Genomic DNA, 121,896 nt, shown 5'->3' with positions numbered 1-121,896 from the left:
CAGACCGTCCTCGTGTGAACGGGGCCTGAGATGATTTGAGCTTTGTGACGTGGAACACGATCCTGCTGGAAGTAACCATTAAAAGACGGGGACACTGTGGTCATAAAGGGATCAACTTGATCAGCAACAATAAAATAAAGTGATTCAAAGTTTGCCAGGAAAATTTCACCTAGACCATTACTCCACCACCTGCAGCCTGAAACATTGATACAAAGCACGATGGGCCATGTTGTTATGTTGTTTATGCCAAATTCTGACCCTACCATCTGAATGTCACAGCAGAAATGCAGACTCATCAGATTAGGCAGCGTTTTTCCAATCTTCTATTTTCCAATTTTGGAGTGCCTGTGCTAGCTGTACATAATGATTTTGGTTATTATGAAGAAAGCCACAGAGACTGGCTAGATATCAGCTCTTATATTAAACTCTTCTGAACTATTTTGTTGCTATCATTATATTTGTCCAAACAAATGTACCTTTAGTTGTACCAGGCATTAAAATGAAATTAAAGAAAGATCATAAGATCATAGTTTTGGTTCTCTTACTCTTTTACTTCAACTCTTTAAAGTAATTTCCAGATGAAGATGGTGAGCAGTTTTTCAGGAAAATAAAGCACTGATGAACCAAGTGTACTCTACCTGCGCAGCACCAAATAATACAAAGTAAGCATAAGCAGTTAACCAGTTTAACATTTGTTAACCATTTTTTAAGAGTTGGTGGAGACCAAGTACAGAGCTATAAGTGAATATTGCACTTAAAGTTCTCCAGGTGGCCAACTCTTCTCTATAACATTGCCTACGTTGCTACTTATCTCCTGGGTTTGTGAATATTCAACTTTACAAACAGGGTTAGGTTATTAGGTAATACATCAGTGTTGTATTTAAAGCTAGTTAAAAAAAACAGTTGACACACATTAAAAATTTGATATTAGTCAGTAAATTAGTGATGACATTCAGTATCGGTCAGTCTCTAGTCCCAAATATCAATAGTATTGTTGCTTTTTTGCACATGTTGAAGTATCACATTAGAAAAGTTGTGTTGAAATGCTAAAATCCAATACATTTTCTTAAATTACTGTGGTGTTTTTTTCTATTAATTCCAAACCAGTTGATGCAAATGCATCTAATTCACATTTCTTTTCACTAGACTTTAAAGTCTTCATTTGAATTGTAGATTGATTGTTTTAGTTTGAGCTAGCACTTTTGGATAACATCCTTCAAGTACCTTCTCTTCCTTGAGTTTTTTTTAAAATATATATACAGATACGATATATTACCAAATATTGGGGAGTTGATAGATGTCTTTATGGAATGTTTCAGACATAAGTTGTGGTCCTTTGTTGAGAAAGTAAGAAGGAGGTAAAAAGACAATGATTGAAAAGGAGAAAATTAAAAAAAAAAAAAAGTAGAACCTGGGAATGGAATACTGTTCCATATTTCAAGAACGTCACCTACATATTTTTGTGGTTTGGGGTGAGAGACAAATTAGCACAGCTTTCTTTCTGTGAAAGAAAAACACGTTAGGAATGTTGAAAAGACTTGCGTTTCTGCAGAGCGGGAAACCACAGATACCGAGAGAATTCGAGAGAGAGAGAGAGAGAGGCGGAGGCTTATGTTTCATATTTTCAACTTCACCTGGTGAATAAAAGAAATATATTCTGCCTGTTCTCCTCGTAATGGAGAAATGTATGGACTTTCATGTAATTTCTGGAATTTGAATGAACAAACAGACAGAGGTTGGGGCTAACTGTACGCTGCTTGTCTAACCCACCTCACTCAAACTCATTCTCAGACAGAAATAAACCATCGCCTGTCAATCTTTTTCCTCAAGGAATGTCTCTGTGATGACCCCTGTTCTTGCAGCAGGAGGGCTTGGATTTCTATACATCTTCCAAATCCAGATGCAGAATGTAGTCCAGAGGGTGTAACCCCTACATTCCTTGGGGCTAATGTGTAAGTATAGCAGCACTCTTCACATGCCTGCTGTTTGGCTTGGACCTCTACAGGGAAGCCCCCTCTGCTGTCTCTCCCTTTGATATGAGTCAAAGACTGGGCAGTGTGCCGGAAGACAATTGCCGGAGAAAGGAAATGAGAAAGCCCAGAGTAGACAGTGGAAGTCTACAAGGGACAGGAGAGAGAAGAAAGACTGACTTAGCCTTTTAAAAGCTCCCAGTGATTAAAATAGAACGAAAAGGGGCCACAAACGAGGGGCTGGATTTCTGCAGCTCTGTGATGCCGGGCCAGTGGAGTGTGCATGCTTCTGTGTTTACATGCATGACAAATGTAGTAATGTTTCACTTCTTACATTACATACAGTATCATGCACTCATTTTCTCTGTGCATGCTTTTGGGAATCTGTTTGTGGCATATTGTGTGTGTGGGTGTACTTGGGTATGTGATAAAGCCTGTGTGTTTGAGAGAGAGAGAAACTCTGAAAAGCCTCGAGGGGGATTTCCTCTCTGAAAGGGAAAGCTTTTCTCCTCCCCCTCTGAGACGCTCTCTTACTCCCTCCTTCTCTCTCTCTCTCTCTCTCTCTCTCTCTCTCTCTCGCTCTCTCTCCCAAACACTCAGAGAAGCAAAATAGAAGTGAAGCTAGAGGATCAACAGGCAGCCTGGCAATTTGCTGCTCTCTGTGCTACACACTCAGACTTGTGGAAAAGTCTGTGAAGAATGGAAATGACTTTGGTTAGTTTGCGCTCAAGAAAACTCCCTGTCATGTGGATGTACTGCAGTCAACTTCTGTTGTTGATGCTCTAAACATGGCACATCTCTCAGCACTGAGCCCAGGGAGGCTGCCTGGAGAGGATTATCAGGACCAAAAATGAAAAAACGTTCTGCCTTATAGAGGACAAACATCGACAAAGATGGTAAAGTAACACCACAATAGCACAAGTTTTTCTCCCAGTTGTTTTTATTTTTTGTTGTTACTCTCCGGTGTAAGAGTTAAAGTGCTCCACTGACCCAGTAACAGAGCGTGAGCCTCAGGTTTGGACTTTGTTTCTTTCTGTGGCTTTACCAGTCATGTGTGACTGAAGTTTTGGAAGCGTGATGTGTAATAACTTATGCTTTTAGCAACCATTTTTCTCAGTTGCATGACACTGTCCACAGTATTGATGTACATTCTTTGTTCTCTTTGTATGAAACCTTATCTTACTGACATACAAAGGCAGCACAAAGCTAATGTAACTGCACTCTTTAAACCTTTTTGTTATCCTGAGCACAGGCTGTTTCACATCAGCAGCCCACAGCATCTCATGCTTTTTAAATCTGTGAACACTGACAAAGACAGAGTGACAGAGTGAGGCACATTGTCCTTCGTTTTGCATCTTTAAGTCCTTTGATTAGGACTTAATTGATGCAGATGGCACACATACTTCAGTGAGTGGAGAGTGTTGTGGAGTTTAAATGAGTTGACGGCTTTGCATACACGCATAATGGAATTCTCCAGTCCAGTGTTCAGCACTTTAAAAAGTTCAAACCATTGGGCTTTTTACGACTGGAGAGGACCAGTCAACAGAAACTAATTAATGACAAAGAGTGAGCCACAAGATAGGAACATGTTTGATGATAGGTTTGTGGGAGGAAGTGGTGTCTTTTAACTTCTATTTACTGCTTGATGCTGCTGCAAAAATGGTCAAATAAATGTAGAAAAAGAGTTAGGGTTAGATAAGGCCGATGATGCGTATTTAGTTTCTCTTCTCTTGAGCTTCTTTCCTTCTTTATATGGAAAGCAGTCAGACCCCTAACATCTGTCCAAGCGTGCCAGATAAATGATAGCTTTAAAGAGAGCAGGAAGGAAGGATGTTTAAAAGGAGTTCAGCCTTGGCTGCTCATCATGGCCACCACTGTACTTTGTCCCCCCTTCACATGCACTGCATGCATGCACTTGTTTGACCAGCTTTTATAGCCCCAACTGTTTGTTTTACTTATTGCATGACTGATGTTGTCTTCCATGACCACCCTCCAACTTCCAGTCATGAGCCGGCAGAGTCTAAATTATTACATTACCACAGCGTGCATGACCAGGAGTTTCAATCTTGGATAAACACTCAGCAATAATACATAACCCAGAGCTGTGGCTCGCTGGTGTGAACTGTATTTGCCTTTGCAGGAGTTATTGTGTGACAAGGACAGCCAGGAGGCATTCATTCACCGGCAAGGTCAAGCAAGCAAGGTTTCTTCTTAAAGCCGTACAGCAGCGTGTCGTTCATTCATTGTAGGAACATGGTTGATAGGTTGTGTTTGCAGTCTGTTGCAGAATCCAAAGTTTATTCAAACTTAATGCAAAACATCAAAGGCTGGATGAGATTTGCTTGTGGGTTTCGGACGAGCTCTCTTCTTGCCAAAACATGTTCAGTTTGAGCTTAGCAGGTTTTCCTGTGATTCATCCGAAGAAAATGTCAACTGTCATTAGCAAAAGTTATCTTAGAAAAACGAGAGAATGGTGGTGGATTCGACTTTTACAAGGCTAAAAAAAAAGAGATGATATTTTTTAAAAAGCTGATTTAATTATATTATCAGCTCTTTTTTTCCACCTGATGAATGACTACATTTTCATGTACAATTATATTCAAAATAAGGCCTTTTCAGATTTAAGGTCAATTTGTTTGGACATGTTTACGGCCCATTCAGAAAATGTGTGTGAAAAAGTGTGAAAAACAATTGGGATTTTACTTCAGTTTTCAACAGTTTATGGCCTCTTGATTGTTTACGGTCAGCTCTGTGCGTTGCTATGGTTGTTAGCAGGGAGACTGCGTTTACATGTTTGAACATGTCTGCCTCAGGTGGAAACCTTAAAAAAAAGATATATTTTGATGCAAAGAAGCAAAATATTAATTGTTAATCAGTGTATGCATGGTTGCATGAACCCGGGAATAGTAGTGGAGTATTAATTTTCATCAGCCAGCTTATAAAAATATTGTCTTTTTCGGAGTAAAGCACAAACACAGGAGTGCTTCCTGAATTTACGCCCCAACCAATGACAGGAGATCAACACATCTTCATACCTGAACATAACGTAATTGGATTTTAAAAACTTGGTTAACATTGTGAAGCAGTTTGGTTAGATTTAGGAAACTAAACTATGTTTTCACTAAGTTTCGAAAGCAAAACTACAGTACATGGTGAGGCTTTGGAAAAGATAGTTATGCACTGAAGTGACATCACATGCGTAACTTAAAATAGCAATGCTGACTTTTGGTTTCACTCGAAGACCATTCTCCCTGTTCATTTGACCCATCCACCAAGACTTTAACCCTCCCTTAGTAGACCTTTACAATCCACTTCCTCACCTCGGATTTCTTTCTAATTAGTATGGCAACCAGAGGGCACGCCACCGCCTAACAATAAACATAAATATGGGTCATAATAAGCTGCTGTCCAAATGACATATGAGGTCATTTTGGGGGGGTTGACAGCCTCTTGATCACTGGGGGAAACAGTTACAGACTTTCACATACCTACTCCGTATCATCAGTCAGATATGCTCATCAGTCACAGTGCATTTTTCACCCACCCAGCTTAGAGTATGCACGCATGCACCTTAATGTATTAACTGTCGAGACACTGTGGACACGCTGTGTGAGAGCATCCAGATTCTGATTGGCTAGCAGGGTACTGACCTGACTCTGCAGGGTCACAGCTGTGTCTCTGTCTTTCTAGCAGCCATGGGACAGACAGTCATCAGTAGCTCCCTGCCCTGTCTGTAATAAATCCTCACATCTGTACAGTACTATTGTCTCTGCTCTCTTTGGCAGACAATTACACATCCTGCCAACTACTTCATTAAGCATGATTTTGCCAAATTTTTGATGAGGACATTTTAAACAATAAAATGATGTGATTTATAAAGAAAATATGTTTAATTACAGACATCTGCCCTGTGGATCTGTTTAAACTGAATTATTTCTCTCTTGCTTCAATCAGCAAGTTGAGTTTCTGAGAGTTGTCATGGAGCTGTGGACCATATTTTTAGTGTTTATTATCTCTGCATCACAAAAGTGGGTCAAACTCAAAAGAGGCTGTGCAGTGTATTTTCAAAACAGAGCCATTGCCAAGTGTTTCAGGGGGAAATGTCTGTGCAGCTATAGGCTGTCTGTGAGTCAGTTTTCAGCATGCATTGTCACTGCAGCGATGTCATTTCCTTTACAGACTGGATTTGGAAGTCACTGTTGTCGTTACTTGTCTGGCTGCTTTTTAAAACAAAGATATCAGTTATACAAGAGCTTGTTCAGTAATCATGACAAGACATTAGAATCATTTTTTCTTGTTTTGACTCAAAACCAGCTGAACAACTTCAATCGAACCTGCCGGGCAAATCTGAGGTGACACCCTGCGTGACGAGGCAGCATGTACTGAAGGATGAGACCTCCAGTTTGTCTGCCATGTAGACTTCTGCTTGGCTTAGCTCTGATTGGAGTTATGCACTTGTTTGGACTTACAGAAAACTTTACAAAGAGCCGCAGATGTCAGTGTTTAGTACACTCCTTATAAACACGCTCACATGCTGACCAACTAACAAATCCCTTGTGTTAGGGCTTAATAGATTTCCCAAGGCCTTCCTTTACTTGTGTTATTAATCTTTCTCAATTTCTTGGCCATTTTAACATTGTGAGGTGTACTATGGGAGCGATTATGGTGTGTTGCAGTCTGAAAAACCCCCAAATCATTTCATTCCGTTTTATCCCTGATGGTTTGCCAGAATATAAGCTTTGGGGAATGAGTTTAGATCCAGAAGACTTTGTTTTGTCATGTTAGATGGGAGCGGTTCAATATGAATCAGTCATGGAGACACTCCAGAAAAAATTCAACATGTGACCTCTTAGTTATTACATGACAGCTTTTTGTTCTTAAATGTTAATTGACTTTACACATTTTGGAAAAACCATCCACGTTTTTGATATTTTGTGTTTTAAAACCACATCTGTCCCTACTTCACACCTTGCTACACTACCTTTCCAATCACCTGATCAGACTTTGGAAAGCAGCCGTCTGATCACGTGGCACCATTTAAAAATATGCTGACATGGTAGGACAGGAAAAAGATAATGATTTTTCTTTTGTTGAGTGCAAAAGTAAAAGTAAATGCAGATATTGGGCCTCATGCAGGTAGTTATATTCAAACAAATCCCCTATTACTTCGCTAGTATTCATTGATTTCTGGAAGTTTTTCTTATTTTTGCTCTTCTCCAAAAGAAACAATTGAAAAGTGGTTGGTGCTCATACTCAGATAAGAAAAAAAAGATATGTTATTTTCATAAGGCCTCAAATTGTTTGTCCAAAGAAACAATTTTTAAATTTTATATATATATGTATATATGATAGATTGTATTTGTGTATTATTAAATCTTTGATAGTTCTGTTATGTATGGTTTATTAATATGTGTCTTAGATTTTCCTGTACTGCCAGTACTGATGCACAGGAAAATCACATTTACTTTTTGCACAATTGTTTTTGCTGCCATCTCTCCAGTTCTTGGGATTGTGCCAGAGTATTTGCACACACCACAGCACCTGCACTTGTAGAGCATTTTGGGGGTTTGGAACTCATCATTCAGCACACCTGGTTAAGAACCGATTTGGATGGTTAACAGCGTTTGGTGCATCTGGAGTTGATGTCTTATTTTTTCTTGTGAAATTTAAGAGAAAGTTGCTGTATGACACCCAGTGTTTCCAAGCAACGTTTTTCTTAACACATGGTTGCCACGAAGGACAGCTGAGTCTTTTTTTTTTTTATTTCAAAAGAGATGACAACAGTGATTTATGATCAACTCAGACACACTTGGGTGATTGTCCAAGACTTTGGCAAATTACACAGATATTTTCAGCAGTGTTGTTTTGAGACTTCCAGGTTACACTGTCGAATCTGTCATAGCAGACGTTCATTGTTCATTATTCACAGATTCAGGGTGGGTCACTTAATGAGTCACTTGTGAAATGAAATCTCAGCTGAACCTCATAGAGTTCTGTGGAAACTGTTTGGTATTAAATTCTTGGATCTCGCATGATATGAGAAAAAAGGCCCCTCACACACTATTAATGTGGCCTCTTCACTTTACAAACATAACTTGAGTTCTTAAAAACTAGAAAATGAATGAGGAACTCTGCCAGATTAAGGGGCTGATAGAGAACACACACCGTGTTTACTCCTGGCAGAAATGATGGAGGGGTTTTGTCTCGTAGGGGCCTTTTTTCCTGGTTAAAAGGATTTAAGATGGCTCAGCTGAATGGAGTGCCTCTCTGCTGAGGATCATGCACAAAGACAGCACTGTCTCACCGGCACATAGGAGATACTAAATGTTTGAGTAAGGGAAAAGTGGAGAAGAGTAGGGAATAACTGAGAAATGCTGCTTACATGTTTTTAATTATAATATGACTAAGAACTTGGTTATGATTCCTCAAAGACTCAGCATCTTTGTGATTTAGGTTTAGTGTGCATCAAGCAGTGGTGGAAGATGAATCAAGATCCCTTTTAAAATCCATGTATGTAAAAGTAGTACCACACTGTAAAATCTTACCTTAACCTCCTGAGACCCTGCGTCCTCATATGTGGACATTTCATTTTAGGTTTTCTGGACCTTATACTTAATTCTGCTTAACTATAACTATGCACTCTAGAATAAGTATACATCAATCAGTGTAAAAATCAGATGGCAGCATCTCAATTAACAGCTTTTACCCAGACAAAAGTGGACCAGGTACCAAAGCTGATCAGATTTTATGGCTAAAACTTGTGTATTTGTGCTTAATATGGTTTGTAGTTTGATATTCTGTGCAAGTTTGACTATTTTTAGCATTAGCAACTTTATAGACTTTTACTATCATTCTTCAAATGAGAGGGTGTAAATGTAAGGAAATAAAAAGTTTTATACACTGGTGAATTAATTGCATTATACAGTAAAATGAACCCATTATTTTTTTTCAAAAACGAATTCCTGTTCAAAGACAATGCTTAGTTTTTGTAGTTATCAGGTCCTACAAATCCAAAGTATCTTGGAGAAACTAACAATACATACCAAACAAAAGCTTTGGTCTCAGGAGGTTAAGTTAAAAAAAGGAAAACCAGTTACATCAAGTGGAAATACTCAAGTTAAGTACCTAAATGTGTACTTGTCAGTGCAGTATTACCGTAAATATACTTCATTTCAATCCGCAACTGGAAACCAGTTATAATAATGATAAACTACCCTTTGTTGCCCCCATGTCATTATATTGTGCTGTGATTGGCTGATGCTATGGCTGAGTTGGTGGTGTGAGACTCGTGGACACATCTGCATGTCTGTACATGCACAAGTGTTCTCAAGTCTTGACTCTACTGGCGCAGCCTGGAGGTGCAGTGACAGTCCACTTCCTATGAGAATTTCAAGCAAATGTGATGACTGGTCAAGACAGAGACATCAACAAATCCCTTCAGTATGTCGCATCAGAAGCTGTGTCCATTTAGTTGAGGTTAATCTTCTCTAAAATCACATTCTGGTCAGCTTACCTGCTCTAATCTTTTGAGCCTTTGTGGCTGATGACACAGATACACATTGTGCATTACACACCTCAACAGCTTGTTTATACTGGGCGCTCAAATCTGGGTCCTGACTTTCTTTGACCAAAGCCTGAGGCATTATGGAGGAAACCTGTAATTATCTGCTTAATACTCAACACTGAAACACTCCCAGGGGGCCTGAAGGGTGGACAAGACAAAGAGACATGCCTGTTGTCCACACTGGCATGACAATTGAGGTCAAACAATGATCTTTGTTGGAGACTGAAGCTATTTCAGTTAAATCACAAACCACAGAGAGGGATTCCCCTTGTGCTGAATGTGTTGAGGAGGCGGCGGTGGAATGTGGCCGTCAGCTGGACGTCGATAAAACCCTTCTGTCTCTGCAGGCCAAGATAAAGGTTAAGGATTTAAGCTTGATTGAATGCTACTCGCTGGCTGAGTGTGAGAGTGAAAACACCTCGGAAAAAGAAGGAGCAACTCTGTCATCTTGAGGAAACGAGAGCTATACGCTTTACACTGATATATAGTGAAGAACTGTGTTGTCATAAGGATGTGGGGAAGTGATTGTGTCTGGGTGCTCACATGGGACTGAATACATTGATGTTAACCAGGGGTTTTTGTAATGGGAGGAACTATTAAATACACAAAAGAAAAGGCAGACAAAATAGCAGAGAGACTGCAAGTTAGATAGGACATGGCAGACTCACTGCCCACTTTAGATGTGTGAGCAGCTTGAAGATCACGCTTTGTTCAAGCAAAAGGAGACAACATGAAAGACTACAAAAATCTAGCATACTTCTCAGAACTTCAAGGGTTTTCTTTTCCCTACTATCCCTCTATTGCTACTACAAGTTAGGAGAACTGTGATATTGGGAGGAAACAAATATATTGAAAAAGTAAAAAAATCATGTGATTCAATATTATCCATTCAACACCCAGAATGAGACTAATCAAAACCATGAGGACTAGAGAAGATGAAGTATGAGTTTTCCATGTGTGTTTTTAAAGGGACAGTTCAGAATTTATTAAGTGGGGTTGTGTGTTATCCACACACACTATGTGTGTTAACTATATATATATATATATATATATATATATATATATATATATATATATATATATATATACACTACTGGTCAAGAGTTTTAGAACACACCACCTTTTCCAGAATTGAATTGAAAATTATGCAGTTTAATGTCTCAGTGTACTCTGAAATGAATGCACATTTGCAACATTTAAAATTCTTTATTGAGCATGATAGTGTTTTGAAAGTAAAAAAAAGATTCAAAATCACATTTTATGTTGGACTAAAGGACTAAAAAAATACACAAAATGACAAAAAAGACACCAAAAGTCACAAAATGACTAAAAAAAGACACAAAATGACCGAAAAAAAGACACAAAATGACTAACAAAGACATGAAAAGAATTCAAAAATGGACAAAATAGCCCAAGACTCCATAGAGTTAAGTTGTTAACCCATTTCTTGTTCCCTGAAAAAGGCCTACTTGTATAATTCTGAAATGTACATTATCTTTCAGTTTTGGTTAAGCTTACCTTTTTTTTTTATTTACCTCTGGCAGTTCACCACTTACCTTTGTACCCTTTCAAGCTGTTCATTTGACTTGAACAGCTTGAATTTCAATAAAAAAATGGAAAAATTGGGGTGTTCTAAAACTTTTGACTGGTAGTGTATATATATATAAATCATTATCAGTTTAGGTTTGCTATATTCAGAATATTTTCATCACATGACCTTGCCCTCAAACAGCTTTCTGATAAGAACTGTACATGTTTTTTATGCTCGCTTCAAGCTACCAGACTCCATTGGCAAAAACATTAATTTTGATTTGCAGAATACATGAATCACTGCCCCCATCATTTCGCATGTTTGTGTTTTCCTTTACTTTGGTGAATCCAAAGCTAAGCCATTAACACACTAAAGTCTCACAATAAACCATCCAAACTAACTGATTGATGTAGCAGTAGACCAGCAACTCCTGTGTTCTCTGAGGTAAAGTTACTAAGTGTGTCAAAGGAGTCTGGTAGCTTTGACAAGAACATTGACAACCGCTTCCATTAATTTAATAGTAAACTCAAGTAAGGGGGTCAGATGTCTTGGTAAAATGTTTTTAAAAAAAATCTAAAAATATGTTTAATTAATTTTTTTTTTTAAGTGTCTAAAATACATGAAGCTGCTGCCCCTTGTCCATCTTAGCCTCCATGTTGGTACTCCTGCATAAATCTCCAAAACGTCGGTGTGCAGACAGCCATCTACTGTATTTAAAACACTGATTATACATAAGTACATCATACAACCCAACTTCAATAAATCCAAACTATTCCTTTAATATACTAAGCACATATGCTGAAAATGTACATGTTTGCCAGTCAGGGTGTAACTTACATAACCCTGTATTGTCCAGAGGGGCTGTGAATAAAGTTCATAAAGTTCTGGATATGTTCTTTTTCAGATCCAATACAGCTTGCTTACTGAATTCTGCAAGTTAGCTCACTGTTTCAACTAGTTACGTTTTTTATTATTATGATTATGACTATGATTATGATTAAATTAATGCCTTCCAGTACCAAACCAACAGCACCTATTCGGGGAACAGTTTAGCTTTGTCTCAGAAGAATTTCTGCTGAATCTCTCACAGTTGAGGCCTGTTTGGCATGTCGTCTGGCAGTTTGTCAGATGTAATGAGATACAGAAGAACTCACAACACCAGCAGCTCACCCTCCTAACCCTCAGTTCATTTGGCTGGCGAGCCAATCTGAACTGGGTCCAGCTGAGCAATGCTTAGTCAAATCTCAAGAGGATCTCACTCATATTAATATCACCATCGAACCACCCACAGAGAGGAGTTACAGTCTCATGCTTCTCTTTGTTTAGAGAAGAAGTCTATCCAGACATAAGCGTTAGTCATTTTAGCCAGAGTGTTAACAATAATGATTTTGAAGTAATGTTATGATAATAAGTCACTGATATTTTTGTTTAGGGTTGAATTTTGGTGGAAGGATTGATTCAAAGTCAAGATACAGAAGAATGGACACGCTTTTAAAATTTTGTTGAATCATCAGTTAAATCTGAAAGTCGGGCTCCACTTATTCAAATACAACTTGCACATATAAATTGAACATCCTGTACAGAGACTTCACAGACTTCACAGCTGTGTCATATTGGTTATGACCTCTGGTTTATCGTCAGCTCTGAGAGATACAGTTGAAGCCGCAGTTGAATGGCTACAGTCGGTCTAAAACAGCTGTGATGCATTACCATTCAAAAGCCGGCCTCGAAGGTATTCTGTTCTCCATTTCCTAATCTATTGTGACAGATGTGCACAATCAGAAAAAGGAAGCATTCTTTTCTACTGAGGACATGCAATGTCTACAAGAGATATTAAGATTGAGTGTAAATGATCAAATATTGATATTGATTTTCATCCAACATCCCACATTCAGTGCTGTTGATTAACTTATTACACAAGCACTGAAATTGGAGAAAAACACTTTGTACCTACTTGCACAATATCAGTTTTAGCTAACAGTGAATGCAAACATTAAACCAAGTCATAAAATCACGTACTAAACTTTATGACCTTTGTTCACAGAGTTTCATGACTGTCCAAGGTGCTCACATAAGCAGTGAGCACAGCTCCAGTGCTAACCAGTGTGAGGTCTTTGAAGCTGCTGCACTTGTGTTTATCCTGGGCCGGTCTCTGGTCTCCGTTAGGCCATCAAGCTAAATGAGGAGGGGGGCTAAAAACAGACTCCTTTGTGGGGCTGGGAGATTGACACAGCAGGGTACTGTGAACTGATTGTATGAATAGCACGCCTGCTGTGGTTAGTGGCTGAAACCTGCCCAGATCCAGAGGAAGTGTCAAGTCCTTATTTTCAACAAACAATATTACTCCTTTTCTTTTTGTGTGTATGTGAATGAAAGAACAAAACCGTCCATTTTAATATGCTGTACATGTCCTAACAGAGAACATCTAGAGTAAATCATTTTATAGAAGAAACACGTTTACCTACACTGTAAAAAAAAACCTGTTGTTTTTATGGTAAAAACCTGGCAGATGTGGTTGCCAGAAATTTACCGTAATAAATACGGTGCAACTTTTTCTAATATTACGGTAAAATTATATTAGCACTGTTGATTTCATGTTTAAGATTGCCATTTTATTCCATATTTTACTGTAAAAAAGAAAACGTTTTTCAATCAAAAGAAACTCTGTTCTGCCATATAATTGACAAGAAAATACTAATACTAATTATAATGAGAAATGCCGCATAATACAAAGATTTTAACATTAAATATCACAGTATATTTATGTTAGAGATATGGTGTTTAGTACATTTAAAAGTGAGAAAAAGTATTTTTACAAAAAATAAATGCAAAAGTTATAGTGATGGCTTGTATATATATTACAATATATTTTGTTACAAACAAGGCGCCAGTGTATTTTACAGTGGAGTTATGTATTTTTAAAAAAAAAAAGTTTTGGCTGATATATATATTTACAGTGTTTCATTGTTACTGAAACTGAATTAACTCATTTATCATTTTACGGTATTTAAGTGTCATGGTTTAGCACTTTTTCACCGTAAAATCTACAGACATTTTTTACAGTGTAGAATACATCTATCTAGAGAGACTGATGAACCAAGAATGCTTGAACAGACTTTCTCGGACAAAATACTTCACCCCCATGACTTCGGCAACTTTTCCTGGAACAATACCATAAAGACTGGTATCCTCTCAAAAACGACAATATTTGTCGTTTGTTTGTGCAGGCAGCAAAATACAACTCATATTTACGTTTTTAGACTGTCCCCAGAGTTTAAATGCCAAATGGCACATTCAGGGAGGAAGGGAAGGGAGGTGGATGGGTTGAACAAACGGCAGACTTTCATCCAGAAGAATAGGGTTCATGTCCCATACGAAAAACAAAATTAAACTACTTTTTACATATTTATTTACTTTTTAAACTGTCCTTTTTGTTTAGTTTAGTTTTTTTTATTTTGAACATATGCAGGTAACACAACAAATTAAACTGAAAAACAAACAAATCCAATGAGAATAGTGAAAACAATAACAAAAGTCAAAACGAAAGTAATAATGTGAACCCAACATGTCCCAATAGGAGTAGGATGAGGCATATTTAAAGCTACCCCTTCTCCACTACTCAATTAACATTCTTTCTTCTCAAACATACATATTGACAAAATACATATTTACAAAAAAAGAAAGGAAATAGATTAAATAAACAAATAAATAAATCATTTATGAAAACACCCGATCGTTAAAGCCCTTCTTCCTCCCTGTACCTTGTGAAAACCATGTACCATGTTTGTACAGCTTTTTAAACTCCTTTTAAACGCCTAACCAGGTTTTTATTTACCTAAACTTAGGTCAGTGGTTTTGTGGCCTAAATTCAATGCAAACTGTACATGGGTGCTATTTTTAGAATGCTCCGCTGAACTGCGAAACGCTTATATGTGTCTTACGGGTGGTATTGACAAACTGTCTATTCTGTCGTTTAGGTTGGAGACTATAAAACACTGTTTTATAGTAAAATGACAACTATTTGATGTATTGCATAGAAGTTTTGTACAAGTATGGCTACTCTCAGGCTGAAGTGTAAGGCAAAGCAAGGCAAATGTATTTGTATAGCACCTTTCACCTTGTTGAAAGACAAGAAGAAGAAGAAACTATGAGAACTTGAATTCTGTGTTGACTTTGGCGGTCCCTGTGGGACAAAAGCTGTACAATATTAGCATCTGGCTCAAAGCACCCCTGAAATACGCATATTAATGGAAACTAACTGTTTGCTTCATTGAGTTTGAGTTTATTTACTTAAAACAGGGACAATACATATTAATGAACATATACATGTAAATATGCAAGATTATAGCCAACAGCTAATTTCCATCTTTAGTCCCTTTGGCAGGTTGATGTCAATACCATAACCATAACAATAAAACATCGATAACAAGTTGGCAGTTGGCCTTCATGGCCAGAATGAGCAGGAGGAGAGAAAACGTGTCCTTGAGCACAATAGAACAGAAGAGAAAAAGAGAAGCAAGAACAATGAAAAGTATAGTGGATCATGGAACATCCAGGCCAGGGGTCAGGGGTCAGGGGACCAAACGTATTTCACTAGTGTTAAACGCTATGTTTATTATATCAAAGGGTTGATTAAAGTGCAGAGTGCTTAAGTGTTAAAGTGTTAGGTGCGTAATTATATTGCAGATTGCCCGATTGCACAGTAAATATAAAGTGCTATTTTAAATGCACAATAATCAATACACATTACATTTATTAAATACCAGCAATGGTCATTTTATGATATTGGGAGTACCCATTTTTAAGAATATAAAGTGCATCTTGCCTTGCATGCTTCATGTGACATTTTACTGCATCTCCGATATTGTGTATGATGTACTTGCAGAGCTCAACAGTGCATTTAATCCTTGGCTGTTTTACTAATCTATGTTGACAGCCCTCACATCTCAACACATCACCACTTCAAATTCATGCTGTTGGGTTTGTTCACCAAAATGCTTTGAAGATGGCTTCTTTCATCTGCAAAGTTTCTGTGCGTTTCACTGGACGTCACCCACAGCTGCTACGAGCCGCTTATCCACTGCACACTTCGGTACTTGAAGTAAACACGAGCACCAAGTGTTCCTCTTGACAGTAACAAGTGTAATTTTAGATTGTTACATCTTCATGGGCATTTTTGACAGGGCCAAGTATTCTTTGGTCTGCTTTGTTTCTTCTTGTCACTTTGAAAAGATCAGACACTGATCCCGCTCTGCTACAAATACACCAATTTAAATGAAGCATTTCCTGGCCCAACATGAAACAAGCTGCACATACTCAGACTTCATCATGTCCAGATAAGTTGAAAAGCTTTTGATTCGGCTCAACCTAAATACTCCCCTTGATCCCCTAAAAAATGACCTTTGAAGTGTATAGAATTGTTTATCATGTTAACATTTTGGTGAATTTGATCTTTTGCTGCAGGTTTTACAGACACAGGTACTGTAGCCCAGAAATAATTCACTGATCTTATTTTCTTTTTTTTGTTCCTGACTTTAAAACCAAAAAACTCTTTGGGGGACTCCAAACGAGCACAGCGAGGGGTGAAAGACCAAGAAAAATATTTGTCCTGTCATTTTGCATTTGGAGAGCGTTTGTTCTTGACATATGTGGGCCATGTGGACCTTCTTCAAATAAATCAGTGTTAGAATAGACATTTACCTTTGAAGTTTGCGGTCTGCATTACACATTTAGGGTGCCAATTTCAAAACAATTTGACCTGAATTTGCACAGTACAACAATTCATGAGCTGAAAAAAAGCCATTCACTTTAGATTTAAACCACATTGAATGGTATTCAATGCATTGCAAGGATTTCAGTTTGAGGGCAGCCGTTTTAATTAGTCTGTAATGGAAGATTTATTTTGCTTAATTAAGTGTTTTATGATTTAAGGGCCTTGGTTGAAAGGTCAATACAATTCTCATTTGAAAAGAATGTGCAGATCATACCACTCCTTTATTTATGACACTGATGTTCTGTAAAGCCTTTATTTGCACAGCAGCAGTTTTCTTGCAATATTTTAAAATTTCTGCAATCATAGTTTTGGGGTTTAGTTTCATTCATGGGGCTTTGACACACAAGCACTTGGTAAAATTAGGTCAAAAATAGGCTATTAGATGCAAATATCATTTAAAAAGTGTTTTAAAATAAGATAAAACATTTTCTTAAATGGCAGGGCTGTACATGTACTTTGCCCAGAGCATTGGTACTACTAGGTTGTTAATCTCGTAGCACAAGACAAAAACTTGTAGCACGATATAAAACAATCACATGTAGTGCAGTTTATCATTTAAACAGGTTCACTTGCAAAGAATGTGTCATGAAAAAAAAATCCAAACTTCCAAAGAAGAAATGTCTTCAGATAAACATAGTTAGAGTTATTCGATTAAAATTCAAAGGGGTCCAGTAACTAAAATTTCCTTTTGTTGTTTATTCCATTGATAAAATATGTCCTATAGCTAGCACAATTACCTTGAGGCCTACATTGAAGAGAAAAAGAAAGTACCAGGTTTCTTCTCAAAATAAATACAAAATGCAACTTTTAGAAAAGTGCAAACAAAGCTTTGAGCAGTCCTCTTTCTCTTTCATATCATTATTTACTATTATCATTTTTACATCCTTTTGTATGTCCTTACCCTCTTTTGGGTCTGTCTTTATTCAGTTCTTGGAAATATGAGATGCATCTAAATCTCAGGAGAGGATCCCCAAACAGCTGAATTTACAATATCCCGAGTTCTTTCTTCATCTTCACAAACTGATCAATGCCCTTCTGACAGAAATCAGCTGACAGGATGATGGTGTGTGTTAACCCTCTGTCGCCTTCAGGTGTTGTAGTGGCTCTGAAGAACGGGTGATCTGTTATCATCTTCACCAGCATCAATCTCACATCCAAAACTTCACTTCTTTGCCGGTTAGAAATTCTTGTAAGAATCCTCTGAAGCTCCTCAATGTCTGAAAGAGTGTTTTCAGCCTGATCTTCAGCTGAGTTTTTTTCCAACTTTTTACACGCCGTCTTTGTTTCTTTCAGGCTGTCCTTCAGCAGTTCAACAATCTCACTGAACTCTCTCCTTAGTGCTTCTACTTTCTTTGCACTTACGTACTGTTTCAGTATTTTTTTATTGTTTGCACTAAGAACGACAGCAGCAGCTATCGTTGTTGTTATTACTGCTAGAGTTATTCCAGTTGCTCCAATATCTGCTGCTAAAAAGCTCAACGCCCAAGACAAGAACAACACTAAAGCGATCCCGACTTGGAGAGCCACTATCCATGCAATAGTTCCACCTGTTCTGACATTTTCTGTTGTCTCCTGCATCTTTCTTACTTCCTTAGCAGTCAACTGAAACTCTGCTACAATCTCTCTCATCCTGCGTTCTCTGCAGTCAAACTCTCTAAGGAAAGAAAAATTATAAGGGATTTCTTTGCTCTGCCTTCTTCTTCTTCTTCTTCTTCTTCTTCTTCTTCTTTTTCTTGGTTCTGAGGCCATTTTCAGGAAGTTTCCTTTGGACTGAATGTGTTGAGAAGTTTTCCGTCTGCTAAAATCAGCTTTTCAGAGAGGCTATGTGGACACAGGAAGAGATAATCAGAAAAATAACTTCACTCAGGTAGAACAAGTAGGTTTTTTTTTTTTAAAGATAAATGATGAGTGAATGTAGAGTTATTTCTCTCTGTATACATGGAGGAATCTGTGTTTCACAGACTTTTCATAGATTTTATGATGAGAAGGGAATACTGAATATCAACTACGGAATTAAGATACCAAAGGTTGGAAGTCAAAATAAAAGATATTTAAGTCAGGATTTTTTTTTTAAATTTTTTTTTTACAAAGTATTGAATTTTGTTTCAAAGGTCTTACCACTCTGCTGTGACTCAGCAGGTAACGTGATACTGCAGTACAGGTCCTGTTTATGTGTATTGACTGTGTGCACAAGCTCTGGCACAAAACATTCATTCATTCTGCTTTATCGCTTATCTGACCTTTGGTTGTGGTGTTTAGAGTCAATCCCAGCTCAAATTGGGCACCCAGGCAAAGTTATTTTCAAGACTAACTAGTTACTTTACTAAGTTACTTCCCCAAAATAGTAACTAGTGTCTTTGCTAAGTTACTCTTGATTGAAAGTAACTAATAAAGTACTTTCAAAGTTACCTATATAAATGCTTTTTGGTAACGCTTTATAATAAGGTCCTTAATAACCATTAATTAGCAAGTAACAAGGCATTGTTCTCGCTTTAGATCCAAAAAGCATAGTTAACTTATAGTGAACGTATAAAAGATGAGCAATAAAGTATATTTTAATATCAATAAACAAACAAAATAAGATTAATAAAGGCATGGCAAAGACATAATGGGTGGGTCATGGGTGTTTGTAATGCCATTATTAACACTTATATAAGCTTATAAACACACAATAATGTTAATTAGCATCTTGTAAGGACTTACAAGGGCCTTATTACTTGTTAATTAATGGTTATTACAAGGACCTTAATATAAAGCGTTACCTGAAAAGCATAACATCTTCAATTTATTTGTCTTTTGATCATACAAACCATGACCATAACATAAAAATGTTTATCTTCCACAATATAAAGTGCATGTTATTCAAAACAAGACTAGATCAAAACCTTGTATATTGCTGACTGCGTGTGTACAGTGTGCGTTTTGTTTCACTTTCTGTTTCTGTGTACTGCTCAGTGTCTGCCTGCTGCTCTCGCCAAATTCAGTTAACTCTGTTAAAGTTACACAGCGGATGATTGGGAGTATGTTAATGAAATGATAATTAAAGTACTTGTAAAATCATTCTTTTCCCTGGCTTAAAATCCTACTCTGTGTGTTGAAGAAGTTTTCTTACCCAGTTGTGTGCAGGTCTGTAAGGCTGTGCAGCACCGAGTGTGTCCTGTTCACTTCAGACCCTCAAAGTCATTTCTGGGAAACCACATGATCAGATCAGCTATCAGCACTTTGATAGAATGCCATGTTGGTTTAATATTTAATCTCAAACATTGCTGGAGTGACTCTAAACTTGTTAATGCAGATTCAAAGGTCAGTTTATCAGAACTGAGTCCAAGATACAAAAAATATACAGTATATAAAAGTTATTGGGTAACACTTTATAATAAGGTCCTTAATAACCATTAATTAACAAGTAATAAGGCATTGTTCTCGCTTTAGATCCGGTAGTTGCAAAAAGCATAGTTAACTTATAATAGATGAGCAATAAAGTATATTTTAACATCAATAAGCAAACAAATTAAGATTAATAAAGGCATGGCAAAGACATAATGGGTGGGTCATGGGTGTTTGTAATGCCATTATTAACACTTATATAAGCTTATAAACACACAATAATGTTAATAAGCATCTTGTAAGGACTTACAAGGACCTTATTACTTGTTAATTAATGGTTATTACAAGGACCTTAATATAAAGCGTTACCAGTTATTGCAGTTATTTCTGTCAGTGCAAACACTCCTCTCTGAAGCATTAAAATTCACATTTCAAACATGAAAACATCCGCAGACTTTATCTTTGTCGTTCTACATAATCTCTTCTGATGTTGTATGGTTTATGGTTTTTATATCCATTTGTATTCTTTTTTTTATTTATAGTGATGTCACTTCCTCTTTGATCAGAAAACATCCATGTTTATAAAACCTGATTGGACCAAAACTAAATCTGCTTAGATCTCTGTTTAAATATTATATTCATACAAACTACTTTGTATGAGGGAAACAATCAAAATAATTAAAAATTAAATTCTTTATTTTATATTTAAACCAACATTTACCCTACATAAATGAAATAAGCATTTAATCAAAGAAAAAATACATTATTTAATCTCATTTTTACCTTAAATTACTACATCTGTTTACAGAAAATATAGAGAATGTTTCCACTAGAAAAAAAATAATCGTTCAATATTTGTGCATTTTGTAAACATTCAACAACAATTTTACACAAAATCACCCAAACACACTGAATAAAAACATTTATCAGTAAAGTTATATCCATTTGTATTATTTTTTTTATTTATAGTGATGTCACTTCCTCTTTGATCAGAAAACATCCATGTTTATAAAACCTGATTGGACCAAAACTAAATCTGCTTAGATCTCTGTTTAAATATTATATTCATAAAAACTACTTTGTATGAGGGAAACAATCAAAATAATTAAAAATGAAATACTTTATTTTATATTTAAACCATACATTTACCCTACATAAATGAAATAAGCATTTAATCAAAGAAAAAATACATTATTTAATCTCATTTTTACCTTAAATTACTACATCTGTTTACAGAAAATATAGAGAATGTTTCCACTAGAAAAAAATAATCGTTCAATATTTGTGCATTTTGTAATTTTGCAATTTTACACAAAATCACCCAAACACACTGAATAAAAAACATTTATCAATAAAATTAATTCAATCGCAAGAACAATGTTATTACACAAACCTCATTCAAACTCTTCTTGTCCTTCAGAACCCAGAATCTTTGGACTCGTCCATCCAGAGTGCCCTCTCTGCCCTCTTCCCGCCTTTCGAGGCCACAGCGCCAATCGTCCTCAGCCAGCTGTTTCGCACCATTGAGGAACGTTATCACGGTGATGCGTTGCACTGTCTGCTGGACTTCCTGATCCCGTCCAAGCACCTGCTGGAGAGTGTTCAACAGGCAGCATGTGTGAGTATTAATGCAGCTCAGTGGCTATATCCACACTCACTCACTTTATCCTCCTCTCTCTCAGGGTATATTGCAAGAGGAAAACAGTCATGACACATATTTTAACCCATAAGAACCCATGTCCCACCTGTGTAACAAACACTTTGTTTCAACCCATTTAACAATTCTAATCCATTAATAGGGTGCCCTTCAATGCAATCCTATTGCATTTAAATTGTTCTGACCATATTTCCTGAGCAAATGAAAGTCACAATGTTGGTATATGTTATGGAGATGCAAACAAAAAGGCAAATAGTTATTTGTTTTTATTTATTATTGATTCTTTCTTATTTTGCTACTTTAAAACAAATCTGACAAATAATTTGTTGTTAAACAGCACTATTAATGTCCTGATTTTGATATATGTTGTGAAGATGCAAAGAAAAAGGCAAATTTGTGTTTCTGTGAGCAGAAAATGTGTCTAGTTTTTTTTAAATTTTAAAATAAGAAATATCATAAACATAAATACCATAAACGCCCAATGTAACGTTTATGTCACATCACAGATCTTTGACATTTAGGGGTAGAACTATTTAAAAAAACATCATTAATGTGTTCTATGTGGTCCACTTGGTCTGTTGTGTAACCCCATCATTTTCCTTTAAGGATAACTGGGTCTGGGTTCTTATGGGTTCAACATTCAGTGTGACTTGTAATATTCAGCAAATATCCCCTTATGTTCCTGTCAATTCTGGGGAAAAAAGCTTTTAAGTAAAGCTAAATAAACTAAATTTAAACCACATTACATAAAAAACAACATTAAAAACTTGTTTTGTTCTTTTCCTTTAGGCTGGATACTCTGATGTGGTTTTCCGCTGTGAGGGCTGGCCTCTGTGTCTCCATGATAAAACCGTCATCCAGTTAGCACCTGTGAACCCTTTGCTGCTGCGTCCCGGAGACTTCTATCTACAGGTGGAACCTTTCGCGGATCAAGCAGCTCGCATTGTCCTCAAAAGTCTTCTGGAGGAGGGTTGTCGGGAAGTGGAGGAGACCCCCATCCCTGAGACTTCCTACCCCTGCATCTTCACAGAGGAATGGCTGCAGGACATCAATGACGGACGCCATGGCACTCCTCTGTCACGTTGCTTGCTTTGCACAGATCAAGGAGTAATCAAGTTGCCCTGGGCTGAAATCGCCATCCCAGAGTTTTTGGACAAGCCTAAGATCATGCCCATATATCGGGAAGCTCCTCCTGAACCAAAACTGATTTCGGTTCCCTCCCATTTTAACTCTGCCACCCTCCCAATGGAAGCCATTTTTAGTCCTGCAAAAGACAGGATGCCATCATCTTTGAGACCTGTGGATTCAAAACTTGTCAAAATGGATCATGAGAGACGAACTCCCAAATCATGCTCCAGACCTTTCCTTAAACCAGTGGGTTGGGTTTCTCCAAACACCTGGGATAGCCGTAACTATCGAGAGATTGAGGGTGATTACGTAGACCTGGTGGATATCGCCAAAGGGGGGAAGGAGTTTATGGGTAAACAGAGAGCCAGCCATCCAAATCCACCCAATTTAGCTCTGTTAAAACCTGTCAGACCACCGCCACCTGTGCCGCTTGGGAATAGTTTTCCCTGTGGACGCACCCTACAGTATCCAGAGGAGCCTTGCACACCATGCAGCCAGAGAAGGCTGGGGCATGAGCCCAGTGATCAAGACTTGAAGTGTAGGTACAGAGACTCGTATGTGGCAGCTCTGAGAAACCCAGTCGCTTTCGAGAGGATGAGTGTAGACCTCCTGGCTGCTCTGGAGGAAGTCGGCCTTTGTGAAGAGGAAGAGTTAAGATCCAAGGGTGCATTTGAAACTCAGAGTAACCAACTTGGAAACTTTTGTAACCACTGTAATAAACCTGTGATAAGTAACGAGCTCTGCCAATACAGACATTGCTGTGAGCCAACACCATCTCACCTGAAAGACCTTCCTACCAATTCTGAATCAGAAAACCTCATGAAGGAGCCCCCCATGATTCTGAAATCAACCCCTGGTTTGAGCCATAGTCACAAAGTTCAGATGAAACTTATTTCCCAACAACCAGGTCATGAAGCTAGTCTGCATCCAGGATCAGATGGTGACTTTAAACCCCATCAGAGGGTGGAGGTTGTGAAGCCCTCAGGAAAACACAAAGTAAAGGTTAGGTCTCTGTCCACTGTGTCAGAAACTTCTAAAGGGAATCCACCTCTCTATAAACTGAACACCAGGAGCCACAGTGATATCTGCCCTGAAACAATCACCAGCATAATGCAATGTAAGAAAGGGGAGCTGTTGGACCAGGTGACCCTGAAGCTGGAAAGACTGAAGTCCCTGAAAAAAGGTACATTTAGTAGAAATGTTAAGGCTGAACGTTAAACAATTTTCATTCTCTTTCTTTCTTCTGTTTCTTCCATCTAACTCCCACACAAACACAGTTTGTACACTGTTATTACTACACACACAGCAGTTTATTATGATCTGTTGCACAATGCGTAAAGATCAACTGAACATTCACGCCAAACAGACCGATTGAAACTCAACCGTGACCTCGCGTGCTTGAGGAAATGTGCTCCGCTGAGATCATAAAGGCTCTTTAGAAAGAGGGTTCAAAGTTCAAAGGTCAGGCTTGATCGTCTCCCACTGCTGTCTGGGTTCTTGGGCAGTTTGGCTACATTCATGTTACAGAGGGAGTGAACGGAAATAGCGTGCTGCACCCCAGTGAAAGGCAGGGCCTGAACCCGATGGGTGAAAAGAAAGAGCAGAGCATTCCTCTAATGCAGAGAGACAGCATAACATGCGAGAAGGAGGCTTCTGTGTCCCCTGCACCCACTGGCATGCACCCTCATGCCCTCAGAGGGGCATGTTGAGATCTTGACTGGAGACATGCTTGTCATGGACTATTAAAGCAGCAAAGAGAAAGAGCACAGGCGAGGCTTTGTTGGCCCTAAGGAGAGGCCAATTAGGATGTCTGAAATCAAAGCCAGGCTTAGTAGCCCAGCCACTGCAGTGTTTTGTTACAGAGACCATGTCCAATGTTTAAAGGCTGTGCAGCTGCAGCCATGTTGATAGAGGACCATTAAGATTTATAGAAGACGCACTGAATAATTACTGTTAGTATAAAAGGTCAAAAGTCGCTGGACAGAACTGAGAGTTTATATTAGCGCTGTCTTAGAAGAATGTACTCAAAAGATAAACAGTCTGATGGATTAAACAAACTTAAACAAAATTAAGTTATGAGAAATAAATACACAATAACTTTTTATTGTAGCGCTCCAATTATGCTTTGATTTATCTGGCTTTCTCGCGTATTTTATGGGAAGACAGTGATGTTTGTGTTTACTGTCATGCAGACTCCCAGTCTTTTAGGAGTGAAACTCCCTCCACCACAGATGGACAAGACTCCAAACTCCATAACTCAAAGACAGAGATGCCATCTTCTGCACAAGCTCAACTTCCTTCTGCAAGTTCTGACGCTCCCGAACGTCCACAGACCAAAAAATCAAGTTTCAGAGACATCGGTGGTCTGCTTGAATTGGGCATTATTTGTTTGCCAGGTACTTTTTGTATGATTCCTGTATCTCAAAATCTCTCTGTTAAAATTGTGTTAAACTGTGCTATCATGGTGTTTTTCATGTGAAAGGCACGAGAGGCAAGTGAGAACAAAAAACAACATTTTCCATGTCTGATCTAAGTTGTTTCCTATCCTGTGTTTATGACTTAAAGTGACTGCACGCTACTCTCAGAGCACATTGATTGCCTGCACAAGGCTCTCAATATGGCAGTGTCTGAGCCAGTGGCTAGGAGCTAAGGGTGCTAGCACACCACCCTGAACAGTCCTAATGTCACAAGGTACATACAGTACAGGCCAAAAGTTTGGACACACCCATCTCATTCAATGCGTTTTTCTTTATTTTCATGACTATTTGCATTGTAGATTCTCACTGAAGGCATCAACACTATGAACGAACACATATGGAATTATGTACTTAACAAAAAAAGTGTGAAATAACTGAAAACATGTCTTGTATTTTAGATTCCTCAAAGTAACCACCCTTTGCTTACTAGAACATAAGACATGTTTTCAGTTATTTCACACTTTTTTGTTAAGTACATAATTCCACATGTGTTCATTAATAGTTTTGATGAATTTACAATGTAAATAGTCATGAAAATAAAGGAAATGCATTGAATGAGAAGGTGTGTCCAAACTTTTGGCCTGTACTGTATATTGTGTCAGCAAGTTATGCAACATTACTGTCAAGTCTTTCTTTTAGCGAGAAAACAAGGGATAAGTGGAGCACTTTGGACCTATGTGGCTTAAATGAGTATTACAACACTAGAAAATGGATTACAAGGTTTTTTTCTCTCTCACTTGCCTCTCAGGGCTTGCTTTCATGGAGAACTCACTCTTTGCACCTTTTTTTAAAAACAATTGTATGTCACTAACTTCTCTCTCTGTCCTGTAAACCTTCAGGCAGCAGGGACAGGACAGGCAGGGCAGTGGTGGAGGTCCATTGTGGCAAAAAAGAGTGGATATCCCCTCTTGTGTCAGCCCAGAATGTCTGTGAATTACTGCTCTACTTACACTCCATACCAAGGTACTAAAACTATGAGTACTATTAGACAATTTGTATCCCAAAAACACCAAATATCTGTAAATGAAAGGCCCAATATTCTCCTCAGTTGCCAGGCAGAGGAAAGCTGCTGTTGCTGGTATATTGGGAAGCTTGTCTGTAAGAAGAAGTTTGACCACAAGGGGGCAGCAGATACAAATTAAAACTTTTTTTGCAGCACTGGCTTTGAATCATATGATGCATGCTCTTAAATCCAGACTAAGTGGTTCCTTATGCAACATCTCTTTGTAGTAACGACAACTAATGAAACAACATGTTTTATGCAGAATCACAACTTCATGAACAGTAGTACTTTAAGATCAGCTGGCAGTAACATTGACCTGTACTGACCCAGAATTAGTGTCAACACTGCACCTCAAAGGTCTACTAGTGGACACTTTAACAGTGGTGTTTGTTTACACTGGGTTTAATGGAGTCTTTGAAGTGCAAAGAGCCATTCTACCAGATAGCTTGGCCTTCCTCTGTCCCCACTAAAGAGCCATACCACAACAGTCTCTGGCCAGGCTGCCTGCCAACTGTCTGGTATGCAGCGCCTTGCTAGAATTAGCAGCCATGTCTAATGTAGGCTCACACAACAGTAACCCAAGAAGACGCCATTAAGAGGGTTGTGTGAAGGCGTCAAAGTGTGGAATTGGAATTGGAATAAGAGAGAGAGAGAGTGTGTGTGTGTGTGTGTGTGTGTGTGTGGGTGGGTGTGTGTGGATGTCAGAGAGAGATAAAAAGATAAATACAGATTTGAGAAGCGGAATAAGTAAATGAGCCTAAAAGCCTTTTAGAACACAAAGACCACTGAGATGAAGTGATAATGCTTGAATGTGCACTAACATGATTCAACATTTTGCCAGGAAAGAAGTGCGAGAGCTCGGAATGACTTTGGTCATCAATGCCAGGAAGAAGCCTCCTTCACTTCACCTTTACAAAGCTCTGCTGATGGCCCAGGTTAAAACAACATGCATGCATGCACAAGTCCAAATCAGCAAAGCCTGCACTCACACCCCCATGTCATCAGACGCTGACAGACGTCAGGTTCAATGATTCACAGATGAGGAAACTGATTGATTAGTCATTGTGTGTCTGAAAATGTGAAACAAACATTGAGTAACACAGAGTGCACTTTAAGGTTGTGGAAGTTTCTGATTTGTTAGTAGTAGAGAAGTGCACTAGGGGGCGCAATCTGCATTTTCACCAGGTTTACTGTAAAAGGCATCCTAATCAGTGGTTAATGTAACTAAGTACATCTACTCAATTATGTATTTAAGTACAATTTTGAGGCACTTGTACCTTACTTGAGCTTTTCCATTTTGTGCTCCTTTCTTTCTTTTAATACACTACATTCCAGAGAGAAATATTTAAGTTTTAACCTCACTACAATTATTTGAGAGTTAGTTAATTTACAAATGATGTCAAATAATTTACTTATATGTGATCACAGCAACTAGTGCAACTTACACTACTGGTCAAAAGTTTTAGAACACACCAACTTTTCCAGAATTTAATTGAAAATGATGCAGTTTCATGTCTCAGTGTACTCTGAAATAAATGCACTTTTGCAACATTTACAATTCTTTATTGAGCATGATAGTGTTTTGAAAGTTAAAAAAAGATTCAAAATCACATTTTATGTTGGACTGAAGGACTAAAAAAAGACAAAAAATGAATAAAAAGGCACCTAAAGACACAAAATGACTAAAAAAAGACACAAAATGACAAAAAAAGACACAAAATGACTAAAAAAAGACACAAAATGACAAAAAAAGACACGAAAAGAATTTAAAAAAATGTACAAAATAGCCCAAGACTCCATAGAGTTAAGTTGTTAACCCATTTCTTGTTCCCTGAAAAAAGGCCTACTTGTATAATTGTGAAATGTACATTATTTTTTAGTTTTGGTTAACCTTACCTTTTTTTATTTACCTCTGGCAGTTCACCACTTACCTTTGTACCCTTTAAAGCTGTTCATTTGACTTGAACTGCTTGAATTTCAATAAAAAACTGGAAAAATTTGGGTGTTCTAAAACTTTTGACCGGTAGTGTATGTTGAATTAAAACACATGACAGTTGGCCCTGATTATTTTTTTGTCTTTTGTCTCACTGACTTTCTGTTACAGGAGCAAGCTCTCCATGCCGTCCACAGTATTGTGATGCTGGTGGATAAAGACACTTGTCCTCGACCTGAAAAGCAGCCTGGGTTACAGGTAAGAACTGACAACTTCCATGTTCTCTTTTGTTAACTTGATTGGACACTAGACAACTTTACCTATATGCCTAACATTGCCTTCGTATTTGTCTCTAAGATGGACATGGTGACTTCTATGAAAGCTCTTAACAAGACAGTTGAAGCATCACAGCTGACCTCTGACCTGGGAGGGACGTTTACTTACAGTCATAATGACTGGCTGCAGTTCCATCAGGTACTGAGTATTCAATCACATCCCACACTGGAGTTTCCCAAAGATTCAGAGGAGACTGCTGTTCAACCACAGTTCACCCACTGCAAATGACTTGTACTCCACACACCCACACCAGACATGCATCATCTCTGTTGTTCTTTAATGGCACATTTAGTTTTGGTCTCTGAGGGGAGGGAGGATGAGGTCATAAAGGGAAAGCAAAAGTCCTATCTAAAAGATGACTTGAGATGAGATATTGAGATATTTGATACTGGTCATGCAACACTGATCAGTAACACCCTGCACTGTGTACACTACCAGAAGCTGGTTGTGTATGTAAGAACAGGTCATATAAAAAATATAGTGTTTCAGCAAAATTTAATGGAGGTGGCCAAATACTGACTGCAAATGGAATATGGATGCATTTTACAGCCCAACACATCTTTCTCTGTAAAAGAGTTTTTGTGGGGTGAACTTTGAGCCGTTGCTCGCAGCAACGGGAGGTGAATATTCGACAATGTTAATTTTGTGCATGTGTGACTGTACCCTGTATTTGAGGGGTCCTAATTTAACTGGATTAATTGGATAGGAAAGCAGACAAAACATAACTTATTTAATGTTTCTCGGCCAAAAATGTTTTTTTCTTCTCATCATTGCATTTTGTTGGTGGGTTTCTGGATAATCTCAGGCCCCTAGAAATAAATCAAACTGAGAATTAAAAAAAAAAAAATGGTACAGAAGGCCACGATTCTCAGCTTTGTTTTAAGAAGCCACGACCCCAAAAGGTTGTGCAGCAGGAGCACAGATGTAGAAGAAGGAAAGTCCTGAGAAATGGCTTTGTGCAGTAGTTATAAAGCCTACAGCAAGTCACTCTGAGGTCTTCCCCAGCTGGCAGCACACTGAGGACAGTCTCCTGTGTCTACGTCTGATCTTGACCTCAGGATGGCGCTGCCTGTCTTGCTTTCTGTTGGCAGAGTGTCTCATCACCACTAAGCTCTTGGGGTCATTACATTGTATCATTTTTTTGTTCACTTCCACTAAGTTTAAAATGTATTTCCTTTCAGCGACTGGTTTCCTTCATGACTGACCTGCGAGGGGCAGACAGCTTGTTGCAGAAGGCCATCAAGAAAGTGGATGGCAGCAAAAACATGGACACCGCTCAGGTACAATACACATGTTCACAGTGTGATGTCATGTAACTACAGTAGTGCATCACACATTATCGAGCAGGTCAGACATGTTGACTCTGCTATGCTGTGCCTGCTGCAGGAAGTGCAGCTTTGCATTCAGGAGCAGAGGGCCTCAATGAAAGAAGTGCTGGAGGACACTCGACTGGTGACTCTGCAGAGAGAAGGAGGAGCAGTGTTGGCCAGAATGAGACGGGAAGAGTTCAGATTCCCACAGTCTGAGGACTACAGGTATAATATCATAGTGTTCTCCTTCTAGTCCCAATCAGTACACTGAGACACATCTCAGCAACAATACAACAATGCTCAGTGTTCTTATCATATTTCGCCATTTGTCTTGCATCACACTGACCAATTTCTGCATCTTAAATTAAACTAAACTTATTTGAATGAGGAAATATGTTACTTAAAAAAGGCGGTAGCATCCATTTCAAGCCACCAGAGTTCACTGAGCACTTTAAGTCAAAGGACAATGACCGCTACACCGCAAAACTTGGTGGATTAAAGTTTACCGACCCCTAAAATGTCCCGCGATCATGAAACAGTCCTGCAGTAATCAGACATCTAAAAGTATCTCATCAGCTATCGTTCATCCACTTAAAACTACTAAAGCCTGGATGGGTATAAATCAACGAAATTTGGATTTGTGAATAAAATTAATTTTGGAGTCTACCAGCTAAAATAACTTGTTGCCACTAAAATTCTTATAATTTAAAAGAAAAAAGTAAAAGTCACTTCAGTGACCGTTAGCATAGCAACAGGAAGTGTAACTAATGCTAAAGCTAGGTATGCTAACTTTTATGTAGCCTAAGCTAGTCTGTATCTTCGAAAGAGTTGCTTAACGTTGCATCATTACCGTCTGAATACATTTTGAAAGGCATAAATTATACATTTATACTAATTGACAGCAGTTATTATGAGAGTGCCATGACAGTTTTATAACGGTTGAATCATTCCCAAAGATTAACTGACCCTCAGTTGAAGTTCAACAACTGTTAAAATAATCGCCTAAGTCATTTTTTGTCAAAATTGTTGTTGTTTTTTGCCTAAATCATCTCCTCATGACACCAGCCACCTATGGCAAAATCGCCTCAGTTGATCAGATCATAGAGAGGGAGATTGTTTAGTTATCAGTTTAGTTTATCAGTGTTTTATTGTTGACACTAATATTGGTAACACTTTACTCTAAGGTGTCTATATAAGAGTGACATGAGCATGTCATAAACATGAAATGGGATGTGTCATGTGCTCATGATACTTGTCATGTCATGTTTCTGACAGGCTCATGTCACTCTTATGTAGACATCTTCAAAATAAAGTGTTACCATATCTTGCTTAAGTCACAAAGGCATGTTAAAAAAATTGCCTAAGTCACATTTTATTTTGACTTAGCCATAATAAATCTGCTTAAGTCACACACTTGACATAGGCCATTATCTTAAAGGGGTAAAATCACATCAACTGAGAATGTAGGGGATTTTACCATAGGTGGCCGGCGTCATGAGGAGATGATTTAGGCAAAAAAACAAACAATTCTGACAAAAAATGACTTAGGCGATTAGTTTAACAGTGTGACAATATGATTATTATTTTTATCATTATTACCAGGTACAGCATTAAAATACAGCTTACTCTTGTAGTAGAAATAAGTAGAAGTAGAAATAAATATTATAGCACTCTTTTGATGATTTAAGTACATTTTCCTGATATTAATTTTGTACAATTTCATTGTGATGTTTAGTTTACACTGAGGATATGCACCCTAAACACTTCCATTCTTTGTATAAGTATATGGATCTGTTTGGCAGCTCTGATATATTATAAGCATAACCCAGTCAAAGCTGCAAATAAATGTCATTTATGTTGAATTAATGTTCCAAACAAAAATCAACTTAGCAAGCAATTGAAGGGCATGTGTAGTTATTATACACTCCATTTCACTGCTTTAATTAAGTTATTACTCACTTAAAACATTTAAGTATTTGCAACAACTAAAATGATAATGTCATGTGTAGCTTGTAATTTACTGAGGTGATCTCAACTTGATAATGGTGCATTCACCCCCATAATGCAATTAAAATGACAAATAATACAAGTTGAGTGTGATTGGTCTCTGAGTTTATTAATGTTTGTTTCGCTGTCCTTGCAGAGATGCTCTGGAGTCTGTGACAAGTCTGTATAACCAGGTGGAGGAGAAGCTCCACACTCTGGTGATGAGATCAAATGAGTCACTGCAGCAGCTGGAGTCCCTCTTCAGGCTCAGAGAGACAGAGTCCAAAATTAGCACGGTAATAGCAGCTCTTTCAGTCAGTTCAAAACATTTAAATCTGTAAGAGTATGTGATGAAAACAGCTGAAAATCATTAAAATGCATTTTTTTTGGTACATTTTCATTAATGTGACTGTTTCTCAAAACATGTGGAATGTTAATGTGCTTGCCAAGCTATAGGTCAACATTGTGTTACTCTGCATTACGTCTTGCAGGCTGGGATGTGGTTCAATGCAGAAGGCGAACAGAGACTGAAGGACTCTTACACAACAGATGAAACCCTGGTGTGCACTGAAAAGGCCTTGGAGGACTTTAATGTGTTCCTCACTCAGTCTAAGGTATTACAGAGACACGACAAAGAGGCTTAAACATAAGAAAAGCTGCCCTTATTTGGCTACCTGTGTTTCTCTTTAAATACCAACCGTTTCCTTTGATTTTCCTAAAATTGAAAAATATTTAAATGACTGCACTGTTAACAATAAATAAAAGATTAGAGGCTTGTGATAGTGGAGGGGGAAGGAAATACAAGTTTTTATCGTTTGTTACAGGAAAAACAACAGTACGCCTTGACCCTGGTGAAGGAGGCCGAGGGAGTGGTGGTCACAAGTGATTCGAGTCCTGCAACAGAAGTTTTTCGGACTTTGGTCAGCACTTTCAAATCCAATATGGATGAGTTTATGTTGCGGATGGAAAAGAGACACAAAGAACTGGACACACTGGTGTATGTGCACCGCTTCTGTCAACAGGTTTGTGTTTTGTCACCCCTCCATGCTTTTTCCCATCTGACATTTCTCATTTAAGCCTCTTTTTTCTTCTTCACTTGCCCTTTGTCTGCATATTTCTGACTGATTTGTGTTTTAACCTTTAAATCTAAAATGGTAAATTCTTTTCTCTCCCTGTCTCTCTCTCTGTCTCTCTCTCTCTCTCTCTCTCTAGGCGTCTGCCCTGGCCAAAGAATGCAGTCATTTTTTGGAGCAGGTAGAGCAGGGGTGTTACTCAGCTCAGACCCTTAACACACTCCAGATGCATGAAGAGAGATTAGGTGGCGAATTCTCCACCCAGCACTTCCAGGCTCTGAAAGCTAAGGCCTGCGCTGTGGGCTCAGGGGCCTCTGGGCTGCTGAAAGTGTGGAATGCAGCCTGGGTCCAGTGCCAAGAAGTTAGACAGCGTCTTCAGGAGAAGATGCAAAAGAAGGAGCAAAGCGTAGATAAGAACCAGATCCAGCAGACCACAGCTGCAAAGCCTCCAGGGGAAGATGGAGGAAAGGAGAAGGAGGAGAGGGAGAGGGAGGAGAAAAGAAGTGAAGTGGGGGAGGATGAATCCTCCCTGACCCTGCAGCCGACCTCTCAGAAAGAGGTAGTCAATATCACAGAAAGTGAAGGAGAAAGCGCCACTGCTGCATGTTTCAACAACCATTTAAAACCTGGTTTGAAAGTGGGCGAGAAAGAAGAATCACAAGCAGAGAAATCACCTGAAGCAGCAGGTCAAAATGAAAAAATGACTCTTTTTTCCACACAAAACATTGACTGTCATCCAGACACCAAACAGAGGCCAAGAGAGCACCACAGTGAGGCAGATCTGAGGAGCACAAACTCAGTAGAAGGGGGTGATGATTTTCCATTGCACCAACCTTTGGGTCGGTCTCTGAGCGAGGGCTCATGTGTCAGGTCATATCTGACGAACATCTCTGGCTTTCCACCTTTGAATGTAAGACACAAACACTGTCAGAGTAAAACACAGCCACTGGAACAAAATCTGCAGCTCGTCCAACATCTGCCCATTTCCCATAACGACAGTTTAAGCTGTGAGCCAAAAAGAGACAGCGATGAAGAGGAGGGTGGAGGATGCACAATATCCACCCAAAGCCCTGAAGATTTAGGGACCCCAGAGACATTACTCACAACAGCAGAAAACAATGGCAGCAATGTTTTGTAAGTAACACCCCCTCCCTCAGCTGTAACCTAAAGCTCAGTGAGAAGTCGTCCAGGACATTACAGCAAGTTACATAGGTTATATTCATGAATGGCACAATTGTTCTTCAGTTAAACAACACTGTCATACCCACAATAAATTAGGGTAAAACTGAGTATGATCCAGCGCTCACCTGGATTTACTTATGAGCTTTAACAAACTGACTGATATCACATTTTTCATTTCCTATGTGTGGAACAGGAAACTGCGGAGGATCATGGAGGAGCTTCTGAGCACAGAGAGGGAGTACGTGAAGGCTCTGGGTTACGTCCGAGAGCACTACTTCCCAGAGCTGGAGAGGCCCGATGTGCCTCAGGACCTCAGGGGTCAGAGGGGGAGCATCTTCGGCAACTTAGAAAAACTCCACGACTTCCACCGGCATCATTTCCTGAATGAGCTGGAGAGCTGCGAGAACGAACCCTTCAGAGTGGGACGCTGCTTCCTACGACATGTAGGTGTATTATTTACACTGCACGATAGTGATGTGAATAACAGTCTGCAGGTGAGATGCAGCTGAGTAATTGTTATTTCCATGAGGCAACCAGGTTATGGCAGGTGAAATGGGAAGTAGTGGTTGATGGTTTCCTGTTTTGAACCAAAACCACGATAATAAAGCATAATCGATTGCTCACAAAAGCCCTTCCAGATGTGACCTGACTGATGCTAGCTTCCAGGGGAATGAACTGCTTTAGTGTTGATATCATTGAACACATTCATTGGACGACAAAGCTCTCACAGCTGTGAACTGCAACGACACACTGCTGAGTCTGCAGCACAGTGTTTGTTGGTGATTATAATGATGACTAACAGTCTTTATTTATTCCTCTTTTTTAGAGAGAGAACTTTGCTTTGTACGCCCTTTACAGCAAGAACAAACCACAGTCTGATAGTCTCCTCATCAATCATGGGCAGGCTTTCTTCAAGGTGAGAACAACTGCTTCCCTTTGCTATTTATTTTCTCATTTCTCCTCTCAAAACCACATCATGACTATTCTTAAATAAGGAAGGATGGAACAGTGCTGTTGTTGAAAGAAAAATAAAACAAGAAAACAAGATTAGAGTCTATGCTAACACCTCTGTGAGGCTGTACTTGGACAAAGCAGTATGCTAACATCAACATGCTAACGTTACATCCTAGAGCAGTGGTTTTCAAAATGTTTGTGCCCAAGGCTCACCAAATTGCAAGCCAAAATCTCAAGGCACACCTGTATTCATATTCTTTCAGTACTACTTCCATTAGTCACGTCGACCGTGTAACCACTTCACTTCCAGCATTACATTTCAACTGTCTTCCATAAAGCCTTGCTAGGAAATGTTTTGACATAAACCTACATCAGTGTTTTTTTTTTTTTTTTTGCCTAAATTCAATTAAATTATTATTTATTTATTTTTAAACGCAAACCATATGTTTATATATAATTACATGTTGTTGTTTTTTCAAATGCTCCACTTTTTTGGTCATTTTGACCAAAGGCTCATATTGGTCATTATTGGTGGTTTCAGCTAGCCTGGCTAACACCAGACTATTCTCAAATGAGGTCTAGTCTGGCAACGAGCAATGGATTTCTCCGTAGAGGAGGTGTGGTTTACGATCCTCCAGAGCTGTTTATTGGACGCTTAGAATGTCTATCAAAAGCGTCTGTAGGTAGCTCTTAGCCAATCGTATCAGTTATACCAGATGACGTAGTAGAGCAACAGAAATGGATGTTTGTTGTGTGTGTGTCTGTGAGAGAGTGTTGTTTGCTGCTTTGCTCCTTCAGTTCTCGCTTTCTGCAAGATTATTTATTTTCACGCTTTATTCCCCCTCATGTCATTCAGCCACACACATCCACTGATTTTATGGGCAATAAACAAGCTGCTGCGGGCCTCTCGGCAGCTCCGCTGTCCGCGGTAGCGGGGCTATTAGCCGCTAGCGGCGCTAATAGCTGCTAGCGACGCTAATAGCCCCGCTACCATAACGCCGGTGATCTCAGCGGAGCCGCCGAGAGACCTTTCGCCTTTCAACTTTCGCTCTAAACTATTTAAAACACCGTCTACAGCTAAAGAGAGTTTCGTGTCTGCTGCAGCCATGTTGGATCCAGAAAACTACAAGCTTCCAAGTGCCGAGTAGCACGCGTCATCGTCTTGCCGTCCCTCCCCGCTCTGTGATTGGATCCCTAAAACAGGGCTAAGAATGCTTCCTAGTTTCCAGACCGCCTAGAGGTTCGAAATTAAATTTGAGCGCGCAAGGCAGTCTGGGTATACCTAGGCTAGGTTTCAGCAGCTTTTTGTGCCCAAAGCTAAACAACTTGCTACTGATTGACAACATTAACCACATGTTTAAAATAGCAATTATTACATTTAGGTATAAGAATATGGTGATCTCCTGCTGCCAGTAGCAGGCACTCATTTTGGTAATACCGCTGTGAGCCATACTGCATTAATATCGTATGGTTGTCACAAAATTCCATGGTACACCTGGACTTGTCTCACGGAACGACATTTGGAAAACACTGCAGTAGTAATATAGTGGCACAAATCCACTATATGTAAAATAGGCGTGTTTGACACGTAAATAGTTATTGCGGGGCGTGATTAAACGCTTGCAAAAATATATATAACGACAGTATTTTTTAAAACGTCTTTTATGAGCCTGGATAATCACGGTCGTTTGAAGCATTTGTGATATGTTCTGCTGCCTTTTTTTGGTGCTAAGGACCTCAGCAATCATTTTGTTTAGTTATTGTTTAACTGAAAGGCAAGTTAAGGTCAGGCCTTGATCAAATCAGTCAGGTGGAAAAACAAAACTAACTTTTAAGTTCTGATCGTGTTTAAGAATCTACAGTATGTTATTGTATACATCAGTACATGTAAAATGTCAAATAACAACCAGACACAACCACAGTTCAAACATATAAATCCTCTCTACATGTTCACTATTCTATTTCATTTGAAAACAGGAAGTTTTTTTTTTTTTAATCAAACACATTCCCCCTTACCCGATTATTCGGAAAACCTGCAAAAATAAGAAAGCTCTTATAACCAAATTACTTTGCCAGAAATCCTTTTTTATTCTTTACATTTATATAACAACATTATGTACAAGTATAAAATGTTAGTACATTGTCGTTGATCATTTTAAATCCTGTTACAGCTGAAATCATAATCCAAACAAAGGCAACCACTTCAATGGATGCTTTAAATAATCATATCATTGTTTATAAATCATTATCCAACACTTTGAACATATTCAGCAGTTATTAATAGGATTTCAGTGCAGTAGTATTACTTGAATTACACAACTGAAGACTTGTTTGCATTTTTACGCTCCAGTACCTGTTTAATTTCATTGTAGCTGAAAAGTTTACAAGCTATCTGTTCAGTATATCTCTTCGTCCCACACTCCATGAGACATGCAAACCAACCATCATCAATGTAAGCCAGATCTGAGTAACCACTGGGTCCTCTGTAAAGGATGCAGGGTTTGCTCCATGTGTCTGGGTTGCCTGGAGATTTATTCAGATACACTCCTAAATCGATCCTTTTGCACTTGTTGCTTGGGTGGCTGAAGAGCAGCCACTTGTTTTTGCTCTGGCTTTGGTCACCCTCTGTATCTGCACCTTGAGCTGGAAAGGAGACCACACTTCCCTGACAGCCTTTACCTGTTTCCGTAAGTCTTTTAGGACTAAGCTTGGAAAAATCCTTTCCTTTATTTCTACTGATCGCTTCTTCTCGGTTGCCTCCTCCAGTACGGGCATTGCAGTAGATTGAGCTTTCTTGTTTCTCATCAAAATACTCGGCCATTTCACATTCAAGTGACTGTTGTTTTAACATTTTGCCAAATTGCCATGTGTTGCCCCCATCGACACTGTACAGGGAGAGAGCATGTGGAGTGGAACAACAACACTTTATGCAACAGCAACAGCTTGAGCAGCAAGAAGACGCATAAGCATAAAGGGGAACAATCAATCTACCAGTCTCTGTTTGAAGACCATGGCCCGGCCCAACAGCAAACGTGGCCCAACGTTGCTCCTTTACCAGTTGTTCTGTCAAATCAGTAAAGTCACTCCAACTTTGGCCATCATCTGTAGTTTTAACATAGCAGAGACGAGCCTTGTTACAACCTGTGCGTATCTGATATGACTCTGAGACAGTGCCTTCAACACAGATGAAAAACAGGAAAAGTGTTTGGCTTGTCTTCTCATAAACTGGGCAGGGGTTCATAGGTCGGTATCCATCAAGGTGTGCCTCCTTTACTGGTTTTACTTCTGACCACTAGAAAAGATATTACACAAAGATGAATACACAGCCTTGATACAGTTGAAAAGAAAATCATCACAAGTAATAAAAAAAAAACAGCAGCTTGGGATAATTACCTCATGATTGTTTTCATCCATGTTCACCGTTGCTGTCTTCATGACCAGCTCCAATGAGCTGCTATCATCCTTAGTCCTCCGCTTCTCTGCAAAGGCCATGAGGGTTTTGTTGTTTCGGTTGTAGAAAAGAGCAGGAATCCTGTACACTTCTCCCTCTTTGGATTTAAAGACGGTTTTCTCTTCTTCTTTAAGTTCATGACAGTGACGTGAGTGTTTCTTCCCCATGGTTGCATTACACTGAGTTCAAGTTTGCCCTCTGAGGGTTTTATCAGGCTGGGTTTTGCAGTAGACTCCTCCCTCATTCACCGACTGTGACAAAAGTTTTGTCTTAACTTGCTTTCCTGACATTCCTTCCAATTTGATCTTTTCATTTATTAACCAACATTTAGTTCAACACCTATTATTCTCTCTCTCTCTCTCTCTCTCTCTCTCTCTCTCTCTCTCTCTCTGTCTCTCTCTCTCTCTCTCTGTCTCTTAAAGTATAGCATTAACAACACATCACTTATTTGTTAAACATAAAATAGTTCAGTAAAGTTTCCTGTACCACTATAGTGAAACAGTTGCAATAACCTAAAGTACACCTCACTAAACTTATGATCCTTAGTTGACTAGTTATTTGTCTCGACTAACTGTTGGTAAAACCAGGTCCCTTTTTGTCGGGAGTGCATCCATGGTTGAATTAGGAGCTCTGACAGTGGTAGACGTACCGTCATTGTCATCGATGCTGTCGTTGAAATCCAAACGTCTTGCACAGGTCCCCCCCCGTTTAATCACAAATCGGTGATAAGTGTGTTTTTGGAACCGGCATATAAATCAAATATTAAAATAAAGTGTATGAGCTTGCAAACTCATACAGCACTCACTCAGCACTCATAAAGCTGAGCGAATGCCATGTTCAACACTGCTCAGAGCGGTGGGGAAATGCCATAGCGGCAGCTTTTACCCTGTTACTGGATTCAGAGTAACATTTACATTTCAGACAAACACTTACCTAGTATTTTGTACAAATCACTCTTAAGTAGAGTGTATAGAGTTCTTTCTTTTTTTTTCACAAACAGCAAAATACAAGCGGCCGCTGGCGAGCTGCACCAGCTTGTATCTCACAGTTACACACTCACATACTGCGGCAGCAGGTGGAGAGATTGAGACACACAACGCACTGATGCGCCTGTGCGACACAACGCACGCAATTTTTCCACACTCGTGCACGCGCATTTCATATGCATGCATTTGTGCCACTATATTGAAGTGAAAATTTGAAAAGAACATCTCTACTTTAATGCCTTCACGTTCACTGAAAGGGATTTTTTTTTAAATTGTGGTTGCATGAGTTACTAACTTAAGGCAAGGCAAGGCAAGTTTATTTGTATAGCACAATTCAACACAAGGTAATTCAAAGTGCTTTACATACACATTAAAAACAGCAAGACACAATTGAAAACAGTAAAAACAGTCAATTAAAACAGGGAAGATACAGCAGGATAAAAAAAAGAGATAAAATAATAAAAAGCACAAGTCAAACATTGTGTAGTTAAAAAGTAAGGGCAGGCTTGAGACTAGTAGCTGATTTATTTGAAAAAGATAATTTTATGTCATTCACGCAGCTTCAGACAAAATACAGTATACCACATAATCACTTTTTTGGTTTTCTCCAGGTGAGACACTTTGTACAAACTAATTTTACACTCCCAACAGACCAACCATTAGTCAGCCCAGTTGAAAGTTTCCTCCTTAATTTTAATCTAACTGCCATGAACGGTAAAAGATTCATCTCCCTGTTCTATGCAAAACTATACTCTGTGAATCCTGTCACTACCAGCAGGTATATGGAGTCATGGGGTAGGGACTTGGAGGCTGACCTCGATGCCAACGCATGGTCAGATGCCTTTGAATCTATAAAGAAAACTTTTACTTGTAATAGACTCAGAGAAAGCCAGTACAGAATTCTACACAGGCTACAATGCACCCCTCACCTTCTAAACAAAATAAATCCCCAGATCTCCCCTTTGTGTGGGAAGTGTAAAAAAGAGGTAGGGACATACTACCACTGCATTTGGCAATGTCCCTTGATAGCCAGATATTGGAAAAATATTGCTAAGGAACTCAGCTCAATCTTTCATAAAACAGTAAAGCTGGAACCAATCTTATTTCTTTTGAATATACATAAGGGGCAGCTCTCTTTACCCGCTGGACAGCTTATATTAATGGGCAAGCTGCTTCTTTTGGCGAGGAGATGTGTTTTGTTTCAATGGATTAAAGACAAACCCCCTTCAGTTACACAGTGGTACAGGGAAATATTCAAGGTTTTTCCTATGGAACACCTCAGTGCCTCGTTAAAGGGTAATGACAACTTATTTTTTGGTATCTGGCAACCTCTGTTGAATCACCTTCCTGGTGACCTCGTTGACCTGCTGCAGAAAGGGCAACCATATTTTACCTTCATCAATAAGTCATAGAATACTTTTTTTTTTTTTTTTCTCTTCTCTCTCTCTTCTCCCTTTTCAGTATAGTCCCCATGTGAATTTTTTGTATGTTGTATGATGTGCAATTCATATATGTGAATTAGTGTATTTTTCATTTTGCAGTTTGGTTAAATATGTCTGTGCTGTATGGTTCGTTGTTTGTTCTTGTGAAATCAATAAAATATATTACAAAAAAAAAAAAATTAACAAGAAAGCAAGGAGAAAAAAAAAAAAAAAAAGTAAGGGCAGTAGAGTAGAGCAGATAAGTGTTAAAGTTAAGAGTACGCTGCAGTAAACAATAGTGTTTTTAGTCCTGATTTAAAGGAGCTGACCTCAGATCTGCAGGTAGTTTGTTCCACAGGTGAGGAGCAGAATAACTGAAAGTTAACTGTTAACTGAAACTGAAACTTAAGTACTTTACTGTCTCCTGTGCTTGTACACCAGCAAAAGCAGCTGAAGCTGGGGGATAAGATGGACCTGTGGTCGTACCTGCTGAAGCCCGTGCAGCGGATCAGCAAGTACAGCCTGCTGCTGCAGGACATGATGAGGGAGTGCGGGCCGGGACAAACCAGAGAGATGGCCGAGGTCAAGGCCGCCCTGGAGGTCATCCACTTCCAGCTTCGCCATGGCAACAACCTGCTGGCCATGGATGCCATCCACCACTGTGATGTAAGAGTTTTTTTTATCTTTCATTTTATAAACTGAAATATTGAGAAAGAAGGATTTCATGTCTTATAACAGTAAATACGTACATATACAGGTATGTTGGACGGATACAGTATGTGCAATAATGTGATAAGAATGACTTATCAACCTCTCATTCAGCACTGAGCAACAATTGGATTCTCACCACTCATCCATCCATATCCATATCCATCCATCCAAGAGTTATGCTTAAAATGAGGGAGTTGTGTTCTTCAATAAATTGTGGTCAGTCATGATTAATCTGGGATGGAAGGAATGAGATGGATGAGTAGAGTACAAGGGAAGGATTAATAGTTTTCCATGGAATGTAAAGGGAGTTGCTGTGTGTGGGATGGTGGTCTAGAGCTCCATTATCTGGAGAGCAGAGATAAAGGAAATGGAGCTCAAATTTTAAGGAATTTTGTTGGTTGGTGTTAAGATCGTACCACAGGTGAATCTTGGGTTCATTTGTGGACTTAAACATATGTGGACTAAATGAAACAACTTTCTGAGTCAACTCACAAAATGGCAGGTCAGCGCCATATTGTGTCCTCTCAAGAACTTCCCTCCCCAGAATGCTCGGCATTTACGACACCTTCCAGGTCACCTCATTGGTCAAGGCACCTTTGGCACTACAGGAGGTCCACTGGTCTGCTATAAGGGAGACAGTCCTCCCTCCCTTCTTTTCTTTTCTCCACCGCTCTCCAGAGCAGCAACACCTCTTCTTCAGGAGGGAATCCAGAGGCCTGGATTCATAAAGTCATCATTGTGGGCATGTTGGTGGTGAAGTTTATTGATTATCATTGATTCATAAAAGAGTCATCCTTAATCCCCAACATTTTTGGTGACCCGTGATGGAGGCAATTGGTATCTGTAACCAGATACCCCAACATATTTGATGCCCCGTTGCGAGGCCCAACATTGGCCAGTGAACTTTACGGTCTTTATTACAGTGTCGGGAATAAATGGAATATTATATTTGTATTGCATACGAGTCAACTATTCCAAATCTTCCCTTCAATGTTCACAGGTGTTCGTGTTTGTTTGACTGTGTTTCTTCATTCATTCTTTCTTCTCCCTGGTGAATTCTGCTGACTACAGTACATGACCCACCAGACTGTCCTTTTTCTGTTCTGCAGGTTAATCTGAAGGAGCAGGGGCAACTGATACGGCAGGATGAGTTCTTGGTGACATTCAGGAAGAAAAAATGTTTACGACACATTTTCCTCTTTCAAGAGCTCATTCTCTTCAGCAAAACCAGGAAGACTGACGTAGGAAACGAAACGTATATCTACAAACAGTCATTCAAGGTATTGCTACACAGACAATTTCATGTGAAGTTTAAATGAATGTACATGCCCATGAAGTTCCAGTAAATTAAGCAATAACGGCAGTAGAGGGCCTCATGATTGCTACCACTTCCTCTTTACAAGTCAGAACTAGTCCTGCCCTACATACATGTACATACACACGCAGGCAGTGGCAATTACTTTCATCCTGCAATACGTTTACTCATCAAACATTTACTTGTCATTATTTGTTAGGAAAGTTTCCATTACTTGGGAAAATTCCAAAACACAGTACAGTATCCGAAACACCTTCAGTAAATAATTCCACAATGACAACTACAATAGTTTTGGAGCCTTTTTACAGAGTTGCCAAACTGCATGCCATATTTTAAACTGCCATCCCGTCTGTTTACATTTAGACGTCAGATGTTGGCATGACCCAGAACTTTGGCGACAGCGGCCTGTGCTTTGAGATCTGGTTCAGGAAGAGGAAAACCCAGGACACGTACACACTTCAAGCAGTCAGCAGGGAGGTGAAGGAAGCCTGGACCAAAGACCTGGAGCGGATTCTGTGGGAGCAGGCAGTACACAACAGAGGTACCAACAAATACACAAAAAATACAAATTAAACATAAATACCAACAAGGCATTGCTTTACTAAAGGAAAACTAAAGATATTGACTGAAAGCTGTAGGCTGTAGCTCAAGTTTATTTTAACATTCCCTTTTTTACACAACATATTATAATAGACAGCCCATCACTGACAAAAACAATACAAACCAGAAAGAAAAAGAAAATTTTTAACACAATAATAATCATACCTTTACATTACATTACATTACATGTCATACCTCAGCTTTAACTTTACCAAATTTTTTAAAAACCTTTTTTTTCTAATTTTCAAAGTAAAGTCTTGTTATAACCATTACACATATTAACTAATTTGATGGATTTCCCCTATTCTATTTCTATGAATATACATGGATGAATCTTGGTAATAAGAGGATGACTTAAATATGACTTATTGTACAAAAGAAAGACAAACATTTGAAACATTTCACGTTTCACTTTTCACTGTGTATTCAACTTGTCTGTCATTGTCTTAAATGGAAATATTTTGAAACAAATGGTTTCCCATGTGTTTTTAAGAGGTCCGTATGCAGGAGAGAGTGTTTATGGGTATTGGGAACAAGCCTTTCATGGACATCCAGCCCAGTGAAGCAGCTATCAATGACAGAGCCGTCAACTATGTACTGATGGGGAGAGGTAAGTAAAAACTGCCAGAAGAACAGGTTTACTTACTCATAACTTTCATTTGAATCAGTCGACATTGCGATTTTCTTTCACTCTTTCCTGGTTATTCACATTTCCTCTTATGAAACTTATTCTGACCTGATTTCTACAGAAAACAGGATGATGTCGTCACAAAGTTCAAAGGACGGGCTTCCCGAGGGTCGGCCAAAATCTGTTGGTTCAAGAAGCAGTTCGTCTTCCTCCTCTTCTTCTGGAAGAGGGTCCATGTCCCCCGTGGGATACCTATGTGGGCCAAAGCAGAGGGTGATTGCAGGGGGGCTTGGAGGATACATATCTCCTCCTGGAGCTCTGGAGGAGGACGACCTGGACCATGAGAGTGGGAGTCACAACTTATTGTGTGAGTTTAGTGGGTACAACTAAGCAAATATGCTCTTAAGTCATTTATGACCAGAATGTTGTTTACACTGTATTACATATGGACTAGAGCAGGGGTGTCAAACTCAAATACACAGTGGGCCAAAATTTAAAACTTGGACAAAGTCGCGGGCCAACATTGATATTTATTGAAAAAATTGATCTAAACAAGTTCAAATGAAATGGAACAAGCAAAGCTTGATATAACTTAATATTGCAAACATGCAAAATCGAATATCAAATAAAACAAACAAACACATCAATGGCATTCATTTCTTAAATAAAATTTGTATGTCCCTTTATTTTATATGCGGCCTTCTTTAAATTTAAATTTAACAGTAATCTTTTTCCACAGGCTAAAAATAAATGTAAGAATAAAATAACAATAAACCAAATGACTAATAATAATATCCTTAAATGAATGTGCAACCATTCAAGCCCATGCCTTGGACTAGCAAGAAAAAGTGCATAAAGACAACTCTAATTGTTGCTCAGTTTGCTACACACTGATCTACTGTGTTCAAGCCAAAACACGAGTAGAGCATTCTGGGATTTGTAGTATTATTTGCGCTGTATAATAACATCGGGGCAGCTCTGGTTGTCATTTGATATTTCCTCGCGGGCCAAATATAATTATAGAGTTTGACACCTCTGGACTAGAGCAAAAGATACAATGGTTGACCCAGGCACCTCCCAGTGCCAGACAGTGTTTTACTGATGGCCCCATAACAGCTTCACTGAGGCAGCTGTATTGGGTTTCAAGCCCGAAAACACTTTTACTGTTTAAGTGAGGTCAGAGGTCAGAGGTGTGGGTCAGTGACTTCTTAAAGGCATCCAAGGACAATTCAGAAGGGAACTGGATTGCTGACACAGAGTTTGAACGTTGGCTTTTTCCAGTCAAGAAATTTCTCTTACTCGCTCAGTCTCACAGGATGAGTGATCGTGTGTGTAATCAAGCCTTCTCTTTGTTCCAGTGGACAGCTCCGAGTCGTCAGGAGAGAGTGTGAGTGGCTTCAGCAGCTCAGGTCACAGCTACCACTCTGCTATCGGAGGAGAGGTGGAGGACACTTCCTCGGTCTCTGCCTCCATGAACAGTGTTAAGGAGGTAGCAGTTGTTCCCGGGACTGAAGCCTCTGCAGTCTTCCACAAGCCAAATGCTCTGGCAGGATCCCCAGAGAAAACCCAGCCACCAGTTGCACCCAAGCCCAAAACCAAACCACTATACCAGACCAAGGATCTGCCCTGTGGCAAGGTGCAGTATAAAGTTGTAACCAACTAATTGAGTCATCGTACCGGTTGCGTTGATATACAAGCACTTCCATTCATACTACAACTAAGTATGTGTTATAAAAATTTGTATTAATCTGGGGTTTTTCCAACGTTTTAATCATACTAAGCAAATGTGATCCTGTCTGCTGCATGTGGAGGCACTGGCTTTGAGTTACATCAGACCAGTGTTTCTGCTAAAAGCTGGCAGGCTAGACAAGGTTAACTATATGTTTAGATAAAGGGAAGTACACAAGGGAATCAGACACGGGTCAGACATATTTCTGCTGACCGTACCTTTGACTTTGGGGAACTGAGAATAACAGCATCTGTGTCAGACAGGTCAACTAGGCGTTGGAAACCTCCCACGAGGCATATAAGCCAACAGTTTTGACTATCATAAAAATTCTTATAACAGTATGAATGGAACATTTCCCATTCAATACTCTACACTCCAGTTGGTGGTACTAATATTCCATATCATTGTTTGCAAACTGCCATATTAAGCAAGAATGAGGAAAGTAAATGGCATTTGGCTGTCTTTGTTTTCTTTGTGAAGACAAATGACAGGAATGTGGGTCAAAACAAGTATCCATTTTCTACTTCTTCTTCTTCTTCTTCTTCTACTTCTTCTTCTTCTCCTCCTCCGTCTTCTTCTTCTTCTTCTTCTTCTTCTTCTTCTTGGCAAACAACTAGACGTGCATTAGCCACCAACTGGACTGGAGGATGGAGCATGCCTGTAGTCTGATGACATTATTTATGTCAGGTGGCCCAAAGCAGACACTGTGCACGCTATGGAAAGCACACAGAACACAGAAAACCTAATGCAACATGAATAACTCAATAAACGATCAACGCTGTCCTTGTATTAAAAGGTCTGTTGTTTTTTTCTGCATGCTGGGCATATTTTCTCATGTCAATGATCAATCTTCTCATGTGATTAATATTGAATAGCATTTTTTTTTATGAATCTCTCAGGTTGAGAACACTGTTGTTGGAAAATCCACTGAGGTTTGACCTGTGATACATTACATGGTGAGCGTAGTGCAATTATACATCATCAATATTGTTTGAACAGTTAGTTACTATGTGTATAAGAAGAATGAACTGTTCTCCTGTGGAAATTAAGGATTTATTTATTTGTATTTTCTGTACAGTTTTGGAGGCAAGAACACCGGAGAGCCACCTGTTGGTGTCAGCGTGAAGATGAAACTATTTAAACAGATATCCTTTTATACCAGCTGTTACTGTAATCTATTACCACTCTGTAAATATATGTGCTTTTTTTAATCTCACCACTAAAACACAACCAAGAAATGTCTGTAAATGTACTGTACTTAGTAAATGGTGATACATTATGAAATGTGTAACTGACATGGCTTTGCATAGTGCACTGTAAACCATTCTAGTTTCATAGCTCATGGAGAGGATCATAGAGTTGTTGCAGTCTTTGAGTTGAGTTAGTGCTTACCTGCTATTCATAACATAACGCTAACAATAGTCAAGCATGCACCATCAAGATCCCAGAGAAGTTTGATCATATCTCATGGAGGTCTATAAAACATTGTGCCACGAAGACAGTAAAAAACATAATGCCTTTTATTTCCCAAGTGTATTGCCTTGTGTACAGATTTATCAAGCGTAATTACAACATGCAGTATGTGCCTTGCTAATATCCCCCAAAATAAAACACAATCACTCTGTCCTTTCTTTTGATTAACCATTTTGTATAAACTAATATGTTACTGGAATGGAGATATGTAACACTTGTATGGCTTTCTAATGAAATACAGAAGATTTGCAGTGATGATGAGTGTTGGCTTGTGTCTGTGTTTTCATTTGCACCACAATGTTTTTTTGAGGGTTTTTTCAATAAACTTCACCACCAACATGCCCACAGTGAGACATGAAATTTCCAAACTCAAATATTGGTGGCTCATATTGGTTCTTTTAGTAATTTGCTGAATACTTCCATTACTACCACAATTGTCAGATGAAGCAGCAATATAGCTGAGCAATTATTCATACATAATGCAGTTGTATTTTCTTGATAAAATTAGAACAAATTACCCATTAGAACACTTTATCATTCAAGTTTTCTGTGAGTATTTCACATAAGACAAAGAAAATCCATATCTAACTGTCTACATAAAATGTAAACAATACTAACTTTCAATAAAGGAGAAGAAAATGAAACACTGTGGCCACCAAGTTGCTTTTACTGCATGACACATATTTGGCTTACTATTGTATTTAAAAGGTAATCTTACACTGAATTACTTTGAACAGCTACTTCCCTCTGCAAAATGGAAAATGCCTCACTTCCTTGAAACCCTTTTTGTGCAACCTTCTTTGGAAATACACATATCAAAGATTCCAGTTAAGTCCAGGCAAAAGATGCCTCAGTCTCTGTGAAATAGCCAAACATGTCTTGGCAAGGGGCAAAATCATTTCCACTCCATGGGTTTGGACAAAGTTCTGGCTTTGGTTTCACTCCCGTTAATCACTGAATCCACTTTCCTGATGTAATGCCCAAATCTGGAGCCAAGACCCATGTTTGTGGTTAAAAGTAGTGTGCCCAGACAGCTTCAAACCATATGCCTGGCTTCATACTCTTCTTTTATCAATGCCATTACATGTAGGTTACACATTTACTAATACCTTTACTTTTACTTTTCTATGTGAATAATTGGTACTTATATTCAAATTATACAATAGAAACAAGCAAGTTTACAGCAAATGTCTTTTCAACAGTGGACTAATAAGTGTCAGTGAGTATTTATGGCAGCAAAATGTTGCTGTGGGACTGACGCAAAATTAAACTAGAGCCCCCTTGTTACTTATAATGAAAGAACTATATCACCACGTGTGACTGTGTGGCACATTTATATGTTTTTAATTTGTTTTTTTGGGGTGTCTAATGCTGATGAATAAGCTTCAGACTTTGACTACACAGACAATGTTTGTTGGTAGGTTCAGTTTATATATATTTTTTTGTCTTTTCATGTATTTTGTTGAAATCCAAAATAATGGAATAATGCCAGGCTCAGTTTTTTTTACTATGTTGTAAACATTTTGTGATTTAGGTATAAACACCTTCCAGGCCACCCTGAGAAGACTGATGTATAAGTTTATAGACTGCAGAGGTCCCAGAACAATCTGATTATACAGTTGACCAATCCAAGGTGTTGTTCTGTTAGATACCAATCCTATATGTGGAAACACTGGTATTTGTGTCTTTTATAGGAAGTGTATAAGCACTGTTATTTAAATGCCACTTTTTACTGCCATTATTTATTAAACTCCTTTCACTTCAGATGTGAGAATATTTATTTTTCCAGGATTTAAACAGTATTTACTGTACTAGTTGCCAGTGAGTTCCAGTGAAAACCAACTAGATCTTGTCGTTTAGTTTCCTTATTAGGCTTATGCTGGCCTCAGTGCTGCTTACTGAGACAGTCCCTCTGTGTGTGGTTGGTCAAGTGGGATTGAAGCGTGGGCGTGCACGGTATGGCAGGGTCAAGGCTGTGAATACATTTGAGTTTAATGTATTGTGCTGCTACAAGTTATGTAATAAACTGCAATAAAATGCATGTAGTTTGGCTTTACATCACATATTTGTACCATCTGCTATACCACAACTGCTTCAACTCGAAGGGCACATCCTGTTGCACTGTGGTGTGGTAAGAAATTAAAATTAATTTTCTTTTTAACAGTTATGCAACCACTTACAGGCCCCCAAATTACTACAGAAAACATGACATCAGTTCCCTGCTGCACCATTCACCTGTTGTTTTTGAAGGTTTTGGGTCTGAAACATTCCAAGTCTGGACATTCATTTACGGACATGTTTTTAATCTCTGTAATAGTTTTCTCATTCAGTAAGATGAGGATCTGTTTTATTGGACTCTCTTGACATGAGGTACAAGTACAGTAACTCACAACTAAGTCACTTCTGAAGAAAATCTGAATTTCTTGGACCCAAGTGAGATACTCCTTTCTCCAGATGGTTCCGCAATAAACTGTTAAATAGCGCTCCAATGCAATGCTGATATTTATTTGATATCTGCACAGATTAAATGAGAGCTCAATGACTGGAGAGTACGCACAGGCTTTGCACCATCACCTCTAGTGACCTCACCAGAATAATACTCAACAGCAGCATCTAGTGGATCAAAAAAGCAATTGATTTCATTTTAAGTACCAAAGAATTCACTTAATTTTTTCCATTAATTATGACAAAAAAGTATCGATACTTGGCGGCCATGAATCGATATTATATCGCCATGCAAAATTTTGCGATACTATGCTATCCACCCCCCCCCCCCCCACACACACACACACACACACACACCTCTATTAGATACCAATCCTATATGTGGAAACACTGGTATTTGTGTCTTTTATAGGAAATGTATAAGCACTGTTATTTAAATGCCACTTTTTTACTGCCCTTATTTATTAGATGCCTTTTTATTGAATTTGCAAAAGCACTTTTTTAATATTAGGTGATATAACGCCTTTTACACTGTTTGTTTGTTTTATGTACTGCATGTGATTGTATGTCTATTTGGACGTTGGAGTCTGCAATAAAGTTTTGATTGATATGTTGTAAACCTCAGCAATTGTAACATTCAAATACTGGTTGAACCTAAATTATTTTCACCCATTAACCCTGCATGAATACAATAGAATAGACATCTTTCAGCACATGGAAATTTACCTTTTCCATCCATAGCCATGCACTGCCATGAGTCAGGTCACGATACATGACATGAAGTATTTATGTTACCACGCAATAGCTCCTCATCACCGGATGATATACAACACAGCCTGTGTGCGCGCGCGTGAGTGTGAGTGCACGCGCGAAGGGGTGCGTTCTGCATAGGGTCGCGTCACGCCTACCAGCCGACTGACTAGCACGAGGGGGGCTACAAATAAGACCGAGATAACGGCGGCGAGGGAAACATTATTCCCCTCTGAGCTGGAGATTCACTGAGAACGCTAAGAAAACTGCTGCAGCAATGGCTCAAGGTAAGTTACCCTCTCTACCTTTTTTTTTTTTAAAGCAGAACTGTCATAAACTATCGGTGATATTCAAACAATAAGTAGAGACTGTTTGCCATTTAAGGATAGTTTGTAATTTATTGCTAGCTTAATGTTTAAAAGGACATATATGTTATTAATATGCATTTATTAATTCCACAAGTGAGTTCCCAAAGGATTTGCTTTGATGTTAAATTTACCACTATTTCCTATTATGGGCTTGTTTTAGTGTCGCTGTGCCAGAGTTCATGCTTTAAGTGTAACACACTTATGTTGTGGACATTTTTCTAGTCACTGACTGAGGAGTTAATGACCAAAAGGGCAGTTTTTCCACTACATCCTGTCACTAGCATGTTGTAGACATGGTGTCTGTGAATAACAAAGGTGACAAATGTAAAGTTCTCACAGCCTGCACATATCATCATTATTAGCTGGTTTCAGAGCTGCAAGGAGTTACTCTGTAGAGCACACATTCATCAGAGATCTGAAGACCGATACATCTGAAAAATGTTTCACCCTCATGTTTGAGCAGATGCCCTGGGACCCTTATAATAGCAGCCGAAAGCAGCTGGAGTCAACTGCTGCTTTCTTTACAGGCACACACACACACCACCCAACAAATAGTTTACTTTTAAGGCCTCGTAAAGAATTTCAAAAACTTCCCAAACCAGAAATTAGACAAACTTTACAGGTTTTAAGTAGAATTACCTCTCAAAGTTGAAATATGTCTTTCACCTCTGTTTGTGTTTAGGTCAAATGTGTAGCATGCCAAACATATCGGAGGAGGCCTGTTGCACATTCTATGGCAGGAAAAGTTTACCATTTTCACTTTTCTGTTGTGTGTTTAACAGAATAGTGTGATCAGGAACAGAAAAAACAATGTGCTATATTTAATATTTATAGTCACAGGATGATGGTAAGATGCATATTTGAGCAGCTACGTGCTGCACACAAATACAAATATGAGAAAAACTTACACCACTGCAGAATAAACAGCACATAGATAAATCTGTGACGCCTGCTTCCCGTCAAGCTTACAAAGCATTTCGTTGAAATTGAAAATGTCTGTGATGAAGCTCTGAAGTCAGCATGGGTGTTACCTGCAAGACTGAAAACTCCTTTCACTTCTGATGTGAGAATATTTATTTTTCCAGGATTTAAACAGTATTTACTGTACTAGGTAGTTCCAGTGAAAACCAACTAGATCTTGTCGTTTAGTTTCCTTATTAGGCTTATGCTGGCCTCAGTGCTGCTTACTGAGACAGTCCCTCTGTGTGTGGTTGGTCAAGTGGGATTGAAGCGTGGGCGTGCATGGTATGGCAGGGTCAAGGCTGTGAATACATTTCAGTTTAATGTATTGTGCTGCTACAAGTTATGTAATAAACTGCAATAAAATGCATGTAGTTTGGCTTTGCATCACATATTTGTACCATCTGCTATACCACAACTGCTTCACCTCGAAGGGCACATCCTGTTGCACTGTGGTGTGGTAAGAAATCTAAATTAATTCTCTTTTTTAACAGTTATGCAACCACTAACAGGCCCCCAAATTACTACAGAAAACATGACGTCAGTTCCCTGCTGCACCATTCACCTGTTGTTTTTGAAGGTTTTGGGTCTGAAACATTACAAGTCTGGACATTCATATGTTTTTAATCTCTGTAATAGTTTTCTCATTCAGTAAGATGAGGATCTGTTTTATTGGACTCTCTTGACATGAGGTACAAGTACAGTAACACTCTTTTCACTTCTGAAGAAAATCTGAATTTCTTGGACCCAAGTGAGATATTTCTTCCTCCAGATGGTTCCGCAATAAACTGTTAAATAACGCTCCAATGCAATGCTGATATTTATTTGATATTTGCACAGATTAAATGTGAGCTCAATGACTGGAGAGTATGCACAGGCTTTGCAGCAAAGTCCTTAAAGTCCTCTGAATACAATCTCCAGCTGTCCCAGGATAGGTAGCGTTGTCATATTTAAGGCATTTGCCCCAATTAGACACACTAACATGTATTCAATTAGGAACTGAACCAAGGTCAAGATCAGTGAAACATCAGGGCTCTGAGACATACTGAGGAATGACGAACTTCATGTAAAACAGCAGGAAGTTTTTGTAGCTTAGTCTTTGTTTTCTCAGGTCTAGCCTAGACTTGACAGTACTACCTCACGCCTGTTTCCAGGGCTTTTCTTAACACCTAGGAATAATATATGGGCCGAGGTTAACCTCCCGACATGTCATGGAGCAGGAGGACCGTGGAGGCATTATATAGGTGCGACCTAACTTTTCCTATAAACAGGAAATCAAAGGGTGGGATTCTTGTAGTCACAACTCGCCCTGGAGAGAAGGAGTGGCAGTGTTTGCACACTTCACAGGGAGTGACTCTGTCTGTGTTTAACTCTTGTTAAATTCATACAGAAAGCCCTGTGAAACTAAATGATGCTACTATAAATGACTGCAAGTGTCTTGCAGTTTTATTCCAAAGTCCACAGATTTTGCAATGGCTTTGAGGCAATCTCTAAATAAATAAACCTTTACAAACACTTTTTAGATAACTCGGGAAAATAAAGTAATTCTAAAAGTCAGTTCTTTGAACACAGCTAGGAAAGCAGTTATCTTTTAAAAAATACAGCATAAAAAAACATTCATGACCGCAACATGAAGAAACCCAGACCGTAGTTAACAGCAGTTTTTTGGTTAATTCACAACAAGTCTGCCATAAAAAAGTTATTTTAATTGTTGGTCTTGTAAATGTTATAAAATACCCCTCACCCTATACACAACTATACGTTTTACAACTTGCACTTCATCAAGACTATGTTGTTGCATTTAAAGTGTTCCATATAAACATACACATCCTCCTACTAAATTAGTATGTGTTTAAAGAGTGCTAAAATAGATTGATGTGTTCTTCACAAAAAAATACAAGAATACAATAATTAATTTGGACAATACTTTATTGACTAGTGAAACATGTTTTAATTGTGTTTGTTGTGAAATGATAGTAAAAGCAACAAAAAGGGTGTTCCAAACGTGGTAGTGTTTCAATAAGCACCAATGGCCTGTATCATAAAGATTGATCTGAGTAGTGAGTACATTTGTTTTGGAAGTGAGTGAAAGAAAGATGCAACTTATAATTAATACTAGTATTCCTCTTTCAAGCTCTGGACATTGATCGTTGGAACCTGGAGTGTGAGTTCAACAACATGGATCATCGCACTGATCTCAACGGTGTCGACCGTCTGATCGTGAGGAGAGGCCAACCGTTTTCAGTCAGCCTGTACCTTCGCTCTGGAAACTACCAGCCAGGACTCAGCTCTCTTGACTGCGTCGCAGAGACAGGTCAGACTCCTTTATTTACTCCTTTCTAACTTTAACCTCTTTCTTAACAATGTAGATGCAAAATTTTAGATCTAATTTTCTTAATAGTAATTTTTCCCATTTACACTTTTGGATATTTAAGTTTCGTTTTAAATTTTCTGTAATTTGCACTGCATCAAAACCTTTGGGAAAGTGTACTTAATGACCTCCTACTCTCCTCTCATTCAGGAAGTTAGTGTCACATTGGAGCCTACTGTGTTTTTGCAGCTAATATTTTCTTTGCTACCTATTGTGATTTCAGAGATGAGAGGGGAACGTTTTTGAAATACTGGTGGAAAAGGAAAAGGAAGTAATTTTCCCTTGTTTGTTTTCCAGGGATACTGCTACTGGCTTTTACAATAAGTTCACTTACAGTAGCTGGAAGATGTTCAGTTGGTTTTTCCATTGTTAACCTCGGCTCCTCCCTTAGTGGTTTGCGGGTGTTAATGTACTTAGTTGTTATTGTTGGGAGCCCAAAATACTCTTTTCTTGTGTATTTGCTGTCAGAATACCTCATCAAGACTGAAACCATCTGACTCATCTGTCTCTCACTCAGTTTATATTTGGATAAACTTCTTGAGTATGATAAGACACTTGTTACTTGCACCCAAATTCAGAACAGGAAGTGTTGCTTGCCAACAGGAAAGCATGTGTATATTCCTAGATAACCATATCGACCATAAAAAGTAAATTATGTTTTAATGTATTGGAGAAAGTCCCTTAATCCCTTCCAGTGAGAAGGAACTTTTGTGCTTTTGATCTAGTTGACTGTAGCAGTTGAAAGATGTGAAGGAGTTGACTGTTTAGACTGAGGGGATCATTTAACGTTGACGTAATTTACAAGAACTCAAGTCTGAGGGGGACTTGAGTCCCAAACCCCAAACAATTCTGGGCATAATTAGAAGCCATTACACAGCTACGCTATCAATGCACAAGATGAGATTCCAGAGATGTTTTTACTAAACTTAGTCAGGGTTTGGAGAACGGGGGAAATGCACCCTGCCAGTTTCCCACACAGACATGCTTCACTAAGATCTCTTGGCTTTTCTCCCACATATAATCCCAGGGCTTTAATCATGTTCTCTGTTGCATGCAGGTCCTCAGCCATCTGAGCAGTATGGCACCAGGGCCTCCTTTGGTCTGTCTGCCAACATTGACACCTCCCGCTGGAGCGCTGCTGTCACCAGCCCCCCAGGGGACATGGTGGCCCTGTCCGTCTGCCCTGCCCCTGATGCACCTATAGGCCGCTACACCCTGACCCTGGGGCGATCAGGGCGGATTGAGTTTATCCTGCTCTTTAACCCCTGGTGCCCAGGTGGGTAAACAGACCATACGTCAAGATGTCATGTAGTGGATCTTGTGTAGCGATCTTAGGCTACAAAGTGCTTTGATGATCATGTTTCTTCCCAGAGTGGGCTTATGATATTAGCTATTCAGGGGCAGTGCTGCAGAGATTATGTAGTGGAATGGTAATAACTTGATGATTATGTGATTTTTAAGCAATCGTTCAATATTATGTGAAATATTATAGATATTTTTTGTGGATCTATACTGTACCACTCTCATGTCTTTCCAGTAAATATAAGGCTAAAACAAGCAGCCAGTCATTAGCTTAGCTTAATAAATGGAAACAGAGGGAAACAGTTTCTGCTCGAGGGTAGCACCTTAAAGCCTTAAGCCTGCATCTGGTTAAAATAGAACATTAAAAACCACCAACATCTGGAAAGTATATCCTAAAAATGGATTTAAAAATCCATTGATGGCAACTTTATGACAGGGCAAAGGGAACATAATGCCATTCACGTGACCAAATGAGCAGATACCTCTATGTTTCAAAAGTTGTTGGAAACATTTGGGATGAAAGACTTAAACATTCAAACTAAATATATATAACATAGAGCAAGTGATGTTTGGACATTTCAATGTAAGCTAAATAATATTCCCCATTATCCAGCTAATCTAGCCACCTAATTGTCTTGTGGCTTTAGTTTAATCCTGAATGTACACATATGAGAGTGATATTCTCATCTAACTCATGGCAAATGAGTAAATAAGCATATTTTCCAAAATGACAAATTATTAAGTGGAAATTAAACATTTGTGCAATGAATATACTCCATCAACTGCAGCGTGAGAATATATGTGTTTTTTGCTTGATAATAGACCAGTTCCACTGATGGAATGTATTCGGACATTCATTGTGTAATTTCTGATGTCTCTTGGCAACAGGAGATGCCGTGTATATGGACAATGAGCAGAGTTTGGCAGAGTATGTGTTATCTCAAGATGGAATCATCTTTCGAGGCAGCTACAAGCATCCCATATCTACTCCCTGGAACTTTGGCCAGGTACCAACACCAACACTCACCCTGCCAGCCTCACTTCATCTTATACCCATAGAGCCAACTGACTGGTGAAGGAGTTTAAATCTCTTATTCTGATAAGAGAAAAATATCCACTTATCAAGTGATTTATGACAACTTACATAACTGCATACAGGCAGTAATTTCTAAACATTTGACAGTTAAAATAACTGAGATATTTATATCTGACAGTGGGCATTCTGGGCCTGATAAAGCGAGAGGCATGTTATCATTCACAGCCTATTCTTTGATATCTGATATCCAGTTTGATTAGCCTGGCATTAGCAGTGCATTAGTTGTGCCGCTGTTAAGCTTTACAGCATTGCACATTGCATGCACATTTGTTTGCACCTGTTTATGTAGAAAAGGACATGTGGTCTCTCTTCTGATCAACACCTCTGTTCTTAATCAGCAGAAAACAACAGATCAGCAGTAATTCTTGTGTTTTTCTGTGCAGTTTGAAAGTGGAATCCTGGACGTCTGTCTGAGGATTCTGGACATGAACCCTAAATGTCTGAGAAATCCTGGCAAAGACTGCTCAGGGAGGAGAAATCCCATCTATGTTTCCAGAGTGCTTAGTGCCATGGTAAGTCACGATACTATACCATACCATACCATACCATACCATATCATATCATACCATACCATACCATACCATACCATACCATACCATATCATATCATATCATACCATACCATACCATACCATACCATACCATACCATATCATACCACATCATACCATATAATACCATACTATACCATACCATACCATACCATACCATACCATATCATATCATACCATACCATACCATACCATACCATACCATATCATATCATACCATACCATACCATACCATACCATACCATATCATACCACATAATACCATATAATACCATATAATACCATACTATACCATACCATACCATACCATACCATATCATATCATACCATACCATATCATACCATACCATACCATACCATACCATACCATACCATATCATACCATACCATACCATACCATACCATACCATACCATACCATATCATATCATATCATATCATATCATACCATACCATATCATATCATATCATATCATACCATACCATACCATACCATACCATACCATACCATATCATACCACACCATACCATATCATACCATATAATACCATACTATACCATACCATACCATACCATACCATATAATACAGTACAATACAATATGATACGATGCAGTGCAACACGATACGGTACTATACCATGTGATACGATACAGTACAATTCAATTCATGCGGTACAACATGGTATGGTATGGTAAGGTATGGTACAATAAGGTATGGTTCTGTACCATGCTTTGCGATACAATAGGATATGATGCGGTACGGTATGGTACTGTACAATATAGTATGATGCAATATGATACCACATGGTATGATATAGTTCGGTACAATAGGGTACGATACGCTATGATACAATACGGTGTGCTGCGATACAATACTACATACAAAAGGCCATTCAGTATCAGATATTTACACACTGGTTGAACAGTTACACATAAACACTTTCATAGACATACAAAACACATCGGACAGTTATGATAAGTATATAATAATATCAGATATGTCTATCCCCTCTCCCAATTACAGATACTTATCGTTATTTACTTGCATATAAAGAGGTTTATAGGTTTATGTGTGTGTGATACCAATGAAAAGCTTTGTAAAAGAAAAAAAACATTGACATTGTTTTCCTGTGCCTGCTAGGTGAACTGTAATGATGACAAAGGGGTGTTGCTGGGAAAATGGACAGGGGGGTATGAAGGAGGCATCAGCCCGATGTCCTGGAAGGGCAGCGTGGAGATTCTGCGCAACTGGGAGACACAAGCCTGTCAGCCTGTTCGCTACGGACAGTGCTGGGTGTTTGCTGCAGTTGCCTGTTCAGGTAAGATAGGACGCAGTGGAGCTTTGTGGCCTATCACTGGAAAACACACTTGATTTGTCTCAAACGGACACAGCACACATGTAAACACACAGTAATTAAATACTTTTTGCTCCACCTCTTAGTATCATAGTAAGTTGTATTATACCCTGTTAGTTTCCAGAGCTCTTGGCATCCCATGCAGAGTTGTAACCAACTACCTGTCAGCCCACGACGTCAACAGTGACCTTGTGATTCATCGCTACATCGACGAAAATGGTGACCTTGTTCAGTCCAGAGAAATGATCTGGTAAGAACGCATTTCTTTCATGTATGTAATACTTAAGTAGGACATGGTGTTTAGCAGTACAATATCAATGCACTCAATGCACTTCGATATCGTTACATCATGTAATCTAATGAAACACATATTAAAATACATTAGAAGGGGAGTGTGTGAAATTAGGCGATTATCAGGACTACTTGGAATTATTTTAAATTAATTTCAATGCTACTTTATACCTACCTAATATAGCACTGTGAACTCATGAATAAAACATTTCTTAGGGAATTAACTGAACCATATTTCATCACTTCGCATTACTGTGATTTAGGGTTACACCCCCTTGATTTGATTATTGACTATGATTTGACTGCTGTTTGTGGTGTAAATACATTTCATACACAGTAGAGGTGTAGTTGTACTTAAACTGAAGTCAAGCAGTTTATTGCAGTTTTTACAATGACAACAGAACAACTCCGGTTATTACATTCCTCTCGGCCTTTAATGAAGTCCCAAAACATCACGTCATCCATGTCCATGTTTTGGTATGTTTGTATCCGTAGGAATTATCACTGCTGGGTGGAGAACTGGATGACCAGGCCTGACTTTAAATCTGATTTTAATGGCTGGCAGGCCACTGACCCTACGCCTCAAGAGAAGAGTGAAGGTAACAGACATCAATGAGGTAATTTTTGAACAACCCAAACCCTCACCGAGGTGGATCTAACATCTCTGTTTCTGCTTTTTCCCCTTTTTTTCCTAGGAGTGTACTGCTGCGGCCCCATCCCTGTCAGGGCCATCAAGGAGGGTGAGCTCACCTTCAAGTATGATGCCCCATTTGTCTTTGCTGAGGTCAATGCTGACGTCATCACCATCATGAAGAAAAAAGACGGCAGCACGTCTAATGTCACCAGCACTACAGTGGTGGGCCAGAAGATCAGCACAAAGAGCGTGGGCAGTGACACCAGAGAGGACATCACTCATCTCTACAAGTACCCTGAAGGTAGAGAGCAATATGATGTAGAAAACATATAGAAAACATATAGTAATATTATATTAATCAATGTGTAATTATGTTGTTTCCATATCTCCAGGCTCTGATGAAGAGCGGGAGGCTTTCACGAAGGCTAACCACCAAAACAAGCTGCTCCAGCAGCAGGAAAACCAAGGCCTACACCTCACTATCAAGGTCACATCAGACATGAGGAAGGGCTGCGACTTTGATGTGTTTGCTCTGGTAACAAACAACACACAAAGCAACAAGAAGTGCCGCCTGGTGTTCGGATCCGCCGCTGTGTCCTACAACGGGATTCTGGGAGAAAATTGTGGCTTTAAAGATCTGCTCAATGTGGAACTGTCACCAGGAGGAGGTGAGCCATGTCACCATGTGGTGTTTACATGTGAATGATTTATACACAAAAGGAAAGTACAAATACCTTAATGTGTCTTGGTAATTTAATATATTGCATGTGTTCTTGTAGAGAGGCGTGTTCCACTTAGGCTGAACTACTCTAAGTACGGTGGCAATCTTAGTGAGGACAACTTAATCCGCCTGGCAGCTCTGTTGATAGACTACTCCACCAGAGATGCAACGCTGGCAGTGAGAAACATTGTGCTGGAGAATCCTGAAATCAAAGTCAGGGTGAGTAAAATGACCTGCTACTGGCTATGGATAACTTGTCACGAATGATGCCAAAAATGACACATGTAATTTCCAATTAAATACAAAGTCAAACCATGCCCTGAAAATTGATTAGAAATCTTACAGCAAAGTGAAAGAAATCAAGCCAATTAATAAAAAAAAAAAACAGGTTAAGCTACTAAACTATACAAGCTCTCCCAAACATGGTTATGTCAGTACATAGTTTTCATAGTACTTATAAACACAGCCTTACCCAACTTGCTGTGAGACTTTCATTAACTAACACCTGGATGTGACCAAGGTTATTATAGTTAACGAAAACTAACGAAATAACGAAAACTAGAATTGAAAAAACATTTTCGTTAACTGAAATAAAAATAAAAACTAGAGTTTTTAAAAAAACGATAACTAACTGAAACTGTATTGTGTGGTTACAAAACTAACTAAAACTAACTAAAATTAGAGTGAAAATGTCCTTAGTTTTCGTTTTTGTCAGCTTTTTCATTCATAATTCAGTGTTTCTATTTGAACATGCAACACATGGTAAATATGTTTACTGAGACTAGGATGTCTACACTAGAACCAAAATACAAAACACCCCGAACTGTAAGAGTTAATAACCTTATTGGGGCTGAGATGGATAAACCAAAGGAAACAAAGGAAACATGTATTATGACCTCTTTGAATCTGGCACCCAACATATAGCCCATTACAAAAAAAAATAAAACTAACACTAAAACTAATAAAAACTAAACTAAAACTAAGGATTTTCAAAAAATAAAAACTAAACTAAAACTAGGAAACTCACTCTAAAAACTAACTAAAACTAACTGAATTTGAAAACAAAAATTCACAACGAAATTAAAACTAAAACTAATGAAAAATCCAAAACTATTATAACCTTGGATGTGACTATGCTCGGCAGATCCTGGGTGAACCAAAGGAGAACCGTAAGCTGGCTGCAGAGATCACCCTGCAGAACCCTCTGCCAGAGCAGCTGGACAACTGCTGCTTCAGCATCGAGGGGGCCAACCTCACTGGAGGACGCGTCATCTCGGAGAGGTCGTATGAGTCTCTACTCACATCATAAATTAGACAATGTGACACAACTTAGACAATCATTTAAACATTTTCGCTCCCACACAGAGACAATAAATACTAATATATGTGGAACGATGTAGAGCAAAAAAATAGTTCACGAAAGAAACACATTGTGCCTTTTTCACTTAGACACCATATGTGCTTGTTTGAGCCTTTTTATAGATTATCAGATTTGTTTAATGGAAAGTTCTTTCCCATTTGATTTCCAGACTCTGACATATGTGTTATTTTGTTTTATGATCTGCTGCCACGGCCTCGGTGCTGTGCGGCTGGATGTGTTGCTGTTTAGTCAGGACAGGAGCCCACTGTTGAGAAACAATAGAGGGATTTACTGAAGCAGACACAGGATTTATATAGACTACACTCTATGAAATACCAGTGAGGTGACTTGCTATTGCTGAACAACAATTTCTCTCTGAGTTTATTTGACAACTTTGATCTCATTTAGTGATTAAAGTAAGGACGAGTCAATTTATTGAATGAATGATGCATGTGTCTGCATCATGCATTGTGAGTGCTATTTATTTGGCGAAAGCTTGGGTGTGTACAAGAAAAGAAAAGAATGACACTATTATTAAAGCATACTTCTTTTTTATAAGGTTTAGTCGTCTGCTGTGTTCAAACACTGCAGCTCCATTAACATCGTCTCCATAAATAGTCAAAACTGTCATGAGTCCCACAACATGCCAGTGGTAATCAGTCAACTAAATATTTATGCAATAAGAGGACTGATAAAACCCAACATGCGTGTGTCCAAAACTTAATATTTAAATATTTATTCTACAGGCTGTCCTCCTCAGTGGGACCTGGGGAAGATGCCAAGGTGAAGATATACTTCACTCCCACCCATTCCGGGCTGAGAAAACTGGTGGTCGACTTCGACAGCAGCAAGTTGTGTCACGTCAAGGGCTACAGAAATGTCATTATTGGAAAATAAAGCCTTTTAACCTTCGCAGTCCATTAGACGCCAGTACTGTTATGTCAGAACTGTAAACTGTTTAGACATTTAAAGATTAGCTCCTTTTGCACAGTGATAAGAAAATGAAAAGCTTTTATATTCAGATACTTGAGAATATCACTGTATTCATAATTGCTTCATGTAGCATATACCTGTTTTGGTAACGCTTTATACTAAGGTCCTTGTAATAACCATTAATTAACAAGTAATAAGGCCCTTGTAAGTCCTTACAAGATGCTTATTACCATTATTGTGTGTTTATAAGCTTATATAAGTGTTAATAATGGCATTACAAACACCCATGACCCACCTATTATGTCTTTGCCATGCCTTTATTAATCTTATTTTGTTTGCTTATTGATATTAAAATATACTTTATTGCTCATCTATTATAAGTTAACTATAAGTTAACTATGGTTTTTGCAACTACCGGATCTAAAGCGAGAACAATGCCTTATTACTTGTTAATTAATGGTTATTAAGGACCTTATTATAAAGTGTTACCCGTTTTTATTCGGAGCCATAGATATTTAAATGTGAACGCTTTGTACTCATTAAGGCTAATTAAAAGCTGTGCATGCAAAATTTTTAACAGAATATATACCTTGATATGAAGTGATGATAAGTACTATGTACTTTTTGTTTTTTATTTTTTTTAGTGCTACAAATAAAGAGTTGTCAAAAACTTATCTTATGATAAAGTTTTCTGTGCTTACAAATGTGTGTACATTTTTTATTTGCACTTGGACAATCTGCACATTTTCCAACAGATGATGAGGCATCTGCTGCAGTGTGAAGTTGTTTCAATAATGAATATATATTTAGTGAAGACTTTAAGTTTGACAGTATTGATATCAGTAGCTCAACAATTCAGTCAAACTGTTCAGTAACAGAAAATAGAGGAGAGGACCCCCTTCAACAGCAACAGACTGGTCTTAGTGTTTCACTGTATTTCACCACACATATGGGTACAGTAACAACGTACTGTATTTGTTTCTGACAGATTTGAACCTAAACGTTTCATTCATCTCCTTGTACCTGGGACACACAATACTTGAAAGGTCTGTCGTTGTCCTTTGGTAATCTGCTTTGTTCATTTCACACTGCAGTGCTTCTCCGTACGATTTAAGTTAGAGGAAGTACTGCCCTCTTCTGGCCACAAACAGTAATTACAAGTGCAAGTACACAGTCCCTGTCTGCAACACAGCCATTCAACTGGATGTGTAGGAAGTAGAGTGGAAAGAGTGCAATACACAAAACTGAATCATCCTAATCTTTTACCATCCTATAGTATATAATAGATGTATAATTTCTGTTTAAATTGTGTTTTGCAGGTTGGCAGAAAATGTTTCTTGTCTTGTCCATCTGTATGCGGTGGAACACCATAAAGTGGACTAACAAAAGTAAAGGATGCTCAATTTAGGTTTACTTGCATTTTGGGTTCTACTGGAACATGTTTAAATGCTTTAATGTTCAAAAAACACATTATTTTCTCTACTGTCTGTCTGACTTTGTCTATTTGAAACAGCCCATTCTGTGCCTGTCTATTTAAGGCCACATTCCTAAAAGCCCAGTCGAATTTGATTGGTCGGCTTCATGATCTCTTGCATTAGCACTATTGGTGCCCCTGCAATTTCATTGCAGCCAAGGAAAAATACGCTCCTTCAAAAGCAGCATTGAGCAATTTCATACTTTTACATTATTTACATCACATGTAAACCTGCTTTATAATCAATGAAAGATATGGAAATCTCACTTTTTACATTATGACCTTTAAAGTCACAGAAGGTTCAACAAACCAGTTAGTTTGTGCTGCAGAACTACAGACTTCCACTACAGAGAACATGGATTTATAGGTGTAATAAACAAAACTGGATACCAGAAACACAGAATAAAAGACCAACAAGTCATTTGAAATGAGTGTATTTAACAGAACAGATACCAAACAGCAGCACTTGGAACAAACACAGTCAAGAGGAGAATGTGATTCAGATGACAAACTCCAGAAGACAAAAAGTTAAAATGTGGCTGAGAAAATGATGACAAAAGGGTGGAGCGATTAACATACTAGCTGTGAGTCATTTGGTTAAGTAGCACAGAGTAAACTTTATTTTAATAATAATAACGGTAAGAGTGAACATACATAAGAATTAATATATTTTATTAATGCAATGAAGGCATACATATTTCTTATGACAAATATTCTAGTCATGGTTCAGAAAGCTAAATGCAGATAGTGTTTAAACAAAGATTACATGAATAAAATCAATGCACAAAAAAACACTTAAATTCTTTATTTCTTAGAAAGCATTTACATTGTAATACTGCAGCTTTTGGCATATTTTTTTGTAAAAGACAGTAGAACTGGCACATTGCAAAGGAAATGGTCTTTTATATTTTAACTGTAGTTTTGTGAGGAAAAGTTGTGGGTGCGTCAGACAAACAAAATAAAAGTTTTCTGTGATAACAGCCGTATTGTTGCACTTAAGTAACCCCAATTCAATAGGAAAAAGCAGAGACAAATAACAAAGCAACCAAAACAACACAATCGCATGTACAGTCAAAACAAAGTGTGCCCGTTATTGGCATTCAACAGCAATGGCATCCAAACAGTGAGATTAAAGATACAGATAAACAAACACAAAGGGTTGAGTCTGACGCTGCGGTGACGTGTGTGTTGATGACAGTCCCTCTTTAGAGATAAGTCACGAACATGCAGACAGACGGCCCTCTCTAAAGCACACAGCTCTCAGTACAGTCAGTGGTGCTGCCAGCTGATCTCCTCTTCAGTTCCCTGCCCTCTGTCTGGTGGTGGGGGTGTGACCGCTGCCCCGGCTCCTGCAGCTTGATGTCGCCCGACCCCTGACTCCTCTCAGGCTCCACCTGGAGGTAGGCGCGGACGCGGTGTTGTTGCGCCAGGGTGCCACTGAAGTCGATGACACGACATTCATACGTGCCCTCGTCTGACGGCTTGACACTGGAGAGGCGGAGCTTGTGGGAGATGTTGCTGCCGGCCACTTTTACCACCTAGTACCGGACAATGGAGGATGAGTTCTTAATTAAAGTCATACAGTAGACATGCAGAAAAACATGTTCTATATCAGGGATTCCCAACAGGGGGGGCCCGACCCCCCCAAGGGGGGCGCCAAAGATCCATGGGGGGTCGGGAAGCCCTCTTGATTTTAAGGGATGTAATAAATCTAATGTGTTAAATATAGATGAGTCAGCATTTAATTCATTAGTGGGACAAAAACAACTAAATAAGGGCTACATTAAATGTTTATTCATTCATTTAAATAGAAAAATCACTATGGAAAAGTTTAAAAATAAAGGCTATATCGCGAGAATAAGGACATGTGTAACATCTCTCCTGCAGTATACACAGGTAACCTCACCTAGCGGTAACCTCACCTAGCAGGGACGAAAATGCTGAATATCTCAAAAAGAAAAAGAGAGGGGACCATGAAAGTCACATTGAGTTCGGCTTCATAGAAGCAATGGACAATGGGGGGGTCGCCAAAGTTTACAATGGTAAAAATGTGGGTCCCTCAAGAAAAAGGTTGGGAACCACTGTTCTATATCATAGTAATTGTGGTTAAAGGGACAGTTCATCCCACAATCATAAATACATATTTTCTTTCCTTACTATTCAAGGTATTGCGATAAAAATATTGTAGAAATGGCAGCCTTCTCTTAAATTTAACTAGATGGCACTAAGCTTGTGGTGCTCAAAGTGCCAAAAAAACTACATCAGAAAACACTCAACAAGCCAAGTCAATTTTATTTATATAGCCTAAAATCCCAAATCATGGGGCGCCCTGGTAGCACACCTGGTAGAGCGTGTACCATAGAGGCTTTGACCTCGCAAGCGGGCGGCCCGGGTTCGAGTCCGACTTGGAGCCCTTTCCCGCATGTCTTCCCCTCTGTCTCCCCCTTTCACTCTCTCTCACACTATCAAATAAAGCTGAAAAATGGCCAAAAAAATATCTTTAAAAAAAAAAAAAAATCACAAATCACAGATTTGCCTCAAAGGGCTTTACAGACTGTGCATGGTACGACACCCTCTGTCCTTTGACCCTCACATCGGCCAGGGAAAAACTCCTAAAAAAAAAAACCCTTTTTAGGGGAAAAAAGAAGAAGAAACCTCAGGGAGAGCGACAGAGGAGGGATCCCCCTGCCAGGACAGACAGATGTGCAATAGATGTTGTTGTACACGACAGCAATGTCTCTTTTGAGAAATCATGACCCAGATAATCAAGGTAATCCACAGACCTTGTTGTGAGCAGTTTCATGTAGGAACTATTTTCTTTCTAGCGAACAACACCCACCAACTGAATCACCACGCAGAAGGAAGCGTGCATACAGCTCTGCTGATGAGGACGCCATTAATGTTTACTAGCGTGCTGCTACGAGCTCAAGCTTCTCTTCCATTAATAGATGCGAGCTTCCTTCTCCCCGGTGATTAGTGGTGCGTCGTTCGTGAATGTTTCATTCACTTTGAACTAATCTTTTATATGACTGGGAAGCAATGACTAGGCTCAGTGAGTGACTTGTTCAATTTCATGCAGTACATTCCCTCGTCACATGGCAGCTGCATCAGCTCAGTCAGGACAGGAAACAGAACTAATTAGTCCGGACTCAACTATGCATCTTCAAGTTTGAATCTCTCGTTCATTTGTCACGTGACAGCTGTGGACAGCTGTGTAGTAGTAAAAATGAACCAAATGAACAAAATTATTCAAAAAAAGATTTGTTCAATTTACGGTAGGAGAATCAGTGTTCAGAGTCAGTAAAAATAACTTCCCAACACAACCAGCCATACACTTGGCAGGTGTAGTTCAGTAGAAAGAAAATAGTTCCTACATGAAAATCTTCATAACAAGGTCTGTGGATTATCTTGAGTAACCAGGTCATCACTCTTAACTTTTTCAAATGTATTTTTTGTGCCATCTATTCCTATTATATTCAAGAGAAGACAGACATCTCTTCAGGTAATATCTTCAACACTCTGCAACTCACACCAAAACTCATAGGATGAAAAATATGCATTTTTGATTTTGGGATGAACTGTCCCTTTAACAGTTAATGAAGCACTTATCCGTGAATGGGTAATATAAATATATCTTTCAAAAGCTTGGATGTCTTTCATATTCATTATAACAAAAAAGAAATCTCTTTGATACTGTCTTTGCTTTGTACTTGATGGATGATGCAAGATCAAACTCACACTAATTTTGGTGGCGTCTCTGGAAGTTTCCTCCAGGGGTACAACCTGCACAGAAATATGGATGATGCATTAGCAACAGAAGGCTGATCGAGACTCTAAAAACATCTTGTGCTAAAAATGACTCGTTGCATATACTTTCAACTGCAAAACATTGCAGTGGACAAGCATGTTTGATGTTTTCAGCAGTCTTTTCTGAACAAAGCTTTGTTGCAGTTTGCATTTTCTCTGGTGGTTGCGCTCAATGTATGTGTGCGTGAGTATGCATGCTTATATGTGTGTGTGTGTGTGTTGAAACGTGTGTATATGAGCACACACTCGACAGCACCAAGCACGTAAGCCTCTGAGCAGGAAAGTGTGTGTGAGAATGTGTATGCGGAGGCAGAGAGGTATTCTTTTGGGCATAGGTATGAATTATGCATGGAGCAGACTGAGATTTTGAAAATCTATTTCTTTCTCAGTGCCAATTATAGTGTCTAGAGGCACAACAGGGGAGCCTGAGTTCCCCCATGATGGGAGAGAGTCAACCTGTTCCCCCAGTGCTGGCAAATGCTAATCAGCAATTATCCCTTCGTTTCCATGCCAGAAGGTTTCCGCTATTTCCCTTTACCTGATCTACAGTAAGCTATAGGTTCAGTCCGAGTGATTCTGTCCGAATAAGTTAGACCACAAAAAGTGGACTTTGTAACTCTATATTTTACGGATAAAAAAAAGAAAAAGGTTCAACCTTGAAAAAAGGAATATGGGTTGCTAAATAAAATCCTGCATGTATGAGAAAACAGCTCATAAAGTTATAATAGGCTGCTTTCAAGTACTAACCATACAAATCTCTTAATATAGGAAATGATTCCATTGATGTTTCTACATGGTCGCCCATGAAGTTGGAATAATTTTAACTAACTAACTTTTCAGAAAAAAGTCTCTTTAAATTGTGGTTTAATTTTCATTGTGATTTTTTTTATTTTAATTATTATCATAGATTTATTATATTCACATGTATCATATGAGAAAGCCTGGGAGATGAGGTAAGATTTTTTTGTCAGGATAGATGTTTGGCTTGTTTCATTTCTTTTTCATCTTCTACTTGGAGTGGTATACTGTATGTACTAGATCTATATTTAAATATTTTACCAGAAATCATGTCATTTCGATGTATGGACAGTATTATGGATGGTTTTTCTTTCACTGGATATTTTTTTCCCCTCTACCCTTATTTTGCGCTGGAATACTTGAATGTTTGTGTTATTACTCTCACTGCCAGTGGGGGTAGACAAACGTACTGTACTGCAAGTTTAACACCATTCTTCATCTGAAATATTGTTTTTTATTAAAAAAATTGGTAACACTTTCTATGAAGACTACATCTATAGTGCATTATGAGCGCATTCATAGTGAATTATAATGCTCATTATAATCAATCATAATGCATTATGACTGCATTCATAAACACATATAAAGCTTCATGATGCACTATATCAACAGTTATAAATATAGCTTATAATGACTTATAAATCCAAGTGTCTTATGAGTGCTCTTGACTGGTTATAAACTACAGGCTGACTGATGAGGCTTATAATACATTACAACTACTCATACCCCTCTATACACACACCTCAACAATCAATTGTTATAAGGACTCATAGGATGCCATAAGTATAAATAAATGATCAATGTATGCTTTAAGTAAAGTGAGGTTCATATAGACGCATCTATAATGCATAAAAATGTGTTACACTTTACTTAACACCAACAATGAAACATCATGATTAGCTATACTGCATTATAGATGCGTCTATATGAACCTCACTTTACTTAAAGCATACATTGATCATTTATTTATACTTATGGCATCCTATGAGTCCTTATAACAATTGATTGTTGAGGTGTGTGTATAGAGGGGTATGAGTAGTTGTAATGTATTATAAGCCTCATCAGTCAGCCTGTAGTTTATAACCAGTCAAGAGCACTCATAAAACACTTGGATTTATAAGTCATTATAAGCTATATTTATAACTGTTGATATAGTGCATCATGAAGCTTTATATGTGTTTATGAGTGCAGTCATAATGCATTATGATTGATTATAATGAGCATTATAATTTACTATGAATGCGCTCATAATGCACTATAGATGTAGTCTTCATAGAAAGTGTTACCAAATTGTTTTGAACAATTACAGTGGGTGGGTGTAACACATACACATAAGTCAACCTTGCAATTAATCAACATGTCCCTGTTGTCCAGTACTAGAAGTGATGGCGTTCTCTTCCTGTCTTCTGTAATTTGTCCATTTTCCCCATTTGTCATCAAATTGTGACATTTGAAGTCTCAGTCTGTGTGTAAGTCTCTCCATCACATAAATATCTTCCACAGTGCATGTCCGCTGCTCGACGGACCGGGGTGTTGGCCTATACCATAAGACTTTTTACTTGCTGATAACAATATTTTAATTAGATTCTGATCCTCTTTTTGTACAACATCACCTGTCAAATGTCCCAAGTACAGTACCTTACAAGATTTTGGTATGTCGTATCCTGTTATTTTTTTTAAGGTCTGCCATATTTGGCCCCAATATTGTTTTATCCTTTCACAAGATCAAAATATAGGTGAGTGGTCTACATCCATGAGTCCACATGATCTCCAGCATGGCTGCTGGATTGATATATCTCCCCTCCTGATTTTCGGAGTAATGAAATACCGGACCAAATTTTTCCAGTTAAACTCTGGTTTGCTCTGGAGCTAGGGGACGTGCACTGCGTTGTACACAAGACAACCCATTCTTCTTCAGATATTTGTTCCCCAAGCTTCTTTTCCCATTTCTCCTTGATATAAAGAGAGGAAGTATTTCTACATGAATCCTTTATACAGAGCTGAAATTACTCCAAATTTCTTTCCTATGTAAGCTTTCTGAAATATCCCAATTATTTCATTTATGGTGTCCGTTTTTTTTAATCTCTTTTTCAAAGTAGTCTCTTATTTGTAGGTATCTGTAATTTTCATGTTCCCCTAGTCCAAATTTCTCCTTTAGCTTTTCAAAACTCAGCAGTTTACCCCGTTCAGTTATTGTGTATATTGCTGTAATACCTTTATTTGCCCATTGTTTTAAGCCTTTGGCATGAGTTCCAGGTTTAAACTTTGAATCCCACGCAAACCAACTCAAAGTCTGTCTCTCTCTCTCTCTCTCTAATTTATATGTCCCCACCACTGTGTTCCATACTTCAATTGAGGTTTTGGTTATTGAATCTACTTGTTTATCTAAATAAAATATTGTTACAATTTATTTATACATATTGTTACAATTTATTTATTTATTTACTTTAAAAATAAAATGCAATTGTCAACGTTGCTTCGATCAAGTTTGTATTCATGTCACAAGCTGAAATATTTCCAATTTTCTTTTAATTCATTACCTTTGGCTAACAATTAACATTTTCAGCAGTTTATTCATTACTTTTAACTAGCAATTTCAACTGTTTACATAATTAGCTTTTAGGTAATGTCTTCTTGCATGCTAATTAGTTTTCATGCACTCTCCACTGAAACATATAATGAATCTGTGATAGCTGACTCAGCTTATAATTCGTTATTACTAAAATTCAGATCAAAGTAATCCTGTTTATTTTCTTGATTAACACAAATATGTGGATATATATATATATATTTTTTTAAATCTCAATAAGTAAGTTGAGTACTGTTAAGTGAATCAGCTGAGTTTTCCATGTAACTCTGCAGGTACCCATGAATGCGTATCACTACACATTAACCACAACAATGACAACAACAACAACAACAACAAATAGCTGTTCCTACTTTCGGCTTACATTATTCGTGATCTGAGCAGGCTTCTGTTGCCAGTCTCTGTGGTCCTTGATGTACCACCACTGGATCTCCAGGGAGTAGGAGGGAGAGCCCGCTCCTCGGAAGGAACAAGCCATCTCTACATCCTCACCGCTCTGCGTCGTGATGTCGTGTGGCACCTCTGTAAAGAGGGCTGCAAGAGAAAAAAAAGAAAGAAAAACTTTTAGAGAAAATGGTTTTAAGGCATCCCTAAAAGAACGGAAAAAGAAGATTTCTTTTTCTCAAGTCAAGGGGAAGTCACAACATTTCACCGGTGATGTTGCTTTATCACACTTCAGCAAAACACTGTGATACACAAAGTGTTGGTAGCTAAGTAAATATAGCAATGAGAAATTCAGGGAGAAGGTATCGACTCGACAAGCCGGTGCTAATTATGAGATGAAAGCATTGCTTGCGTTACTTGGCGGTCATGTTTGGGTATGATCCACCGTGCATCATCAGTTATCTACACTTCTGTACTTTTGACTGTTTCTCCAGATACTCGAGTAGCAAGCTCAAGAATCAAAACATTATATAATCCTTGTGTCGGTGGTACAGCAGAGAGCTGAGCTGAACATTGTTCCAATACACTAATTTGGAAATGTCATAACACTTCAATCCCACGCACATACTGTAATACCGACCACCTACACAGAGAACATCTTTTTCTCTGGTTTGGCTTCCAGTAATGGTCAATAATATAACATAACGCTGTATTTTCCATTGGATTCAGCTTGCAGTATGTGGGTGGGGGACACTTTGTAATCCTTTCTTGATGCTCAAGTTTAATGGAGACATCAACTGACCTAAATGCACCTTTATCAGCTTTTAAAATGAATAGATTACCTGCAGAGAAACATATTCCTATACATTATTATTTGTTGAATCAGTTTGATACATTTGTTTGACATCCAAGAACTTATTCTTTAACTTAAAATAATTACGGATTCACACAAACATATATACATATTTAAAAGTATACACACGCAAGATCTAAAATAAAATTTAAAAATGTTATTTTCACAGAATATCAACTCCACAAAAGCTACAAATTTGGTAAAAGTCAGATTTTTTGTCTTATTTTTATACATTACCTTTAATGACAGATGTTAGATTTTTCTGCATTTACTGCAGTCAGAGGCATTCATTTAAACACAGTGACATATGAGGATTTAGTCTCACTATGAAGTATAGTGTTAGCAAATCATCTGATGTCAAAAATCATGTCAGAGAAGAGATAACAAGTTTTGATTGTGAACAAAGCTTTTGAAAAAGCTGACCCTTCAGCATGAAGCAGATCACTTATCTGAAATGTGAGACTGACTCACATGGAGCGTGATAAGATAATAATCTGTCTGTTCTATAATTATCCTCTTTGAGAGACACCTGGCAAAAGCCAGGTCAGTCAGCGTATCTGTAATTGTTATTCTCTGACATTCAGTTTAATCTAGTGAAGGTTTGAGGAGAAAGGGTGAGAATAGAGGAACAGTGGAGAAGGTGTCGTTTGAGCGACTGGGCGCTCAGGAGTCGTGCCCTTGATGCACTGCTGCTCGCGGCCAGGCAGCGGCCTCATTTGTCAGGAGGAGACACGCGGGACGGATCGTGCCGGACGGGGGCCAAGAAGGGCAGAAGAAGAGGAAAGAGAGGAAAAGAGAGGAAAGAAGGACAAGGGCAGAGGTGAACTGAGGCGAGTGTGTCGTGAAGAAAGAGCTAAGAAAGATAGATGGAAAAGTGAGAAAAAAGGAAAAGGGAATGTAGAGAGAAGAGCTGTAAAGCGCAGCGAGTAGATCCACACATACATACAGTGATAAGGAGGAAATGGGACCTTTAGAAATGACGGTTAGTAAAGGAATGCCATATGGAAAGGTAAGTGCACTGAACCTTGTTCACAATAACTGCAGACGTGGACTGAAAGCAGCAGTTATATCCACAGGCCAGAGTCAGGACTAACACAGAGTACAAAGAACCTCTTTGACTTTACACCCTAGACCAGCTATTCTCAACCTTGGGGTCACGAGATGATTTCTGGGGGTCGCCAAATCATTTTGGAAGTCAGCTCTGTCTCCACTGTGTTAAAGTGTTCATGTGTTAATGTGTTTTAATCTTAATGTCTTTTTTTTGGTCATTTTGTGGTCAATTTGTGTCTTTTTTGGTCAGTTTGTTTCCTATTTTTGGTCATTTTGTGTCTTTTTTTTAGTCATTTTGTGTCTTTTTTGGTCATTTTGTGTCTTTTTTGATCATTTTTTTTCTTTTTTGGGTGATCTGAACTGTGCTTGTGAGATTGTGTTCAGTGAGCGAGGGTCGCGGACAACATGCATGTTAAATTGGGGGTCGCGACTCAAAAAGGTTGAGAACTACTGCCCTAGACAAGCTACTGACTCATCTATTTAAAGACACAAAAGCATTCAGATACTGGGAGGTAAATAAGAACGCTAACATACAGACACAGAAACAAATGTCTCCATATGGAAGACAAGAGTGTTTCTGTTATTATATAAAGTGTTGTACATGCATTCTGTCTATGACAACCTCAAGGTCATTTATGTTTGAGCAGCACTTGACTGTAAAAACAAAACAAAAAAAACAGCACTCTAGCCACTTGAGAGTATTCTTTTACTTCTCTCTCTAGCTCTCCTCTATTATGCAAATTTTCTCAAGACTGAAGAATAACAGGTGCGATAAGGAGACGTTTCAGTCGAACTCAGTCTCCCTCTCCAGTCCCGTTTAATCTTCATCTTTCAGTGCCTTTAAAAGACGCAGTCCTTTAAGATACGAGTGCAGAGAACATACTTTTACATACATTTGTGAAGCTTGTGTTAGGAGTTCTCTCATGTAGAACAGAGAGCACATAACTCTCAGACCTGTCAGCTACAAGTCATGAGAGGTTTATTACACAACACACGGCCTGAAGATATAACGTATAAAAAAACATGGCCTGAAGCTGTGGTTATGTAACAAGGCAAAACTTCATGCTGTGATCAAAGAGAGAACTTTAAAGAAGAAAAAGAAAGCAGGTGTTTTTTTTAGTATGAATGTTCATTCTTCATTTTGGAAATGGACCAAAAATAAATACATGACGGAAAATTAGAGAAAATCAATGTCCAATTAAACATGTAATAGAATATATGGTAAGAAAATCAGTTATATTTTCTGAAGATTAAATATGTAATTATTTAATTCAACAGAGTTTAATTATCGGGATGTACAACACAGTAGAGACAGTTTAGTCATCACAAGTCAAATGGGTTGCTTGTTCCTATTCTTACACGTCCTGATCCCTAAAGGTAATGGTGGCAGTTCAGTTAGTGTGGTTAACATTGTGAAATGGTTACAGTTTGGTTAAGTTTAGGCCAAGGGTACACTGTAAAAAGTGTTTGTAGAAATTACAGTAAAATGCTGTCAAATTGCATGAGAAATTCGGAAAAATAAAAAATTGCATATCACCATAATAGACACTTTTAATTACTGTAAATCACAGAATAGAACAAGACTTTTGAAAAACACACAGTTTTACTGTAAAAATATTTTTTAAAATCATTTAAAATGAATGGAGAAATACCATATTGTCTCAAGGACACAATTACTTTTAAATAAAGGGACTACTCAGTCTAAATTACAGTTTTTGCTGATATTTACATTTAAATTTACAGTAGAAAACCCACTCACTGTAATTTTTACGGTGAAATTCTGGCAACCACAGCTGCCGGTATTTTACCGTAAATTTAACAGATTATTTTTTACAGTGTAGGTAACCTGCGGCTCCGAAGCCACATGCTTCTCTTCAGGCCGTCTGCTGTGGCTCCCTGTGGCTGTGACAAAAAAAATTATACAAAATGAAAAGTTTATTTCTTTACATTTTAATTTTAATTTATCATTGGTTTCGGCCCAAAGCAATGTGTATTTTTCAATTGTAAAAATATGTAGCTTTCATACGGCAATGAAAAAAACCCATGTTTGAACATTTTAGTCACCAAAAATATGCACCATAGCTAACGAAATGTCTAGTGCCTTCACCTCTAAATTTTGCCAACTTAAAATCTAGTTTTGAATTTGTCCAGCTTGACTCCAAATCTTCCGAGATATTACCTTGGTGTCCAGACTCTCATTTGCACTTGGGTCCTTGCTGCATTCTTACAAAATCAAATTACTAAATGCTCATTATGACCTATTAGTAATGTTGGTTGGTTGATTTAGAGTTAGTAGGCTGGTATATCTTCATAGAATGGCTCATTATAAGGTTTGTGGCTCCATGAGGACATATTTTCTCTTTTTTTGTTTTGTTAGTAAAGGTTGTCGACCCTATATTTTTGGTGCAAATCAACCCATCGTTTGGGTTAAAATAAGTAGAAATATGTATGTAAGTTACTTAATGTAAGTATGTGACGGTATGTGTGACATAGAAAGTGACATTCTCATAACCTAACTTACAAATTACTTACTTTAACTTGAATATACAGGTTAAAGTAATTCTACATTGACTTTTGCTCATTTGTTTGATCCATCCAATCCCGACCATCTACCTGCGCGGACTTTGTCAGTCTTTATATGCAATTTTTGGGGGAGTAATTCTTACTAGCATTTCTTGTTTGTTTTTGCTGGAGTGTGAAATTAAATGCCACCACATGAAAAAAATACAGATATGATGGACTGTTTTGTTTTTAAACTCCCTACGAACTAAGACCAATATAAAAACAGAATAACAAGAGAAATATTGACAAGATATCGAAGCAGACAAATACATGTTTTTCTGGGATTATTTTTCATTTTCTGTCCAGTTCTGTGGAAAGCAAAAGGAGACAAAAACTTGAAATACTTCTGCACTGACATCTTGTGATTCTGCTGATCAGTGGGACTTATTTTCTGGGACAATTTCCTGTAGCGCTAACTGTTCCTTCGATGCCATTGCAGACAGTAATCACAGCTGGCATAATGATTCGCTTTCATCTGATGATGCATGTCTTTCCTGATGGCAGGAAAATCTTTCAGGATAACAAAACAACCCAATCTCAACTGAACATGTGCAAGAGATTCAGAAATAGCATCTGAGGGGAATGCTCTGATGATTATTAGAAAGCTAAAGGATCCAGAAATTAGATTAGAACGTAACCTATAAAAAAAGGTAAGAGCTTACAGTAGTAGTTATTTTAGAAAAAGCTACACATGTAAGCTGCAATTCTTAAGAAAACCAATTATTTCTTGAATTTATTATTTTTTTTAGTAAGGCTAAATCAATACGTTGTGACAGAAAAGATAAGTGTCTCTTAATTGCCACAAATTCTTTTCACTCTAATATGACAAAGAATGGAAATTGAAAAAAATATCCTGAGGTAAAATGTGGATTTGATGCCTCTGTGTCTTAAAAAATAGTTCAACATTTTCTTGACAGTGACAGCAATAACTTTATGTATGAAAAGTAACTTTCTAAGAGTGTGAAAAAGAGGTGCTGTGTGTGATTAATAAAATAGTCTTTCTCTCACATGCCTGGAAACTTATCACATGCTTAATAATAATGTGTTTTGATTATATGGTGCCAGAACTGAAGCCTGGAATAGCAGAGAACCTCACTGTGCATAAAATGTATGAGCAAAAAAACAGAGGGTGACATTTCAATCATCTGACTTTTCTTAGTATTCGATGCAGGGGCTGGACACTTTTTTTTGGTTTTGTTTCTCACGATACAGTATCAACAGAGTACAGACAGCAGCATCTGTCACTTTGAACAGGCTGTGTACCCACAGACGAAAAGATCTTAAAATACTCTACACTTGATTAGCTTACCAAGGGAAATAAATGAATTATAATTCCATGTTATTGTTTCTTCATTACTCTTACCTACAGTAGTTTTGTTAGTGGCAGAACAATGCAGGAACACAGATATACAGCATGTACAATAAGTTAATATCGGGTCGAGCCAGCCCAGTCTCACTCGCAAGTCGTCAGATTCCAATGCTCTGCTCCATCTGCAGCACTATTAGATGCTTCGAATAACAGATGTAATACATAGAGCACTCAGCGTGGGTGGATGGGTAAAAAAAAAACTTGACTTTGAACCAGGAGGCCAGTCTTTTATGTCCCAAAACCATTAGTCAATGCTTTTCATTTGGAGAAACGGAAAAAAACTGAATCTTATTATTCTGTAAAGCCTCTATGCATGTTACTGGAACAAAGTGACACAACAAAGCAAAGATGTTCCATGTGTATATGTATCAAACCCAGAGAGCCTTAAAGCATCATGATGAGAATATTGATCTAGCTCTACTTACTACAGTATAATTTAATATAACAAGAAATTACTTATATGGTGTTTCATACCATGCAGGATTACAGGTTACATACAATGAAAAAGTAATTTTCATGTTGTTTCCATTATTTAGCTGGTTGCTACTACATGGTCACCCATAAAGTTGGAATAATTTAGTTTTCAAACACAATCCTTTGTTAACTGTGGTTTCATTTTCATTGTGATATGTTTGAAAGAGATTGATTAATAACGTTTTGAAGATATATACTTTATCTGTCAAGAATTTAATGGAAAGAAGTAAAAAATATATCTTATTCCAACTTCATAGGCGACCGTGTAGGCTAATCTTAGCACTATGTCACGTACGTATCCTGTTAAAACGATACATTTTTGTTTTAGAATGAGCCAAGGAGAGCTGTTTTCAGCCAATCTTAATCTAACTTTCTCAGAAAGCTAGCTACAACTGATCTGCTAATGACAGTCATTTAATCTCAATAAAATTTGTTGGATACAGTTTTACAAAGATTACGGTAAGTGTCATCAAAGCAATGTATTTTTGGCAGTCACCATATGTATTTATTTATATATATATTTTAAGATCATAACAATTGACTAATCAAGACAAATGTGACACCACACAAAAGTATTCTCCTAAATCACCCCTTGATACCTTTTCAAATGCATGGGACCTTTACTACAACTTACAACCAAAGTAGAGTATAAAGCTGAAGTGAAAAATTAATGAAGCTAGCTGAGTCTCGGCAGCCGTTTGAAACCACAGAGTGTGAAGTCAAAGTCAAGTCAAGGAGAGAGCTGTACAGGAAGTCCTCAAATACACTCGGGAGTCCGGGGCTACAGTCGGACCGGCTTATAGCTGCAAGGTAATTCCTGCACTTTCCCATTTCCCCAGCCAACCAATAAGACCCCAGTTCTGCAAACGCAAGATTTTTCCACCTCTTTCTTTCTCTTTATAAATCCTCTCTTAGCTCTCTCTCTCTCTCTCTCTCCAGCTCAGTGGCATCTCCCACCCATCTATCCCTGTCGTTGTTGACACTACTCTTCTTTCCTCTCCCTTTTCTATTGCCCTTTCATTCCTACTTTCTACCCATTAGAGGTTCCTTCTAACACTCGAGTCTCCTCTGTACTCTCACCTTCCTTCCTCCTTTAATTCAGTTCCCCTCTACACTTTCTCCTCCTCTCTGTGGCTCTCTCGCTGAGTGGGCAATCTGTGTCTGTTGGCTCTCTGGTGTGTGGCATAAAGAGATGCTTCTAACTCTCAGAGTAGCTCACTACATCTCCTGGAGCTTTGCCCACTGGCTCTGGCAGGTGTTCAGCATCCTGGGAGACTTACCCTATGTGTGTGTGTGTCTCACTGTGTGTGGTGCCCTCTGGCTTGGAGTCAGCATATGTGTGTAAATGGAGCTGTGTGGATTTGAAATGCATGTCACAAATGAGACTTAATGGTGCTGCTGTGTGTTACAGTTGCATGTTTTATGTAGAAGTAATGTGTATATTGTCTCTATGAAAGTAATGGAAAGGAGGCAGAAAGGAGCCACACACACACACACACACACACACACACACACACACACATTCATCTCTCCCAAACATACCAAAGTACAGAATATTACAATAAAAAAAAACAGCTTATTTGCAAACTCAACCTTCTATTTTCTTTCATCATGCAGCTGACATTTATAACTGATATTCTCTTTGAATCCACCCTAGAATTTACTTTGCTCACTGATTCACTGTCTCCTGTGAAGGGCAAACAGCCTCATTACCAGTGTTAGGAATAAAAGGCACAGAGCAGAGGGATCGGAATACATATTTGTGAAAAGTTAAAGTATGCATGCAAATAATATCCATCTGTAGTATGCCACACCCTGTGCACCATTGGACAGGCTGTTTGTGGTGGCTGAGGCTTTCAGAGGTTGTATATGTTGATAATTATCTTCTATGCACACATTTTCTGTCAAATAAACAGCTAATGTTCTAGTAAGCAGAAACAAGCCATATCTGTTCTGCCCCCACATTTTTGTGGAGCATTTTGAGACAACTGGTGGTGTAAAGTTGTATTACATTTGTGTTCACCTCTACAGCTGTGTGTAGGCTAGTTCTTTTAGGTGTCTGTTTCCACAAACAGCACATGCAACAGTAGCTTCTCACTTTCAGATGTAACAGTCTTTGGTTACGGTTTTGAAATGGTTTTTAGTTAAAGATGAATGTTTAACCCTCTACGGTACGGTGTTGCCCTCAGGCAACATACCTATTTTTGGCCTGTCAAATTTCTACAATGCATCTTTTTGAGTGATGCAATACTTTAAAAGAGAGGGAAGAGTATAGGGAACCACTAGTAATGCTTTAATTTGTCACATGACCTCCAGGAGGCCATATTGAAACCCTTTCTTGCAGACTTTCCAAAGTCTTTCCAAAGGAAACATCTTTGCCATTTTGTGACACAAAAAAGCACTCAAAACGTAATATTCTGGCCTTTTTTTATCTGAAAAAAAATATATTCCTACTAATAGGTGAGTTTTTGTTAGTTTCATGCAATTTATTTTCTAATTAAATAATGGAAACTTCTAACAATGCAACTGTTGCCCTGAGGCAACAATGAACCATTATGGAATCAGCATGGCAGCATTATATATTGGTAGTGTGTGTTTAGGTATATATATATATAATGTTCAAAAGCATACCATTCATCATAACTTTTGTTTTGATCTTTACAATTTAACAAATATATATTTGATGTTGATAGCAGTAAAGTAAAGTTCAGGCTATTACTATACTCTGAGGGCCATAGTCTACTATTATAGTGAACTTTGAAACACTCCAAACATTTTTTTCCTAACTGGCATCATAATGCGTACCATTGAGGGCTAAAAGTAGATACTAATCACGGTTAGCATTTTCCATTACCGCTAATGTTAAAATGAGCTTAGATGCAAACTAGGCATGTGTGCCTCATGATTTTATGCTTGAGTTTTATGACTATGTACATGGTTGCCCATTAAGTTGGAATAATTTTGTTTTCAGACACAATCCTCTGTTAATTGTGCTTTCATTTTCATTGTGATATGTTTGGAAGAGATTGATTAATAAAGTGTTGAGAAGATTTATATGTCAACAATAAATCACATTTTTACAACCTTTTCATGGAAATAATTAAAAACATTGCATTCCAATTTAATAGGTGAGTATGTTTATGGGCAGTTTGAAATGCCTTTAAAAAATGTTTTCACAGTTTTACAAGTAATCCATATTAAAAGCCCTAAAATATACTCTGGTGTCCTGGGTCTTTATTGATGGATGAAATTTTAGCTATCTGCTAAGCTATCCTTCAAAGCAAAGAGCAGGATATCATTAGCCATGACCATAAGCCACAGATTGGCTGCACTGAAAAACAAAAAACTTCAGTTGCATATGTGGTCAAACATCTCTATAAAAAGTAAAACATCTAAAAATATTATATCATTAAACGCTGTACCATCCCCTGTTATATTACAGTCTACAATGACCATATGGCCTGCAAGTGTCTGTGCTCATGAGTGGAGTTACAGTATGCTCCCTTCAATTTCTCACTACACTTACAGTTTTTGGGGTTGTTTGTTCTGTCAAAGACCTTAATTACTGCTTCTTCTTTTTCTTCATTTTATGGAACTTTGACATACTGACAATGAAACTTTCTAGTTTCTCTCTCTAATGGTTGCTTTCCGGGAAAACTCACTCACACGCACTACCTGAGGTGCCAGTGTTATAGTATTATACCTCATTTACAGTTAAAAGCAGTGATCAGCACACTCTGATCCCAGAAAATATCACCTTTTGGGTTGGGAGTAATTTTAACCTAAATGATGAGCATTAACTCTACCAAAAGTCACTCCGTAGTGATATACTGACTGCAGAAAGGAGCCAAGGAGTCTTGGATAACAAGGATTGTAATGCATGGAACTGGAGGTGAGGTTATTGTGTATGAAGAGAAAATATGAGATGACTGAATCATTATTACCTAAAGACAATTTTCTCAGGAACTGTGTTACTGTGGTTGAGTAAATGGAAGCTGTGTTTAATCATTTCTCCTTAAACTGACTTTTATTTACCACTTCAATAGAAGTAATAAAGTCAAAATTTGTCAGCTGCTATATCCCTTAAAACCCAAGCAGTAAAACACAAAAAGCATCAGAACCTTTAGGTATGTGAATTTCAAGCGAATTCTACCATATTTAAATGGTGTGTTTTTTAGTAAGCAATTTAAAAAAGAAAAAATGAATTTATATAGAATGACAAGTCCTATGTCTATTCTGTGCAGGTTGTTCCTCAGTCAACTCTGCCTATTCCATAATCATGAGCAATGGGACCTAAAGTATGTAAAACTCAGTTTCACACACTGTAGAAAAGTGTGTGAACTGAGTGATAAACCCCTGGTGATAAACGCCTATAGTCCAAGTTTCTTCACTACACCCACTGTGGTGTTAATGTGTTTGTGAACTGATGCACCTGTGAGCTAAATTTGACATGTGGTAGTTAAAAGTTGCACTGAAATGTGAGAATGAACATGTATAATTGAATCTGAAATTTCACAATATTCATTTCAACCTAAAGCATGATGTAAAGTGGAGGCTTTAAGGTTGCTGCATTATATAATTATTAACAAATATAAAATATATAAGTTTTAACATATGCAAGATAACAAATAAAGTGATAAATATTCGTAAAAACCTTGCTCCCTGTCTATTCCCCAGGCTCCTTTGGTTCCAGCCACCACATGCCCTCAGACTCTCCCACTTTCCCCCATCACCTGACTGCTCCACCAATCTCCACACCTGTTTTGGGTTTTTTTCTGTTGTGAATAATTCATTTAACTGTCCATGTCTGCTTCATCTGTCTGCATTTGAGTCCTTCATCTGCTATCAGAATTCACACCCATGAAGGTATTATCTAGCAACTAAGAATGCTTAGTTAAGAGGTATGGGACTTGAAAAACAGTTCCCATTGAGTATCTGTTCCAAATTGTCCATTGGAACTGTGTGCCTCCAAGCTAGTTAATCCCTTTCATCAATGCTGGCAGGAATGCCATATATTTGACACACTTAGAAAACAAATGCTGGACACATATTCTCATATCATCTATTTTAGATGATTACAGACGGACTCTCAACTGCCCTCAGAAGACATAAAACATGTTTTATAGGCCCTCTTTTTTGATTACCAGAGATAATGGCATTGGTATAAAATCGTATCCAATCCCATCTCTATTTTTACACAAACAGTTTGTTTCCTTTGGTCCAAATCAGTGGATGAGTTTACCCCCTGAGACAAATCCAAGCAAACCAAGATGTTTCACTACAAGCATGAGAAAGTTCACTCCCCTTATTGGCCAAAAGTATATAGAAGAACATCCTGTATTGTGGACCTGTGAGAACTTCTGTGATAGCCGTGTTTCGATCAACAAATTTCAATGCACATTTTGAAGATTCGTTTGAGAAAAGCTTGACTGAAACACAAAAATTCGGAAAAACTTTTGAAAGTGCGCATAAAAGTGTTCTCATTTGAGGTGGTTTTTGTCTTTCTCGGAAAAAAGTTAACGCGCTAAACAGGAAATGGTAGTGATTTTTGCGAATAATTTCTGATGTAGTGCACATTTAACTCACATGAGTGATCAGCTGTTTCTGCTCTGCCGGTCAAGACGAGCTGACATGAAAGAACAATTATAAGTCCAATTGAATCTAATTCCTGAAGACATATTTTCTCTCATGTTGTTCGATTAGCAACTCCTTTTTAAAATGTTTTTTTTCTTGCTAAATCTACTGTTTTCTTTCTCGCACTCTCTTCTTCTTCTGTTTACTGATGGATTAGCCTACAGCAAGACATTACACTGCCATCTTCTGACCAAAGTACATTTATACAGCTTTGTTTATTCCATCTAAACCAGTTGATGGAAACTTCATTCATCCACATTTTTTTTAATGCGACATTTCAACATTTGAGCTAGCGGCTCTGCTGCATCTCAGAAAGTAAAGCACACCTGAGTGTATGGGACGTGTTTAGCGCAAAGTTACAGTGTACAGCTGGAGGTTGGGTCGGATTGAGGTGGCATCATGTTTTAGAAATGTTCCACCAAAAACAAACCAGAATGTATTTGAGAGAGGACAGAGACTGCCTCTGAAGGGTCTCTGTGTCATTGTTTAGATTTGTACTTGAGTGTGATTACTCTGTTCACACCTACACCGTAAAAAATAATCTGTTTAATTTACGGTAAAATACCGGCAGCTGTGGTTGCCAGAACTTCACCGTAAAAATTACAGTGAGTGGATTTTCTATTCTAAATTTAATGTAAATATCAGCAAAAACTGTAATTTAGTCTGAATAATCCTGTTATTTTTAGGGTAATTGTGTCATTCATTCACACATCATGGTATTTCTCCATAAATTTAGCATGAAAATGTTATATTTTACAGCAAAACTGTGTGTTTCTTCCAGTTTATGACAGAAAAAAGTAAAAGTTTTGTGCTATTCTTTGATTTACGGTAATTAAAAGTGTCTAATATGGTGATATACAATTTTTCATTTTATGCCCTATTTCTGATGTATTTGACAGAGTTTTACTGTTATTTCTACAAACCTTTTTTACAGTGTACCCAAACACAGCACCAAGGGGGTACAAGAACCAGTGTACCCAAGTGTCCAATTTCACTGTATCAAAAAGTACAAACACCCTCAGGGGCCTCGGGACGGGGAATGTGGTAATAGAGAAGAGATGGAGGGAGACAGACTGCGACAAAAACTTTTTTTCCTAATGAAAATTTGACAATTTAGTAAAACTATGGGAAGATAAACAATAATATTTTTGAACTGATGCCCAGCCCTAACATGCTGATTGGGGGATGCCTAATCATACAAACATATGAAAAATACACTCCTAAAGTTTTATGCAAACATCCCAAATCATTAGAAGCACTGAATCATGCTGTGCTCAAACTAATGCCTCAAGTCAAGTCAAGTCAGATTTATTTATATAGCGCATTTACAGACGGCTGAGCCGCACCAAAGTGCTTCACATAAAAGTGCAAGAAAGTGCAATAAAATACAGAATTGACAAAATTGACAAAGGTAACAAAGAAAACAAAAACAAAACAAAATTTAATTTAAAATAAATTAAAAGAAGATGGGATATTTTTTAAAAGCACTGTGGGATTTCTAGGGTACACTATTCCCTAGCACTTGCCAGAGGAAAAAAAAAAAAAAAAAAAAAAAAATCGCCCTCCTCCTCCTCTCAGCTTTATTGATCTGCCAGTTGTCAAATTGTCTTTCAGTTTGCTATGCAGGCGCCCTCTTCAACCCGCCTGTGAGACATGACTTGTTGACAAACAGACCGGTGAGTGCTGTGCCAACGTCAAACCTTGACAAGCCTGCTTTGCAGACATCTAACTGTTTCCTGACTTTAATCACAGTCATGTCACGATAAATCAATCCCATAACCTTGGTAGAATGCTAAATCAACACAAAAGCTGATGCCGATGGAAGAATCTTCACAGTTCCAAAATGGCAGCAAAAAGAGTGAAAGCATGTACTTGTGATGTGAATATTGACCTCCAGGGAAATCTAAAGCACAATGTGTTGTCTAATTTATAATGCTATATCGCTGGGATAGAAAGAGTTTGCTTGGCTTGGCCTTTTCTAAGTATAGATTTTCATAAAGGCGGTACTGTCAGAATCCTCTTCTAGGAGAGGCAGGGGACCCTTGTTTCAAGATGCAAGTACAGTACATGCATTTTTAAAATGGTCCTCCTTGGCATTTCTAAGCATATTACTCAGAGAGCAATGATAGAAGTGAGACCATGAGAACACAGAGGCGGCTGCTCGCTATTCACCAAAGACTCATTAAAAATGAAAAGGGAGAACATAATGAAAGAAAGCAATGTGGTGGAGGACATAAATATATAAACAAATGCATGTACACTGCTCCAGCCCAACAGAGACCACTCTTAAATATTTTCTCACTTTAGGTTTCAAGGCAAAATGAGAGGGATAAATCCAGCCTGAGTGCCAGCGTGAGGTCAATCCATCGATCCTCTCACTCTCTCTTCATCTCACTCCCTGCTTTGGAGGGAGCTTGAGCTGTTTGAGGATGACTAAATTACAGAGGGCTTATTAGCATGGACAAGAAGCAAGTGTGACACCCGTATCTTCGCTGGTCCATGTGTGTGTGCTTGTGTGTAAGAGCCAGAGAGAAAAGCTTGCAGGCTAAGCTTGTCAGCAACCCTGCAAGCTTCTGTTTTCTTCTGCCAAACCATTAAAGGATGAGGCTTATGTTAGCCTATGTTTTTTTCCTTATTGTCAACATGTCACAGAAAAAGACAAAACAACCAAAAACAACCAAAAACAACAATGTGTGAGTCCTTTTCCCAACACTTTCAACTGAAGACATGAATCTTAACATATCATAAATGTATACAGTATTTCCAAAAGACTAAATCATTTTCCAAAACAGCCCAGTGCTGCAGTTCTAGGCAGACAATAAACAAACAGGAGTAAATAGTGCATTAATTGGGGACTGCTTTAAAGATTAAAGAAGATTAAAGAATTCTTAACAACAACACATGCATGCACATGATGAGGCACGAAATTAGCTACTGGGGCCCGGTCAAGCTGTGGATTTGCACATATTTAGTGTGCTAATCAGTATATACAGCACCAGTGTGTTAAAATAAACTTCAATGCTTGTGGTCTTGGTAATGAAATGCCACCCATTTAATAGTTTCTGGACAACAATGAAGCTTTATGGCTCAGAGGAACAAGATATGACAGGATCTGGACACTTTTATTTCAAAATTTTTACTGCTGTAATTAAACTTTCAATTTAATATTATCTAAAAAAAAACAACCCAAAAAACCCTCTAGTACTCCAGTAGTTAAAATGCAACTGCCATACAGTAACCCCAGCTTGTCACTCGAGCAAGACTGCAGAGGCACCAAAAGGAAATGAAACAGTCAGAACTGATTCCACAAGTCAAAATGTTCTCCTACGCTGAGGCAACAGGACAGAAAATAAGCATGAGCAGGTTTGTAGCTAGTGAGCTTACCACAGTGTTCCACTGGTTGGAAATTATACAGTGTTTTATCAAATACTCCTCTAAAAAAAGAGTGAGCATTGTGGTAAATGAATTGTGTTCTATATACTAATAATTATTCAAGAAAACAAAACATTTTCTGTTCCATGAGCAGATGCACACAATCACAGGGGACTGATCGTTGTTCCAACATCCCATTGGTCTCAAAGAACAATTCTGTAGATTTAAAACATAAATGCAAAACACAATCAAACACAAAGGATGAATCTGATGGGCCAGAATGACCATACAGTTGTGAGGATGATTTTTGCCCCCCTGTTGACTCACCTGAGGACATAAAAGACTCACATGAAACACTTTCTTTCTGTAATGTAAATGTTGTAAGTAACAGCATAGTATCATATTTGGTAAATGCCTAGAATATAACTATTTTTTCCTGTTATTATATTTCTTTGGAAACGGGAAACTGTTTGGATGTGTATTCCTGTTTGGATTAAATTCTCTTCGGCACATACCTTACAGTCATGTAAAAGTAGTATAGGAATAAGACAAATACAGGCATTTGGAATGAATCCCCAGTAGCTGGAAGATTTGTAGAAAATCCTTCTCTAGGTTAAGTGCAAACATTTTTCACCTGAAAGGTTGCCACCTTACGGGGACAGCAAGTAAAATCAGGGTCATTAACTCAATGCTTCCATTTGAGTCCCATCCGTAGGGCACTGAAGAGAGAAATGATTCATTGGGAAGAAATCAGCCACAGTAAATACCAAGACATAAAAATCCAGCTTAACATCGTTTCTTCAACCAAGGTGAATGTAAATAGCCCGTGAACAGATTCCCTGTGGGAACAGGTATTTCACTAACTTGATGAATGGCTTTAATAATCAGGGGGGCCTCAGGGGAACGGTGGATGAAACAACAAGGAGCAACTGTAATAAAAAGACTTACTGCAGATATTTATCTTGATCTTAAAAAGCTTTAATCCTGAATGCAGATAACCAACTAGAAGAAGTTATTTTGGGTAGTGAATATGGGGAAAACCTTCAGGGGTGACCATAGTTTTCACCCAATACCAATAAAAGGTATTGTTGAACAGTGAGAGTAAGTCAGTTTTATTAGGGCCCGAGCAGGCAACGACCTGAGAGGTCCCTATTGTATTTCGAATGATTATATATTATTTTTCTCGTTATTTATTATTATTTTTTCTTCTTCTTCCCAAATGATCGCATATTTCACTGCCTGAACATACCCCAAAACTCATGAAACTTTAAATATAAGTCACACATGGTGAAAATTTTTTATAATCTATTGTCATCCTGAATTTCCACCACTGGGTGGCGGTATAATAAAGGAAAGCGCGTTTAGCCTAATAACTCCCACATACTTTATCGCACATTCAAAAAACTTATATCCACGCGTTCCCTGAGTTGTGCTGAATCTCGTGATATAAGCCAGGATTACCACCAAACTTGGTATACTTATTGTAAATGCCCTCCTGAGGATAACCCTTGAAGATTTTATTGATCGGCCCCTAGGTGGCGCTCTGGCGGCAGTTTAATTTAATAAGTGCCACTGTGCCCAGACCATAAGACTTAAGGCAAATAAATTCATAGGGGTGGTATAGCCTGGCCCCTGTAACGCACAAACCCCGACGGCAGCATGCCCCGACACGCGTGTACTGCGAGGGCCCGTTAAGTACTGCGCGCAGTCCTAGTTAAGTTAAATTCTTGTTAATTCCCCACTTACAGTCAAAGATGAGTCAAATGTTATTACTGTAGCTCTGAAGACTATCATCCTGACTCATTGTGCCAAGAGATTTCTCTACAGCAGTAAGTAGTACAGTAGTTGACAACTGATATCCGAATGTAGAAAAAAAAACACATGATGATGCTCACAAACAAAAGTAAGCAGCCTGGGAATTTGCCAAAAAGTCAATAATGCTGTATTTGGTTCAGAATCAGCGGCGCTGCAAACAGACAGGAGGCTCCTCGGGGAAATAATCGCTTGCTGCGAGACCTTCAGCCTCCATTCAAGGTGGAAGGTAAAATAATGAAATAAGAATGGAGCCGGTAATCAAGCAAGCAGCTGTCTGCCTGTTGCCGCTGCTACTCCAGAGTGAATTTTTTATAGCCCATGGGACACAAGACTCAGAGGCTATTTCTGCGTTTCCTCCCACTGTGTGGCAACACAAAGTAGCACGTGTTGTTGACAACACATACCGGGGCTCAGAGCCATTTTTCAAGAATGCACACTGTACTCCATCTGGACTCTCTCGGGATGAAAGACAACATTATGTTCTGTTTGAGTATGTTGCCCTTGAGGAGCTTTAAGTGATGGTGTGTATGTTTTCATGCGTTAGTTGAGTGCAGTGCTGACCGAGCTGCTCAGAGCACTCTGCTAGGCCTCGTGTGTTGAAGACGTTTTTAATTAAAGTTGAAGCAGTTTCACCTTGGTTGATGTAATGTAATGTTATCATATTTCAATTAAAGTGAAGAATAACTGAGTTTATACGACCAGGATCTCATCACAAATGTTCTGGACTGTATATTCTCAGTCCTCTCGATTAAAAGTACCCCCATGTCACAAGAAATTACAATCACTGCATATTTCACTGAGCACAGCCGGCCATCTCAGCCAGAGGTGAGAACAGTCCACACAGAACTACATTTCTCAGGTCACTGCTAATGCTCGCTCCACGCTAAAGGATAATTGGGCAGATTTTGGTTCCAATTTAGCCCCTCTTGACAATAGTGAGAACAGATTTTCTGACCAAATGGTGGCTGGTTTACAGACAAAATCTTACTGTTATGACTGGATTTCCAATTCTAATTTATGTATACAGGTGCATATCAATTTGATTTGATTGGACTTGATTTATTTGGCACAGTTGTAAAAGAAAGAAAAGAAGAACGTAATAACAACAATAATAATACAAATTATAAATTCCCAAAAATATTTGAATAAAATAAAAAATAAAAAGACACGCCAGGGAAGCCCAAAAAACCCTCATGGGCTTGACTAGTGGGACTCCCTAATATAACATAAAAAGAAAGATCATCATACAGAACAAGCAACGAGAAAAATAAAAAAAGGCACAACATAACATAAATTAGAATATCTAAGAAAAGTTTATTCATGTCAGTAATTCAATTCAAAAAGTGGAAATAACACATTATATAGATCCATTACACACAGAATGAAACATTTCATGTCTTGATTTATTTAATTTCTTCTAATTATAATGATTATGGATTACATTTAATGAAGACCTTTTCAGTGTCTCTCTGGTTTTATTGATAATACTGATATCTCTAGCCATGGAACGTGACTAGAGATATCAGCTCATAAATTAAACTCTTATGAGCTATTTTTGTTGTTATGATTATATTTGTCCAAACAAATGTACCTTTACTTATACCAGGCATTAAAATTAACAAGAAATTGAAGAAAACGAGGGTGGTCTAATATTTTTTTCCACGACTGTATATGGGTGGTTGACGTGACGCTCAATTTTTGTGTTCCCAGTGACAAATATTACTAAAATTTGATAATATTTCATTAAAATTATGCAGTTAATTCTTCTACATCTAATCCATCTGCAAACAATGAGTATCGTTCTTCAACTATGCAAATATTCTGTTTTGAACATGACATTTGTCCACCGGTGCAACTGTCCTAGGTAGCATAACTTATCTCAAAACAACTGTAATTTAATGAAAAATAAATCTAAATACATTAAAATACTTGAATGCATGTCATATGAGCGTTTACTTAATGAATCTAGAGGATATAAGTGTTAAGGTCCCTATGTAGAGTTATTATGACACATTACATTTTGTCCTCAAAACTGGTGTCCTCCTGGAGCAACGCCATTATGTAGATATAAAACAGGTCATTGAAAATCATCATGATCATTGAAAATAATGTAAATTGATAAAAATATTCATAACTAATATGCCTTGGGCTTATCTTTCTTATCCGTCCAACATTCTCTGAATTAAATAATGACATTCTTTATTTTGTTGCACCAGTGGACACATTTTAGGACTACCACACCAAAAAGTTAATATTATGCAGAATTAGAAATGGACACATTCAGTTTTGAATTATTCACATATAAGGGAATATAATTATATGTCATTTGACATATATTTTTTTAATTATTCTGTTTTTCACTTTTCACGTCAACCACCCATATGCACTCAATACTTGGTTGGGGCTATTTGAGTAATTATTACTTCACACAAAGGTCAGTGGGTTATGACGAGCTTAACTACTTCCCACCAGGGATTACTCCGTCACCAGAGAAAGCAGTCGTCCCTTCGTGTTCAAATTGACTCGTGCTTCTGCTATCGTCTCGGGGTGAGCATTGTTTCAACCATCCTTTCACTCTCCTTCTCCCTCCTACCGAGTCTCTGCCAGCACCCTCCGCTGTGACAGCATGACTGTACAATCTGTTGCCCCCCCTCGCACAGTCAGAGCTCCATTAAATTGAAAGCCAATGCAAACTGCCTGGGCTGGCCATCCTCATTAAGAGGACACCAAGCAGAGGACTGGCAGAGAATCCCAGACACTTTGGAGGCCTAATGAATTGGTACACGCCCCCATACTGTGAAAGTGGTACACTAGCGATGGATAACAGGATGAACGCTGCCAAAGAGCACTAACAGTGTCTCCACCAACACTGTCTCGCACTGGAAATTTGAGGATTGATGATGAAACCGTGTGTGGCATCATCATCACTTTGTGTTGCATGGCGTCCACTGAACGAGAACTCCCACAAACAAAGCTCACTCTTAGCTTCCTCTTCTGTTCCTGTTCCTCTCACTGAGACTCGACCTCCATATGGCAGAGAGTCAAACTCCGACACGTGGCCCACAATGAGGTGAAGACACTGAATCATGTAACCTGGTCGTTTGACTTCACACAGGACCTATTATTTTGCATTGCAGGTGATTCAATCTACACTCCAGCTGGAGTGGAAACTGGGGTGTCGGGTCTGACCGAGCCCCAGCCAGATGCACTTATCTGAAACAAATGAGTCAGGGCTGAATCTAACAAGCCCTTTCCAGAACAGTGCATCCAGCCTCTGTGCTCTACATGACGGCTCAGCTCTCCTCTGCTTGGGCAATTTATCAAAGAGCCTGAAAAAATCTCTTGAGGATTACTTAACCGCATAAGATATCACAACTCTCTTTGCTGGTGCTGGTGCTTCTGTTGTTCAAAAGTGAAAATAGAAGACTTTTATTCTGTTTTCTGGATCTGGTTTTAAAAATCTGAACAGTTGTTTTCCCAGAGGAGTTTTCATTCTTGTTAAGACTTCACGCCCTGAGGCATTTTCTTCTTTATGGCCAGTCTGAGACATGGAGTGGCAAAGAGAATGCACCGATTATAGCCAATTTTAATTAACTCCCTTTGGGAGAAATGCTACTAATTGATTTTCTAACCTGTCCAAGACAGTCAATCCATTTGGAACCGCTCGGCGCCACAGTCATTTACAGCAATTGAGCTAGAGCTAACTTGCTAAGCAGCCAGGGCTCGAGGGACAACTGGTGGAGACTGTGATGAAGTGGTTATCACACTGTTTAATTAGACAACAGTAAATCTATGTTTGGAGCTGCTGTAGCAAGGTAAGACTGCTAGTAGGTAAAAATGTCAATTATGTTTAAAAGAGCTGACACTGAGGAAACTAACAAAAAAGTTATTCTACTGGCTGAAAAGTAATGCACATAAAGTAGGTATTTTAGATTTTTGAGGGGGTTGGGGCTACATGAGGTAATTATCTATAGTCAGTTTATTAGCTACAGTGGATGGTGGTCGACACAGAGGCAGGCAGGAGTGCACAGTGGCACGGAAGTTAAGCAATGGACTGCGGTGGACTACCTTAAAAAGGGCCCAACTTAAAGTTTAAGTGCATGCTATATTAAGAATATTTTCACCACTTTACCTTGCCATAAAACCGCCATTTTCAATGGGGGAGCTGAAGCTTTTATCCATGCTCTCGTGTCATTTTGCTTCACTATCTCTGTCAATTAGTTTGTTTTGATATCGTGTGACTTTGGTGTTTTAAAGGGTTAGTTGAGATTCACCAAGTACATCATACAACTCTCTAAAAATAAAAAATCCTAGCTACCTCTTCAAAAACAGTAATAAAGTTGTTTAATCAGCTCTCTGAATGATCAGTATCGCTCATAAAGTTGGAATAAAATATTTTTGGTCCTTTCCATGTGACTCTGTCCAATGTGATTTATTCTCAACAGATAAAGTGTACTGTATATCTTCTCAAAACGTAATTAATCAATCTCTTCCAAACATATCACAATGAAAATGAAACCACAATAAACAGAGAATTGTGTCTGAAAATAAAATTATGCCGACTTCATGTGCGACTGGGTACCTTACCTGACGAAAACATATTTGAGGATGCCATCACCTCCAGCATAAAACCACTCAGTCACTATCAGGTAAAAAATATAAATACTCAAAAATTGTTTTGGAGTGACATTTCCACTGTATAAGTGGTTTCAGGAAGAGACAAAATTAGACGTTAATTAGAAATGTGAAGTAGGCTTTGCTGTTGTGTAATTGAGTCTAAATCCTCCTGTTAATACCACTGTTCCCCCTTTTATTTCTAATCCAGATAGTTCTACTGCTTATCGTTATTTTTTATTTTCTCCCTTCCCTTAATTAGAAGATAATGCAAACTTATAGCAGGTTTGACACACCATTTTTGGTTCCATCAATGACAATGATAATGAATTTGATATAATAGATAGCCATCCGTATGTCACAACTGGGCTGTAACCAACCACAGAAAATATTGGTTGATTGGTTGAAGAGAAGGTATAATTTCAATCTATTGGGCAAAAAAAATCTGCACAATATCTCTAAAATTGACTAAATCAACCACATTGCTCTGAAAGCCCTCTAGCAGTTATGGGATATTGCAAGATGCTACAAAGAAAAGCAGCGCACAGAGGCACTGAGTGTCTATTCTGTACTAAGTTTTGTGTTAATTTCTGTTTGCAGAAATCACTGTTTCCCATTTGTTTAATCACAACCGAGGAAGGGCAGGACAAATACCACAACAATCAACCATTACATTACATGCGGTGCTGGTGCAAAGTGCAAAGTGCAAAGACTGGCGGCGTGTCCATGTCTTTTAGCCTTCCCTTCATCCACAGCAAGAACTCTACCTTGCCTTGTACATTTTTATTTCGGCGGAAATTCTGTATCATAGCAACCTGCCGAGCTGCGTCTCAGCTGAACTCCCAGCAGGGCGTTTGTTAGAAAGGCCAATGGTGTTTTCAGGGATAACATGCTTTGGTGGACACACAACCTGATTAAAGTACATGTCTGACCAATGAGAATTTGGTCAGTCAAGAGTATATCGACCAACCAATCCACCAATAGACCAGAAGGTGTCGGGCCCCACTGCACAATCATCGCAAACAATCATTAGAAGTCAAGAGTATAAGTAGCACATGGTCAAGTACCAACCCCCAGAGCAGTGCTGAATAATAATAAACCCACCCTATGATTTTTGTTCCAACAGGCATTGAGCAGTGAATATTAAATATGGTGACTGTGCTACAGTATAGAAACAGGGCATCCCGAGCCTTCACCCACCACCATAAAAAGCACACAGTGCAGCACAGCTGCCCTCTCTCCTTTGGGTGCTTTCAGGAGCTGTAATTTGTCTGAAAACACTGAAGGCGCAATAACTTTTTTGTTATTGTTTGTTTTTATGGTTCACTTTGAATAGCATTTTTATACAAGCTTGCATTTTATGCAATTTACTGCATGTTTCTTACCATTAATTCATCTGGTAACACCATGGCAATTTGGACAGTAGACACACTGCACTGTGCTGACTTGAACTAGTAGTTGTGTTAAGTATCACTATTTTACTTACATGCATAATGTTATGTATTATTTAACATACGGTGCCCAGAGGTTACACGTAATAAAAGAAGATAGTATTTCCAGACGCCTGTACTTTCGCAGTTTAAGGCAGATAACGTGTAATCACAATATTCACAATCTGCTTTTGACAGAGGCTTATGTTGCACATCACCCCCCTCACTCTTTCCTCAGGTTTCCTGCCTGCCGGTCTCTACCGTCTGTTGTAACTGTGAGCCATAAATGAAAAGCATTTATTGTTCTGTTATTGGGACATTAGGATTCTGGGAGTCTCAGGTCAAGGTTTGGGGTGTGGGTTGGTTGAGAGTTAATTTCTGACATTTTAAAATAATATATTAGGCTTTCAGGTGTGGTCTGATGTGTACAGAAGACACATTTGGGCCACAGTTTTATGTAGCATAAGACAAAAGACAGACTCTATCTTACTGTAAATTTTAATTAATTAATGCCAAGCCAGGATCGTAGTTAACTACTAACACTAACTCTTCAACATCAGGTACAACCAAATTTATTTTGAATTCCCTGATCCCACTTTCATAATTATATTACAATACCTGATTCACGATATTGGAGGCAATGATAATTTTAGTGTCAATTTTATATTTATGGAATAATATATTAGAGTGATCATGGTTTGATCTTTTCTGAGGATTTCTGCCAAAAACTAGAGATTTTTTCTTAAATCAGAAGAATATAATCTGTAGGCCAGGACATCTTGTAGCACCCCAATATTTAATAAAGTATGGTATTTTGATACATATATTGTATTTTACAAGTACTGTACCTCCTGAGATTGGGATATTGCACTAGTCCATATTTTGATTTTGGTTAAATTATTGTGCAACCCTAGTAATAATCTATATTAAAACATGACTTTAATATTTGTTGGGGTTGCATAGTTTTGTGTTAATAAAGCCTGGACTTGATCTTTATCTCTTCTGTGTAATATTGTATCACTATTTCCATTAGTCCAGAGTTATCAGATCTATTACAACTGAGTTACAGCTGTTATTTTCCATAAAAGCTTTCCCGCAGAGATACTGCACAATTAACTTTTTTATCCAAATCAAAATATGGACTAGTGCAATATCCAATATCCTTTATGCTGCAATATAATTTATGCTGTATATTTGTCCAACAAAATAGGTTGTGCTTAGGTATGTGGCTTGAGTCCTGATCTTAACAAGTTCTTAAAGGTATCTGTCAGGCTCAGTTACATCAAATGCTTCAATGTAACATTATTGAAGACTTTCATTTGGACACTTGAAAAAAGTGCGTTATTTTTAAGTTTCATTGAATCCCTCAAACATTACCTATTTAAGACCGCAGGCAACAGTACGACTACAATAGGGGCTTTCTTTATAACAAGAATAAACTTGAAAAATATATTTTAAAAAAGAAAAACACCTGCGTTCACTGAACCCCACCCAGTCACTATTTCTAAAGAGTGAATCTTATAATATTGGAAGCTTCTTCCAGTCAATCTACCACCAACAAACAGGGGCAAAGACACTTACCATTTCCAGAGATATGATTATCCACCTCACCGTGTGCGACGTTGAGAGCTGCGTTAACTTGAATATAAAGTCCCACGTACTGTATAATCCCTAAAATCACTCCAAAGGCTCCCATTGCTTCAGCCGGTGTTTTAAGCAGTTGTGTGAAATTTGTCACATTAGGTAAAACGTCCCCTCCGGCGCTGAGCAGCCCTCACAGACATAAAGCTCGGAGCTGGAGAGGAGAGACGCTGCTGCTGCTCCGCTCGGCTCTGCGGGAGGAGATGATGCGGCCGGCGGAGGCGGAGGGAGAAGCGGCGCGGAGACAGGTGCAGCGGCTCACACTGACAGTCAATTAGGCGGAGGGATCTCACACAGACGTTAGTGTCGGTTTAAGTTTAATTTCTGCTCTACATTTGAATCTTAACACTTCAGCAGCTGTTCCTTCACTTATTTAATCTAAGTAGGTGGATTCGGGTAATGTGGGACCAGTGGCGGTTCTAGACCAATTTTACTGTGGGGGCCAAGGAGGGGCCAGTTTTTAATCAGAGGGGCACATTAGCACATGAAAAAAAGGCAAAGATGATATTTAAGCATTCAAAATCTTTGAATGTCTTGAAAAAGACACAAAATGACCAAAAAAGACACAAAATGACCAAAAAAAAAGACACAAAATAACTAAAACAGACACAAAAAAGACACATAAATGACACCAATGACAAAAAAGACACAAACTGACCAAAAAAAAAGACACAAAATAACTAAAACAGACACAAAAAAGACACATAAATGACACCAATGACAAAAAAGACACAAAATGACAAAAAAAAGGCACAAAATGACTTACAAAGACTAAAAAATGGACAAAATAGCCCTATAAGACTCCATAGAGTTAAACTATTATACAATGTACACATTCTGGGTTCCTTTTGTGTGCAATGAGATATTGTTTGAACAAAAAAAAAGGTTAGAATTGTTCCATTGTTCATCGTTATAAATTGACCATTTTATTATTAATTTGACACAGGGGCCACAGCAGGGGCCAAAGGCTTCTTCACAGGGGCAGTGGCCCCTGGAGGCCCCTGTGTAGAACCGCCACTGTGTGGGACACTTGAGGTTTGGCTGGTTTATTTCCTGCTTAAAGTAAATATAGTCATTAAAACCTTTACTATTGGTCTACCATGGGTGTCATGTGACTGAAATTACATAAAATATTTTTAAATTAAAACATTTTTTATCAAAGTCAAAATTCCAAAAAGTGTCCCACATCACCCAAATTCACCCTATATTAATTTTTATAGCCTACATTCAGGTTGTGCAAATAGTTTACACAATTACTTTTAGGCTACAGATTAGCATACTGTTGACATACTGTATTACTACAGTATGTACAATGGATTTACATCCATTAGTGGGTGGTTATGGAATACTTAAGGTTTTATTGCTGTGTTATTATATGGTGGGTTTCACTCATTTCAAATACAGTATTTTTTTCGAAACATCTTTTCCTTCAAGAAAAACCTCCAGTTCCCTGTTTATCTCTTCTTTCAATCCTACTCTCCAGTTCTGATATAATTGATGTAATTGCAGCAGCTATGCCTACCTTTTTAGGAGCCCCTATTGTTGTTTTAGAATAAATGGTCTCCTCTCTGTGTTGTCACTATAGACTTATAAAATATGGATTTCTGACTGATTTGTGATTTTCTGATTTGTAAAGAGATGGGGCTGATGGGGTCAGCCTCAAGTAGCCATTGATTTTTTTTCCTATTGGTTTGTTCCAAGTCATGTGACTTTCAAGGTTCCGGCGGTCAGAACAAAAAACATGGCGGACAGTTCTCTCATTTTTAGTGAAAAAATTAATATTTTGACTTTGTTTCTGCATAAAAATGGATTTTGATCACATTTCTAGCGAGAAATATATGTTTTATTTTCTAAATATTCACTCAGTGAATGTACATAATCACTTTGTGGTGAAGATCTCGCCAGAAAAATATGACTGTCATTAACTTGCATTGTAGCGAAATCCGTGTCAGTTTCACGGAAATTTGAGCGATTCCGTGGCTAGTCCACAAATTTTGAGTTAAACGAAATCCGTGGCTATTTCACGGATTTCTGTGAGACCATGTTGCATTTTTTGTTTCCTTGTTGTTTTTCTGGTATTTATTTATTTATTTACTTTAATCATTATTTTACTTTTACTTAAGTACTTTTTATCACAAGTATTCCCTACAGATGACAGACAACAAACTTCTGAGCTTCTCCAAACGAGAAAGTAAACAACCAGTGTGTTGCCAAGCAACATAGCATAGTGTGTTTGCTTACGGTGCTTATGTTGTGTTAAAACTGTACTTTCTCTCCTTTGCTTGAATGAATGTTTGTGGCTGCAGCTGCTGTGGTGTTTCTATTTAAATGATACATGTCCATGTTGTGTGATTTGATAATGTTTAGATTTGATGCTGTTGACTATGTAAGATATAGTTTTTCTAAGCTTCTCTATTTCTAAGCTTGTTGTACCCGCTGCGGCCTCCACAGCTCTTTTATTTATTGTCATCAATTTTTATTTGTCTCAGTTTTTTCTTTTTATGTAAAATTAAGTGAGGCTACACAACAAGGAAGTGGTTATTTATTATTGATAATAAGTTGTATGCAAAGGCTACACAAGTTCAGTGAATAGGAAGGGAATTCATTTTTGCTTCAGACAGAGGGCTCTTGTGCTGATGCTGTTCAACTTGTGAATAGCTGACATTTAAAGCAATTTAAAGCTTGAAAAGGATCTATTGGCATGCAGAAGGGTTTGCAACCTCCTAATGGTCAGAGAATGGAGACGAATCCTTGCCTTTTAATAGTCATTGATGCATAGGCTTTTAGAAAAGAGTATAAAACAGCTTAGACCTTGGAGTGGTGCCACAGTCATTATTATCCGATTCTGATTATATAAATATTTCTAATTGTGTACAGTAAGTTTTTTCCATTCCACCTTCAGATGATGCAGTGGTGGGAGATATGTGTGTGTGTTGAGTTGTCCAGGGCTGACAGTGCAAACACAGCCTAGGCTCAGTGAAAAGACAAGTGGCCTTTAGCCAGTGTTCTTTTTCAGTGTGACAGCCAGAAGATTCACATTATGGCTGAAGGATGATGATCTCGAATTGGATACATGGAAACGAGGAGAAAATGCTTTCTCTATGAGCACAAATTTACATTTCAAGCAAATCTCTTACTTCTAAGCTGCTGTTTATGTCTTAATTATGTTTGGGCAGGCATTAATGTAATGCAAAACAAATATCTGGTCTTTCCATCTGATGTAAACCAAAGTTCTGCTGTTTTCTTTTTCATAAAAAACTATGTGAAGTGCATGGAAAGATGCATAAAAAAAGTGCATAAAAGATGCTATGATACTCTTTATCTCTGGGTTTATTAAGAAAGGTATAATCCCCTCACACTTACTATGGTGCCTGCATAGGCATTTGTTTTTGCTGGAGTGTGTAATTAATTATTATCAAAGGGAAGAGAGCCATTTATCCTGCTGACTTTGATCCATCTGTGCAAGAGCCTGACATGTGGAGCTCACAGCATGCAGCAGAGATTTTCTGCGGATTTTTTTATTTTTTTTTTAAAGTTTGAACACATTTAAACAGTTTTTTTTATCGCTCAGGTTTATATGAGCTGCATTAGAGTCACGTGGGGCTGTGAAATCCATTTGTTTGCTCTGACTTTAATGAGGTGTTTAATTCCGAGGCACCTGCTGTCTTCTGTCAGAGTTTGCAAAACTGGAAAATGATTTGTTTGGGGTTTAGACATTTGGGACAACGACAACTAAAAGCCTACTCCCTCCACACATGAGCACGAACAGATAGCACCATTTGAAGAGCTCAGAAATCAATTCGCAGCTACAAAAGAAAACCAGTTAACCTTAGGGGTCTTTGAGGAACGCTACAATTTTCACTGTGTGCCTGGTCCAAAGGAGGCTGTTTATTTTTCCTCTTGGCTGGTGCTGCTGTCTGCTCCCTTCCTCTGGGTGTCAACCAGCCTCTCAAGCCCAGAGAACTGAGGGGAAAATTGAAGCTGATGTATGCAGACGTGAGCCCCTAAGACGGACACAGCACCTGTCTGGCTGCTCTGAGTGCAGCACCTCCCCAGCACTAACTGCCTCAGACAGCCCCAGCCAGAGATGAGGTATATATGAATGTGTGTGTTGGAGATGATGGTTATACAGCACGGGGCCCGCTAAATGTAAAATGAAGGGAGCGAACTGGGAGTGTGACTCAAGCAGGGAGTGGATTTCAAAGCTGACAGCTTCCACAGAAGCTTCATGACATCCATTATTTATTGAGGTCTCTTTGACACATTCAGCCGCTTCTTTTACCTGCTGCTTTTAGATAGCAGAACAGAGGCGTTCGCTTCTCTCTCTGGGCGCAAATTGACGCAATCAGCAGAGAATGCAACATATAATAGTTGCTCTCGACACGACGACAAATTATGTATTGTAATACTGTTTGGATTTTAGATTGGATTTATTTCAGATTTACATTCATGTTTATTGTGTTTATTGGAAAATGAAAAATGCTTATTTTGTCATTTGTCAGATGATTCCCATGAGGCCCCACTGACTGATCTCCACTGTCAACATATTCCCCACAAGCAAATAAAATTATACAAAGAGCTAATGATACACATTTCAGCAGCATATGAGGGAAAATTGCTGCACTTCTATATGAATTTCATAAATGAATCTTTTAGATATTGATCAATATTTAATATTCTCCCTGGACATGCCTGAGCTGTCATTATGAAAAAGAATTGGCAAGAAAAAAAGGCTATTTTCCCCAAACCACATCATTTCAGGCTGTATTATCTTCTCTCAAATCTCATTAACATTTACATTGATTTAGGGTCAGTACAGAGATATACTTTGCAGGATTTTCTACAAAACAATGCATAGACTCATACAAAATTAACCCTTCTCAATCAAAATGTACGACCTGCTGAAAGTGTGTGGTGTGTCTGTATAATATTGCTCTTCTTGGGGCATTTCAAGCTCACTAACTGCCATGCAATGTTCATGAAAAAATGGTGACAGATAGAAGTCACAGGTGTGAATGAGATTGTATAAGTGTTAATTTCTTTGTGAAAAATGTTAACTGCTTCAGTGCCAGTGACGCTGGTGGGATGGATATTCCCTGCTGTCAGTCTATGAAATTCTCCTGAGCCCAATAATCCTTAGCTTCCTGTGAACTTTAATACATCTATTGCTATTTCAAAAAGGTTGAAGAAATAGCAGCATGTATGCCAAATTGCCTTGCCACATTTTTTTTTCCAACGCTCTGTTTACCACATCAAATAACAATATATCTTTTGGCTCTCGAGTGCACAGAGATCTCAGGCTGCTCAGCTTTTCATGAATATTAAACAAGCTTTGGAAACCATATAACCACAGCTTTAATGCACAAGGTGAGGGGCTTAAAATGTGGGCGCAGTCGCTTGCAGGCTCAATCATTGCTGGTTTTTCAGGCTGTTTTAAATCCTTTACACGATCTTCAGGGATTTAACACCAAAAGTCCTAAGGCTTTTCCTTCTCTCTCGCTCTCTTTGCAATGGCCAAGTAGATAGCACAGGTATCACCTCCAAAGGCTGTTTTGTGAGTCAAACGGTGGAAAATGTTGCCATACCCTGGTGAAGACGTGCAGGGCTTACACTCTGAGAAAAGTGACCCTCTTGAGGGTCAAGTGGAGGAGAAAGCTGACTTGTGCAGAGTGAGTTTACCTTCCTCATCAGTGATGGCTTTGCATTGAAAGTGTCGCGAGCATCACACAGTGAAAAAGACACACTTTCTTTTTAATGACATTTAAATAAAGCAGCCTTGTTCTAATCCCTCTCCTGATGCTGCACTTTGTATGCAACAATAACCGCCTCGGCTTTAAACTGCAGGATGTTCAGCACTGAGAAACATTTATACGATGCCTCTAAATATGAAATGCAGCACAAAACGTGCTGTGTGCTTGAAAAATTGTCCCTCATTTTCAGCTGCTGAATCACCCGAGTGGAAACTGTCAGACTTGTCTTTTGTAGCACCAACTGATGCAGTGTCATTTACCTGTGCAAGACCCTTCATGAACATTACACCCTGACACTTGTTCTCAACAGGAGGAAAAGTATTTTCACACACCACAGAATTCATCACTTTCCAGTCAAGAACATCGTCGGCCAGCCTCTCTCCTCTGTCTCTACCTGTCATCACACTGACCGTTCAGAAAAGAATTATATGATGGCAAAACCCCTCGCCACCATTTCCTGGTTCACTGGATATGGCTTTGCGCTCCAGTAAATCTTTCCTGTTCATTTCTGGTACAATTTTAACTGGCTGCCGCTGTGAAGCGAAGATGTCAAGTAGCATCCCGGCAGCAGCAGCAGGTGCGGCACATTAACCATCTTTCCGTTTGCCGCCTTCCTCCTGAGGCTAATGTGGCTTGACAGAAACATGCGATGAATAAAGATATATCAGGCGGTGATGAGTGTGTTGTGCGTCATGTAGATACGAGTGTGTTGAATATTCAGTGGGAAATTCAAATTTGTAAACAAAACTTTTTGTTAAGTGTGTCGCAGCAGAATGAGCAATGATCAGTGATTATTCACAAATGAAAACACTGTTGACGTGTTGATGTGTGAAAACCGAACATAATGTTATTTTCTACTTGATAAATGCTTCTTGTAAGGAAATGACTCAGCAGTCAATAGCCTTGTGATCACTTCCTAGAAATGCCACCTCTGTGGACTCACTGTGCCTGCTAGTCTTTGGGGAGCTGGACAAGCAAGATCCATTGTGGCTATTAACAGTGCAGTGTTAATACACTCTCATTAGACCAAGCTTTTTACACAGGAGGTGATGCAATCTTCTGTGCTCTCGCTCTCAGCAGCCCTTGGCATTTCAACACAGTGGGCACAGATTGCAGTCAACTGCTTTTTAATCTTCTACCAATTGCCATCAGTACTGCAGGCTTGGATTTTCTCAAGTCCACTTCAGCTTCCTACAAGCTGACTAAGTGACCAGGATTTTCATCAGCCATGTAAAGAAACCCTGACTACACATGTGGGGCATTTTTAGCTCTCAGCATGCTCTTCAACATTTATTAAATTGACCTATTTTAAATGAGCTCATCTTCAATTAACCCTAAGAAACCTGAACATGCTTCTAGCCGATGTAACAGAAATAGAGCAAATGCACAATTACAAAAAAAAACCCCTGCAAATCATACTAGGATCTAAACATGAGATGTCATAATTTGAAAAGCATTGTCGCTGTTCAATCACTTGCTCACCAACCAGTCAAGTTGCAGACTCTCATGCTTGTTCAAATATAACAAAAAGATTGATATAACTCACATATCTGTACACTATAGTGGCCAGTTAGCTTAGCTTAGCATAAAGACTGTAAACAGGAGACAACAAATCTAGCTTCATCCACATGTAATGTAATCAGTCCCCCTGCATGCACCTTCAAGCCTCTGCAGATGATCCAGAACGCAGCAGTCCGTCTGCTCTTTAACCAGCCCAAAAGAGCACATCACTCCATTGCTCATCTCTCGCACTGGCTCCCAATTGAAAATCTGTCTCTGGCCTACAAAACAGCAAGCTCCTGCCTACCCGAGCTCCTTTATTCAGGTCCACAAACCGTCCCGATGGCCTCTGGCAACATGATCTCACAGAAATCCGTGAAATAGCCACGGATTTCGCTTAACTCAAAATCCGTGGAATAGCCACAGAATCGCTCAAATTTCCGTGAAACTGACACGGATTTCGCTACAATGCAAGTTAATGACAGTCATATCCCGTGGCTATTCCAACATACAAAGTGATTATGTACATTCACTGAGTGAATATTTAGAAAATAAAACATATATTTCTCGCTACAAATGTGATCAAAATCCATTTTTATGGATAGAAACAAAGTCAGAATATAGATTTTTCACTAAAAATGAGAGAACTGTCCGCCATGTTTTTTGTTCTGACCGCTGGGACCTTCAAAGTCACGTGACTTGGAACAAACCAATAGCCATGGGATATGACTGTCATTAACTTGCATTGTAGCAAAATCCGTGTCAGTTTCACGGAAATTTGAGCGATTCCGTGGCTATTCCACGGATTTTGAGTTAAGCGAAATCCGTGGCTATTTCACAGATTTCTGTGAGACCAGGTTGCCTCTGGAAGGCTCTACGTCTCAAACTAGACTCCTCTCCTCTGTAATTCCTCTCTGGTGGAACAAACTCCCAGACATCTGATCTGCTTAGTCCCTCTCAATCTTTAGGAAGAGATCAAAGATCCAGTTCTATACTGAACACCTTCACACATAATCTACACAAATGGTTAAAAAAAAAAAAAAACACAAAAAAAACAAGCACCATTTGCACTGTCCTTATAGTATCCTTAACCCATGGGACTTGTTCAAGTGTAGATCTTTGCTTGTCTTTTATGACCTCTCAAATGTACGTCGCTCTGGTTAAAAGCATCTGCTAAATGACATTGTAGAATCGTAGAGTAATAAAATTGGTCAATCAGCCTCTCTAAGCATCACAATAAGTTATATTTTGTTTGTTGTATCTGTTCAAAAGAGCATTAAAATGTTGTGGGGGTCATCTAACACTCTGTCCTAACAGCAAACAAGCAAACTCTGAATTCATTAAACTTGCGCTTGTAGGTTGTTTTTAGTGATGGAAACCTTGAGCTCCCTGGTGATCTGCCTGCAGCCAGCTGCCATCTAATTAAGGTGTTTTGTAGTGAATGACTAGGTATCATAACTCCTCATTGTCCACTGCGGAGCAAGACGCAAGCAGGAATAAAGACATACACGGCTTCCAACAAAATTTCTCAAAAATCTCAAAATGATGCACCACATCAATGCAATGCAGCAATGCAATCAACTGAATGTGATGTGAGTGAGCATCAGCAACAAAATCCATTAGGACACAATGTAATTTCCCTTAAAATAAATAGTTTGCATGTTTTTTTTCTGCTTCTTGTGTTTCCAAGAGTCTGCAGCCTGCTGTTAAATGAAGAAAATAGCTGACAAAATAGTAGGCCACAAGAAGAAATACCTTAGCAAGTCCTTTATTAGTCTGTCACTGGAGAAAACTTACAAAAGAAGTTGTCTAGAGGACAGAAAATATTTGTTTTGGCTACATTGGGCTGTGGGTAATAAAGTTGTCTGTCTTTGTATATATTTGATGGGAGTGTGTTCCTGTTAGAAACAACTTTGGGAGCTCTGTTGTCACTTATACTTATTATGTCCCTCCATATTTCAAGATAAATGAAACAATAGATTTCTAGGGTTGTGCTTGTACTAGTAAATTTCCCCGGGGGATGATGACTCTTGTCCCACTGTAAAGCTTATGCAGCAGCACACTGAAATGTGAGATATCACTTTAACACCCTGGCATGTTGAACTGCCTTCAAATTTCCATGCATTTTGCTTTATATGCAATGTATGACAACTCTTTCCACATCTCTCAGTCATAATGTTTTAAATCATGTGAATGTGTGCTCTTTCAGGTCTCACACGTTCAATCTCCCTCCTTACATTTATCACAGGCCTCACCGTCAGAATACCCCGCCCTGCATCAGAAAACCCCCCAAAAAGATGAAGTGTGTAATAAGAAGCACATAAAGAAACATAGAGCTCCATCTGGCCTGCTGAAGAATGCTTCATTTGTAGGATGATGGGATTTCTGGAGTGTAGGATTCTGCAGGATGTTTGTTCTCTGATGAGATTCATCCCGTGTTCATCAGCATTCCCAAAGAGAGCATGTGTGATTCGGGCCACATTATGCAGAGTCAATCAATTTTGCATTTGCTTGTGTGTGCAGCTACTTAATTCCATCACTATACCCTGTTGTCATGACGACACTATTATACATTGCCATTCCTTTCAAAAGGAAATGAGTGATTAAACACTGAGGATTCATTATAGCTGAAATGCATTGGATACACAAGACTGACAGTGTGTGAAGACAAAAATTAAATAAAACAATATATATATATATATTTTTTAATTACATTTTTTGTATTGTAATGTTGTTATCATTATATTTGTCCAAACAAATGTACCTTTAGTTGTATGTACCAGGCATTAAAATGAACAAGAAATTGAAGAAAAAGGCCGTTCTAAAAATGTTTTGCATGACTGTATATGCATATATATTGTTTTTTTTTTTATTTGTTGCTTATACAACTACATACAACAACCTATTTTACTGCTGGTAAGTTCTAATGTGCAATATCTGTGAAAATACTTTATACTCTCAAGGAAAAACAACAAAACCCTATGTGCAATATTAATAAGAAATGTCAAATAGCAGCCATGTAAGTATTCCATGTATAGAATGTATGTATATGTCTTATTTTTTTAGTCTTTATCCTGTTTTTTTTTTATATCTTTGTAAACTCCTGTCTGTATCTTGAGCTGCTGTGACGACTAAATTTCCCTACTGAGGCATAAATAAAGTCTTATCTTATCTCATCAGTGTGTTCAAGACCTTGTATTTTGTGTCTTAAATCAAATCTTCATGAAAATGTTTACCACGTAAACTGAAAAAGGATACTTCTCATTTTACATCTAAAAATCACAATCAGAGCCCAGAAGAAAAAGACCCTTTGAAACTGTCCCCAAATCAACAAGACACACACACACTTACATGCAGAGGACAAGCCTCGGTTCCAGTGGCCTGGCTCAGCTTCAGTCTTTTAACAGATGGGTTTTTATTACACTTTCATGTGCAGCGGTGCCAAGCTCACCAAATAAACTGGCATGTGCTCTAAACCACCCCTCCGGCGAATTCATGTGTCTTATGAACAACAAGGGCTCCAGTGTAGTGTGCCAAGCTGTTAAGAAAAAAAAAATCAGCTCAACAGCAGGGCAGAGAAGTGATCGGTACGCTTCCAACTTTATAGTGATGATAAAATGCAGAAAAGGCACAGAGGGTTGCTGGCAGCCAAGCTGTTTTGTTCCAAGTCTGAAAGTTGATGGTTATTTTCTCTCAGAAACTTATGTGTCTGAGCTGGTTAGTTGACAACATTACTCACAACTCATAGACCTTACGGTAAAGTAAAAAATTTATTTTATTTATTGAGTGAATAGAGTTTTCCATTATAGCAGTTCATACGCAGTTCTCTATTGTCTTCACTATATTAAAGAGAAATTAGCCAAAATGCATTTCAATATGAACCTCATGTCTGATAGATACAAAATAGATACAAAAATCAAAGGACTTCTATCAACACTTTTTGGACATGCCACCAACTTTTTAAGTACTGTGGAGATGTATTCAAAATGGAGCTTGAGATCAATAAACCCCTGCTGCCACCGATATTTGGAGCTGAAATTATCTTCTGACAAATGTTATAAGGTCTGGCAGCAATGTGTATGAATTGCACATTAGCTATAACACTTTACACAACGTATCACTTAAGAAGTTGAGACGTTGTCTAAAATGTTAAAACAAAAGACGATTATTTGCTAATACTTGATACTCAATGACAACTGAACTTTTTTTTTTTGACATTTTTTTTAAATTAGACATTATGTATTTGTTACTTTTTTGCTGTCTCCATAGTCAGTGATATTATATCCATCTTATTACAATCTTGTCAAAGGGGTCTTGAATATGCACTTGATTGCTTAATACAAGGCATGGTGCAAAAATATTACCATTACCAATAGCAGGCACACTTAAGATTCTAGATTCAACTACTAGTGAACTTTACAACTTTTCAGACAAATTATATATATATATATATATATATATACACACTACTGGTCAAAAGTTTTTGAACACACCAACTTTTCCAGAATTTAATTGAAAATTATGCAGTTTAATGTCTCAGTGTACTCTGAAATTAATGCATTTTCGACATCGTCCCAGCTTTTTGGGAATCGGGGTTGTAGTTACTGTTGCTAAACTCTGAATTTACTATTTTGCAGTGGGGCTTTGCAAATTACCTGTGCCCCGGGCAAATGGATTACTTCTTACTTGACCACAACTGTGCATGTAACAGCTGGGCAGCAGCAGATATATATATATATATATATATATATACTGGAAAGGATATTTCAGCTGGACCACATGTGCATTTGAGGTTTGTGTTGTTGTGTGCATGAGGGTAAATGTGGCATTCTTCTTAAATCCCAGCTCACAGTCGCTGCCTCTTGTCAGGCTGGCAGAGAGTAACAACACATGGGGCAGTTCTTCCACATCTGGCCATCATCCCTGAGAGGAGCATGACGGTTGGCATTTCTGTGGTCTTGTAATTGCTCCTTCAGAGGTTCTTTGGGAATCGGCTCTGCTCTCCAGGATGAAAGCAGCAGACTGCTGAGTGCATTGATGGAAAAGCTTAAGCTTCATTCATACTGAGCAAGAAATCATACACATGCAGGATTACATACACGCCTTGGGGAGATATGAATTATTCATCTTCAGTTGCAAGATTTGTTGTACATTCAGCTCATTTCATGCATACGCTGATCATAAAAGACCAAATGTATAAACTTTCAACTGATATTTGGCAGAACAACAATTCTTCAAGGACAAAGGCAATCTGCTGATTGTTTACCTCTGCTGCAGCAAAAATGCAGTTTAAAACTAATAAAGTTCTCTCTAATTAAAGCTTTGACATTATTATTACTCCTCTGACATTACCAAGATGTTGTTTATTATATAAATTTAATATACATTAAAATGCCACGTTCTAAATCTCAAAATGAAAGTTCTGCAGAATACAATGTTATGGTGCATAATGAAAATAAATATCCAAAGTTTTGTGGAGCGTAGAGGGCTTGAACAAAGAAAGCAAAGCACTGAGATGATGAGACGCTGGTTTTAGGCTGTAGTCACAGTGTCAGAGGATAATGAAAATAAATGGTGCAATATGTGCTAAGTGGAACCACTGGGACTAGACAGAAGGAGCACAGTGAGCGGGCGGAAAAAACTCATAATGCATACAGAGAAATGTTTTGTTGAGATTTGTCACAACGTAATACCAGAGAGGGGAAAGCACACTGCTTTATGGTGTATAATCTCTCTTTGTTTTCATTTGCAGGTGTTTACAGAATTTTTACCCATGCAGCGACCCCAAATGATCATTAATCTATAATGACTGGTGTTCAATCCATTAAAATAACTTTAAAGATAGTTTTATCAAGATGTCTGAGTATAAAATAACCTTTGCCCAGAGGAACACATTAGGCTGAAACCATAGCTCTCATCATCCACCATCATACTGACTGATTCAGAACAAAGTCTTGTTAATTGCTTCTCTGTCAGGCTATTTTCACTGCTGTGTAAAGCAGTCAATAATAATACAAACATAAAAGTTAGGCTGTAGATCAAGTGAAAATATGCACATTTTTATACAATTTGAATGACTTAACATGTTTGTTTTTTTAACCTCAATTCAGCAGATGAGGCTGTTCAATTCTGAGGTTACTTAATGTTAGATGTGTCTGTATTTGTTAATTGTAGGATCAAAACATCTCCTTAAATTTTGACATGTATAGTAATCTCTTAATGTTGAATATCAGGGGGAAAAATGGCACATAAATGCACACGTGTTTCATTAAGATGTAAAAGTGTAGGCTGTGGCTTAGAGCAGCTATTCTCACCCTTGGGGTCGGGACCCCAATTGGGGTCGTGAGATGATTTCTGGGGGTCGCCAAATCATTTTGGAAGTCAGCTCTGTCTCAACTGTGTTCATGTGTCAATGTGTTTTAGTCTTTTTGGTCACTTCATGTCTTTTTTTTGTAATGTTGTGTCTTTTTAGGTCATTTTGTGGTCATTTTGTGTCTTTTCTTGGTCAATTTGTGTCTGTTTTGGTCATTTTGTGTAATTTTTTGGTCATTTTGTGTCTTTTCTGGTCATTTTGTGTCTTTTTTTTTATCATTTTGTGGTCAATTTGTGTCTTTTTTGGTCATTTTGTTTACTTTATTTGTTCATTTTGTTTCTTTTTTGGGTGATCTGAATTGTGCGTGAGAACTACTGGCTTAGAGGATGACAGGGTTGAAATTCCATAGTCTACTTTACACCTTGTATTTTTTCTTATAATGCCATGACCCCTGAGCATATGCAACTAAAACTGGCACTAATTACACCTCAAAGTATGTTAACACAAAGAACTCTTGCAAAAGATTCAGGAAGAAGAGAGGAATAAAGTGTCACTGTTTATCCAGTAAAGATATTGTTAATCATATAGGGGCCAGAGATAATCATGAAATAACATGAGTTAGGCCTTGATCTCACTGACATTGCTGGAAGCACATAGCCAGCAAAACCATTGTTTTCCTATGGTGCGGCACAGCTGTTGGGTTTAACCGTTTTACAATATTACTGTTCCTGTAGCTCTTCAATCTATTTCATGAAATTGTTATTATGTTTTACTTTGTGTGCATTGCTCTAATTGTTAAATTGCTTGTTCTGTTTCTTTTTTATGATTTACACCTTTGCTGTCTTATTATCAGCTTGTGAAGCACTTTGAACTGCACTAATCTAAAAGATTGATTGATGATTGATTAGCATGCACTGCTCTCCTGCAACATGTTAAAATAAATATCAAAATATTTTTAGTAGCAAAGAGTCGCACTGCATTGACGTCCAACTTGGCTGAAGCAGTCAATCCAATCAAGTAAGGAGTGGTATTAACTACTTTACCACTTCTTTCCTATTATGATGCTGAGGGATTAATGCAGACGAAAGGTTGTTTTAAGTAGTATTTAATTCTGATGAACTTCATAAATCAAGGTCCCCCCATTATTCCAATACCTACACATTGATGGAGTTGTGTGAGAAACCAGGAAAATCTCTCTGTTGGGTAAATGCTATTTACTATGACACTAACTAGACTAGTTAGCTGATGGACTGTGAGATGCTCCACAGTCGCACCATGCTGCTTTGACCTCTGTCCTCTGAATAAATGCCATTATGTTATGTTCCAAGTACTAAGTAGTAATTTTAGCATACTCTCACTGATGATCCAAAACCTTTGACATATTACTAAAAGTAAAAATCTATCAACAAAAAGTGGTTGAATTTGGGGATGAACACATCCAAAAGCAGCTGAACAGGTACAGATTTACAGCTGTACAATATGCAAACGGTGCACTGAGAAATATAATAATTTCCATGTTTATTATCCACATGATTGTTAAACAAAAATGTCAGATTGATGTTGACATGTTAATAGGATGCTGTATGTACGGATTGATTCTAACAGCTTTACAGGATGTCAAAAGCGTTAAATTCTGTACATTATAATCCCATCATAATGCTGCGTGGCTCAGCAATACACTTCCCAGTTTTCCTACTGGAGCTAAATCCTTTTTGCTTGAAAGATTTGCTCCTGCTCCCTTTCTGTCCTTGTGTGCTTAATGTATGTGCTTTTTATGCGAGAATCCTACGCCCTGTGAGTTATGAACATCTTCTCACAGTGTTTGCATTGGAAATGTGCTATAGGTGGCCATAAAAGTGCCAGCAATGTGACAACACCATTAGCACAGATGAGCGTTGAATGGTAAAAAGAGAGGCGATCATTTCAGAGCGACTGCTGCTCTGCCGACACTCTGATTAGCTTCAGCTTCCATATATGTAATGACCTGCCACAGACACTAATCCATTGCACAGCAAGGACAGGCCCTACTCTGACCCCGAGAAGACCTCTGTTTCCTAACTATCGGACCACGGCTCTTCCAGGTTCAACAGGAAAGATATGGAGGTCACTGTTAAAGGGGGCATTTTTATGTCTGATGATTATGTAATGTGAATTTGCCATTGCAAATATGCAAATCCTTCAACTGTTGACCAGGCAGAAAAATATGCTATTTAGATTTAGGTATTTTTGGATGAAATCAGTATTACACTTTTTCTCCCAGTGAAAACAGTTTTTTCCAGGTTCACTATATCCTTAAAAACTCTAATAGTTTTCTGACATTCTCCTGAAAAAAACTATCTAATATAAAAACGGCTCCAGTTAAGCCCAAGAAAATAGAAAGTCATTATTCATGTTATTTAAAGCTGTATGCTTCCAATATGTTGGACTATATGCTTGCAGACAAATTAAACATTTGCATGTTACACTTACCGGCTGTCCACCGAATAAAAGACTGTAGGTGTCACTGATATTTAACTGAAATACAATCTATTGATGCCAACTGAACATTGTCTCTGAAGAAATTACATGTTTATTTTTGGGAATTGTTTGTGATACTTGTCTGGAGTTTACACAGCCTTAAAATAAAGTCTTTATTTTATTCTACATTGGTGGGTTTTCCTATCTTTGTAGGTATCAATAGCAAAATGTTGGATGATCTAGATCAGTGGTTCTCTTGAGGGAGTTCCAGGGGTCCTCAGGAAAATGGGGAATAGTTTATTTTCACTATTTAAGTCACTAAAGTGAGCTCAATGTGAGTAAGAGCCATAAGAGTGACGCTTTTAATCAATAGCTCCATTACCTCGACTATTATCTCCCCAGGTTAAGTCAGCGACTAAAAGTTCAGGTCTTGATTGTATCTTACAACTTAAACCTTTTTCTGAAGCAAAATTCTATCAAACAGGGGTCTATAACCTAATGTGTAGTAATTTAGGGGCCCTGAACACAAACAAGGTTGAGAGCCACTGTGCTACATTATTTCTAACTTGAGGGTTTAGAGGTCATACAGATGTCTCATCATTGTTTTTTTTCCCATAAGCCTCTTATTTGGCCTTTAATCATGCAAATGCAACAGTCAAGAGCTCACAATCACAAATGCTTCATATTAAGGGGCCACAAGCGGAAAAAGACTGAGAATCACTTCTTTAAATAACTGCCATCAGTGAGATGTTTCATTATCACAGTGAGCATCAGTGAGCTTGTCGCCTGTCACCACCGAACGTCTCATCCCTTTGGGCTGTTTTCCATCACTGTTGATTCTAAATAACTAAACGCAGCAAGCAGTGAAGTAAGCACATATTTTGCTTTCTGCTTACATATTTGTACCAATATGTTGTACTGTATGGCAGTGCTGTATGAAGCCCTGTTTCTTTTTCATCTTTATCCTACCCTTAGGGTACCTGCAGACACCAGAGATATAAATTTTGTTGTTTTATTCAAGCATTCCAATTTTTCATAACTGTGTTAGAAAAATTGCATGAGGAAACCTTGAAAATTGATAATCTGTCACCAACAGAAAAAACCTCACCATTTTTCTGCGCAGTTTGTTGATGGGGAAATGAAGAGCTGGAGACGTCCAAGTTTTAAGAACCCATTAAAATACTAACATTTGTTTACAAAACATGCTGGTCGATTTCCTCCAGGAAGTCCCGCCCTCTTGATCGCTGATTCGCCAGTTTTAATAAATACAACGGCACGTCAAGCCACCAGGTTGCTTGCTGCCCCGGACAAGGCCATCCTGACCTGGCCTCTTCTCCAGAACATTCAACAAAAACCTCCTGCCTTGTTGTTGTGTCTCACAAAGATAGTATATCTACAGAGTCAAAGGATTTTTACTGTATCACATAGATTCTAAAAGTCTAAAAAATATGAAACAGACAATGAAATATATGTAGTCAAAGTTTCTAAACCAAAACTAACACACAAACATAATCATTGTATCAAAATCATATTGTCTGACTTAATATAAATGCATGAGATATTTATTACACTCAAGGTTTGACCTTTGATAGTGACCTGCGTCACTCACAGAGACAGAGAACAGAGACAGACACCAGGGAGTCAAACAGAGAAGCAGAAATCAAGCATAAAATCATTTACCAATATAGAAAATAATCAATTATTTTAACAATTGTCAATCAATGTGTTCCTAATGACTACATAATTGTTTTCTGATTCTATTTCTTCTTTTTTTGTAATTTAAAGCATCACACATTATGAGGGGGTCGGGCGACTATCATTTTAGGGAGACAGATGAAGCAGATAGACATATATTCACGTGCTCTGTCTCGCACCCTAAATGCTGCTCTTCCTAAGGTAAGATGATGTTTAAAGTCTGAAATGCAATACATAATTTTAATATGAACATGTGTGCCAAAGGATGTGCCATAACTGCCTGTAGCATGTGGTGTTCATACTTCTATGAAAACCACATTAACTGTATTTTCTTTTTTAAATCTGAATTACATTTATTCAACCTTTACCTAAGGTATTTCTTATATATATGTATTTGATTTCGCCATATAGATATAATACAAATGTTACCACAATCAAAGGATAATATATAGCTTTGAAGTACTAATGTGGATAAATGCTGTCATTTGTCGTAGTAGTTTATTCATGGGGTCCTCAAGGAACCCAATTGGCAGTTTTCATAAGGTAAAAATGTTAGTTAAGATCTACAATTATGTTAAAGTGTAGATGAAAAACACACACACACACACACACACACACACACACACACACACACATACACATAGCATCACACAAACATAAAGCAATGAGCATTAATTGGATGGATGTTGTTAGGAAAGAAGGTGTATAGCTTCTGTGAGTTGTAATAAAACATCACTTTAAGTGGTTTCCTCAAGGGAACACCAGAGTACTGGGGTGAAAGTGAGGAGATGGACCAGAGGAAGAGAGGGAAGGCACTGTAGCAGATTTAGAGATAGTGCTGCAGAATAGAGATTGATGAGGTGCTGGAGAGAGGAGAGGAAGGTTGGGAGAGGTGAGCAGATGCAGAGACAATGGTAACAAATGGTGGAGGAGTGCAAACATTGACAAACACAGAGAATAGAGAGGAAATTGATCAAACGATGGGTCTTATTGAAGGATGCATCCCCAGCTGAAGAAAGTGTTCTTTTGAAGGGTGTTTAAGCTGCAGAGTGACTGGAATATGGTGAGATGCTGAGAGAATATCAATGGAGCTTGACTCTACGAGGAGAAAAACTCATCTACAGTCCAATTACTGATAGAACAAGAATAGTCACAAGATGTAATACAGGTATTTCAAAAAACATCATGTTCTTTAATAATTTATTCAAATCACACAAAGTTATAAAATGCAGGAAAAAATGTGACGGGAACATGAATTAGTTAACAATTTATGCACCTTACAGATCCCTTAAGACTGAGATCCTGATTACAGATCCTGAAACCCTGAGGAGTGCCACCATCAGGTCACTGAGCACCTGGTTATTTAGGAATTTATTATGGATGAGTTGGATTTTAGAGTGAAAAGTCGATCTGATGACTGGACTAAATTCAATTTGTTAAAATATCCTACCTAAACAAGAGAAAAGGTTATTTGCCAGTGACTCTCAAAACACTATCCATGAATGTTCTATTTTAACTGCACCACAGTCGCAGTTTTAAAAACATGGTTAACACTGTGAAATAAAACTATATAGTCAGGTTTAAGAAAAGATCTTGACTTTTGGCTTTTTACAGATCAAGAACAGCGGACTCTTGGGTCATGTTGAGTTGTTTTACCCGTCCGTCCTCCTAACCTCGTCCCTACGTGGACTTTGTAGCTCTTTATACTCCATCACCTGACTTCTACATTTGCTCCTTTCAAAATTACGATAGCCACTAGACTTTGCTGCCTGATGCCTCCTGTCTCACAATTACGCTGGTTACATATAAATTGTAATCCGTTAAATGACATAACCCTTATTCAAAAAAAGTTTCAACCTAAAACCTTGTCATTGTGCCTCTTAAGTTCTTTTTTAGTGTACTCTACAAATAACAAAAATGACTCATCGTGCAAATGTCTAATAGTCATAAAATCAAGCTCAATCAAAATGAAAACAGTTGAATACATTTTGAATAAAATTGGCAGCTTCTGAATTCATACAGACCTTTACAACGTGCCTTCATACCTAAATGACAGAAAAGGTTCTTTGACATTGACCCCTCAAAACAACATTTTTTTCAACGTTTTAAACATGTTGTTAGTGTTGTGAAACGGAACGACTTGATTCATTTTTAGGAAACACAAGTCATGGTTCAGTTTTGAATAAGTACATTTGCTACATTGTGATGTATTTTGTGACATTGTTAAATATTAACAAAGCTACAAACATTAAAATACCTCAACATAAATTTTGATTTCACAGAATATATGAACAGCGGCCTCCTTGATGTAAGTGTGTTTTTCAGTCTCTTCTGTCCAAATTGACCTCATCCCTAAGCCGACTTTATCGCTCTTTATACTACATCACCTTACTTTCTCTTCTGCTCCTGTCATTATTGTCACTAGAGGTCGCTGCCTAACAACAAACAAATATGGATCGTAATAAGCCGTTTTATGGGTGTAGACAGTCTGGATCTCTCTCATTGTTTTGACTTCCCATAGCAGGTAATTGGTGTGTAACTGAAACCTCATGGTTCCCTGAAATAACCCCAAATCTTCCTGTATTAGCTCTACTGTTGTGTGACCACAAGGAAACCATATCACACACATTCTATGAGGCAAAGCCCAGATCCGCCTCGGGGCCTGTGAACAGAGTATAAAGGTTCATAAATCCCAGGGGGCGACACAGCAGCGAGGTCAGGGAGGGTTGAGCTTCACAAGTCTTCAGCCACTGAGACACTTCACAGGTTCCCTCATAAAAGTGGAAAGATTCCACATATCCTCCCTGTATAACAAGACTGCTGTGCCTCTCCTGCCTCATCCTCACAATATTTTACTGCTTTCAGAATAAAACTTTGATTATGTTTATAGTAAAAATAGTGATTATGAACTGTTTGTGTGTGATAAATGAGTTATTGAGTCTGTACAGAGCACAGACTCTGTTCAGAGATAAATTACCATCAGCTTTATTCATCATTCACTTACTTGCATCATATCAAAAACAGAAACTGTCTTTGTCTCTTCAGAGCAGTTTAGTCATTTAGTTTATCCCTCAAAATGACAAAAGCTCATTTAGGTCATTTATAATGCACTGTAGTTGGGTTGATCTCATTTTGACAACCCAGAGAGCTCAAATATAGCTTACTGTGTCTCATTGTGAACACATTTATTTCCCTGTTTTTCCAGACAAAAGACAGACGGTTTACAGAGAGCTACACATAGTCTCCTGTGAGGACACAGAGCATCTGTTTGTGATCCCTTTACAAAATGGATTTGCACAATTTTGCCTGGCTGCCATCAGAGAAAAACAGCCTGCAAAAGGAACTGAGCAGGAAAGAACTGGTTAGATAAGCAGAGAATGAAATGGATACATAGTCGCTACAATGGTAGCGGTGTCAACGTAGTGATAACATACCAGCATTTGACAAGTGAGAGAAAAGAAACGAGCCAGAGTGTAATTAAAATGGAGTTTGTCTGTCCGTGACACAGAATACAATTCAGAGATGTTTCAAAGAAAAAAAAAAAACCCTAATCACTTGCTTGCTATGAGGAGCACATTCCTGAACAGTCGTGACCATGAACACGGATTAGGAGCTGAGGATCACGGTGTGATGCCTCAATTGGAATACAGTGTGTCTGTCTGCATACCAAACAGCTGATTCTGTGGCCGGGGCTCCGGTGAATTCTCTCACATAAAGACTTCAATCGCAGGTTGACCTGCAGTCATTGTAGCAGCTGCTGATGTCAGAGTGCCACTGTTAACAGGAAATTATGACACCTTTCCAGAGCTGAAATGGGAGCAGTACTGGACTTTAAACCCACCAACCATTTTTTTTGGTTAATCAAAAATGTATTTTCATGATTTCATGTTAATTATTCTCATTAGGAAAATGTCTTCATTGTTTCTGTGTCTTTCAATTATCTCAAGCTGCTATCTGAATTGGAATCAGCTACAGCCAGCTGGATTTTTATTTATTTATTTGTCTTGGTACTTTATTATTCATCCTCCTCTGAGCTTTTCTGCTGCAGTGTTTCACCCAATGAACACTGCTGCTGATGCTGCACAGAGCAGTGCCAATCACCTAAACAATGGCCAGTGTCATGTCAACCCATGGAATAATAATGGGAAAACTTTGTGTGTTATTAAGGGTGGCAGGAAATTGACGATTTGTTTTCCATGTTAATCTACAAAAAGTAAAAATGGTTGCTTACTTGTACAGGTAGTGCTAAGTACCTATTAGCAGTAGTTATTATTTCCCTTTTTGCAAAGTAGATGCACTTCATGGTTGGTGTTGCCTGACACTTGAAGAATGTGGATTAGTCTCTACATGTGGTAAAAAGGTCTGCCTTTTGCACATCATCCACAAAGTAATTTCTGAATGCTACATTTAAATATTTCAGTCCACTTACTGCTCTTAAAAGGCTTGTGAGTCTTAAAACATTCAAGCTCACAACATGTACAAAAAAAATAATCCAAGCCTATTTGTATGCAAGTGCAAATCCACAACATGAGCGTACACCCAGCAGAGCTGAAAATCTCTCACACGCAGTCAGCAATCCACCAGCAGTCCTCTGATCTGCTTATTTGAGATAAAAGAAGTCAGGCCAGCTCTCCGGGGCATTAAGGAGCGCTAACACCTTCCACCTCTCAATTCCCCACCATGTAATTCCTGTAAGTGCACCTCAAAAAATACAGCAGGAAAGGGCCAAATGTATTAAAGCAAACCCAAATGAACATAACTTCTGCGACCCTTTTTAAATAATGCAGACCTTGAATGCTAAATGATAAGCATATCATACATTTAAAGATAGTGAAGAGGAGTAGGAAAAGAATACTGGAGAGGAACCATAATCAGAAGTTCCTTTACTAGAAACATACGGATTGCATAATGTTGTTGATCATATCAATTACAAAGCAGTTTCTCAAAACCAACAAAAAACGTAATAAACGAAAACCAAAAAGATAATCAATATATATGTAGATAGTTAAAGGTGTTGGTTATATAGCAAAACATTGATTTCATGTTCATTGGTTTCCTCAACAAGCTGGAGTATAGATAACATTAGACAAGTGGGCTAAGCTGTTTACTAAATAGTAATAATTAGCAGCATATTATTAACATCAATTATCTAATTCCCTGGAATGGCAGATTGTGTGAACAAACCGATTGCAAAACCATGATTAATCTATGAGTAAGTCATGGGTCTTGCATGATTAATGTTATTAGTAAAAATTAATACATAATCAGCCTTCTCTTTGATTTAAATGGGATGTTCCTCAGAAGATATAATTAATTAATAATAGTTTATACCGGGATAAATGGTTTAAATAATGGATGGATGGAAGCACCCTGTTGGCACTGGATTTGAATAAAAAAAAGCCTCTTAAGAAAAAAACAACAACGTGAAAAAATGATGCCATGTTCATAATGTGACAAGAAAATTATGTCAAGTTCACACAAAACACTGAAAATTTGCGGAGATGGGAAATTGCAAGTCGCTTTTTATTTTGTAGTCAAAATAACCATCGCTAAATCTTTGTGATACCCGTGATGATGCCTTCAGTTTATCTAATTAATGCTCAACGCAGACATGTGTCCAGTCTCACAACCTACATTAAAACTTGATGCTTTCGATTCCATTAGAACTATGTGTTCATGTTGCTCAAATGAGAAGTTTCTGCAATTACTGCGTAGGCAAAGATTACTAAGCCCAAACTCTGAGCTTTAGAAAGTCTCTTCAGAAACCAAAGGGATGTGTACAGTAGGCAACAAGTTCTGTCAGAAAGGCAAAACATCCCCTTTTTTCCAAGCATGTCTAATGTTTATACGAGTCTGGGCTGACAGCACCTGCTGTGGTTTTCACTCGCCATCAGTCAGGCAAGATTTCTGGTGCACTTAAGCTTGAAAGGGAACGAGGGAAAGAAAAAACAGTTATAAGTGAAGAAAAGAGATGAAAAGAAAAAACTTTCACTCTCAAACTGGGTGACTTCAGAAATCAAACTGAAAAACATTTTTAAAGTGGCAATTGGGGACCATTACCTTTAGTTTGGGCATATGAAGAACATGCAAAGTTCTTCAGTTATTTGGCTTATTATTATGACTTTTGGGGTTTTTGCATCTGTGGCTATGTTAAACGCTAAGGAAGTCAAGCAACGTAGTATAAAGAGCAAGAAAGTCTGCATATGAAGGAAAACGGGGTGAATGAATTATTCACAATAAATACTTATGTATAGAACTTCATTTTCATGATGAATCTACTTATTTTAACTCAAACAGTGATCTCTCTGCAAGCAAGTGGTTTTGTTTAAATACGTTTTAACCACATGTTTAAAAGTAAAAGTGTGCATTAAAAGGAGTTAAGTAACACCCAAAAAGGTTAAAATGCATTGCCATGAAATGCCCTAAATAAGTCTTCCCAGGACATAATTTTGGTTATGACACAAACTTTACATAAGTCTGTCATTTCATTGATAATTCCAAACCAGGCTAGTACCTGACTGTAACTGTTTGGTGTTTTGCCTAGCTCATTTAAATTTTTCAGTTACTTGCAATGCTTTTACATCTGGCATATATGCACCGTGTAATGAATTGGCCTTAAGTAAATGATCAATGACCCCATTAACATTTTTTGTAGTCGATACTGCCAATGTTCCCCTTTGCTTGCAAGTTCACATGCTTGTTTCCATTGTTCCTGTGTGTGCTAATTATTATGCCCCTTATCTCACTCTCTTCCACATCATATAATGCTAAGATTGCAATAGTCTCATGTGTTTAAAACCTTTGATCAATCTGTAAAAGCTGGTAGCGCTGGTGTTTAATACCTTGTTTTTACCTTTATGTAATCCCCTTCTCCTCTCAAACACTTCTGGGAATAACGGACAGATAAGGGAACACTTATTTTCATGTAACCCTGCTCTTCTGGCCATCCTATTTCCTGTCCAATTAAAATGCCCAGTTGTACTGATGTTTTTTTGCTGAAATAATTTTGAATGTCCTTGACGAATAATCAGTTGTTAGTAATTGTATTTCTTAAATCTTGCAAAGCAGAGAGGATTTAAAAAGCTTTGCTGTATTTCATAAATAATGTAGCACTGAATGTAATGTAGCAACATTAGTTTTGTTTTCAAGGACTACCTGCTTATCTATTGTGCGTCTCATTATGACCTTTGGTCAAGTACCTGAAAAATGTAGTTTCTTTCTAAATTTCACTATGATGGGATGTATTTAGAGCTTCAACACAAAGTGTCTTATGATCAGTTTGCATACTGTACACTCAAATTTAATGTAAAAGAGTGGCACAATCTATTGCATACCTTCACTGATAATGTGGCTAGTTGTATTCACTTCATCAGCCTTTTTCAAACATGATGCTTGTATAGTTTTTGTCCCTTTTTCACTCACAGAATAGATCACCAGACACTGATTTTCACAATTCAGACATGCTTCACCATTTATAGACTATAGTGTGTAAATGGTGAAGCATGTACTGCCCCAAGCGAAGGAGTTCAAGTGTCTCAGGGTCTTGTTCACAAGTGAGGGTAGAAGGGAACGTGAGATGGACAGGCGGTTTGGTGCAGCATCAGCAGTAAATCGGGCGTTGTACTGGACTGTCGTGGTGAAGAAGGAGCTGAGCCGGAAGGCAA

At 38.3% G+C, this 121,896-nt stretch overlaps 4 protein-coding genes and 1 long non-coding RNA gene across 5 annotated transcripts; 2 read left to right on the top strand and 3 right to left on the bottom strand.

The window, feature by feature from the left end:
* The first annotated feature begins 2,603 nt into the window (after nt 1–2,603).
* LOC131967605 (pleckstrin homology domain-containing family G member 4B-like) lies at nt 2,604–47,774 on the top strand. Its single transcript, XM_059328657.1, has 24 exons — nt 2,604–2,866; nt 21,586–21,783; nt 22,612–24,133; nt 25,143–25,346; nt 26,267–26,390; nt 27,272–27,365; nt 28,535–28,621; nt 28,721–28,837; nt 29,881–29,979; nt 30,086–30,234; nt 32,153–32,291; nt 32,487–32,609; nt 32,820–33,017; nt 33,208–34,202; nt 34,444–34,693; nt 35,077–35,166; nt 41,504–41,728; nt 42,883–43,053; nt 43,452–43,629; nt 44,182–44,298; nt 44,438–44,683; nt 45,675–45,952; nt 46,945–47,001; nt 47,124–47,774. The coding sequence occupies exons 1-23, from the start codon at nt 2,864–2,866 to the stop codon at nt 46,981–46,983; spliced, it is 5,646 nt and encodes a 1,881-aa protein (XP_059184640.1). The 5' UTR covers nt 2,604–2,863; the 3' UTR covers nt 46,984–47,001; nt 47,124–47,774.
* LOC131967653 (uncharacterized) lies at nt 14,735–21,588 on the bottom strand. Its single transcript, XR_009393797.1, has 3 exons — nt 21,559–21,588; nt 19,951–20,024; nt 14,735–18,659 (listed from the first exon to the last, which is right to left on the bottom strand). It is a non-coding gene; the product is annotated as an uncharacterized LOC131967653 (long non-coding RNA).
* On the bottom strand, nt 37,218–38,822 carry LOC131967637 (sialidase-3-like). The gene is made up of 2 exons (XM_059328659.1): nt 38,598–38,822; nt 37,218–38,496 (listed from the first exon to the last, which is right to left on the bottom strand). The coding sequence occupies exons 1-2, from the start codon at nt 38,820–38,822 to the stop codon at nt 37,516–37,518; spliced, it is 1,206 nt and encodes a 401-aa protein (XP_059184642.1). The 3' UTR covers nt 37,218–37,515.
* Nucleotides 47,775–50,864: 3,090 nt separating the features above from the next.
* On the top strand, nt 50,865–63,327 carry tgm2b (transglutaminase 2b). Its single transcript, XM_059328658.1, has 13 exons — nt 50,865–51,000; nt 54,176–54,355; nt 55,470–55,688; nt 56,603–56,721; nt 57,194–57,322; nt 58,501–58,678; nt 58,832–58,964; nt 59,501–59,604; nt 59,701–59,940; nt 60,032–60,307; nt 60,419–60,579; nt 61,505–61,641; nt 62,467–63,327. Exons 1-13 carry the CDS (start codon nt 50,991–50,993, stop codon nt 62,615–62,617), a joined length of 2,037 nt encoding a protein of 678 aa, XP_059184641.1. The 5' UTR covers nt 50,865–50,990; the 3' UTR covers nt 62,618–63,327.
* Nucleotides 63,328–64,545: 1,218 nt separating this feature from the next.
* Nucleotides 64,546–96,696, bottom strand: vstm2l (V-set and transmembrane domain containing 2 like). Its single transcript, XM_059328010.1, has 4 exons — nt 96,458–96,696; nt 71,684–71,853; nt 67,866–67,910; nt 64,546–65,665 (listed from the first exon to the last, which is right to left on the bottom strand). Exons 1-4 carry the CDS (start codon nt 96,570–96,572, stop codon nt 65,372–65,374), a joined length of 624 nt encoding a protein of 207 aa, XP_059183993.1. The 5' UTR covers nt 96,573–96,696; the 3' UTR covers nt 64,546–65,371.
* Between the last annotated feature and the right edge of the window lie 25,200 nt (nt 96,697–121,896).

Source organism: Centropristis striata, chromosome 3 (assembly GCF_030273125.1).
Source record: "Centropristis striata isolate RG_2023a ecotype Rhode Island chromosome 3, C.striata_1.0, whole genome shotgun sequence".
Taxonomy (NCBI): domain Eukaryota; kingdom Metazoa; phylum Chordata; class Actinopteri; order Perciformes; family Serranidae; genus Centropristis; species Centropristis striata.
This window is presented reverse-complemented; position numbering and strand designations above follow the sequence as displayed.

Coding starts and splice junctions, on each gene's coding strand:
- vstm2l (XM_059328010.1), bottom strand. CDS start 96,572: ATGGGAGCCTTTGGAGTGATTTTAGGGATTATACAGTACGTGGGACTT. Junction 67,911..71,683: donor CTGCTCAGATCACGAATAAT/GTAAGCCGAAAG, acceptor ATTTCTGTGCAG/GTTGTACCCCTGGAGGAAAC. Junction 65,666..67,865: donor GAGACGCCACCAAAATTAGT/GTGAGTTTGATC, acceptor GTCCGGTACTAG/GTGGTAAAAGTGGCCGGCAG.
- LOC131967605 (XM_059328657.1), top strand. Junction 43,630..44,181: donor GCAGGCAGTACACAACAGAG/GTACCAACAAAT, acceptor TGTGTTTTTAAG/AGGTCCGTATGCAGGAGAGA. Junction 45,953..46,944: donor AGGATCTGCCCTGTGGCAAG/GTGCAGTATAAA, acceptor TGAATCTCTCAG/GTTGAGAACACTGTTGTTGG.
- tgm2b (XM_059328658.1), top strand. Junction 55,689..56,602: donor CTTTAACCCCTGGTGCCCAG/GTGGGTAAACAG, acceptor TCTTGGCAACAG/GAGATGCCGTGTATATGGAC. Junction 59,605..59,700: donor GCCTCAAGAGAAGAGTGAAG/GTAACAGACATC, acceptor TTTTTTTCCTAG/GAGTGTACTGCTGCGGCCCC.
- LOC131967637 (XM_059328659.1), bottom strand. CDS start 38,822: ATGGGGAAGAAACACTCACGTCACTGTCATGAACTTAAAGAAGAAGAG. Junction 38,497..38,597: donor TGGATGAAAACAATCATGAG/GTAATTATCCCA, acceptor TATCTTTTCTAG/TGGTCAGAAGTAAAACCAGT.